Source organism: Agelaius tricolor, unplaced genomic scaffold (assembly GCF_023055355.1).
Source record: "Agelaius tricolor isolate 1412-34295 unplaced genomic scaffold, bAgeTri1.0.p SCAF_5, whole genome shotgun sequence".
Taxonomy (NCBI): domain Eukaryota; kingdom Metazoa; phylum Chordata; class Aves; order Passeriformes; family Icteridae; genus Agelaius; species Agelaius tricolor.
Window position 1 is genome coordinate 50,292,178 of NW_027269265.1, and position 144,179 is coordinate 50,436,356.

A 144,179-nucleotide genomic window follows, 5' to 3' on the forward strand; every position below is an offset into this window, starting at 1 on the left:
CATTTTTTATCTGAATTTTGTTCCTTAAGAGAATACATTACCTTTAGATTGGACAATGTAATGAAGAATCTATTTTTTCAGGCTTTATACTTGGATGGGAACCAGTGTGTTCCTATAGAAGAGCACTGAATAATCATGTGCAAAATAGGACCACCCAACATCTGTCTATATTCACTTGGAAGTCAGTTTTATATTTCTCTGCTAAAGGATTTGCAGGAAATTTATACCCAATACATGGGTGGGGTGGGATAGAATCCTTCCTCTTTGCTTAATCACATTCAGGGAAAAGTGATGATCCATTTTGTCTGGTTCGCTCCATTACTCTTTCTAAAATTAACTCACATCTGACATTATAACATATGTTAAATATTATGTAAGTGGTCTGTTCTATATTTGGTTTATTCAGTCATAAATCCTGGCATGCACGCACACACACACAAAATAGTGCTGTGAAAAAAAAAAAGAGAAAGCCCACACCAAAAACCCCCACAACCTTGTGCAGACAAAATGAAATTGGTAAAAGTTGGATTATTCCTCCCAAGATCATCAAGGAACTGTAATAATCCCCTGACATGAAAACTCACAAGACATTATCCACCAAAGGAAAACATTTTGCAGGTGGATATGCTCTTTTGCTTTGTAGAAATAGAATTTTCACAGTCCAAGAGATCTTAAGCGCTACAGTAATTTATGCTGCAGTAATTTATGCTGAACCAGGCTCCAGTCTGGCATGACCAAGGTGTGTCTGTGAATATGTGAAAGCCAACGCACAGTGGCCACAAGAATGAGTTAGGAGCTCACTCCTTGCCTTTCTTACTGGTCTTATTTTCTACTGGTTTGCCAAGAGAATAAAGATATCTCTACAACTGCAAAAGTAAGGTTTTGGCTGCAAGTAAACTTTGGTTTTTTGAACCAGTCTCTCAGCTTTCCCAGCCTATTTCCCCAAAGCTGTGCACTGTTTAGTACAAAATTTCCAGCACTGTTTTATATCAATATTATTGGTTTCATTTGATTTGGCATGTCTGAAATAAAATACAGACACTAAATTATACATAGAACACCATTTGTATTCTAAGGCTTCTGACTTCTCTTTCTAACCAGTGTTTTGAACTATTTAAGAGCTGAAGGATTTCATACCACAAATGCTGGAGTGAATGTAGGCTCTAACAGCTGCAGAAACGCTTTGACAATAAGAGGTAACATAAAAAGTCTGTCTTCCCTTCTGCTCCTTAAATACCATTTTCTGAAAATAGCTTGGAAGAGCTTGCTTACAGGGGTGGCCCTCCAGGGACAGACAGACAGCTACAGCACAGCTGGCAGCAACACGCAGCTTAAGGTTGTTACAGCCATTTCAGTCAGCTGACAGCAAGGTGCCCAAATCTCTTCAGCAGAGGGTTTAGATTGTTCAGTCCCTCTGTTTCAGGAGTTGCCAGGGGCAAGGGCAACTTGAAAAGTGAGATATTGTCTAGCACTCAGCTCTGGACCAGAGGCAATTATCCAGAAACCTCTGCTCTCCAGTTCTTCTCCTGGCAGCCCCCTTGTTTCTCAGGAAGGTGTGCTCACTTTTCCTCATAAAGCTCCAGAGAGAGCAGTCTGTGTCTTTCTTTGATACAGATGTCAATTCCTGTGGCTCCAGACCCAAGCATTTTTCCTGTGCTTTCTGATGGTATGGAGGACTGATCCTGATGCCTCAGGCTTTAGCTGTTATATTTTTCAGATTCTGTACTGCTTTAGTGTGTAGTTCTGAGCTTCATATTAGGGGATGGTGAGCTCTCTTCACAGAGTAGGTGGACAAAACAGTTCCTTCTCTAGCTGGGGACCAAGGAAAAATGATCCAAATTCCAGGCCCAAGAGCATAAAAAACAGTGGACTGAAGAGAGGAAAACAAGGGAGATGGGACTTCATAACCTAAACCTATAATTGGACTATTAACTCTAATATGCAAATGAACCAGAACTTACAAAAGTGAGAAACCCTGTGACTGGTTGTCCATTTTGTGATCATTTTGGTTCATCTTGGGTGCAGCCCTGCTTGGGCTCTTGTGCTGCCCAAGGTGTATCCATTGAGGCCTCCTAATAAATCCCAAATTTATTCTTTAGCTCTGGCCTAGTCTCTGTTCTAGGTCAGCCTTCACAAGGCATCAATCCAAATGCTTCTAACTCAGGCAAATATTGTATGGACATTTAAGCAACAAGGGCAGAATGTACAGATCCGTCAAAGGAACTTCAGCAAGTAATTAAAAAGCTTTGAATCATCAGGAAGGATATCTCTGCAATTAATTAGTTCCTCTTATCACAAGCCCTGAACTGAAAGAGCTGTTCTTAAAATGTGAACAAAACCACAGGTAAATAAGATTTTTTATGTAGTGAAATTTATCCAAAATCTACATTTACATCTCCCTTATATCAAATTATCTCATAGCTATAATTATCTCCTAATTACATGTTTATTTCTGAATTGAAGTAAGTCCAAGCCACATATAATTACTTCTTCTCTTGGTCACTGGTGCTGAAAAAAACCCAACTTTAAAATGTTTAAAGCCACAAAGAAATTTTCATGTGCCAAGGTTCACACTGAGAGACACCAAAGCTCAGTTTCAAAAGAGCACCAAAGACTTATCCTGACCCACATAACAAAGCAGGTCATTGTGAGAGCCTGGTTCTATTCAGCAGCAATTCAGGGCTGAACGTAGGGTTCATATTCTAAAGCAATTCCATCGTGTTGAACTACTGTAAAAATATTGGAAAACAGTGCCACCATCATTTGGAATGAGAAATATTTTGCTTTTTTCTTACTACACTATGACAGATGATGGTCTCACATGACATCATGGAGCAGCAGAGATCACCATATATATATATATATGCTTATATCACCATCATATATGCTTAAATGTCCATTTTAGCCAGCACAGGCTGCAGGAGTGAGCACCAAGCACGTCTTAGCCAGCTTTGTCTTCCTTGACAGGCAGCTGAGCCTTCTACCAATGTTATTCTCTTACTACCACAGGAGGCACTTCAAATACAGCATGTGTAGAGCCCCCAGTCCTGGTGTAGCTGGTTTTAAGAGCTGAAACTACCTAAGCTATCATGCAACAGCAAAAGGTATTCTTCAGTCCCTAAAAGTTTTCCATTCTCTTGTTACCCAAAATCAGCCAGAGCCTCTTGCATGGGCCTGTTTCCTTGAGTATGTGGAAAGCTGACAATTATTATTAAGTGGCCTAATACTGATCTAGGCTCTGTTGCTTCCCAATGGGCTGAGTCACACAGAAGGGAGCTAATCACTATAGGAGGGAGAACAGAGATTAAAGAGATACTCTTGGAAAAACAGCACTGAAGAGCAATAGCCTGAAAGAACGAGATAGGTAAATACCTAGAGAAAGGAATAAAAAAAGAATCAAGAGTTCTGCTTTGACTTAAAAATAAGATCGGTACCATTAAGCAATCTGCTTTAGCATCTTATGAACAAATTTCATAATATCAAAGAGACTATGCATTCCAGCTTTACATATAAAAATATCTGTTACAGCAACATAGCTCACTGTAGAGGGGAAAAAAAAGAGAAAAACTCCCATAAACTTGTAAATTAAAATGACAGAGTAAATTATTTCTTTTAAATCCCTGCAAAGTATATTTAATGCATGATTTGAAATAACAGGAGGCATAAAAATTGAATATTTGCAGTATGGAACAAGTGAAAGGAACAAAATTAAGCCTGGGTGGGTAGCCTTAGTAGGGTGGAGTGACAATGATGAAGAATTATACAAGGAAGAAGGGAGCTCACTAGGTCCCTAAATAGTTCACATCCAGATGCTTCAATATTTAGATTTCTTTCAAATGTATAGAAGTCTTTTAAAGAAAATGTGATTTTTATTGAAGGAGTGGGATGGAGAGAGCAGGAAAAGGAGTAGAAGCAGTCATTGGGTGGATGCCACCTAAACCAGGCATTTAGACTTTGTTCCATGTGATTGAAATCATCCCTCTCCACCCTGGCCCAGCTGACAGACACACACAAACACTCAGACAATGTACAACACACACAGGGGGCTGTAAAAAAAGCTGCTGGCACAGGTGTTATTCCAAAACATACAGAAGGACCTTACTGAGAGCCTTGTGAGAAGGCTGACAGTGCTGAGGAGCAAAATCACAATCTTTTTGCTAGCTATTAAACTCAAATCAACAGAGCTTCTCCAGCCCAAGCAAAATCACAATCAAAAAAATAACAGCAAAAAGCAGCATTACAGGTTCATCTGCTCCAGGCTTTCAGCTAAAACATCTTTCTGCTGTCCTCAGTAACTCTCTCATTCATCAGCTACTCACATTAAGACAAAGTGTGCCCTGAAGCTCTTTGTTTAAGGCTTTTTCTACACACAAAACCTGTATTCCTTAGTGATTCTGATGAAATAAAAAGGTGTCAACCTGCTCTTCCTCAACATACAGACACACTTCCTCTGTACATATACTTCTATCAGTCTAGCTTCATGCCAAATGGGAAAAAAACACCTGTCAGTGGCATATCTACATTCACAGATAGGAATTATCACATTTGATAGCACCAAAAAGAAACAAACCTGGAACATCCTACTGTAACTCTAACTAGCTATACCAGAACACAATGTATACAGACCACCTTAATGCAGGTAAAGGTATGTGTAGGAAGATATGTGTCCTAAAACCAACAAAATGCCATTTTCCAGAAAAAGTTTAGTTAAAAATGAGGAATTAATTAAATTCTGCTAGAAAATAATACAAGAAAACAATAACACCCACTGTAACTTTTTTTTTTTTTTTTTTTTAACACAGAAGTCTCCTAAAAAGAAATTATTTTATAATAAATTTAAAACACAGCTCTAGAGAGACCAATAATCACACTGGCTATGAAATACTCAGGAAGAGGTAAATTTCACAAACCCACACCCAGAAAAACAGAATATTATCCAACATTAGCAATGCTCTGCTTGTATACCATGTCCCTCAAAAGTCCAATCTCCTGAATAGATGTGATTGACTGACAACAGCCCAGTGCCACCTTCAGTTGAAGCCCATCAGTTCAGGAATATTTACAAACCACATTTTTCTATTTCTCAGTAATAATTTCTAAGTAATTATGATGTTCTTGGCAGAGTTTATATTTTTACTTACATTGGATTCTTGGAGTATTGGATTCCTATAGCAGAGTACAGCACAAAAATCTGTTCACGTTTGATCTCCTGTTCACTTGTACAGCAGAGGTTTGCTGAAAGCAGGATCAAAGATTACTCAACTTTTTTTTTCCCCCTTTTCCTGTTTTCCCTGATGACAATTCCACACCAGCCTTTTTTTTTTTTCTGTTGGGCAGCAAATTATTTTGTACTAGTCAACACCTGATCTGAATTTGTGAAGCTAATTAGCAAAACGTCTACAGGTGTGGAGCAAACAAAGCAACACGTTTTAATTTCCCAAGAATGTTAAAATTCAAGTAAACTACCAAGAAATTAAGCTCTCAAAGGCAAATGAATCCTATTAATCTGAATTCCACTATTTTGTGTTGGCATTGTTAAAATAGGCTTTATCTCACATGGCTGTAGTTCGTACTGGTTTCCTTTACTAGAATGCAAAATATGTAGGTTAAATGAACTTAGCACTTTACAGTGATATAATCTTTATTATCACATGCTTGTGCACTCACAATTAAAGCGCAGAAAAATGGATTTGTTGTTTCAGTAAAGAAAAAAATATTGAAAACTGATTTGGTTCTGGTTCTCTTGCAACAAAATCTGGTGGTTCTGGATGGCTATTAGGTGAGAAAGCAGCTTTTATGGAGGTAATGCAAGTATAAAAAAGCCCTGAAAACAGGCTCAGGAAACCTGTACTGTGGATGGACCTAACAAAATATTTCTAAAAGGAAATAATTAGAAAAGCAAAATAAATTCTATTGTTTCTTTCAAGTGTAATACCTCTAGATCCTTAGTAAGCTTTGAAATAGTGACATTCATGACATTCAGCATTTTTGATGTGTTCCAATGAATGGTATAGTCCTGTAACAGGAGCCTATCTTGTTCAGCTTTATTGCCACAAAAATGATATGTTAAAATGAAAAAGAGAGGGGAAAAGAGTGGATAAAATGTAAATTACATGAAATAATAAATCAAAGACCTAAAGTCTGACATTTAGGTTTCTGGTGGTCCATATGTTTTACATATTATGAAACCATCCCCATAAACAATTCTTGCTAAAGAATACAATTCACATTCTTCCTAAACCATTCTATCTCATTTGTTTACAGTTTTCTTCTCAACAGCTTCATTAAATTGAAGACAGCATGAGCAAGTTGAAACAATTCATAAAGGAAAAAAAGATCTCTATTAAATAATGTCAACATCAAAGGCAACAATAAGTAATCTCCTGCAAAGGGAAGGCTGTGAAAGCATCTTTTGAGCTGGTTAAAAACTGGCAATTATCAATTTCATTTTGACATGAATGAGAAGGAGGAATGTTCTGTACATGCTTTAATCTTCTAACATATATTTTATAACAAAAAAAAAAAAAAAAATTCAAAACACCTTAAGATACATTTGGTGAATATTTAACTAAGTCTGTACTAGCACAAGCAAGTTTGCACTACTGAAAGCGTTATGCCTCACATCTTTGCTTTGTCCTTTAGTTTTTTACAGAATGCTAATGGTTTTGTTAGCAGACTATGGTCTAGTATTTATTCAGACAAAAACAGATCCGTTGGGAGAGGTCACTCTGCAGGAGTGCAGGTTGGTCACAGGGTGCTGGGGAGAGAAAACACCCTGTGCCACCTTTCTTTGTCACTGTAAGGCCCACAGAGTTTAATAAAATAGTCATGAAATACCTGATCTAACTTACACTCCATCATTCACAGGACACTACTGAAGCAGCTCTATCCTGCCCGCAAACCAGCTGATGCAAAATTTTCTCATCTTTTAATCCTTGATAATAATAATGGAGTGAAAACCAGAGGAAAATACAAATCAATTTTTTTTTCACTCAGTTCTAATCACTACTTTATAATCATATAATTTTTTTTCTTTTAATTTTTCTCTTATCTGCAGAAGACGAACATTCCAAGACAAATATATTGACTGTAATTATCTAGAGGACTTTCATATTTCAAGAATGTTATATTAAAATTATGGTCAAATAAGTTAAACGTTTGTAAATTTAATATCTAATAAAATAACTGTAAACAACAAAACTATTTATTTCCAACTGGTAGGTGTTAAAGACCTCTCTATGCATTGTTCATCTTTCCCAAGCTGTTTAACATATGTTTTGCCTGTTTTCTAATCATCTTAAGGAAGATTAATAGTAATGGTACCAGTGTGATTCTATTTCCTCTGCAGATTCATCTTCATACAATACACAACACTTCCCTAGAAAATGTGTTTCAGTAAGGCTGATGGGATGAGATCAAAAATTCAGAAATTACCCCAGACAAATTTATCCTATTAGCAATTTAGGAGAAGAGAATTTACTTTTGAAATAAAAAAACCATGGTGGTCAGCTCTGTCAGATCTGGAAAGATTCATTTAAAACTATAATTGTGAAGGGCTTGTGTGCATAAAAGCTACTCTCTTATCTTCAGGCTTTCTCAGGTAATTTAATAAAGGTTATTTTTTCCCCACAAGCCTCACTAAGGAAGGGTGCCAAATTAGCCTTGCACCTCACTCGTGGCCTATGCAGAAATATCTTGAACCTCACCAGGCTTTTTATTTGACATTCAAAATGGACAGGATTACTTCATTTAGATAACACAATTGGCACAGCAGAGGTCCTTGCAGAGAATAGCCACCCTTTTCTTCATCTGTTTTATATATAAATATATAAATGCTATTGCTTCTCAAACCCCCAGAATTTTTACTTTATTATGCTACATTTACATAAGACTAAAATGGTTTAGATGCTCATTGATCAGCGTTGAACTTTGCAAGGACCCTTCCAACAAGTGAGAAGATTCTCTCCATTTTTTTTCCTGAATCTGGAAAGCCATGCATGTAGAAGAAAAAACACCACAAAACAGCCACTTTGCAAAGCTCTATACAGAGAGGCAACTTATGTTCTCATAATTTGTGTGTATTCATCCCACACATTTTATTGGGAGGTCAATCTGAGTCAAAAGCTGCTCCATTATGTGAACTTTAATTTGCATTAAAAAAGTGATTTTATTTGAGTCAAAAATGTGATCGCTGCACGATCTAGGTCAAGAATCAGCAGCCACTCAACATTTTCTTATAAACACATTAAGTTTTCAACCATTTTGTCTTTAACTCTCTCTATGTAATTACCTCCTCCTTATTTCTATGCACACTAATTGATTCTCTAAGGATCCACATTTCTATTTTATCACATAGGCAAGATAAAATGGAAAAATACAACAAATCCTTAGTTTTTCCTAGATCTCTCTCTGCTTCCTACAGTATTCAGTGCTACTGTTTTCACAGCACAAACTGCCATTTGTGGATATTATTATTACTACCATTTATGGATCTGTAAATGTAGCCCTTCTGTTCTCCAAGTTTAGCCACTTGTCTATCAGGAGTGAATTGTTTTAGGAAAAACACTAAAGAAAGCAAAAATGTACTGCAGTAGTCACAACATATGGATGAAATAACAAAAGTTGGCAGGCTCAAAGTAAATAGTGATTTTTTATCTTTTTTTTTTACCAGACTGAAAGAGGTACTTTGTAGATTTCTTATTAAAAAATTGGATCTTATATGTGACAAATTTATCAGTGCCCTCTAGCACTTGTTACCAACTCTACACCAAAGTCACTTTCTACACCTCATCACTTTTCTTTATGCAATCATTTAAGGAAGTGTAGAGCTTTCTATTCCAGTTACACTGATGCAGATGCCTAGGGTAGGTGGCTGTAAAGTTGTGGAAAATATTTCTGTCACTGTATTACCTGACCTACTCCAGACTACAAGGAGAAAATAGGTTCAAATCAGATAAAGATGAGAATAAAGCTCTAAATACTCTTAGTTTGAATAAAAGCTGTTCAAAGATGGAGGAAACCCTTTTGCAGTATTTTTATTTAGTACAGTACAGCAGGAGCACTGTAGACTCTTCCATGCTGCCTGGCCAACGTGTCTGTTTCTCACTTAGGAGAGTAGGAAAGTTCCATCTCTTGGGCTATTTAATCCTCAGCATCTTTGCCAAGATCGCCAGCAAAGCTATCAATTATCACATCACAAAAAGAGAGTGAACAACCATCCTGCAGAAGCTGGCATGAAACCATCAGCTCTTTTCACATACCTCTTCATAGCTATCAGATGGTAGCAGTTTTGGGTTGCTACTGAATTAAATACTTCAAGTGCTCAAATTTTTGAGGAAAAAAGAAAAGAAAAACTTAGTCACAATGATGTCACAAGGTCTTACTGGAAGTCCATCGCATGACATTACCCAAGGCTCTCTGATGGTTCCCATATTTAGACATATCAGTTTCTGTTCTTAGTGCAGCATCCTGATCCTTCCCATGGATTTCTAGGTGGGAGCCCAGTGGGTCAGTGCCAGGAAGCACACTCATGCTTGTTCACCGGAATCCAGAGTGCTGGCGAACACTGCGCTGAAACTCTACTTAAGGGTCTCAAGTGTATTTCAGCACACTCAGGGTATTAGAGCTTTATATCATTTGAAAGAATCCTTTATTTTTAGTGCTAAATCAACAAAGCTGTTAGTGTCATTTTCAGTCAAACTGTCATCTACTGGGAATTCAAAATTACACTCAGCTGCAAACTATTGACACTCCTCTTAACAAAAAAATGTTTTTAATAAATCTTTACATTAGCCTATGAGATAAAAAAATCTTTACCATGAAATATACAAGTGTATAAGTGTTTTATGAAAGTTTTATTAACTTTACAAAAGAAGAATTGGCAGTGAACCATGAACATCCTGTACTCCTAACACGTGGTTATAAATTACATGTTCTTTCCAATAACATCTGAAAAAGAGACTGTAATTTAAATTTCAAAACCACTTGGCATACCTACTATATAGTGCTGACATGAAGTAAAGGGAGGATCTGGAGAGACTCAAACAAAGAGTGAAAATATAAAGACATCCTTAGCTAAAAAGCTGCTGATGAATACAATTCCTTTCCAGCTGGACAGGGATCAAGTACTTGCTTGTCATATCATTCAATGCACTGTTCAATCAGGGATTCTTCCTTTCAACAGAAAGAAAACTTAAGTGCTGCTAATCATCCCTTGTAGAACTTTATCTTGCAGATACCTTCTTTATGTCAGGATTTCTCAATGACCATTGCCAACAGTAGAAGGATCAAAGTTGTTATTAAACAAAAATGCCTTCACTGATGGGGAAAAGCTATCTTCTGTTCTCACACACAAGACTTTCAGCTACTAGCAGCTTAATGATATTTGGTGTGAAGTAAAGAAAAATCCACATGAAGACTCTGAAGAAAACCTATAGAAAACATTTTACTTCCCTTTTCTAGATGATGATGACTGCTCAATATAACCTATTTATTCTGATTTCCTGTAGGAAGATATATGCCACTTCATCCATTTAAGGATGTACTTTAAAATGATAACACATTCAAACCTGACTTTTTTGAATAGACCTACAGTTTGCTGTGCCACATAGCAAACCATACTCTCATATGGTATGGCATTTTTAAGTCCTAGAAATGTCTTTAATAACAGACAATGCATATGCTGACAGGAAATGTAAATTTTTTGCAAGCAGACTGGATAAGTAATTTCATGCAACTCATCCTCACAGTGCTGTCTGGATAAAACTGGTTTTTCTGCCTCCCAGCAGTACGTGAAAAGCCAGAGAGAAGCTCGCTGCCAGTTGGTTTAGTGGCTTGAATGGAACACAAGCCCAGAGAGAGAAAGCCAAGCCTCAAATAATCATGCAACATCAAGATTCCTAAGACCAGTCCTTAGCACAAAGCAAACCCAAGAGCACTCTTGAGAAGATCAAGAGAAAAATTAAAAAGCCCAAACAAAAAAATATTAAATGTCTAAGATTTAAAAAAAACACTGCTGGCATGCAGCTCTTTTGACAAAAATAAGTAGCAAGATCACCAAGATTTTCTAACAGTATACTCACCAACTCCACTGAAATATTGGTAATTTCCACTTGCAGATCTACTTTTGTTAGAGAAGGGTAAAAAGGTCAAAACAGTGATAAAAAGGACTTAATTTAAAAAACTTTAAACAGATTGGGCAGGTAACTCTAACTTACTCCAGCCCCTACAGTGATGTAATATGTTCTTAGAACCATGAAATGTCCAGCTTGACATATGAGAAAGCACCAGAAGACAGGAAAGTTAATTGGATAGTTTGGGTCAGGTAGAAAAACAAATTACAGAAAGAAAATTAGTATTACCTCTGAAGAGTGTGTTGGGAAAAATGATCAACATCTAGTAAAACCAGTGCACCTTTCTATGGTGCATCAGTAACATGCTGGAAGCTGAAACAAAATTCTAATTCATAGCAAAGATTCACAACAATCGAGTTAGCAGCTACAGAAAAAGCTTGGATAGCAACTGAAAATACAGGCAAATTTTTTCAAAGTCTATGTATATGAGAGACCTGATATTCTGAGTCCTGAAAATAACTGCTACTTATATCCATCAGTTATTTTGAATAAAAAGAATAGCTTGATTTCAAACCATAGTTTTAGAAATGTGTGTTAGTCAAAGAGTTGAGGAACACAGCTTTTTGGTCATTAATGTTTTCTTCAACATCAGGATTGAAGCAGTTTGGCAAAACTATCAAGATGGCAGATTTTCATTTGTGGAAATATGCTTGGGAAAGTGGGATCCTTTCAGATCACTCACATTAAAACATGGCTTAGGAGACAAATCAAGAAAATGTGATTCACAAAAAATTATCTTGTAACAGAAACAGTTTCTCTGATGCCTTAACTGAATTATAGGACCAACAGATATAAACTGGATGTTAATGCTATTTTGATATAGTACAGTGACATGAATTGGAACAATAACAGTGAAGTAAAATATGCAGATATTACTCAACCAAAATACTTTGCAATTTTGGAACACTTCAAAATCCTAGCTAAAAGAGAAGAAAAATGTTGGGATTTCCTCAGGATGCAATTCCTTTACCTTGCTGGTTGCATTTCCCACCACAGCTCTCGGTCATTTTGCTTGATAAGTATTATTTTCGTTCACTGCAAGCTTAATTTTGAATTACTGCTTGAATAAGATATGTTGGCAATGTTAGAATACCCAATCCTATAGCACTTGAACAACGATGTAAGATTTAAAAAAAAAAAAATTCCTAATTTATTTAATTTATATTAAAATTACACTCAATCTCTAAAACAAAATGAGTGATATTTCTTGATTTCCTGAAAAGATTGGTCCTATATTTTTCTCATTTCCAATATATCCAATTAATTTGCTATTTTCCTATATAGTCATCATCTGAGGACATGGTTTGACAATGCAAAGCTGATGGAAACAATGCAACTGAAATGATTCCTAGGCACCTTCTTTATACAACCATCCCACTTCTGAGCTGAGGTGCTAAAACTCTTTTTGGAACTGCTCTGAGGTAGATCAGGGAATTGATCTAGGCTAGAAAAAGAAGAAAAAACAAAAGGCTGAGGTAACTGAGGAGAAAGAGGAATGACTTGAGCTGAAAGACTGAGTCATGGCTCTGCTATGAGCACCATTGTGCTTTTGCCTTTTTAAATCTGTCAGAAGCTGCATTGAAACAATCAGTATGGACACACTGGTGTGTCCAGCTTCCATTAGACAGCTTCCATATTTAGTCTCTGCTAGGCTGCAAGGGGACAATTTTCAATTGCTTTAGGATGACAGAACATGTCAAGCTTAATCTTTATTACTATGATGTTTAATATTTTATTTACTCCGTGTTCATTGATGAGAGAAACAGAAAAATGCTAAATACATAAATAAAATGGAGCAAAGAATAAAAACAATCCAATACTTGAAATTTTTGCAACAAAAGGATTTGGATGCTAGGAAATTATCTGCCCTTGATTGAAGACCTTGGAATGTTCGACCAAATAAATTAATTTTTTCCAGTTCTGAATAAGTGATGCCTGCTACAAAGTAGAACTTGCCCTTCTATGAAATGTGTTAAAGGAAAATATCATGCATATAGCGAGAATGTTGGATTTCAAGGGCATGATGTTAATCATAGCAGATCACAGTGCTATGCAGAGACAAAAATAAAAGCAGCAAAGACAAGGAGAAACATGTACCACGATTTAAAATAGAACTCCCACGCTTACAGCAGGATGAGATTGATGTATTAGACACAAAGAACTTCTGGCAAGTGACCTCTAACACTTATTATATAAAACACTGTACAAAGACTGTTGGCAAATGAAGTTATTTAATATGAAAATCAGTCCCTTTTTAAAAATCTGTGTCAGAATGACTATCTTTAACAATAGCTCAGAAATATTAATGATAATGTGAACAAGTTACGAGTAGGAAAGGAAAAGCAGAGAGGCATTGCCCACGACTTAGCAGCCTGACTAATCATTCTGGAACTGGAAAAGTGCAATAGTGAAAAATAAATGGTTGTCATATCTTTATTAAATTTTAATTTAGGTTCATTTTGGAAGGTATAGACTATAGCTACTTCTGCAAGTGATAAATAAATTTATTCTCTGCTTGGTTACATGAAGCTTTTCTTGCAAAACAAAACAAAAATATAATAAAATTTATTACCATTAAAAAAGTATATATGGAAAGTTAAGAGTCAAATAATGCAAACAATACAAAGTTTCTATGACCTTTGGTTTCAAATTCCTTATCTATACACCTGAAAATAGCACAGCTCCTCTTTGCTGTTATGCCAGAAGAAAAAAAAACGTAAATGACAATGGTTTAGTAGTTCTACTTGTGAAAAAGGGTTATTACAAAGTTTAGAACTAAGATGAGCAAGACATTTTCTTCCTCTGAAAAATAATCCTGTCAGCATATCAGATTTATGACTGCTTCCTTCCTTAGGTATTTCACACATGAAGAGAAAGAATAAAAAATTATCTGAGACTCCAAGAATCCCTTTCTAGTCTTCACCAGATTATTTAGGATGGCTGCAAATCTGAAGGAGAACAAAACATGGCACAGAATATCCATGGATACAGAAAACAAAGAGGATTTACAGTACCACAAGTCAGCTTCCTAACAACAGCTAAAAAATATTTTTAAGCAATAGCCAAGTAAGACTCTTGGTTGAAAATTCCTCCTCACCCAAACTCACAGCAAAATTGTTGCCATATCTTGATGGAACTCTTCTAGGTGAGATTCTTTCTGGTCTCCTATTTTGACTTGAAATAATTTCTTTGTTTTTTCCTGCAGAGGAAATATGTCCTGTACTTCACTATACAAATGACAGCATATATACACTAAAAAAATTAAATTTGTTCTAAAATTAAAAAAATAAAAATGTTGGATTTTAGTAGTATAAGTATTTTGGATTTGAAAATTTTATGACTGTGGCCAGTTGCCAAGTTGCAACAAGGTACTGACTTGTGGAAAATCATTGTTTCCAAAAATTTCAAGGAAAGATGAAAAATAACTTGCTAGTTTAAAACTTGGCAACATCAGTGCTCCAAAAGGAAAGTAGGTAATGAGGAGGGGAAAAAAAAAAGCATCTACAGCTGTTCTAGGTGGCCCGACAGAGCTTCTGCATAAAAATGCAATCAAATATTCTGGAAACTGCTCACAATTGTTCTGCAGGAAAGTTAATGATGCTTTCCTATACCCCTGCCTTCTCTCTCAGTCTAAGATGACAGCAGAGCTCATAACAATTCCTTGTAGGAAGCTGGTCAGCACATCATGTATCAGTGAATACCTTATTGCCCTCTGTGATATTACTGATACAAGAGCCTGTCCTCTTTCCACCTGTTCCTTATCACTAAATGCAAAAATTGGAATAAAAAATATCACCTATCTTCCTAAATGGATTCAGATTTGAGCATCTACAAGCAGAATAAAAAAAAATATTAAGAGGAGGCTTTCTTATCATAGTTTCTCAAGGGATTGTACCCAAGGACTTTAAGACACCTTTCATATTCCCCTTTGCCTGTCCATAAAGTGTTGGGTGACCTATTTGAGGACATTACAATGGTAACAAATGCCACCAACCAGTAGTAACAACACCATCAGGCAAGGCTGTACTACCAAAGTAAATCACAGAACTGAGCTTTTGTCATTCCTGACCATTTCAGAATGAAATAATCAAAATTATTTTCAAGAGTTCAGTTTTGTTTCCACGGTACTTTTTTTTTTATGATGACCAAGTCATACACAAATATTTCGAACAGATATTAAACATCTGAGATATATTAAATAATTTCAAACAAATATTAGATTTGATGAAGTTTTGAATAATCAAGATTCTCCTTCAAAGTACTAATGAGAATAGTTTCTAATTGGAATAGAGAACAACAATAAAGCAATTGAAACCTCCTCTGAACATTCAACTGTTTCTGGCTTTCTTTTGTCTCCTTTAAAATCTGTCAAAACAGCTCCTTTTACTACTTTTGTTTTCCATATCTCTCCAGCTTTACCTAGCAAGGTTAGTGCTCCTTATAAACTTCAACATTCATTGCAGCTGTCAGGTTATTTCTTTCTTATTCTATCCACGTTTATATATCTTCTGGAAAGATACTATTTTCCAGAACATTGGTATTTGATATTATTTACTTTTTATAACTGTCTACCTCACTCTTATTTTCTCTGTTTACTTAAATCTCCCCACCTATTCTTTCATTAGTATCTCTTCACATGTTAGAGAGGCTATTAAGTCCAGAACTTTTTAAATATGTTTTTATTCACACCATGGAAATGCACAGGTCCTAGACACACGTCATGTCAAAGGAGAAGCATTTTTCAGCCATAAAAGAAAACACGCACATAATTCCAAACTTTGCTTTGCAGAAGAAGACAAAGGCAATGAGGAAATGAGGTAAAAAACCCTACCCTAGACAAAACGTAACTGTGACTGATATAGCTGACTTCAAAAGTGCAGTGAGGATATTTTAAAGCATTACAAAATATTCTGGAAGTGTATAGGTAGTTGAGAATGTTAGTGAGAACACTGTAATCTTGAAATAAAATTCTGTTCTCCCACATTCTGACTGGAGTAATTTTATCTCAGATGTGTTTTGCATAAGATGTGGAGTATGTTTTAATCAGTGAAGTATTTTTTGCGTGTTCTTTTTAACATCATAGAAAACACAACGCAAAAAATTAAATATTCACTACAGTAAAACAACTGGAAATATCTATGACTAACAGTAGCAGTTCCCCTTCTCCCTAAATTCAGTTACCTTAACAACTTTATGCCATTTAATCAAGAACATCACACAACTACTTAATTTTATTCTAGATCTCATTAATGCAGTTGATTTTGCCGTCGCCTTAATTTATGAGTCATTTTAACCACATCAGCAGTCCCATGCTGTGAATCACAATTTGTAACCTTTATTCTGGTTCCAGTTACAAACAGCAGAAAAACAGCCAGTAGCTTTCATATGAGTTACTTACCAGTAGAGTGGAACTTCCATTTTTGGAGAAAAAATGTCCAGTTAGGAAAACATTTCTTCCAAGGAGAAATATTTGCTATTAAAAGGCCTGGAACGGAAACAAAAATGTTTCATCCTGCTTCCCATTATTATCTGGATACAAACTAAGTTCAGAGCCTAGATAACACTGCCTATGATTTAAGTTAGGGAAAATTAATGTTCTTCATCTTGTTTATGTCTCCTGCTACCACAACACTGTTCTGCTCTTGACAGTGTCAGAGGAGGCAAATATGCAGGGCTAGATGTGTCCAAAATCCAGCTATTACTGCTGGAAGAACAGGACACAGAGAGCAAAAAGGTTCAAAAATAAGCAGAGAGAACACTGAATCAAAGCTAAAGGGAATTTTATGTAAGATGTGGTCAATAATTAGCATTTGCAGCTGCATAGGGGGTCTGGTACTAGTAAACATTAATAAAATGACACATTCTGGTTTTATGTTAACTTTTCCTCGCAAATGTCTGTTTTTTCAAAACATGATTGCAAAATTTTAGGTGGTTCTGATTAAACATTTTCTCGATATGTATAAAATAATTCCCCTATTTTATTTTTAATTTCAAGATACAAATGCAATCTAGATTTGCATGTGGTCAAATTTTGACAATCTATCATTTCAATTAAATCACAAGTTTTAACACAACTGATCAAGTGTGAATATTTACTGAAGATGAACTTTGAATAGAATGATTCAGCAAGGTAAAATTGAAAAGGCAAATCAATAACTTCTAAAAATATAAGAGACATTTTAAAACAAAATTACGCCAAGTTTAGATATGCAAACATATCTAAAAAATGAAAAATGTTTTATGCATTCAGTAGTGCGAAATTAACACTTTGTTTGTGAGAAATTATATTTATAATTTAAAACCACTTGCCTGAAAACCTCAAGGAATATTGCCAATTCAATAGAGTGGCCACTGTTACCAATCTGCATCCACCAAATGCTGCTTTTTCTCCTTTTTGTGCAAAAGAAAAACATTTTCATTTCCTTTTCCTAACTTGCTAATGGATAACCCTTACAAGGCAGAGTTACAAGGTTAGGAGAGAGCAATGAAGGTATACAAATATAATATTTTCCCCATGTTATTTTGATGACTGCAACAGATCCTTGAGGGGAATAGAAAAGGAGAGGGTAATATGTCAATTAAATATTGCAGTGAACGACAGAACTTTGCTCATTTACGTAGCAAAAGAACCTCCATATGCTTCTGAGTATTTGGTAGGGGAAACCTACAGTATATTCTCCTGATAAAAACTCACTACCTCAGCAAGTTAAACAGAAATTCTCAAATTCTTCTGGAAGTTTACTCTAGTGGCCTCCAGGAGAAATGCTTTCCTCAATTTTCCTCAGCTACAGTACAGGACTTCACTAGCTCCATAGAAAGAAAATGTTATTTTTCTGAACACTTTGATTATGACATTTCCTAAGAGAAAAGTAAAAATTTAAAATGAAAATACTGGATGAGATGAAACTCATTTTCTTTTCTTTACCATAACCTGAAACCAGGTCTCCAGGGCTGAAAACTCACCTGCTATTTCCCTCCAATATTTCAACTTACAAGCAACTCAGTTGAGAAATGCAGACAGGTAAAAGACATAAAAATGTCGAAAGCAAAACCCACACTTTTACTTCTACTGCAAGCTTTAATTCCTATAGATAGGATTTCCAAAGCCTGCTGGCCATGGAAGTTGACAAATGCTGTGTTCTGCAGATGTAGCTGCAGTAACACAGCTGGATATAATGCTCTGTGCATCTGGTGCACAGATGTTTGATTGTGTCCTTGGTAGTTAGCCAGATTTTGAAGGATCCATTTAGTTCTTGGAGTGAAATTGAAAGAACAAGAGAACAGTCCACTGGTAGTAATAATACTCCACATTTCTCTTAACTGCCTTAACCACTCTCACTTTCCCTATTAAGCTGAGTCATGGTAGTTTTCTATTACCTTTTCTGTATGCAGGATCTAAAAGAGAAAAATTGGTTGGAATTGAGCAAGCAAAAAAATCAAAACTCCACTTGAAGTTCTTTGCTATCCCAGAACTCTTATTTTCAGCCCCTTTTTGGGAAGAACTCCATCCAAACCTCTTCGGAGACAATAGGGAAAAAAAAATTAATGAGCTTTGAAATCAGCCTGAAAAAGTGGGAAATGACTGTTCAACTGTTCAACCTGAGCAATTTCAGCACTGTTATCACTGCTCAGCTCTGTCAGAAAGAATTTATCATCCTTTAAATTACATGCTTATTTTACCCTGCATAAATGACCTACATTTTACCAATGTTTTCTTCAAAATGTTTCAAACTTTGGTTTCATGTTGGTTTTGGCTACAGATCATCCTTGAGCTTTGCAGTGAGCTGTATGCAGCATTCCAGAAATATGTGTAGCAACACTGGAGTATAAGGTACCTGTTTGCTCCTGCTAATAAAATCTCTGATTCTCTTCCCATCACCAGAGGTGAGGCTGGTGTCAAATGTAACAAATCAGCAACAAAAACAGAGTTTAAAAAGACACTCCTGACTTTCTGGGAATAATATTGGTGGTCTGGATCGTCCATTTTTCAGCAAGACAACTTTATCCATGTGATGATGTTGCCACTGCAATAGTAACTATAGTTCAATTATTAAATAATGGCATAATGGTATAATTGTGTGAATATAGATTTAAAAAATACGTGAACAGTGATGTGAAATGAGGTGCAAACTCACAACAATGTATTTTCATCAGGGAAAAAAGAAACCAAAAATTACTTACTTGGACCTTTCATTATTGGCTGAACTGGGATATTTTTCTTTTAGCAAATTTTGTTTCAATAAAAATATAATTTTGGGTGAAAAAATTTTTTTTAACTAGCTTTTATTCATATAACTGATCCCATAAGCAATACTAGGATCATTAAGAATATAACAATTACCTTGCTGTTAAACAAATTCCTCCTAGCTTCTGCCAGCTCCCTGTCTCACACTTCATGATGCCGACCTGGAAAGACAGTAAAAGAAAATCCTATTGAATAAAAATGGGAATTTTTATTCAGTGGGAATTCCATGCCTTTGTTGCCCACCTTGGAAGCTGTTTTCACTGCTGGGTACTGAGCTACATTAGCTGATAAAAAAGGGAAAGTTTGTGTTTGGAGCAGTCCAGTTCATGTACCCGACCTGTCCTTTCCCTGCTTCCTGACCTGTCTGCTGAGACAGAAACCAGAGAGCTGAGTGGGAAGAGCTTTGTTGAGAAATGAATCTCGAGTCAGGAATTGTGACTTGGCGCTCAGGCACGTGAGATGTATCATTTTTGAAATTCATTCAGCCCTCAGACTTTAGGAGCAGCTGAAGAACATTGCAGTGGTGGCTTTCATCCATAAACAAAGTTACACATGTAACAGTTGGGAAAGCATGCTAAGTGAATGCTAAACATTCTAGGGGAGAGGGAATTTTTACAGAGGGGAATCTTACCTTCCTGAGAACACAAGACTCTGGTCAGAAGCTTAGAATTTATTAGAGTATAATCTAAACCCTGAAGTTTTATATTCTGACAAGAGCTCTCCTCCTTTCAAAATAAAATCAATAAAAAAATTCAATTTTTTCCTTCTCTGAAGTTCTATGCTTAGATTGCATCATTCAAACATGTCCAAACCAGGAAATAAAACAGATAAATCTGAGTGATGACAAGAAAGCAGCAGTAGCACAACAGCAACTTAAACATTGCCCAAATTTTACTCAACCCATTTGCAATGCTGGAAACTGAAATGTTTTATATATTTCCCATTTATTTATTTCTGAGAGTGAGATCTGGTCCCATTGAAGCCAATTTGAAACACAGCATTGTTTCAACTTGAAAAAACAATTCTCTGCATTAGCAATATAATTCAGTCTGCTCATGGCATAATATTCCAGAAATTTTGGATATGTTTAGGTTAAGAAAATATATTACCTTCCAAAAATGAAAAAAAAAAAGTCCCATGAGTGAGTGAAAAGTAGAAAAATGGAAGCTGGGAGAGTCTTTCCTTTTTTGCTCCACTCATTTTCTCACTTTTCTCCCAAATTCTTATTCAAAGGAACAAACTAAAAATAGACATAGATGCATAGAAAATTGAAGGTTATGTAGAATCAGGGGGTCACTAAGGTTGCCTACAGGACAGATTAAAACAGTTTCCATACTATATAAGGGTGAAAATAATTTCTCAGTTTGAAAAAGACAGGAGAAAAGTTTATAGAAACAGGAATTAAGAGGAGAAAGTGAAGAAGAAACAGTTGACTTCTCTTTGAAAAAATACAGGAATAAAGGAACAGCTCAGAAAATAACCAAGTGGGAGATTTAAAATAAGTCAGGGTACATTTCCATGGAACACATTACCCTGCTGCAAACCTCATTGCCATGGGATGCTATGGAGGTCACACAGATAAAAAAAGATTGGACAAGTTCATGGAGGATAATTCCACTGATAAACCAGGCAGGAATTGTGGGGCAGGATATCTGCTTGCTGCAGCTGGGATGCTGTAACAACAAAAGGATGACTCCACAGTGATCCTTTACCTAAAATATTTTTTAGGTGTCTACTATTGGCCATGCTTAGAAACTTAAAAATTTCTGCCCAGCCATAAACTAATCTCTTAAACCAGCAGATTATGGGCATATTTTTAATTATTGCTGTTTCCTCAAATAGATGAGAAATACAGCCTCCCTTTTTAGCCATAGCAAATTAATATGAGGATGACAATCCAAAATGAAAGGAGATGCCACTTGGAGTATTTATTCCATTTATATGCATACATCCATAGAACACAACATATATAAAACTTTAAGTAAGTTTTTCTCCCTCTAAAATCTGTTCAATTACACTAAAATGAGAAACAGCACGCTCCTCTTTTGAGCCTTTGGAGTCTCCAAATCATTTGAGAGCTGTTCTTTTAAAGATATGGGAAACCTACCAAAATACCAGATGTTTAATCAATACTCTTAACATTTTGGAAGTCTAGAGTGTGGAAAGGAAATGTCAATTGAATCGCTCTGGAAAATCGGATCTTTTGATTTTCACAGTCTGCAATGCACAATATTGACAGTGAGAAAAAGTTGGCTTCTTTTTCAAAAATACAAATCTGTGAGCAAAACTTTCACCATCTCCATTCCATAAATATATTTGCTTAAAAAAACCCAACACCATAAACAAACAAGATCTTGCGGAGTTTCTTTGGAGATTTTTTTCTGCATCTTATGAAATTTAAAATACTCCATCTCCTATTTCTTAGGTGGACACTTGCTTAGAAAGGAATGTATTTTCAGCCTCTGAAGGTAAACAATCTTAACTTTTCAGACTTATATATCTTTACAGAAATGAAATAATATATGTACAGAAGTATGCAAAATCTAATTCACGGCAGCTAATTTTATATATGTGTGTGTATATATGTATATACATGAAAATGTTTTTTAAACTAAGGTTGACAAATCTCATTCTGTGTTAATGCATTAACTCAGATATTTTAATACCTTTTTTGTTTAGTTAATACTAAACAGCAGACTCATTTAATCCTTATCATTGCAAATTTTTATGTTGAAGACAAGAGGATTCTATTATGCAGATTTTAGTTTTAATTAAAAATGCTTTTTAAAAACATTTTTTTTTTCTTTTTAGAACGGACTTTAACACCAGGACATCCTCTTATGCTTACTAATAGATGCCAAATGACAGTTTCTGACTTCAAATAGGTCAGAACATTTCTTTTGCTGCATGAAAACGTCTTTTTCAGTTTATGCTTTTTTCAGAAACATCTCTACATCAAGAATTTAATTCAAAGACTTCTCCAATTTCTAAAAACAAGCCATATCATGAGCATATGTATTCTTCCATCTAATAATGAAGCATCATACTTCAGTCATTTGATATTTTCTTCTTCCATTGATAGCAAGCCAAATGATATCATGCTAGATTTGCATGAAACACTAGAAATATCTTTTTTAAATCTACATTTAATCAGTATAGAAAGGAGACAATATATTCTTATTCAACACATCAAACAAATGGCCAGAAACTGAGGTAGAAAGGAAGAAAACAGGTTCAGCGTGTCTCTCTGCCTTGCCTTTTTAACTTGTTTGCTAATTTGGTTGACTCATCTTTTCAGTGCATAACCACGGTTTGAAGACATCTCCATAATTACCTTAACAGGATAAAAGCCAGCAATGTTGATACTGGGGTTCTTTACTACCATCCCCTAAATAACCTAACAGCTGTCTCAGATTTCCTGGCTTTATTAAAAGCATTTTTGGTAGAATCCCTAGAGGCTGAAAAAAGTTTAACACAAGAAAGTATGACAACTCTTTTATGTTTGCTTAAGGAAAAAAAAAAAAAAACCAAAACAAAAAAACCCAAATCCAGAGCAGCCCTGCCCAGAAGGACTTGGGGTGCTGTGGGTGAGAGCTGGACATGCCCCAGCCATGGCACTCCCAGCCCAGAGAGCCAAACGTGTCCTGGGCTGCATCCAGAGCCCCGTGGGCAGCAGGGCAGGGAGGGGATCCTGCCCCTCTGCTCTGCTCAGACCCCACCTGCAGCTGCATCAGCTCTGGGTCCCAGCACAGGAAGGACAGGGACCTGCTGGGGTGAGCCCAGAGGGAGCCACAAAGATGATGAGAGGGATGGGGCAGCTACAGAGAAAGGATGAGAAATTTGTGTTTGTTCAGCCTGGAAAAGAGAAAGCTCTGAGATGACTCAATTGTGGCCTTCCAGTATCTGAAGGGAGTTACAAGAGAGATGAAGAGAGACTATTTGCAAGAGCATGCAATGACAGGACAAGGGGAAATGGCTTCCAACTGAGAGAAGAGTTAGATTATTAGATATGAGGAAAAAATATTTTTTACTGGGAGAATGGTGAGGCACTAGAATAGGCTGGCCAGAGAAGCTGTGGATGCCCCATCCCTGGAAGTGCTCAAGGACAGGTTAATTGGAGTGCTGAGCAGCCTGGTCTAGTGAAAGGTGTCCCTGCCAACAGCAGGAATTTGGAGCTAGATGGTCTTTAAAGTCCCTTTCAAACCAAACCATTCTACAGTTGTATGAAATATAGTTAGGGCTGTGGCAAAGTGCATATGTCTTCAGAATTCAATGCTTCTGTGATAATTACTATTATACAGAAGGATATAAAGAATAAAGGAAGCTAGTTTTTAAAAAAAGATTCTATCTAGCTGCCACCTCAGTGCTCTAGAATTATAGATCCTTATAATTCTGTAACTGAGGCTCTAAAAATCACCCTCTCCTGGGCATGTCAGCACTGCCCTCACTGTGGTAAAAATCAAAGGTCTAACATGTTTGTGTCTTGCAGGGACTCATGAAGTAGATATTCCTCTAATTATTCTGTCTCTAGGCTCTCTTGTGGAGGGCATTCTCCAAACCTACTTAAACTTTCCAAAACCCCACCATATCCAAATAACTGTTTGTGCCTGAACAAAACAGCGTTGGCAATATGCCCTCAGGATGGAGGAACCCTGGGGTTTCATAGTCTAATAATTACATCTCTATCTCAGTAAATGTAATCTTAAAGTCCAAATCATGGGATATTTCTCAAGCTATGAAGACATAGATTACATCACAAGATTACTTCAATTTTTTTCCCATTTCTATGAAATAATAGGTCCATGGTCCTCTGGTTAGAAAGTTCATACTGGAAGGCAGAGGAAGAGCTACAGTTTCTGCTCCCCAAAATATATGAGAATTTCATATAAACTATTCATGGAAACAACAGGTAGAGCATTCATCCACCTTATATTCCCCGCTATTATCCCAACCTGTGGATCATGAATTCCACACTTGTTTCCTTTTTTGCTTGAATGAATATTTAATTATGTCACGGTAACAGAACACATTCCTTATAAACTGCTTCTTAGAGCTCTCACATGTCAGACAAAAGTGAAGGAGCCAAACTCCATCAGGAAGTAGTATATGCACCACTGCATCCCACACACCTTGTGTTGTTAGTGCCTGTACAACCAAATGCTTCCCAAAATTAAAAATTATCTATAAACCTGATGGAATAAAGAAAAAGAAGAAAAAAAGAAATAATGCCATTTTTATAGTATTTTATCTCTAAAATCTTATACCATCCCTAAAATGAGAAACTTTAGGAAGCCACTTCTAGAAGAAGCATCAAGAATAAAATAAGCCACAGCCATCTCAGGTAAAATCTGCAGATCTAACAGAAATAAGGAGAAATAATACACTGAAAGTTCAAATTTTCTAAAACTAAACTGGCAACCCTACTTGAAAACATATACTTCTTTATATATATCATCAGAAATAGGAGATTTCAGATTCATGAGAGATTACTTAGTTTTTGTCTGTCAGTGTGATCAAAATAATTAATGATAAAGTTTTCACAAACTTAGATTTTGCTCAGGCTCAGATCTGAAAATAACCTTTTATTGGAACAGAAAGTGGGAAATTATTCATATCAATAATCTACCTTATTATAATTATTCATATCAATAATCTACCTTAACTATAACTTGATTCTCTGCAATAACTACAGTTCTCCTAGGCTTATTCAAAGGTGAAGAACACGCTTCTAATGTCCAATTAGAAGAAGAAAATAGATAAAATACTCAAAAATACTGATGCTTAGCTCAGTTTATATTAGAGGTAGTGATGGTAATCAAATAAAATCCATGAACATCAAGTATAAGTTTATGAGCCTTAAGCTTGATTTTAGAAGTGCAGATCTATAAATCCTGGTACTATTTTTAAAATTTTTGTCTCTGATTTAACATTATTAATTTTTTAAAAAGAAAAAAACCCAAATCACATGGCAAAAAAATACAGTAATCATTCTAAACAGCATCACTGCAACATTAGCTACCCCCAAAGAACAGGAAACTTTGTTGCTTTAAAAACAGTGAGGGCATATTTAGACATACAGGAAACTACACAGGGCTTTGTTTGAAACAACCCCATTCCCAGACATTATCCTGTCCCCCAGCTGCAATTCCAGACATGAGGGGCACAAGACGAGAGTGAAATACAAGAACAGAATCTTGACGTTTACTATGGACTTTAGCTTCAGTCTCCTTCCTTGCCTTAAAACAGGTGCTAATTCACACTTCTCCTTCTCTGCTTGCTGCAACCAAAACTATATTCTAAGCTGGAACTCAGTGAGGGGAATCCACTACTACTAGGAAAAGTACTGGCCTCTCTTACAGACCTCTGAATTTTACAATAAATCTCAGTTCTGTACCTTTGCTCTCCTTGTCTAAAATCCTAACCCTAATTGAAAGATGCTCCTTGAATATAAAATAGGCAGCCACAAATGTCTGAAGAATGCCACAGCTACACAAGGTATCACTCACTTCACAGCACCTTCAAAAATTCAGCTACAGTTTCAACTGGGAGACACTTGTGGTCCAGAAGGCCAAATTTCATCATGAATCTCAGCATTTCCCAAGACAATTAATTTGTCCCAAACTCCTGTTAGCCACTCCAGGCTCGTGTGAGTGTTTTTGCCTGAATTCAACATCAGCCTGTGCTTTGTATCTGAGTTTGCCTCCCTTTAGCCAAGGCTGCAGCACAGCCCCACGGGGGAATGGGGACTGTTCACATCTACTGACAACTCTCAGTTCCCTTTAGCAGAGCTGCCAAACCACACAAATTACTTTGGTTCTACAGCCCTTCCTTCCTTAAACCCAGCCTTCCCTGGAGACTCTGAACACCACGATGCCTGCAACTTAAACAATGGGGTTTCATATCAATTGATAACCATTCACACTTTATGGTTCTGGGTGTTGCTGAAGTCATCAGCACTACATGCACAGTGGCCACAAACTTGCTGAGCTCCAATACCATGCTTGACTAAAAAACCTGCAGGCTTCAGCCTTTGAAAACTGAAGGATAAAAGTTATATCAGTTAGATTTTAAAAAATCAGAAATACCCCCCAACATTGCTGACTCTCCCTCACCCTAATGCCCATCTCCTTGTGCTCAAAAATATAAAGCTGGAAATTCATCACTGCATAGTAATTAAAAATCAGACATGCATATCTGTTGATGTCACAGCCTCAATTTAAATCACAGGACCATTCAAATAACTGTAGTAATTCAGAGGTGTGGTCATTCTGCACAGAAGAACACTCCAGGCTACCCAAAACATTAAAATAAGTTATCCCAGTCTTGATATCTGCTCAGATTAATCATTAGGCACTGCTGAAGTGAAGAATGAGCCCATGTTCTGCACTTCCAGAACTGCTTAACAATAATCCTTACTCCCAGTTGGAGCACTCACATATTTAGTAGATGCATCTCTCTTCTTAATTAGACATTCAAACCCACTCCAATCACCTTCAGTGTAAGTTGCCAGATTCTCTGGGATACCTGGTTGTATTCCAGATTCTGGTTGTATTCTGGTTGTATTCCAGATTCTCTAGAATACAACCCCAAATCCCATCCTCAACTACAAAGAAATAGAGGGGTACCTTCAGCACTTATCCTTGGGAGATGCAGAGTCCTAAAAGATCAGAAGTACCATTTGAAAGGAAGGCACTGAATTTTGCCAATATTTTTCAGGGTATGCTTACCCTGACCTTCTTTTTTCTTGTGAAATGGCCTATTCTGCCCTGTTGCCAGTTTTTTTCAAGGATGCTTGACACTTTATATTTCTTTAGAGAATTATAAATGTACTTCACATTTATTAGAGAACCCAGGGGGTTTAGGCCCTTCTGCCAAAGGACTATGAGTTGGTCCAGAAGAAAATAATTTTTTAATCTTTCTTTATAATCACTTTTTACAACAGATTATGAGGACATTTAGGTTAATTGGCATATCTGACACAATTCTTGTGTCATGAAAATCCATTCAGCCCTTCCCACTGTGCAGTTACTATAGCCAAGAGTAAGGAGGATCAAAGCAGTCTACCAGAATAAGCTGTGTCCTGATACCAAAATTCATTATGGTGCTACTAGAGCAACCCTAAACAAATCTAATGAGTCAAGCCTGGCAGAAATATACAACAAAAACTACCCCACAGTGACACTGATATCACTACTTTTAAACAAACTAATCAGACCAAGGATGACAAAAGTGTTATGCAGGATTTACAGTGGAATGTGTAAGCACAGAAAGAGGTTTATTCAGGTCCATGTACTAAATTAGTGGCCAAACCCAAAAGTAAATACATATTTCTTCTCTCTATGTTTGTAGCATATCTAAGCTAGTTTGACCTAAAAAATCAAATGTCCTTTTGTTTTCAAACTCAGATTTGGGTGCCTGTAAATTGAGTGAGGTAGTAGCTAATATGGGAACTTGGAATGATAAGTGAAAAATCCTCCTTTTATTTCCCTTTATTGGGAGTCAGATTCTGCTTGCATTGAGCAGAGAGAGTTAAGGAAACCCTCCTTGCCTCCTACTAGACTTTGCCTCACCATTCACAGAATTCACAGAATCACAGAATGACCAGGTTGGAAGAGACCATAAAGATGGTCGAGTCCAACCCATGTCCCAACACCTCAACTAAACCAAGGCACAAGTGCCACATCCAGGCTTTTTTTAAACACATCCAGGGATGGTGACTCCAGCACCTCCCTGGGCAGACTATTCCAGAACTTCATCAACCTTTCTGTAAAACACTTTTTCCTAATACCCAACCTATATTTCCCTTGACGCAGCTTGAGACCGTAATGGAGGGGAGGAGGCAAAGCACAGTTCCCTTCTCTGAGGGGACATTGTAGCTGTCAGCTGGAACTTCATAACCAAAGCTGAGCATGGACACAGGACTGCATTCCTGCCCTAATGCCTCTGGGAGGAGAGGGCTTACAGCATCCCTTTCCCAGAGGGGTGGGAATTTGCCACTCTGGTGATAAAGGAATGGAGATATGTGAGCTTGGCTCTGTTTCCAGCTGAGAAGTGGCACCTGGTGGCTCAGAGGCAATTAAGAGCCTCTCTCAAACGTGACTCTTGGCTGCAACTCAGCAGCTGTTCAAAGAGTAGAGCAGAGCTGAATGAAGTGGACAAACTTACCCCTCACCATGGGAGCCATGCAGGTAAAAGCTGTAACGAGAGCTTAGGTAATCTGAATACTTGATAAGTTGGAGTACAAACTCTGGCTTTCTGCTGGGTTTAGCAGAGGACATAAAGTTTAAATCTCAGATCGGTACCCTAACCAAAACACCTGTTTCCTGTGGCAGTAATACTTTGTTTTATAGTACCCTGACAACCAATCCTCAAGAGAACTCAGCATGCCAGCTTCATTATAAAATTGATGAATTGAAGGCATTTAGCACCTTACGGCACCTATGATTGGTAAGAAAGATTTAGACTGTCTTGTTATCATGACAGACAAAAATCACAAGGAGAAAACAGACCATCAGTCATCCAGTAATTATATAGCAACTGAAAGGCCATTTAGTTACTGTGGGATAAGCAATAGAATGCTTAATAATTTAACCAATTACCATTCATTATAATAGCCAGGTTGGCATTTGATGATCCACAGGGGTCTTACCTGCCTCCTCACATACCCAGCACTCAGAGTTGCCATAGTAACGTTGGTCACACCTCTCCAGTTCAACTTCTGTCATTCTTCTGTATAAATTCCAGCTTCTAGAACCATCAAGAATTGGTTTACAAAAGTACAAATTATATAAGGCACTGCTGAAGGCCATTTTTATGGCACCTCTGGATTCTGACAGGTGTGCTATTGCCTCATCCATGGGTCCAAAATTTGTTTTCAATGTGCTATACTTATTTGACTGATGTATTTAAGACATAAATGTGAAGGCACAGTTCTGCTGGCCACAAGACTAAAATCTACAGCACTTACATGGTGGTGCATTAAAATGACTGAACAAAGCCTTCATCATGTTTTTACTGGCTAACCTATGCATAATGATAGTTTGCCTTTTTTTTTTTTTTTTGATGGCTGTAGTGATTACAGTCACATCTGGTGGATAAATATCCTACTGCTGTTCTCCTATAGAAAAGAGCAGTTAAATAACATTCAGAAATCTTTGAGTGTATCTATTAAACCTAACACGACATGGCAGTGCCTTGCCTTGGACTTATGGGGTTTCAGGGTTTTTTGCTGAACTGAAAATAAATGTTTTTTATTTGTGTTGGGGGGTTTTTGTTATTTATTTATTGATTTGGTTTTTTTCTATTTATTTTTAGGTAAACAGGCACAAAATAAAGGACACATGAAGTATTTATACCCAGATTCACTGAGTCTTTCCATTGTCTTTGATAGACTTTCTGTGGTATTTTCACTCAAGGAGAGACTCGCAAGAGACAAAAATTATTTCACTGTTCTAACTTCTTATTCAAAAAGAGAAAGGCTGCCTGCCATTCCTTATAAAAACTTCAAATAAAGTTCTTAGTCTTGTCTCTTCTGTTGTAGCCATTTGGGCTTAAAAAGCCTGAAATTCTGGACCACATTACTTTGGGACAATTTGTGTCTGGACACTGACTTAGTTATCCTGGCTCAGTTGTAGCTCAAGATCTGTTACAAACCTGAAACCCAGGGCAAATATGTGAAAAAAAAGTGTACAGAGTTTGAGTTAACCTGGTCCCAACTTTATCAAAGAGGTTGATGCAAGGCTTTGATTCAAGCCATGTGAAAGGCGTGAAAATAAAGGAAATTATTCTCCCATTTCACTTTAATGTTTTAGGTAAAGTTTAAAGAAAATGGGAGTCTGTAAACCCACAGAGAACAAAACTAAGATAAGCAACCAGAAAATAAAATCACTACCATGACATGCTGAAGAGTATACTTTGACTTTTAGTTATTCTAAAGAATAGCTTTTAAGGTTATTACCTAGATTATGGAGTTGCAGGAGTCAGAAGGGACAACAAAATTCTGTTAACATATCAAGGTGAAAAAAGGCACCTGCTAAATTCAGTCCATGCAATCCCTCTGGTTTACATGCATTGCACAGCATCCTACCTACAAAATTTAGAGGAGCAGCTAGTGTGCAAACTCAGGGCTGATACTGCACAAAGAGCTAAAGCTGGGAAAAAGGCAGTTTAAAATGGGATTAGGGAATCTGAAAAGAGAGATGAGAAATAAAACCTTTAAAATACAGACAAGTGCAGGATGTCTCTCCCACAAACTTCTTTTGGCTTAAGAGATGCTAGCAGGTGGCAGATATGTGACTGTGTGGTTGTCAGTCAGAGCAGAACTTTTCCTAGAGTTCCTTAAATGAAGCATCTCTCGGAGGAACCATACAAAGTAATTATGGTAGGTACTTAAGCAAATGGACTGTTAATAACTAGATAGAGGTGATAAGCCTCCCAGGCCAGCTGGAGACCTGTTAGTGAGAAAGAGAAAGGAAATGAAGAGTAGAAGCTGTTTTATTAGAGAAAAGGATTCTGTAAAATATTTTCTAAGCTAATTTGTACAAAAATAAAATTTAAAAGAAACACCAAAAAAGTCCCAACAACTTGTCATCAGCAAATGATATCTTTGATGCTGAAATCTGCTGCCTATCTTCAGTCTACTGCTTCTTAATTGCTGGCTGAAATAATCTAGGACTGATTCGTTTTGTTGTCCTACAAGAGTTGATTTTTTTTTAAAGTTGATGAATGACATGACTTTCAAAATTTCTTCTGTTCTTCATAGTTTATCTTAGTCTCTGAGGAATTATAATTGCTATGAAAGGATATTTACTCAATATATTTTGTGATGATCTCTCTAATGAGCCAGAAGTTTTCAGAAGAGGGTTTGAAATGCTAAATTTGGAAATACTGTGAATCTTTTCCAATGTGGTCCTTAACAGCAGTGGAGAGAAGAAATGGAAATTTCAATGAGATCCAGGTTCCCATGTAGAAACAGCAGATATTAGAAATATATTACTGCACTGCCTGGACAACTCTAATGAACTACAGAAGGGGCACAAGGATCTCCAGGACTGGAGTACTGGATAAGAATAAAATTAATTATATCAATATAATTTCTTACTAGCATATGTTACTCTAGAAAATCTGAATAAAGTTTTTGTGTCCCAGTTTCTATTAAGTCAAACTGAGTGGATCTGGTGACCAAAAAATAACCTCTTCAACTTCAAACTACTTTTGAAGTTGAAAAAATTACAACCAAATCTTCTTGAGAGGTCAATGTAAGTAAGACCTGTTCTCATCCTTTCTTCCCTTCTGTTTTTCTCCTTATACATTTTCTTAAGTGCTACTTAGGTGCTATATTACTATAGACAATAACAACCAAAATGGCTACATACCTGCTTTCCACTGCAATCAATTTTTTCTGAAATAAACCTTACATATATATATATATATTTAAAAACACCATCATTTAGAGTCTTTTCCCACTAATCTGCCCCAAGGGTCCATAAGAAGAACCTGGGTCACTGTGACTTCTGTAGGGGCAGGTGGTAAGAGACTGAAATCTCAACTTGCCCTTTATTCATGGGTGGCAGACCTAGCAGAGCACCTCACCTAGCCAGCCTGCCCAGGTGTATTAAAAAAACCCACCAAACTTGTACATAACCCAGTAATTTTTTTCACTTTCTATCTTCCTTTGAAAAGAATTAAGAAAAAAAAGCATCTCATTTTTAAAGAAGTGATTTTATCAAACTGAGACAGTGATTGTCTCATGCATCATACTTTTTTTTTTTTACTTCAATATTTTCAACAATATAAACCTCTGGGTTTCCAGGGAAATATTTAATGAAGAAAATTTATTCTTTTTTATTATTTGCATGTTGAATTCTGAATGCATTATTTTACCTTTCCCTCTGAAAAAACAACTAAACCAACATCTTCAGTGGGGCTGATAACAGCACAATGATACATATTTTAGTTTCTCCTTCCCTCAGGATCTTGATCTGAATCAAATTGCAGCTAGGAAATATTTGAAACTGGCAGGATATTAGGATAGCATTGTTTTTACACATCCCAAAGTAGATATGAGTAAACAGTGATATATAAATATATATACAGAATGGTCATTGAGGTTTGATGAATTTGCTTGAGCCAAACCTGACTTGTTACGTGTTATTCATTTTGTAATGACCATTAAGATGACCCAGGCATAAGCAGGCACTGGCAAGAAAAAGGATCAAATTGAAGGCATCTAAATAACAATATTCCAATTACAGAGATGTTCATTCAAATGAAATTATCATTTAAGCACTGATCCCAAAAATAATGTACCTTAGTTTACATTATACAAGCTTTGTCAGACGATATAAAATATTTTCAATATATGTCCACTACTTTTCAAAGTAAGCATCATTACCAACATCTTTTTTAATTAAAAACTTTTAGTCAGATTTTGAGTCAGACTTATGACAAAAGGAATTTAAAATTTTGAAATTTGACTCTAATCACACCTATTCTATGTCTTTCTTTTTTTTTTTTTTTTGCCTTTTCTAGTATGTCCTCTTTTCTAACACTTACATGGAGAAAATTTTCAAGAAATGCAAGTTATCTATCTCTGATTTTAAATCTCCTAACAACAGCCCATAGGAAAAAAAAAAAACCTGGACAAGAACTTCAGTAAATATTTTTGGCTAACATACACTCAAAAACTTTGTGACCTTTATGTCCTTCTCAGACCATAGGGATAGATATAAGCCTGAAAGGAGAAGAGGAAAACAAACAGACAGTTTGTTCCCAAGAAATCATCATTTTTTACGAGCTATTTCTTCAGTTTTCGCAGTATGCTGAAACAACATAGACTTTGGACTGCATTAATATTTCTGGAGATCAGTGCTTCTGACAGTGCCTTGGCAAATTATCTCTACCCAGTCTGTGTTTTCTGAAGTAAAACCAAGTAGCTGCGTGTGGGAAAACTCACTGTCAGATGTTCTAGAATTGTTCTTCCAGAGTATTGTGGATCACTTTGTAAAGTAAAAGCCTGAAAATGCTGGATAATTTCAGAGGCTCAGCACTGGTCTGCTAATATGCCAGGAAGAATAAGCAATTATGATTTTCATCTAAGCAACATATGCTGTTTGCTGTCCTGTTCTGAACAGCTGTAGGTTAGATGCTGTTAAGATTAGGCCCCTTCTCTCCTCCATATTTCAAAATTCAAATTAAACTAAAATAACAGCACCTGCTGAACAAAAACACTATTTCAAAATGTGTACTTGCACACAATTACTATGAAGAGGCTGGCCACCATTGTTACCAGTCTATTCTTTCTGAATGGAAATGGCAGAGAAGTTTTCGATGCAGCTGCAGCTCTTCAATTGTATAACTAGTGCTGGCCCCAAGCCAACCCTCAAGAACTCAAGTGGCACCAAAAGATACTATATTGATTTGCAATCGAACATAATAGGCCATCAGCTTAATTATTACTGAAGTGACAAGGTTCTGGATATTTCATATTTATATTTCTGAGGCCTGTGAAAGATGAATGTAAATCTTTTAAATGCCTACATTTGCATATCTTCAGAAGGGTTGAGTGCTCTTACTGTATTCATAGCCTGTGAAAGACCTAAAGGACTGGCTATTCAACTCAGGTTGCTAGATCACACAGTCACTTACTTACATAAGGAAACAGGCCTATAAAACTAAACACATTCCTGCAGGAAAATATCCCCAGATCTCCTGTGGACACCAAAAAAATGTATGCTGATCACTACCACCATCCCCATGGACGTTTTCCTGTCCTTGTTACCTTTGGAAAAAGACTGCTTGGGTGAAAGAGAGTGAATTGGCATCATCTTCCACTGTGAGCATCTCCCAAAATACCTCTTGACTGACTCTCACCTGAGCTTTATGGCAGAAGGTCTGCAGACAGCACTCAACATTTAGAAGAGCTGTGTGTGAGGGGAATGCAGGAGCAGCAACAGGGTAGACAGGCAGACCAAGACCCAGGATTTCAATGCTGTCACTAATCAGCTCTGCCACACTAGGTCATCAGTTAGCCAGCTCCCAATGGTGTCCTTCTGTTTGTTGGGTGTACACATTTTTTTGCTCCCAGATCCTACAACTCTACTCACTTAGAATCATTTAGAGAGACTGTTTTAATTATATAAAGAACCACTTCTATTTTCATGACCCTAAAGACATTTCTTCACATGCCCTGTACCTCTCATCTTCCATGCAGGTTGCTCCATTGCTGGGTGACAATTTTTACTGAGCAGTAAATAGTAATAAACACACCAAGCAGTATTTTCTTTTTTACTCCTAGTCTCCAAACTGCAGTTATTCTCAAAAGTGTCCTCTTTTGCTTACCATTGGCACTTACTGTAAATTCCTTATTGCATATGGATTCCTTATCATGTATGTGGATAGCTGAAAAAGAAAATCATTGTTTCTCCTGTTCTCAGGGAGATAAAGCTATAAGTGAAAACATGGTTACAAATACAACATCCATTTCTGGATTTGTACAGTGGAGGGAAAGATTTGTTGCCATGATTATCCCCTTCTTCTGACATTTTCCCAAAGAATTCAGGTTTATATGCTCAAGTATCAATGCCCTCTACTGGAGGGAGTATGCCTGAACTCCTTTTGTTGAAAATCTTTTCTAGTGCTATCCATTTGGTGGCCTTCAATCCTTTAATCATTACTGAAAGAGAAAGCCAACAGATGACTGGAAACAGGTCATCACTGTAGACCTACTGGATCCTATAAGGCAATAACTTCATTAAACTTTTCATATGAAAGGAGTCCTGTACTTAATGTTTTCAGACAAAAAAAAAAAACAAACAAAAAAACAAACAAAAACCCCAAACCTAACCAAACAAAAAAAAAATGAAAAGAAAAAGCTGTTTACCAAACAGAAATGAAACAATTTTGCAGGAAAATGTCTTTCTTCATCGTCTGCTGATGTGCTCAAACACAACACCCAGCCTCCTCCCCACCAAAAAAAATCCCTCTAACAACACTCCCCTCCCCTTGCCAAACCCCAATCTGCAAACTCAAGGTTTTCCAAAACATGACTGTGCTCTTTAGGAGCTCAGTTATGACACTTTGATACTATTCCGAAATGCAGAGCAGTTTGCACATTTCTGCTTGGCTGGTAATGTAAACACAAACAATTTCCTAACTGAAATCCCATTAAAAAAAAAAAAGGAAGACTTAAAACACCAGACAGGAATTCAGCTTTGCCATGATCAGGTGTTAACTTGTGTAAAATTCCTGGCACAACATCTATGATGGATTTGGGAAAACAGAATACATTTTAGTCATATCCCTATAGTGGATATGTTAAAATAAAACTTCCTTTATTTTTTCCTTCCCTTTCTAGTGTACATTGATGCTGTCTGATTCCTCCATCTTAACAGTACTACAGGAAAGGCAGCTCACACCTCACCTGCAATCACCATTCATTATCAAAAGGATTTAAGCCAAAAAGGAAGATGAATTCTCAAGTATACAGTAAGCAAACGTTATATGAACCACTTTGTCTTCACAGAAAAATGCCTAAATACAAACAAAGCATTCCTGTGAATGAGTGCTGAGAAAGAGTGACCCAGATACAGGATAAATTTGAAAATTTCAATAGTTTTTCCCTTGTCTAGCCCACACAGCTACAGCTTAGTAAAGTACTGTATGAAGAGAGCGGCTTTTCTCCATCTCCTGGAAACAGTATTGTGTTTCTCTCTCTCTAAGAACACAGACATGCTGCATGTGATCACAAGAAAATTCAGTGAGATCTGAACCCACCAGTTTTGGTCAGGTTTGGGGTGTATTGTTAGAAAAATCTGGTGGGCTTTGTGTTTCATTGCTAAGAGCTGTAATGGCTTAGGTAGAAATGTACCTGTCAATGCATTGTTAGGGGAAACCGACAACGTTTTTTCTCACTTATCTTGAAAGTAGAATATGATTTCCCAACCAGAAACATTCCAATTTTTCATGTCATTTTCCTGTCAAAAACAGGACAGTTGTGAGAAAAAAAAGAAACAATCAGATATAGTGCTTTGGAGTGTGAGATCTTTTGATGATCAGTTTTTAGCCACACACATGTAAGACATGAGAAGGGAAGGAAGAACATGGAGAGGCCAGGACAAAGGTAACCCACAAGACACAGAACTAGTGAGGAAAAAAAGGGCTTTTCCAGTTTGGAGGCAATTTCCTGCAATTTCATTGGCACAGCTACTTGCTACAGAGCTAACAAAGTCAAGTATTTGAACACTGACACCAAGAAAGCTGCAAATACCAGACTCCAAGTGATCCCAAGGGGCAGTCAGACCACCCAGGCACTGAGAATGCTCCTGGATGAAGTGCTCAGCAAGGAATCAAACATTTCTGACTTTTGCCAGTGCAAACCCTGCAAAGGATGTGTCCTGGGCTAAAACCAGAGTGATAACAAACCACAGGCTTTGTAGTCATGTAAAAGGAAAAGAGCTGCACTGCAACCACCTGCACAGGCAATTTTGAAATGAAAGGATGTGAAGATGAAAATTGGGCTATTGTTACCAAGTAGCTGAGAATACAGCTGAGGTTTTTGTTGCTGTTGTTCAAAGGAACAACAAAAGAGCACTTAAAATACAGATAGGAAGTATTCAGAAACCAAGAAGAAATTATCAATGTGTTTTCTATACTATAGGGCCAAAAGGTATCTGAATAATATGACATATGGCTGCTTTCTAATCACAGAAAAATATCCTGAGGTAGCACAGAATAATTTATCTCTCTCTTTAAAACAAAGAAATAAAACATGCTCCTCTATTAGACTTGTAAGTAAATAAGAGTGTGCTCCTTTAAATAATTCATCCATTCCTACCTACACAGTGTGATCACCAAGGGATTTAGATTTTCTCAATTTCTATTCAGGGTAATAGATAACAGCTGATAAATAGGTACAGCTCAGCACAGAGATGGAAAAAGTAATGTAAGCTCTAATGGAGTTAAGCACTATTAGGACATCAAAATGTCCCAATCAATTTTGGGAGTTTGGAATAAAATCTTCAGATTTCAATAAGACTTAAAGGCAGGATTTTTTTTAAAAATTGAAAGGAAATACTGAAAACAGGAAAATTATTAATGAAATATTTAAATATTTTGTTATGAAATCAAAAACTGAATGGACCAAGTCAAAGTGCTGATACCATCCCCTGTCTCAATACAGGCTGGGTTCTGAAACAACCTCTTCATGTTGCTGAGCAGTTACTCACAGGAATAATTTCACTAAATCTGTGTTATTTACTTGGGACAGGGGCTCTACAGTGAAAATAAAATCTTCACAAACTGACTCTAAATCGTCCCAATAGAATTTCTAAATTACTCTAAAACAAAATCTATATCAATTTGAGCTGTACCATGAAATCCAGGACAAGCAGTTTCTTCCTGGACCTCTAGATTTTATATTAAAGGGTTTTTTTTCTAAGGCTTCTTTCTCATTGTATAAAACAAAGGTATCTGGTAGGAGCAGAATAGATTTTAAAATCAAAAATAAAAATGTTATTCATTTACATTATATATGCTGTAGAGGTATTTATGAAATTAGTTGATACTTCTTTAAAATAAAATTGTATAGTTAATACTAATCTCACTATATTTCTTCTGTGGGATTTTTCTGAAGTTTACAGAATAATCATGTAAAATCTTTTTCTTTGCATGAGCACATGATACAGGCAGGAAATAAAATTTGAATCAGAATCCTATTCATTCTAGTGGAGGACTCCACAGTCTTCCTTCCTGGATTCTCCAGGATTTCTTTTCCTGACAGGTGTCCACAAAACACGGTATGTGGCTTCCTATGGCTGCTCCTCCAAAGTTACTTCAAGAAGCACAAATTATGTAAATCCTAGCAGTGCTGCATTTCCTGGATTTTTGAAAGGATAACGTGAATAAATTTTTGCTGTGTTTTTTTTTTTCCTGTTGTACAGAGTTGGACCAGATTGCCTGAGCTTATGGGAGGTGGTGGGGTGTGAAGATGGACACAGTATGCTCCCATACACACAGTGCTAGTCCAAAATACAGGCCTGGCCTCCACTTCTGTCCCTACCACTGGCTTCCTGAACTACTGTTTTTCCTCCTCATTTTCTAAGTTGTTTGAGGCCTGTGTCCACAAAGCACTTAGCACAGCAGAAACCCAGCCACCACTGAGATTTAAGTGCAGCTGGAAAATGTTAATGCTGAAAAGAGCAACAGACCACAGAGGCAAAGTGATTGGGCAGCAAAACCAGCCAGGCCTAATACTCATCAGTAAAGGAAGGATCTCCTCTGATTTTGGAGAGAGAGAGGCTAAGAGACTGTATATTTCTCAGAATCAAATAGCAAAGTGCTTTGAAGTTTTTGTTCTTTCCCATGAGTACAAGAAATAAAGGAGTGATACATTTACAAAGTGAGTAAATCTTAAAAGAGAAACTTCTGTTATTCCTTCATTATTAGAATTAACCTCTTCTGTTTAAATTTATTAATGAAGTACATAAAATTGGTTATCATGAATTTTATTTCCTTCAGCACCCTAGACTTATTGATCTTAGATTCATTCCAAAATACTGCTGACCAAAATAGGAGCTCAAACTAAATCATTGATTAAGAAATATGTACTTAGAAGACTAGTAAATATTGCATATAGTGGAGTCTCTGAAATCAGAATAGCTGTAGCCACTCTTTTCCTCTGAGAACAAAAATAGTTTTTGCCCTTGAAGTTGCATTTTTCCTTCTGCCTTTACAGACTCACACAATGGCTGAGGTTGGAGAGGACCTCTGGAGGTCATTTTGTCCAGGTGCCTTGCTCAGGCAGGCCCACCTAGAATGGGTTGCTCAGGACCATACCCAGACTTTTTTTTAATATCTGCAAGGATGAAGGAGATTCCATAAAATTTCTGGGAAACCTAGATCAGTGTTCAGTGAGACTCACAGCAGGGAAAAAAAGAGTTTCCCGATGTTCAGATGAAATGTCCTGTGTTTTAGTTTATGCCTATTGCCTCTTGGCCTGTCACTGGGCACCACCTGAAAGTGTCTGGCTATATAAGTACATAAAATATATGTACAATAAGTACATAAAACTTTTCTCTCTCTCTCTCTCTATATATATATATAAGCACAAAAGCCTTCCCTTCTCCAGGCTGCATGATCCTCATTCTCTCATGTTTTCCTTGGATGAGAGATGTTGCAGTCCATTACTTGATTTGGCTTTGGCCATTAGGAAGCAGCCCCAACTCTATTTTGTACTGGGAAGCCCAGAACTGGAGATTATCCCAGGTGCAGCCTCACCTGTGTGAGGAGAGAGGAGGAATCACCTCTGTTGATCTGCTGGCAAGATTCCTCCTAATGCATCCCAGGATAGCATTGCCACAAGAGCACACAGCTGACTCCAGATGGGACCAGTGTAGATTAGTTTGCTCATTCCTGAGCTTTATGTGCCATTCCTGGTCATTTGTCCTACCCCATTTCCCTCATTTAGTGTAAAACCCACCATAGGGTTTGATTTACCTACACATCCTCTCCCTTTTATAACATCAACTTTTGTTTACACAGAAGTTTTTTTAATGCATCTTATGCAACCACATTCTGAGGCCCACAGTAGGGATGAAGGCAGCCATAAATCTCTAAAAGTATTAAAGTATATAAAACCATATCTAGAATATAAATAAATAAATAAATGTAAAGTATTACACTATATTATAAATGATGTAAATGTGAGTGGACAGGAATGAATACTTTGATAAGGTTCCCTGTGATTAGGTATCTTATATAACAACTGTCATCACTGTACAGTGGAAGCAAAAAATTAGGAGGAGTAATCCTTCCATTAGTTCTGTTGCAGAGGTTTAAACTACTAAGTTATAAAGAACTAAAAATTATACAACATAGTGCCTTAGTCACAATCATCCAAGTGAAAAAAGGAAAAAAACAACTTCACATTATTCATATGGACATGATTGGTCATATAGGATATTCTGTCCTTAAACTCTGAAACTTCTGGAATTGGCATAAATTTTAAACAAACAGCCTTAAGAAACAAATGTTATACATCCCCATACAGGCCAGACATGCATCTTTGCAATTTTTCCCCTTAGGATCAAAGCATATGAAGCCCAGACACATCTCACAGGCTGAACTGAATGAACCTAAGGATTAAATTAATCAGCATTATAATATATGGATGAGCATGAAAATGAGAGAGGAACTGATTGGACATTACCTTTCCTGTTCTTTCATCCAGTGTAAACCAGGATCTTCTCAGTGAATGAAGAAAGTCAGGATATATGACATAAGAATGGAAGTAACTGCTCCTCCAGGATAAAGTGTAATTTGGCAATAGGAACTAATTTTCCACTCTTCTTATCTTTCCTGAGGGAGAAAGGGATAATAGATTTTCTTTAACTGCCCTCTCAAGTATTGTACTGAAGACTGAAATTACCACTGACTCTTTAAAGTATGTACTTAATATCCTGAAAAAAGCATATACAGAGAGATAATAATAGAGAATTATATGCATATAACTACACTGACTTACTCTATATCTGGTTCATAACACTATTAAACCTCATGTAAAGCTGGTATCTGAGTTATGACCATTGAACAAACAATGACACATAAGACAATTTCTACTCCTAATTCAGGCAGAAGAATATACCTGAGGAGGAAACTGAAGGAATTCATGCACAGCAGCAGAATTTCCTTTTTTTTCTTTAACAAGCACATGCACTTTCTACAAAAGAACAAACAAGTACAATGATAACAGTTTATTTTTCATCAACTCTGCCTATTACTGAGAGTCTTCCATTTTGATAAAACTATTCTGAATCAAAGGTGTGTAGGGAAGGTGTCAGGTTTCTTTTGATATTCTGAGCATTCCTGCCCAACCCAATTCATTAGCAGAATTTTCTACCCACCTGACATTTTATTTTGAATCACAGCTTCATGAAAATATCTTAATTAAGTGGGTTGTAAATTCACAGGTTTCTCAATATTCTCAAACATTTTCCTCAGGTATGATATCCCAGAAGGGCTCTGTTTGAAGATGTCCTGGAATAAATGGAGGACCAAATTACACTGGGCCTGATGGGGTGAAATAGCACACACTGAACTGGTCCATGGATGTTGCAGCTAAGTTCGTACTTCTGGAATTAAATACTTAAAATTTAGATGAAACCAACTTACCTTCTCTACAGTAAAATAAACAGGCAATAGATGAAATTAAGTCTAATATGAGTGCAAATATTTAGAAAGTAAATGTAACCTAAAGAAGACACATGCTGCATATCCTGTATTCTGTTTCAAATAAAGCATTCTTTGTCTATCTTTTAATCCCCAAATTAGGAACACACAGACTCATTAAAAATATCTCAGAGATGGAGATTCTGTATGTGTGAAGTGCACTAGTTTTAGTGATTTCTACTATTTTCTAAGTCTTACTTTTTCAGCTAGTATTCCTCTACAAACCCATGCTCCAAATGAGGAGAAGTTAATGTGTTTCGTGTTAGACAGAAACAGAGAGGTGGCACAAACAGTGTTACCATGGTGCCTCCCTGCCATTTAATACACACTGCTCCCCACACTGACATTTTCAGAAGGCTCAACAGAGCCCCAGGAGAATGGGATCACCCCTAACATGATTGAATTCACTACTACTGCTAAGGAAAAGGTCCATTCAAGTGGCAATCCTGACTGAAGGCAGCAGGACAGGACAACAAGATTTCAGACTTCTGCAAGCCAGCCATCCCTAAAGAGTATGTTTACTGTAGGAAAGAACACTGGTAAAGGTGGCTCAGCAAGCTTCCAACAGGCAGCCCTAAATTCTGCAAGCTGGGTAAGCATGGCAGCAGAAAGGAGAGGCTTTGTGTGCTGTCATGACAGAAGCAGCCCTGTCTGCTCCAGATCATATGGAGGGCTTGAATCCTAGTGCAGGAGTTTAGGGAAGGGTAATTCACTACAGTTTTCATATCCTCAGCATGGCTAAAACACCTCTTTATTCACTGAGGGTGTCCTCATCTCTGTCTCCTGATGTGTTCTTGGCTTTTGTATGCTCCTTATAATCCTCAAAATGTTCTTCTCTGCTGCTGTTTTTCTTATCTGCTTTTTGTTTAACAAGCCACAGAACAAATGCAAAGAAATCTATGCTATGACTAAAATTGCAAGCTTAGTTTTGCAGCAAACATACAAATGCTTAAGATTCAATTTACTGAACCTTCTACAAACAATTTCATGGCTCATTTTCCGGCTTTAAGTTGCTACAATGGATATCCACACCAAAAAAAAATAAAAAAAACCCAAGAAGTAAAGCTCCAGTGTTAAGTATTCATTATGTACACTCTCCTTCTAAATTTCTTTGACCATCACAATATTTCTTTGATGTGCCAGCATTTTTACATTTCAAAGACTAAGATAACAATGTGATTTTAAGAAGTCTGGAGGGGAATAAAAACAGAGTACACATCTATAGTGTGCAGCAAAGCAACTGCTTTTTCTAAGACAGTTTCAGTCTATTGTCTTGGCTTAGTTTTGATTAATTTTGGAAGGTGTTTTGATTTTGTCTTTTAAAATGGAGCAAAACAGATCATGGAAATTCCTGGTTTTAGCAGGGAAGGAGCATTGCTCTTGTAAATCAACAATTGCCTTTTTTAATTTATTTTTTATTTTAAGTCACTGGAATGGTGACACTCTAAAGCAATTCTCTCACTTCACTTTGAATCCCCCACAAGCACAAGGAATAAAAGAGCTCTTCTCACTCAAGGGAGCCTCCTTTTTACTATACAATTCACAAATGGACTTTACACAGCTGGACTGAAGACCCCCAAGTAAGGAAAGAAACTGGGAACTGGAACAATATGGAAATTAATATTGTTCAAAGAAATACATATTTTTGGCACTGTAGAAATGCACTTGCATACGTGCAGCTTTTGTTGCATATTGTCTGATCTGCTTGAAAATTAGGATCTCTAAAAATAGACATGTCAGTTTTCTGCATTCATATACACCTTGTTTGTGTGGCTGGTTTCTATAAAATGGTAGTGAAACAAACAATGAATTAGAAAAAACATACGCCAAAATAAGTATTTTTTCATTTGTTAGCACTTGCTACCTGCTCATTCTACTTCTACATGTTTCCAACCCTGAAATCTGCTAGTGAAGAAGAAACAGAGCAAAGTTGATGGAAGGCCACATAAAACACATTTATCCAGATACAGAGAGGCATGTGGCTCACCTGAAAACAGACTCTCTCTCTCTACAGTTTTGTACCCAGATAATTAATGCTTTCTACTTTCCCCATAACTGAGAAGTCCACAGAACCAAACTGCAGCAGTTCCATGCCTGGAGACTGCAGAAGAGGGTCCAACATTTTTAGAATATTTTGAGCCATATACAGATTTACTCCCTCAGATCTTGAGAAATCTGAGCTGGAGACATCTTGCTTTGTCTGCCAGAACTACATCATAACTACTTCTTGTTGAAGCTTGTTCTTTTAAAATGTCTATTTCCATTTCCTTGCAATTTTCAAAAAAATTAATTTCTTTCAGGTTGTCATATTTCATCTTAACAATTTTCAGTAAGTCTCTCAAATATAAGGAGGATTTTCTACAGTATCCTGGGGGCAGGGAATAGGTGGCATCATGGAGAACAAATATTCCTGTCAAAACTTTGTGACTTTTCTGATAACCAAAATATTCAAGAATGGTTTTAAGCTCACTTCCTTTCGTAGTCTTACCTAATGTAGCTTTCTGAAAACAAAGCAAAACAAAACAAACCACTGGAGCCTGAACAATACATTTTGCAGAAAGAATACAGTTTTAGGCTCTTCCTTGTGGCTGTCCCTTGTTCAGAGATAAATCAAATGCTAATCTCCTCTTACTCATAAAAACATACAGTGCACATACTTTGAAAAAAGAATGCATAAAGCTATTATAGACAAAATCACAGAGACAATAAAATTACAAAAAAACAGGGACTGAATATTTCTTCTTACTTCTGTGAGAAAAATGTGTGACTGAGAGGGACAAAACCATCAGAATTTATCAGGCCCAGAATCTGGTCTTTATTGTACGCAATGTTTATATTTATTACTTGAGGGAACTTAAAATACACCTTAAACCATTTAAAGTTGTTAGAAGTAGTCTTAACATTTTTTTTAAGTGTATGAACATATAAGGTCTAAAATAGCTAAAAAAGTATGTGTAATTTGGGAATCTCCAGCCTACAAGTCAGCATATGTGAATTGTTGCTTGATTTAAACATATGTTGGACTTCAGGCGTACTTGCCTTTAATGTCAGAAATATTTTACATGTTGAGGAAGAAATCTAGAAGATAAAGTATTTTTTGAGGAAGAAATCCAGAAGATAAAGTATTAACAGCATCAGAAGAGTAGATGTATAAAGTAAAAGTTTAAAATTTTGATCACTTAAATGAGCTACAATTGTTTACTTGGATAACTTGTATGAGGAGAATGCAGGAATTAGCAAAACAGAATTTCTAGGTTTCTCTCTACATCTCATTTCTCTGTGTTTCTGGGTGCATATTCCTTAACTAGGTAGTTCTACTGGATAGATACCTGCCTGTATATTCAAAAACTTTTAATACAGTAAAACTGTTTCTGACTTTAGCCTTCAATTCAAATGAGCACTTTAATAATAGATTAAAAGTTTAAAAGTCAGGGGAAATATGCAGGAGATCAATGAAAGTTTTATCATGACAAAACAAACAGAACAAAAACCCTGCAGAGTAAGTTTGTAACTCAAAACAATATACCAAGAGAAAGGCTTATGTCAACAATGTTGTGTTGCAAATGCAAATAATCCCTCCTTAAAAAGAGTTTAGGGACAGTTTTCTATTGCAGATTCATCCCTTTCCATGTTCATTTGATTTTGTCCATAACCACCAATGTTAAGGACAGGGGGACAATGTTTCACTCCTGGATTTCTGAACTCTGATGGGAGTAAAGAATAAGAGGAATACACGAAAACAAGGATGCATCAATTTGTGGACTGGATTATGCCTAGTAACGAATTCTAACTGATGAAAAGGACATTTTCCTCTTTTATTTTTTTTTTCCTGAGCATACTGATATATTACCCATTGGATTCAAAAACCCCAGCTCCCATGCTCTGTTACATAGAAATATGAACTTATTTGGTTCAAGCTGAGAGCTTTTTCTATTACTCTTATATGACTTTATATAGAGTTTGTGACCTGCTGCAGCAATTACAAGATGAGAGAAGGTGAGACAAGACTCCACTCATTAACCTTAATAGCTTTCAAGCCAAAACAAAATAAAAAGTCATACCTTTGTATTTCAAATTGCTTGCCAGTATTGTGAAGCTGTAATTTTACTGTCTCTGGCACATTGCTGTATCTGGTTTACAATTTTATATTTATTTCACATTGACCATTTTTGGCTGAAATGTTTTGTTTAAGTATTACTTATGGCATTTTTCTGAATCCCCTGGTGTGGCACTACAGAAGCATAAAGTAATACACAGCTGATTGTTTTGGCAGCAGGTGCAAGAAAAACATAGGCACACTAGGAATAAATAATAGGAATAAACCAATAAACCAATAGGATTGGTCCTGGTACCTTGGTTTTGTCATTATCCTCCCAATTAATAGTGGGCAGCAGATTTAATAACAAATGGTATTTTGAAGCACAAAGTTTACAGTCCTTCAAAGCAAAACCAAATCATTCTGGCCCTCCTGAGCCACAAGCCACTCTGAAAGGTATGATACAAGGAACAACACAAGCCTCATTTCCAGCTCCAGAGAAGTATTTCACCTTTAAAGCAGTGGAGAACCACACATTTGGCCCTCTCTCCCACCCATCCCACTCCATCCACTCATCCTGGTACAGAGCTGGCAGGCAATAATGAAGGCTAGGAAATATTGAAAAGATTAAATGAAAATTCTGAAGTTAAAACCCTTTAACCTCTACTGCTTAACCACCAAACAACTCTTACAATTTATGGGAGTTACACAGTGAACCCCATTACTGTTGATCTTTAAGCTAACAGTTTTCTCTGAGAAGGACCAAAACTCTCAAATTTGTATTTCAAGTACAGAAATTCCTACAAAAACAAATATAAAATCTTGGCATTCTCTATTCTGTGACATATACCACAAAGTCTTTGTATGGATAAAATTGATAAAATTATTCTGTTTGGCTGCAAATTCTATTTTGTTTGAAACCTGCGTCCTTGTCTTGACCAAAGCACCTACGCAATGCTTTGTAGAATAAACAAGAGAACTGCTGTAAAGTAAAAAAATTGATTTTATCTGCACAATGAGCCCTTCCATACCATGTTGCTGCAGATGCTGTGGCAGAGGCAGGATTTCTTTGCTACTCAGAATATTTTGGAGCAAACCCTGCAGGTGTTTCTGTCTAGCTGTTTCCTGTGTATCTCCATGTACAGGCCTTATTTAACAGACTTTACCTAGGAGAATGACAGCTCAAAATGGAAATCTCAGTGTTGCTCTAACAATGATTCAGGAAAATAAATCCCCAGAAAGTGCTATCCCTTCATCAAAGCTATGTATTCTCTTTGAACCTATTTGAAATATTGTGATTCAACAAGCTCAAATTTTGGCCATCAAAAGGGACAGTTCACATGGAAATTTTAAATATCCATAATTCATGATGGCATTAAGAATAACAATAATAATACTAAAGCCACATAGGAGAAATGGGCATTACAGGGATCTCTTCTGGAGTCCACAGTAACTGTCTGGTTGGTGAGGTGGCTTTCCTTTGCAACAGAAGTAGAGAGAATCTTTTTATTTTGAACTGGCAATAAATATATTATCTTTTATCTGATAAAATACAACAAATACACAAATCCCACTGGCTACTGGTATGAGAAGGAGATACTTAGGACTTCAAGAAGACTACAGATCTGGAACTCTCTTCTGTCCTGCAATAGCAGGTGATCAATTTGAGGTACAAACACCATTTTTAAGCAGCATTTAGTGATCATTACCTTTATGATCCATGCAAGGCTGCAATTCCCACACATAGCTAAACTACTGATAGCTGATCTGCACCTGGCAATGGGTTCCGTTCAGAAATGGAAAATAAATAGCACCAAGGTATTGACATTAGCACCAGATTTCTGCCTCCCAAAGACCTCTTTCCCTATCTCCTCCAACATGCACAAGTGATGATAATGATGATGTTCATAACCTTAAAACAGGATCCTCTTTTAATCTCTCTCTGTCCATGTGTGCCTTATTATTCCATGTATCACAACTGTTAACATGTTCCTTCTATATTACCTGATGGAAAAGACTTCAGGAGACAGAATTTGAAATGCCTGAACTTCTCTAATCATACCACTGGCACATTATCCAAAATCAGCTTGACACCTATATTGTAGATAAGTTTTTCTATTATATTTTCTATAATAACAAATCAAAATGAGAGGGATTTAATAAACCTTGTGGATTCATCCTTTGGAATCTTGAGAAAGAGGATTCATCCTTTGGAATCCTGCACTGAGCTGTGCTGTCAGTGCTGAAATATGGGTCAGAATTATTGATGTATTCTCAGCCTATTTTTGTGTTTTGTGCAGAACCCGCTGATGTTTCCTTCTCTTGTCCTGAAAGAAATGGTCTCTTTGATATCAACAGATAAATACCACAAACACTTGAAAAAAAAGTGTGCAAAGCATTGAAAATGTAAATCTGCTGACACAACACAGAGAACCCCTCTCAATGGAGTTTGGTTCATAACTTTATAAGTGCTTTCTTTTAAACAGATTCAGACCCTCAAAAATACAGTTTCATTTTCTTTTAAGGAATTCAAATCTATTCTTCCAACTACACAAGATTAATTTAAATTAACATTTCCCATTTTTATTAATTTGTACAACATACAGTTGTTCTTTCTCATTTCACTTAGGCTCTTGGTACATAAATCCATTCTAAATGTTTTCACAGCTGCTCAGAAGGTGTTGATTCTTAGTGTCAACTCATTCACCCAACTTAACATAATCATTCCCTTTTAATGAAACAGTTAACAGGAGACTGACAACTATCATTTTACTGATGGGGTCCAAGAGCTGGGAGAGGTGACAGTGGTGTAATTACCAGGCCTGACATACTTTGTTCACTTTTTCCCACCTTTTTAGGCAGATGAGGCAGTACTGTGCAATGTCAACAATCAAAATGGAAATGCAGGCAGTGTGAGGACCCGGGTGAGTAATTACCAGGGGCTGCAGACCTGTGACTACTCCCAGTGTGGCAGGGCTGACAAGGTGCAGATTGTTTTTTATCCCCTGGTGTGAATCTGGCTGTCTTGCTGTTGATAGATCCAGGTGGTGGTATTAATTAATACACCAGCAGGAGTTAGTTCAGCTCTTGACAATGCATTTTCCTTACTAGAGAGAAAAGAGAAGGCAGCAGTCTGTTACTGAGGAAAAAAAAAAGTCGATCTTTTAACTTCTTCCTGTAAAGGTTGAAAAATAAGGTACATCTCAAGAAGTAGGAAGTTATCATCAATGACTTACTGTATTTCTGTCTTTGGAAGCTGGATGCAGATAGGGCTGCACTATTTACTGACATTTCACTCAGAAATTATTCCATTTAGTTTGTTCATATAAGAAATGTTCAACTGATGGTCGAGTATTCAAGTATGGCACGTAGACATGAAACTTGTCTCATTCTGTTTAAATTTTTTGGATCATCATCAGTTCCTACCGTTTGACCTGCAAATAAATTCCAGGGGAAAATATTCCAATTGAATGTCAATGAACTGAAGTGCAGATTCAGATTGTGAGTGTAGTTATCACTGTGTATGTCATCTAAATGTACAGTCACAGCTGTCAATACTCTAATCACCTGTAAACTATCAGTGAGACTATTACTAGATCATTTGATATTTTATATTTAAATTTGAATATATGTAACAATATATTCTCCACTTGGATGACAAAGTCTTTTATGAAGACTATTGCTTGTTACAAAAATATCCAAATCCTGTTTTCACCATTGGTTTTACATCTTTTTTAGATGACTAGCAAATCAAATGTATTTATGGATGGGCACATGCAATCCCCTATCTTTAGCTGGGATAAGTGAAGGGGTAAAACCTTGAGTCCTCAGCTACTTAACACACTCATGTGTTATCTCTCTGTCCCCTCTGCTCCAATAATTAATTTTATTACTCCAGTAATAACCAGTTTCAGCCAATATGACTCAAGCTGACAAAACCTTATTTTTTAAGCTATTTTAAATTCATTCCTTTATTTTTTACTTCAGTGGGTTGATAGTGCTGCCAAGAAAATAACTAATGCTGATGATGACCCCCAGGACTATGGTTTAGGTGAAGTTAAAAAGAAAATATAGCTATGATCTTAAATGTATAAAGCTATTTTTGAAAATAGGTCTCTACCTACAAATTCACAGGGTGCTTCTTAGAAATTTACACTTTAAGTAATAACTACTCAAGTGGGCATATTTTGTTAATAACACTCTTGTAGTATAAAGTGTGTAATGTTAAATTCTTTTTAATCACATGTGAATAATTCTTTTACATTCAAATTTCAGTGTCCAAGTCAACAGCTTCAAAAATATGGGGGGAAAAAATGCTTGAAATGTAAAAATTTCAACATATCCTATATAGATCAGTATGTACACACCTGAAAATGCTTGCCTTAAAATGGTCTAAATGGTATAAGAACTCACAAAAACCCCCTAAAATGCATATACCAGGGTATCATTATCCAAAACATCTATACAAATTTATTCCTGCTATGTCACGCATACAAACCCAATTTTATTGAAGCAACACCCAGTATTAAACTTCACCACTCAAAATTCTACACCCTATTGAAAGGAAATAATAATGTTAAAGAAAAGCAGATCCTGTGATCTTTTCACATTTGGCTGCAGATGTTATGCCATATTCAAGGGAAATATTTGCCTGCCTTCCTTCTTACTTGCTCAGATAGTTACTGGGCCAGACACACTGCAGTCTCCTTGAATAAAATACCCTGTTTAATTGAATGCCTGACACTCAGGATTGAACTGCTGAGACAAGCCTGCACATGCAGTACTCAGAAGCAATATTAAAAATAGAGTCTACCAAATAGCAGAAAAGCAACATAAAACAACAAAAGCTGGTAATCACTGCTGAGAACTTCTGGTGATGGATATGAAAGCATACTGGAGAAAATGCAAATGAAATCTATGCAGGAATGCAAAGAAAGAAAAATAATTTTACACCTAGAGGCTGTAATAAGATCTCTGATTGTTGGTATCACACCTGTAGACCCCTGAACTAGGATGGCAGAAAGACAGGGGCATGACTCATTTGCTGCAATAAACAGCTTGCTGACTGATGAGAAACAAAGTAATTTTTACCTTCTATTTAAAACTCTGTGAGAAGCAATTAGGCACCCTCTGCTGTGAGGTGGCAGTGCAGTTCCTTCTGTGATGCTGAGTGCCCACAGCTTCATGGATTTCAATAGAAAAACTGCATCTGTATGCTTATTATCAAATATACCCCTGAAATACATTTTTGTGGCATCTTGTAACACCTAGAATACAGCTGGGTTTTATTACTGATCTTATTGACTATAATTTGTTTCCCAAATTTAGTGTAAAAAGACACTTAGGAAGATTAATTTTCTTACATGTTAGCAACAAGGGATGCATATCTCCCTTTAGATTCCTCCCTCTAGTGATACTTTTGGCCTAATTAAGTTCACACATGAGTTTTATACAGACCTGTGAACCAATGTAACCTATTTTATAGCTTTTCAGACTTAGCCCTACCTCAGGGTGAATGACAGCAGGAGTAGCTGCTTTAACTTCTGGTTAAATATTCAAACTGTTGATAAAACAACAACAACTGTGAGAAATTGATTAAACATTTTAGATCTCAGCTTTCCTGGGTGCTATTTGTGCACAGTGTGTTCAGCTTTCCTCATACTGTGCCTCTAGTAAAACTTATTAAAACAGAGTATGATCATTAGAAAAAGTTAATAAGTGGACTGAGTGCAAGGTTTTGCAAGCAAATGAGACTGCTCCATACCTCAGTTCCTGTTCTCCTGTCCTGTGCATTGACAATAAATGTGAAATAATTCAAGCCATGTAATCTCACAGTGCTACTCTATAGGCACTGTAGGAGTACCAGAAGCAAGGGTATATATGTAGGCAATAATTTAGGATACTTCATGCTTGTTAGTCCACAGAAACTTATCCTTCTGACTAAGCTAAAGCGGTGAGAGAATCTAATAATATTCTACAGAAGTTTTAAAATACCATAGTTAAAACATTTTTCTGTAGTCATTTCTCTTTCCTTTTTTTTTTTTTTTTTTTTTTGGTGTGTTTTCCATTGCACTTCTTTTTCTTTCTGTACATATATACATACCTACTTGAAAGGCTACCTTGGCAGTACTTCCAAAGCTACTGCTCCCATGAAATGCATCCCAGAAGTGGGGAATTGCAATCTCTTGCCTGCCAATTTTGTTTCTGTGGTTTACACCCTCTGTGCCTACTTTCATCTGTCTGGTTTATGAAGTTAAAATCAATATGAAAAAGATAATATTTATAACAAGCAGTGACTACCATTTGATTTGAAGGCTCATTTAGGGATGGTAAATGTATTTGTCTGCACCAGATGACTTATCATAAGAATTAGCTAATTTTCTTCTGAAACCAAAACAATGCATTTTGCAGCTCAGTTAAAACAGCTGCTTGTTTGGACACAGTCAAATCTTTCACTTAGTGGTTCAGCTACACATTTTCCATGTCCTAATGCTGATTTCCTTCCCCCCCCTCCCACACACAAGCACACTTGAATTCCAAATTTCTCAAAGTTTAGGTTTCATCCCATTTGTCAAATTTCCAATTATCTTTAGGACCTTCAGAGTCTCTTGAACATGAAAGAGCTTAACTTAGGCCAATGATAATATTTTTCAGATGACAGAGTGAAAACATTGCTGTTGTGGGTAGAGCTAAAAATCTGGAATGTGAAGTCAGAAGAGTCATTTAATTCCAAGGTTTCAGATCAAGCAAACCAGAACCACAGAGAAGAGCAAATTTCCAATTCTGCCTATAATGGAACTATTGTTTTCTGGGGAAAGGCATAAGGACATGGCTATGAATTAGGGAACTCTGCCTAAGTGGCATCTGAGATATCACAGACATTATTTTCATAATCAGAAATAGCTATTCAGAGGCAAATTATAAGAGTTTAGTTATTAAAAATGAGAATTGAGGACTTTGAATGAAAATATTCCAGTGATCTTTGAAAAAGTTTTAAGAGCTCAAGACAGCACCACTTTTGTTTCTGATCATGCCATGGCCCCCTTGTTTTGCTTTATAAAAGCAATTTTTGAATGAAGGCTACAGCACTGACTGGAGAACAGGCAGAATTTAACTGTTTAAAAGTAGTGTTCCCATAGGGCACCCCTAACATTCTTTTAATTAACTCTATGACTTTCTTAATTACAATAAATACATCTTTCTTCTGGTTTAAAACACAGACACAGTTTCTGTTGCTTGCACCCTACGTGAATGTGGTTTGGAACCAGAAACAAGGCCTGAGTGACGATTACAACAGATCAAGAATCCTCTTGCACTGAATTTTCTAGGTATCTTGTCCAGGTTCTAATAAACCTGGACAAGACCTCTAGAAAATTCATTTTCTACCACTACTTTTACCATAGTGATGTGGTTGTGCTCCTATTTTCATATAAGTAAGATATGGTGAGATAAGATATGGGACAACAAACACTTTTTCATTAAAAACCACAGAAATTTCTCTAGGACCATTAAGTAAGACTATCACAGTTTCCTGTGCAGGCAGTCTGTCCCAGCAGACTTTCTGTTCTTGCTGGAACAGTGTGGAATGATTTCTGAGAAGCCTCTTCAACTCAGCTTGCAGCCTGTGAAGGGGGGCACTGCCTTAAGTGACCAAAATTTTGGATTGAAGAACCTCAGACTGCAAAAGATTTGACCTTAAGTTATCCCTCTTTCCAGAGCAAGGGGCTGCCCTCATTTGTCTTCTCCTGAGTTGGCACTGGGGGCAGGTATAACTCATTGTAGCCCCAAAAAACATTTCCAAACCCTGAAGGAGCAGCAAAACCTCAGTCTTGCTAATTCTCTACACTGTCCGTGAAGGTTGACTCTCACTCCAACTTTTTTTATGCATTATAATAGAACACCTAAATCTCTGATAGAAAATTATTTTGGACAAAGATTGGCAAAGATAATCACTAAGGTCTGAAAGGGCTTAAAGTTCTACAGACTTTAAAGACTTAAAAAAAAAAAAAAAAAAACCAAACTAAAAGACTTTAAAAGACCAGAAGATACCAAATGTCTAAAGTGTCGCAATGTACATAATTCAATTTATACAAATTTTAGCTGTTCAATTTTTTTTTTCTGCACCTATGAATCTTTAGGCAAGTTTCTGATGTCCTTTTTTGAAAACTTCAGTGGTGGTGCAAAATAAGCCCCTATTTGGATTTTAACAGCCATTTTCTTTTCACAAAACTCTTTTGATGCATCATTTTTTCTAGCAGCTATAAAACCGGTAGAAATCACGATTTATTAGAGCTCCTCTGAAATCTGTATTTTCAAAAAGTCTTCCAGTCTTCACATTGACCTCCATGAAGTGTCAAGTACAGGTCGCCAACATGAAAGACAAAACCAAGTTTAAAGCATTGTCTGAAAGCTCTAAGAATAAATTTTCAATGCTAAAAGTATTTTGATTACAGTTTCATTTATATGGTCTTATATGTACATTAATAATGCATTTTTAAAAAGGAAAAAAATCAAATTATTCAGTAAGAATATATGAGTGTGTATCATGCAATTCTGTAAAACTGTGATTTATTCATGTCCAAGCAAAGCTGTCAAAATGAAATACTCGGCCTGCCCTAGTACACAGATTTCACTCACACTCTTTGGATTTCCTTTAGCCCTTGTCTCCCTACTTTGTGATTCATCCACACAAAATTGTTTGGAATAGCCACCACCATAAGACCAATATGATTTGTTAATAATCAATTGACAGTGAGAAGGGAAAATTAAGGATTTGGTCTATGCTTAAACACATTCACTGTACCTACACAGTTTCCTCTCTTGCCCCACAGTGAATTGACACAAGAAGCTTATTTCTCTTCCACAAGAATTACCAGCTAAATCACTCACATGTGTTACTATAGTACACAATGATAAAACATCTACCTTGAATATTTTCAGAAAAAATTATTTTTACATTTTTAGATATCCCTTGCTGAGGTATAATTTTCCTATGACTAAGGGTTTCATTTCTTCAAATATAACACAGAATTTCCCAGCAAAACTGAGAAATCATACTTATACTCATCTCCCTCTCCTCTATTATATTATACACCATATAAGACAAGTAACTTGAACATTATCCTGCAAGCTTGAACCACTTTTTCCTGAAAAGGAAAATATAACACAGTAACAGTTGTACACGGACACGTTACTAGTCTCTTTTAATTAGATGCTAATTAGTGACTCCCTGGCTTTAATCATATCAGTCTGGTAATACTATTTATGCCACACAGAATAATGATCTACTTTATGAGAAATCAACGTGGTACATGTTGACATAGGAACAAATCCAGCCATAATTCACTCTGTGTAAATATTCCCACCCAGTTCTGAGCAATTTAGAGAAGATGCACTAACTTAGCTGATAAGCATGGAAAGATAGAGGAGGGAAGGACAGGACAGAAGGACTCAAAGAATGGAGACAAAGAAAAGTACACAATTTTTCCCCCAAATACCAGCACTTTCATGCTTTATGTAACAGATACCCATCAATGTATTTTACATTCAGAGGATGGTAATAACATTATAGTTCATCCATGCTAACAGAGTTAAAAGAAAGCAATTCATATATTTAATTTTCATTGAAGGTGTTCAGGTACTACAACAGGAACCTTATAGATTAGATAACTCACTGTAGATAAAGATGATTTTGAAGTTATCATTCTGTTGGAATGGTAATAATATTTCAAAATTGTCACAGAGTATTTCAGCTGTACTGAGAGCCTAACAAACCCAACATATCTGGAGAAATTAGATGGATATTAAGTAATTTTCACTCTGAAATACCCTATGTGTGTCCTAGTTCAAGATATGCATTTACTGCTTTCTAAAAATACCAAAATGACCATTGGTTGTTCCTTCAGATACAGTTCCAAGGAAAAAAACCAAATCAGGTATTAAATAAAACTATCATCTAAACCTCAAACTGCAAGCCCTTCAGGGCTCTCCTTTAGGTTTGTTTTATTTTATCAAGATATCTGGAGTACCCTGCCAATTAAATCTCTGTCTACCAAGCCTGAAAAAAAAACCCAAAAGCATGCAAGAAACCAAAACCAACAAAAATACCACCCACACAAACCAAAAAACAAGCAAGCAACATATCTTGTGTTTTCCATTGGGTTCAACAACGGGGAATATTCCTGCCACAGCCACATCCAAGTGAGCTCTGAAGAATTCAAGTTTTTCCTCCTAAAGACACTGGTGCTTTTATATAATTACAGTGCAGTACACACAGTGTTTCACGTCTGCTGTTGGCAGGTTAGTTCTTATTGCCTTATATTGTATAACTTAATGTACCTTAATATGCAAAGTGCACTGAGGGATACATTTTAAAACTCTGTGTTATTTTAGTTGACAGCATACAGCAGGCTTCACAGAGAGAGAAAAAAAAACACTTTCCTTTTCTAGCTATGCTCCTGGACAAACTGTAAACTTTGGAAGTGCCACGGCCATAAATTTTTGGTGGTTGGATACATGCTTTTTTTTTGCTTTTTGCTTTTTTTTCATTTGTCAATGCAAAGGAGCTTATCTCCATTACCAGGAAAATTTAGTACACAGAACCAATTGCCATGCAACTGAATGGACAGTCTACCTCTCACATAAGATTTGCTTCATAGCCAAAAACCTGTTAAGTGTTTTGTGGTTTTTCAAAATTAAAAATAATCATGAACAGCTATATAAAATATACTCCACACACTGAAATATTTTAAAAACAAGACTGTAGGAAAAGAGTGAGATGTGTGAGTCACTGTTTCTAATTTCCCTTTCAGCTGAAACAGAGAACATAACTGGACCATAGGAACACACATTTTTAGACAGACAACTGACTTATGTAGATACACTATATACATTCCCAACAATTTTACCACGGTTAAAAGGTATTTATATTCTGATGTGGCTAAAATTGAACATGTCAACACTAATGCATTTTTCTAGGAGAACCACTACTTTCACCATAATTTCCATGGAAAATTTGTGTGCACATGCAGTAATAGATACATTTATAACATCAAAAGGATTCAATTTTCTTTTCAATCATACTACAGTATGAATAGCTTTTCCTATTGAATTTAACAATAAGGCACATTACCACAGTCTAAAGGATGGGGTACTTCTGCTTGCTCATATGAAAGTATGTCAAACAATATATATCTCACAATAGTTCTAGGTTAACTGCTCCTTTATATAGGTTTGTTTCTAATACATTTGTGTCAGCAGATTTTTTTATATTATTATTATTTAAATTTGTAAGAAGAGCAGCATTTCAAACTCTGTTTAACTCTCCACAATACTGAGAGTATTTAAATATTATTTAAATCTGTGGAGCAACTTCATTGTACAAAAAAAAAAAAAATTACTTTTCATTAAGAAATCAACTGGAAATACGTACTTAGATGTATAGGTTTGGATTTGTAACACTTATAGTCATTGTACCCACTCATGGGCATGATTGTCTCTGTCCCACATGGGAGAGAAAGGGAAAGTTTTATCTGAGAACCATTGTCTCAATCCTGCATTCCTTGAGTAGGGCAAGAAAGATAATAAACCCCAAACTGAGCCCTAGTGCAGTTTTGTTTGAACTCCACCTTTACTTTGCTGTCATGAAAGAGGATTCTTTCAGAGTCTTTAGGTCAATGAAAACAGCCAGGCTTGTGGGAATCCAACTCTGACAGTCTGCACAGCCACAAGGTATTGCATTGCACAGTTCATGCTTTAAGAAAAAAAGACAAATTCATAAAAGGCTGCAAGTTCCTCTATTAATCAAGGATAACAACTGACACTTTTCAAAGATTCGTATTTAAGGTTATTTATTTTCTAGTCCCTATGAGAGGGAACACCTAACAGGACTGTGTATCTCTTTGGAAGCACTTCTCATAGAGGTGTTGGCCATTCCCAGAAGGTGACTGGCATTTCAAACCTGGGAGCTATGGAAAACATCTTACCAAAACAGAAAGTGGAGACCCACAGAGTGTCCAGGTGTGATCACATATCACACCTCTCTCCATTTTCTGCTACTAATTTATTCACTTATGAGAAAAAAACTAACCTGTGAAATACAATGTTAGTTTCCCTCCTTTCTATAGCTGCTTTATCCTTTATTAGGCCTGAGCACTAATAAAGAATAATGAATAATAAAGAATAAATGCTCTAATGGGATTAAGATGAGTAAACTGCCAAAAGCCCATGGCTTTGAAAATCCCAAGTTCCATTCAGTCATTTAGACAAATATTCATCTTTGTGAACCATGGGATTTTGTGGAATTTTTTTTTTCCTATGTGTTTAAAATAATTTTTCAGAAATCCTGCTTCAGTAGCTTTTTCAGACTCCCATTATTCTAAAATTGCAACATTTGACACAAATTGCTTGGCCACAACCAACCAAGTTCCCTTATGGTTAACTGAGTATTTAAGATTCTCAACGAGTCCTTCACCCTGTACCACAGGCTTTAATTCTAGCTCTAACTGCATTTGTCCAGTTTCATCCTTGAGTAAGTGTGAAGTGAGACAATGGTGAACTGGGCCTTTGAATCTGGAGCCCCACAGAGCCTTTCTCTTGCAGGTACTGCTTTTTGTCACAGAAAAAAAAAAATTATTTGAGTAAAAACTTAACACTATTTCTTTTGTTCTCGCTGACCATTTGTTACCACCATCATACTCTGCTGTCCTTGCAGCTCCCATGTGTCCTGGTTTGGGGCAACAGCTGTGTTGCTTAGTTTTAACAAAACTTTAACTATTGGCTCTTTTTAGTGCAGTTTTAGAAAAATGTCATTTTTTTTTTAATATAGATTGTCTGCTATGGTGTTTACCTGACCAAGAATCTGTGAACATCTGTAAAGATGCCTACACCTTTAGAAGAATTGAATACCATTTAATCCACATTTTGAAGGTGGTTCACCTCCTTTAATCATTATGTTTCTATATATCACAAATGTAACAAAAATAATACTAATTATATAGTTTTACTCTTCCAAATGGCAGGAGAAACTTGCTATTAAAAGTTGCTCTATCTCTCTCTCTAGACATATACATATATATATACATACACACATACATTTATACACATACATATATATAAACACATATATAAAACAAGCAGCAAATATTTTTTTACATTATCCACCTTCCTTTGTTCCTCTCTGCATACATTTCAGGGTGTCATTACACCAAGCTTTGCATTTCCTACCACTCACCATTAGAAGGAAGCATTGCAGCAATGCAGTGTGGACACATCTGGGACTGGTCTCAGTAGTCCAATGATTTTGGCCCCTCACTGCAGTGGGAGAAAGTTGGGGACTGAACTCAGTGGAGCTCAGCTGATTTACTCACCTGAAGTATCTAATTTTGATGCCTGTTCAGCTGTTTTCTGATTCACATTAGCGTTTGTTATTCAAATGGATAACTTAGATCCTGATTACATAAAAAGCAGCTGAACCTTTGCAGCAGAAATGTTTTGTGCTTTCAGTTCTGACAGTTAATTAAATTATTTAAGAAAACAAAACAAACAAAACCAAAGCAACAAACACACACACATACACACACACACCAAAACCCCAAAAGAATAAAAGTACAGTAAATTCCTTTCTGTAAACAAAGGTAAGTAGCAAATATTTATTAAACTTTCAACCCTAATGCAGACATTCATGGAACAGAACATATACATAATGCTATTTTTTGTGCTCTTGGAAGATTTGTTCTCCAAAGGTTTCTGTGGGGAAGGATCTGCTTTTGAGATCACAGCACACAGATGGGAGAACTCTCATCACGGTTGAGAGATCATCTGTCATTTCCCTGAGATTTTAGTATGTGGGGACATCAGATTCATAAACCAAGAAAGGCAACCAACAATCTACAGCTGGAAGTGAAAAAATTCCTAGACATGACAGGAGGCACATTTCCTAAGGGCAGGGAGAATAAAAGTGCAAAAACAGCATAGACAAGGGACCAAAAAAGGGCACACGCCTCATCCAGTTTCTACAGCTCAGCAATCCTTCTTCCTTCCACCCAGTTGCAATGAGCACCTCATACAGCAAAGAAACTATTCTCAGTGCTGAATGCATCAGAATTCTGGAGAAACAACTGTAGAAAAAGCTAAAGGCCACAACCTCTAATGAGAACTTCAGTCTCTTGGGTACCACAGGTTCTTTAGCTTCATCGGCCAAGCCTGAATTCGTGAAGCACACAACTTGTGTTGGAATTATTCTTACATTCTGTGCTCCTCATTGTCATACTACACTAACATGATTTTAGCCTTTTTAATTTTTTTTTAACTCTTGCAAAGCGGGCAGGGGAGGAAGAAAGAAAGAAGCTAAAACCTGTGCAGTGCTTTGCATATTTTTATGGGTTTTTTTTATTTATTTGTTTTCCTTCACTAGTTCCCCAGAAGGTGTCTTTATTTTCAGCTATGATCTTTACTTTATAGGAACTTCTCCTGCTGTTTGGTATCCAGCCATAATCTGGGCCTTTACAATGAACCATATAAATTAAAACAAATGACATTTAGCAAATTGTCATAGAAGCAGATTATTTTCATGTTTCTGTGACTGCTGAGTCAGATTAGAATCTGGCAACATTCAATACACGTTCAAGCACAAGACATGGGTGTATAATATGCGCAGCACACAAGCAGAAGTTCTATGAAAAACAAGTTCAAATCTTGGTAATCTATAAGCAAATTATATTTATCACTCAAGAGTTGTATTAACTTTTCCATAAGCAAAAAAACATTCACTAAAAACAATATTTGAAACAGATAAAATTGTATTTTAATTCAATTTTGATAGCAGTAGAAAATCCAAACATTCCTCCCCAGAACCTGAACGCAACAAGCCAACTTCCTACAACTTTAAGTCATGGCAGGGATGTCTGTTTACCATTCAGGAAAGGTAGGAATGGGGATTATTAAGGAAGTAAAATGAGGTGTATTGTCAGGGTGATATTGTTTTCTAGCCACTGGTGAATAACCACACATCACTGAAAATTTGTATATTTCATCAGGTAGTAGGAAAGAATTAATTGAAAGCTATAATTTCAAAGGTGTACACAGCAAAAGATAAAGTTTGGAAAAGAAAAAATGGGAATCTGGAGTTCACATTTCAAGTACCTGTTTGGTTTTCTGATATATTCTAGAGGTGTCAATTTTCAATATTAAAAGAGATAATATTACCCCAGTTTTGTACTTTTACTTATAATTACCTGATTTGTGACAAAACTCTAAACAATCTCATGTTTAACTGAGAGTACATGGTATTATTTTCACACAGACTGAGCATCATAACTACCTTCAAATTTCCCCTGGGACCTCAGCTTCCCAAATGTGCTACATTGCATTGAAACAAGTACTAAACTAAGGTAAACAAAATGTTTCACAGAAGCTGGGTCTGGTACATGAACTTTAGACTTGGAGTTCAGGATCCTGACAGCTATCCTGATTGCAATGCACATTCTTCCTTCTGAAGTCTTTTGAGACTCAAAACACAAGGAAAAAATTGCTGTTTGTCACACACACATATATATAGAAATATATATATAATATATATATATATAGAAACTTTTAATAGCAACTTTCTCCTGCCCTTTGGAAGAGTAAAATTATATCATTAGTATTATTGTTGTTACATTTCTACATTTGTGATATGTAGAAACACAATTATTAAAGGGGATGAACCACCTTCAAAATGCAGATTAAATGGTATTCAGTTCTTGTAAAGGTGTAAGCACCTTTACAGATGTTCATAGATTCTTGGTCAGGTAAACACCATAGCAGACAATTTAAATTTAAAAAAAAGACATTTTTCTAATACTAAAAAAAGGCAATAGTTAAAGTTTTGTTAAAACTACTTTTGTTAAAACTAAAAGGAACACAGAAACATTTTTCTGAGCCTGTGTTCCTTTTCTTTGCAAACAATGATTATCCACATTATGGAGTGAAAGACACTTTTTATCATCTTTAAAAAAATTAATAGTTTTTTTTCTAATTTTTATATTGCAGACAACAATTCTCAGCAGGTTCAAAGATGTGCTACTCCTTCTCTCATTTTTTGCTAGAACAACCACAGCAATTATGTCATCTTCTAAAACTATCACCACTTTTATCCACCCTGAGCCTGGTGAGGGAGCATCAATAAGTTAAATAACCTTTGCCAGCATGATCCTCCTTCTATTATTTGAGGAAAAGAGACCAATAAGGTGTTCTGATCATCCATGAAGCAGAGAATCTTCATGACTGCTGAATTCAGTAGCAAAAACAATAATATTTACATTCAAGTCCCTGAATAAAGGGTTGCAGGCTTGAGGCTTATGGTATCTTGAGAGAGAACCCTGGGAAATACTCTCTAAGTGAGCTTTTAAAGAATTCAAAATATCATTGCCAAGGATGGAACTCTTTTGTTTTATCACTTCATTGTACAAAAGTACTCATAAAAACAATGCTCACAAAATCCCAAATCTGAACTCCACTCCTTTTCATGTACAAGTGCCATTAAGCAGCAAAAGAGGGAAAAGACAGCAATGGGGATGAGAATGGAATGCACACAGTCTGTGCCCTATCTACAAACAATTGCATTTTCTTCACATGGAATAGTTGGTGCAGTAATATTAAGGAAGGGAAAATAAAAGATAGCGCTAGATGAGTGCCCATTGTGCAAATCTTTAGCTCCTCTATCCATGACAAAATGATGACACTTTCAAGGAGAATCTGCATATCTGTTTCCTGACAAAGACATCAGAGTCTAGAGCATATATACAGGGAGAGAAAGAAAAGATAGGGAGGCAAGAAAACAACTGCTCAGTCCAGCTCCCATGGAAGTGCTCACTGAAGAGCTATTTAGAAAAAACTATGCTTCAAAAAAATTTGGATCCTCTAAGAAAATAGATTTAGCCTAGGGAGAATTTTTAGCAGTCGAAATGCTATAGTTTTTCTTCAGTTGAAATAAAGGCTTCTTTTCCCAGAGATTTAAGAAGGAAACTTATTTATCCCCAACTCAACCATTTGTTCTTTCTCCCAAGCCAGCACTCTACTGTAAGGATTACAGAGATGATGCAAGTAAAAGAGGGATGGGGAAGGGGGAGAAGACCAGTAGTGAAAATACATCTTTAAACTTGGATCATGCCCCACTGACAATTGGAGCAGGGACACATTCTAGTATGTGAAGTGCTTTCTTGTTTGACTTATGTGCATGTAGAGTTATAACAAGAAATAGAATAAAATGTAAAATCCTTTAAACATGTAAAGCACAATTTCCTTTTCCACAGGAGAGTCGTCTTTTGGAAAATGAGAAGGAATTAATAAGAAAAATTACAGTTGAATGAAGCGAGAGGGTTGAGAGACTTTTTTAAATTCATTTTGAGAGTCCCACTGCAGAGAAATCAGAAAGCTCTTTATTTTTAATTTGGAGGTTCTCAGAGCCTAATCCTCGCAAAGGCCGGCTGCTCGCTGCTGACTCGGCGAGTTTCCCCTTCCCGCTGCTGGTGGAGAGTGATCAATGAATTGACAAATGCCACTGACTGCTGAGTCAGCCCTGCAAAGGTTTGCCTGAGGGAAATTTGCACTCTGAAGAGGCAAAGACAGAAAAACAGAAATAAAACCCACCAGGACGGAGTTCTCTGAGCTGGAGGAGGCAAAGAACAGAACATGAAGGCAAGGAAGGACACAAAGGGGGCAAAAGTGTGGGTGGGAGAACACAAGGCATTTTATTATCTATAATTTATGGACTGTTAAAACTATTGAAGCACATGATGGCTGGGTTCAGCACTGAGAGAGAGATTAAGAGGATGAAGGGACAGATCACAGTATAAAGGGAAAAACTGCTTGCTTGTGAACTTCTCTGCACAAAGGACTGGCTCTGTAAGACAAAGGATGTAACAGATGCTCCTCCTGCCAACAGCGTTTACAGGTTCATAAGCTGCTGGGAGCAAACCAGAGTTCAGGTTTCCAAGTGCTTGACATTTCACTCAAGCCCAAGATTCTCTAATAATTGAGTGAAATGAGTCCAGTTTCATCCTATAACTCTGTCCTGATGGACTGAAGTGAATTTGTCATTTAGGAATGAGAGATGTTTTTGTGCCAAGATTGCTAGACACCATGACAGCAAAAAAGAATGATCATTGGGAATAATCCTGGTGTCAATGCTACTACAATTTGCAGCATGCATCAACAAAATCAACAAATCTTGCCTTTTAACCCTTCTGTATCAAGAAACCTTTCTCCTCTTACATTTCATTTTGTCATATAATACACTGTTTCTCTTCTCCCAGATTTTTTAAAAATGTATCCTGCCACATATTTGGCAAAAATAAAAGTGCCTTTCTAGTGTTTGTCACGTACTTTTCACTTCACTTCTTTCCATATCTCTCCTTGCAGTGGGCCTCTATGAGAAGCACCTGCCCAAAGTTTTATAACCAGTACCCTTTCTTCTATGTTTTACAGCAATTTGCTCTAGAGTTTCAGAGTTCTCTGTAACTCTTATTAGGAATTCACAAGTCTGAAATCTCATCTAAAAGTTATCCATTCCATCTTTTTCAGACATCCTATCAAGTCCAAAAGAAGAACTCCTCCACAACTTTTTAAAAATCTTTACAAAGTAGTAAAAGTTTCTCTCTCTCCTTGAAACTGAGTATTTTGTTCTGCAGCCAGGCAACTGAACTTACAGTGAAGATCACAGATCTAGATTCTGAGTCAACTGAAATTTTCCTTTTGAGAGTGATCTCACCTTTGCCTGAGAAAGGACAGAGCAGCAGTCAGTTAGGTTGGAAAGATACCTGCTGCAATTTTAAATAAATTTTACTCCAACCATAGAAATATAAAATGTCCTGAATTGGAAGGGACCCAAAGGATCATCAGAGTACAACTCCTAGCCCTGCACAGGACATCCCAACAGTCAGACCTTGTGAATTAAAAAAAAAAAAAAATCCTTATAGCCTAGGTTTGCTCTGCCTTCAATTTATTAATTTTCAACAGTTGGCCTGTATAATACAAAGAATGTTTTCAAAGAAAATTACTGTCACTGTCTTTCCAATTTTTTTTTCTTCCAGGTGGATATATTTTTTAAAAATAAATTTTAGAAACTGCTGGAAGATCCTGATTATATTTTAGAGTTTAAAACCTTTTAAACTCAGGTGTCAAATACCAAAAGAAACACTCAGATATTTAAAACAGAATAGAAGCTTGAATATTTCTTTTTATAAGATATCTTAACTATGCACCTACCTATAAAATTTAATCTGTTTCTGCCACTGTTCTAGCCAGGAAAAGTGGAAAACAATGTGACAGTGACAGCCATAACAATCTGTTCTTTGGAAGTATTTGGATTACAGTAAAGGAACACAGAAATTAGTCAGATTGTAACATCAAGGGAGGTCACAAAAGAAGGTCTGTGCTGCGGTGATATATTTGAATGGTAACATTTTCAAAAGACAGTCATCAAAATGGCAACCAATAAAATACAAAATAACATAATGTGATTTTTGTAATGGACTATTCTATCACCTATTTATGATAGCTGAACTTTCTGTTCTGCCTCTGCATTTTTCTTCCAATGCTAGTAGTGGAGCTGGGAAAATTTTAAAGTAGCATAGTTATCAACAATTTATTAAAAGAAAAATAACAAGAAAAACAAGTGTTTGAGGTCCAGATATTTATAACCTGATTTTTTACAGAGATAAAAAAGCAATGTCAAGAATTTTCCAAGTGAAGAATATGTAGACTCTTCTCCTTACTATGTATGCTCTTTTTTTTTCTTTAAACCTGTGATGCATGCTAAAATTATAAAACACAGTGAAATCACAAAATTTACTGAATAAAATCATCTGCCTCATAAAAATCTCAGGATTCAAAGTAAGGATTAAAACCAAAAACCCACGAAACCCAAGATTTTTCATCACACTCTTCAACCCCATATGTCCAGAGCCCATGGCTATTAGCAAGGTGACCAAGGTGCTGATTTCCTCAAGTGACTGCTCCTCAAATTCTACTCCACTATGAGGAAGAGACTTATGCCTCACCCTCATTTTTTCATCCTTCATTTCAGGAGAAAACAAAATATTCAGAACTGGAGTACACAGAGATTTCTTCACTAGAGCAAAAAAATGTAACCAGCATTTTCGTAGCTCATTATGGCCTTTTATAAATGTCTTTTTTTCCCTCCCACAGTATTGAAGAGATTATAATGGCCACAATTTGAGTGAGACATAAAAAGTCTAGATGTGTTATAGAAAAATCTTCATCCCTTCTTTTCTTGTTTATGAAAAGAAAGCTTTGGTCCTTTTATCTTCTCACAAGAGCTGCGTTATTACAAGTCTTCTAAAATCCTCCCAATCAAGAAAAAAAAATGCAGAACTTATGCTGAAAATTGCATGAAGAAATATGTGTATTAAGAGGTGTCCCCAGCAATGTCGAAACCATAGCACTTGATTTTATTAGTTTTCAATCTCAGGTAGGTAGATTTCTAATTAATGAAGCATTTGTTCTGCATCACAAAACAAGTCAAGAATACCCTTCTAATGTCAATGACTTGCATCCAAGAGTTAATTACAACGTGACCTTCAGTCATGTTCTTGTTTTAGGACTAGAAGCACCTATTTTCAGTGTGAATAAAGTTTAAAATGAGAGTATGTGTCTTGGAAATAACATCCATGGCATTCTTTCTAGCCATACAGTTTCCTGCATTTAGTGGTTTGATTTTAAAAAACTACATCACAAAGCTTTGTCAAAACTCTAACATACAAAGACGTTCATAAAACACTGAGAATATATCTAAACTCCACATGAGTTTAAAGCATAGTTCTTCTGCCAGTTTTTCTGTAACTACAGTAGTTGAAGAGAGTAATATAAAACAAATTAATCACTCATCACACACAGGCTTTTGTTGCTACAGAGAAGCCTAAATATAGTGGTTAAGGAAGATGGAATGAGTTTCTGCTCTATGCTGTCGGATTTTCATTGCAAATTCTGACCTCTGATAAACCAAAGTCAGTCTTGAAAGAAATTTTAAAAATTTTTAAAAATGTTGAAAAGAAGGGGGAAGAAGGAAAGGGGGAAGAAGGAAAGGGGAGGGGAGGAAAAGGAAAAGGAAAAAAAAGAAAAGGAAAAAAAGGAAAAAGGAAAAAAGGAAAAACTTCCTCATGCACAAGGTTTCCATGGAACTCTGTCAGCACTATAGATATCCTTCTTAGGAATACAAAACAACACTCTGAATCTGCATTGCTGAAAAAAGCCAGTATTTTCCTAAAATAAATAGCAAGGAATATTCTCAGTAAGGGGCTGTTTCTAAAGATATTTGAATGCTGCTCGAGAACTAGGAGCACAGACAGCTCCTAGATCAGACTTGTGCTTCACCTAGGCTCTACTTGAAATTTTATAAAATTTTCTCTAGTTCAAAACTAAGCAAACTAAACAAATCTTTCATTACTTCCCAGCGCAAGGCCCTTTGAAAAACATTTCCCAGAATTTGAAATACCACAGTCGATATGATTTCTAAAACAGCTCATTCCTAATGGAACTTGAAACATAAACAACACTGTTTTCCAATCTGTCACAACATTCTCTCCTGTGGCTGCTGCTGCACATTTCAGCTGATGATAGCAGAGAACATCCAGGAAACAGGGAATCTCCTCTTTGAAGAACAATGACACAAAATACAAAACATACAGTGGATTTAGTAGAGCCATATTCTCATAGAGACTTAGTCAGTCAGCCACAGGTAACAGCTCTCACTAACATTTGACAGAGTACTGAAGTAATAATGCTAGCCTAGTGCAGATAATGTGGAAAATAACTATCAAAACAGTTTTGTTTCCTATTACTAGTCACAGTATTTGCCCACTGGTTTATTTTCAATTCCATTTAGTCCCTCCTGGCTTATTTCTCCATAAAATGGTTAGCACTATGCATAGAGCTTTCTTATAGCTTGAGTTGAATGTCTGTCAGTTGCAGAAACCTTTCTTATTAGAGCACAGCAAAATTGTTTAGAATCCCAGTCAACAAAACATATATATATATACACACACATACCTATATATACATATATGATTATATGTATGTGTGTGTGTGATTATCATCCACCCAGCCCCATCAGCACAGCTTTAAGGTCAAGAGCTGATGTAAAAGTCAGGGAGTGGAAGCCAATGGGGAAAAAACAGAAGAGCAGCCAGGCAAGAGAAGTTCACTGCATCCTTTGGACTTCTTTCATCTGGATCCAGGCCTTAATCTTGGCCATTACTGGCACTTAGAGAAATCTGCAGTTAGTTTCAAACTGAGGCAGTGTCACACTATTAAGCTTCAATACAAAAAACTAATAAGTAGAACCAGCTTGTTTCATAGATCTGGTTTAGTAGGGACCTTGAAGATCATCCAGTTCCAACCCCACTGCCATGGGCACATTTCACCAGACCAGGCTGCTCAGAGTTCCATCCAGCCTGGCCTTGAACACTTCCATGGTTGAGGCATCCACAATGTCTCTGGGCAACCTCTTCCAGTGTCTCATGACCCTCACAAGAAAGAATTTTTTTTCCTAATATCTAATCTAAACCCACTCTCTTTCAGTTTGAAGCCATGACATCAGAAATGTTCTGTCACTACATGCTCTTGTAAATAGTCTTTTTCCTTCATTTCTCTTGGCTCCCTTCCAGTTCTGGAAGGAAAAATCCTGGAAAACTCCACAGAAGTCTGTGACCCTCCTGGCCCTGGATGATCCCCGGACACTGCCTGAGACATTGCTGGAAATTCAGCCAGGGAGCTGCTCCCTAGGGAGCAGGAGCAATAAGGCTGAGCTGTCCTGGATCAATCCCCTCCCACAGCAGCTCCTCATGAGACCCCCAGAGAGGACACCAGGCTGCTGGGTAAAGCTGTCCCTGTGGGAAGGATTCTGAGCCTCTTCTCTGCAGCTTTGCCATCGTACAGTGGGAAATCCTGGATAAGGCTGCTGTGTTCCAAGGGCACTCACAGCAATTTTTAAATTGAACATGCAGAAGTTGCTGACTCTTATTTAGAAACTCATCCAGCAAACAGGCTTTGGGTAAATGAAGATATAAAAATTATCTTGGGGGGGAAAAAAAAAAGGTGTTAATTTAATATGTGTAATCCACATTTTCTGTCTTGAAAATAAGGTCATACTTTTGTTGCACCTACAAGTGCAAGCTGCTTTCCAAACAATTTGAGTGGGCATCATGCCCCTGAGTTTGCCTTCTCCTTCAAGTGCATTCCACAGTTACAGCTATTTTTCTGCTCATACTCTGACCTACTCTGGGCTTGTTAAGTTATTTTTTGGGGGGGTTTGAGAGTGCCAAAAGCAGGTGAAAGTCCCAAAGAACAAATAATTTAAAAAATGGGAGCAAGCACCATGCCACAGAGTCCACAAGCAGAACAGAATGAGTGGCACGAACAGAATGCAATTCAAGTGTCCACTCTTCCTTATTCAAAATCACAGCTTTGACTCCCTTTGTCACTCTTGTTTGGTTCACTGTCATCATCCCTGCAAGAGTTTGGCAACCAGAATGTGACAGAAAGTGACAGTAATGCAGTCATCCTTTGCTTTTCTTGCAGAGGCAGCTGTCAGAAGCTATACCACATTAAGCCAAAGTACCAGTCGTCATGAAGCTTTTCCAACATTAAAATTTAAGAATATACCTTTGGAGAGTTTAAAGTAAGTTAGGATTGTCATTTCATGATAGATACAGAGATAGATGGATAAAGGAATGGAGGAGTACAACAGACAACAAGTGTTACAGCAATTTTGTTACAAGCCATTTTGAAAACACACGCATTCTTGTTGTACAAATTCCAGAAATAACAGGGATATTGCATAAAACAGCATTTCAGGTACCATTTACTGACTACATTCATAATATTAAGAAACTCCCTCACCTTAGATAATATATTAAAAACTCCACTATTCTCTTGTAAATATTGTTACACTATTCCCTTTTCTCTGACACATTTTTGGGGATTTGTTATTTTTAGTGCTGTCCAGGCCAGTTTCTCTTTTATATATAGTCTGAATCTATAAACACACCCACTTGTAGAAATACAGACTTTTTCAAAAGCTGGCCAGTCATAGGACAAGTCCACCCAAAACCAGCAATTAAAATCAACAGCATAAGGAAAAATTCAATTGAGGTAAAATAAAATATGATAAAATAATAAATGCTTCCAGGTGTGAAATTTTTTTGGTTTTTTTTTTCAGAGGCTCTAACAGTGTTTCAGAAAATGCTAACTGAATTTAATTCTAAATCATAATAAAACATTAATTATTATTATTATTAATAATAATATATAGCATTATAATCTAAAACAAGCAAACCCTGTCTGCAACTCTACTAACACCACAGCAGAATCCCAATACTTCACTAAACACACAATTATGTCTCAGAAAAATCCTGTTACCTACTACCACACACTTAATTAGAATAGAATAGAATAGAATAGAATAGAATAGAATAGAATAGAATAGAATAGAATAGAATAGAAGGCACAGAATTATGAATATAGGGGTGAGAAATGGCTGTGCCTGGGTTACTCCCCTATCCCTGCCCTGCTAGGTGCTGTAGGTGTGCTCTCCTGGAGATAATTTATTCCTAAGAGGCTAAATTTTTTCTGATATTTCTGTCCTAAACTCCTGTATGTTTCTCCAAATAGAGATAGATTTCTTTTCAAAACAGCTCTTATCATATTAGGGCTTAAAGACCAATGGTAAGGAAGTGAGAAGAGTGGAATGTGTAAAGAGGAGGGAAGAGGCAGAGTCAAAACCTCCCTTATCTAAAAATATTGCATAGACTAGAGGGATAAACCGTTTTCCACAGTCCTTACACATGAAACAAGTGTCACTAAGTATAAATTGCAGCAAAAAGGATTTAGATTAGCCACTGGCAAAAAGCTTTCTGGCAATAGGACAAACAGAGACTGCAGTAGTTGGAAACTTAAAATGTGGGGCAACCTAGCAAATACACAGCCCAAGTGGGGTGGGGCCTGCCAGCTAAGCTAAAGGGCCTCCTCAAACCCTTTCAGTTTGGTTGTCTCTGAATTTTTTACCTTCCTATAGGATTGCCTCAACTACGGCAATTTTGGGAGCAATTCATTCTGAAGAATTAAAATACTGTACCCCTGTATAAAAGTTTTTTGAGAGAGGAAAGCAAGACATGCTCATGAAAAGGAGGACACTTTCATACTGAAGAAATACTCTGGTGAGAAAGAATTAGGCATCAATTTAAATAAAATTTTTGGTGAGATTAATTTGGAAAGAGTTGGAACCACATTTGAACTATTCAGAAATAATTTCTCATACATACCAATATTCCCTATGAATGGCTCAGCTGACACTTGTAGAAACAGCTATTAGCCCAATATAAATAGCACCAAATTATGCATTTTACACAATGCTCTGCATTCCAGTTTCTAGAATTTTCCTACATTTTCTGGATGGCTATCTTTGTTTCTACATACTTTCACTCAGCCTAGTCCTTGAAACCTATTATAGCACTATATTTAACAGACAGAGCACAGAAGCAAAATGCACTTTTAAAAGGAGAATATACATCAAGCTATATATCTATATATAGAGTTACCTGAGATGTTTTTCTTCTAAAGAAATATATTGTGATGGTGGATAAGCTACTTCTAAAAGCTCCAACAGAATTTCCTTTTTTCTAACTTTGCCTGTTCCCTTAAAAGTACAGTTTTGTGCTGTGGTGTACTCTACAGTATCCATGCATATCAAGAAATGGTGACAAGATATAGAGGGACAGCAAGACTATTAAATATCCATCATGCCACTCTGGATCAGGCTTAATGCAATCAGAAACACATGACTACATCAACTTATCTCCTTTGATCAAATGTGATTAAGTAAGTCATTAATTTTCAAGACAAATAAAAAATGCAAGATCATTTTATTATAAATGTAAATGCCTGTCTTCTTAAATGATTTTTCTAAAGGAAGCCCTTCTAATACAGAACTTTGTATACTTCAGAGAACAGTTGTTTTAACATTGGTTTTAATTTTAATGAAACATTATGTATTTGTATGCATGTCTTCTTTCCTTTTTTCTCACACTGCTCATGTTGTCAAGCAAAATTTGTGCATCAGCTTGATCAAGATAATTTCATTATACCATTGTTACCATTATGACTTGGGCAATTAGTAGTTTATAAGAATAAATTTATAGCAATCAGTGATTGAGGCACATTTGCAGTAGTCAGGGTGTAATAAAGCCCAATCAATTTCTTTCATTTAATATGTAGGCTGTGACCCCAGTTTTGATGAGAACTCTTAGCTATTTCATCTTTAAATAAAAAAGAATGTCTGCAAGCAATTATAGTGGTGTGTTAATTGGATATTCCTTTTTATCTTTTATACTACAGAATGCATTGCTAACGAAATCCTTGTTTTCTCTCTCATTCCCTTTCTCTCTTCCTCTCTGTAATGAACTGATATTGACTTGGTGTATTTTGCTAAAACAATGGGCCAGATTTTGATTTTCAGTAGCACTGGTGTAAATCTGGAGTGACTTCTCTAAATTAGATGGAATTGCTGAGATATCTATGCACACAACTGAAACCAAAGCCCACTCCCCTCTTCTCAGTTTTTATTGCCAGTAACAGAGGACCTGATTCAGAGCTGAGTGCCTCTGCAGGCTCTGACCAGCCACTGCCTTGCACCTGAGCTGAAGTATCCACTGGCATGCACTATTCAAAGGCATGATTCCCAGGCTTGGAGCATTGGGAAGGCTTGGTCTTTGCCTAAGGTACTTTACTGCATTAATTCCGTGCTGATTTAAGGTATGTGATGATAGATGAAAGCAATACACACTGCAGGAAGAAATGAGACTCCAACCCAGATTTAATCAGCATTACACAGCCCAAGCTGTGCATGTTTCATGTTCCATGAAATCACCCATTGACCTGTGCAGGTCCATCATTTGGGTAACAAGTTCCTGCACAGGACAAATAGAGCTTAGAGAAAAGGTGTTGTGGGTGCAGTATGCACACATTGGAACAGTTCACCAAGAATTTGCTTCAGATTTGTTTCCCTGCAGTGGGTTTTTAACACAATGCAAAATATCAGCATTTCCTTGTGTTTATGTTATGTATTTTGAAGATTCTCCATCACACAAGAAGGAAATTTATTTTTTTTTTTAATTTCTTCCGGGACAAAACTTCTAGTATTTCTAGAATTAAATAATCCTTGCATTTTTTACTTCAGCAGGGTTATAACTGACCCTTACTTGGAAAGAGTTTCCTTACTTGGAAAGAGTTTCCTTACTTGGAAACATTTGGTTCTTTACATATCAATAATTACGCAAGATAGATATTTTACAAGAATTATTTTGCAAGAAAGATTTTTTACAAAAAAAAAAATTCACCATCCTTCAGTGGTGAATTTTCACGTTCTGTGACACTTCAGGCAAAACCATTTGTGTAAAATTTATCATTTTTACCAGGAGACTATCAAAAACAATTGCAGCCTCACCTGATTCTATTTAGGAGTCCTCTGATCTATTCAAATGCTTCCCTCCAGTTCTGTGATTTATCAATGCTTGTGATTGTTTGCTACCTGCCAGCTCTGTTTCTAACATAATTTTTTTTATTCAACATTTTCTGAGGCTGAGGAAATGAAATCCTGAAATCTTTAGTCCGTAATCAAGCAGAAATCCTGCTGAAATTAAAAGGAATCTTACTTGTGGGTAAACTCAGTGAAGACTTAAGGGTTATAATCTGCTTTATACTTCAGAAAACTTAACTCCCCAAACACATTTGAACTTATTATGAGGAGAAAGGATATTGAAATACAGAAATAGAGAGATCCTCAAAACCTTAAGGAAAATAATACTGGTAACATGTCTCAGACAAACAGAGAGCCAGCAAAAAGCCAGGCAGAAATGCTTGGTCAATATATGTATGTACTATATATGTACCCAATGTATATAATATATATGTACACATACATCTCATATCTCTATGTGATTGGAGAGATACTGTGACAAATACTGTTCAGTATCTTTAACTTGCTAGTTAATTTTGTTGTGTTTCTTAGTTATTCCTAGTCTTGGAAGCATGGAGGAGAAGGACAGAAGGAAAAGCTCTCTTTTTAATGAATGCAATGGATACAGTTGAGGAAGAATTTCAGCTCTCAATTCTGACATGGATTTCCTCCAAGTCTTTTATAAAATTACTTATTTTATAATAAAACTGACCCAAGCCTCAGTTTCTCTTCTGCAAAATAGCACTTCCTAAACAAAATCTTAATATCTTCCTTGTTCAGAGGTCATAAATAATTTTTGCAATTAAAGCCTTGAATGAAAAAAAGTATATTGATATCATTTGGAATGGTTAAAAATATAGAGAACTGTAAATACATCATATTTTTCATGAACAAAATGGTAATATTTTCAAATTGTAGTAGCTTCTATTTTTCCCATCACCATGATAGATTTTAGGACCAAAGCTTGCACTGGCTTTAAGATGTGCTTTAATTTCTACTCTTCTTTAATCTTAGCATTTAATTTTCATTACCTTTTTATATGTCTGAAACCCTGTAATTGGTAACTCCATTATATAAGCATTGACATCCAGACATAATAACAAAACAAAAAATTCAAAGCTAAAAAAATTGAATTTTTTCCAGTAAGTCTTTTCAGGCAAATATCCTGGCAAGGCATCAGGTCCTCACCAAAGCCATTTTATCATTCCCCCTCCTCAGGTGGGCAGGGGAGGAAAAATATAGTGAAAAATATACATCTCAATCTCATGGATTGAGATAGAGACAGGGAGATCAATCACCAGTCACTGTCATGGGCAAAGCAGGGTCCACTTGGGGAAATTAATTAAATCTATTACCATCTAAATTAAACTATGATAACGAGCAATAAAACCTCCTCTTGAAAACACCTACTGTCCACCTCTCCATTCCTCCTGGACTTGACTTTACTCCCAATTTCTCTGCCTGCTTCCCTCACAACATCTCCTGGGGGATGGAAATTGGGGCTGCAGTAAATCCATCTCCTGTTGCCTCTCTCCCTCCTGCCAGGCCCCTGCTCCAGCACAGGCTTCCCATGGGGCCACAGCCTCCTTCAGGATCCTCCTGCTCTGGCCTGGGCTCCTCCAGGGGCTGCAGAGTGATTTGGTCTCTGGCACTGGAGCATCTCCTCCTCCTCTTCCTCCTCCTTCTTCACTGACTCGGGTTCCTACAGGGCTGCTCCTCTCACATACCCTCACTCCTCTCCTCTCTGGCTGCAATTGCTGCTGCACAGTGACTTCTGCCCCTTCTTATATGCGTCATCCAAAAATCCAGAGGAAAGCACATGTGCACTAATGCCCTCACAGATATCCAAGGGAAAATATACATCCTGCAGGCATGCCAGTCCTCCCTGACAAACAGCAGAGTCATGGAAAAACAACAGGAAAATAACCAAAACTTCCCTAACTTCTGAACGTGAAAGAGGCTTACTATTTAAAAAGAAATAAAAATCAGGAGCACAACACAGTTATTCTGATGATTTTGATAAACATTTTTGATAAAAGATATTTTTCAGCATCAGTGACACTACTTATTAATTTTGTTTAACTGAAAAGCTTCTAAGATATATTTTTTGTGGACTATATTTTTTTAGGACTAGCCTAGAGAAGCATGATCACAACTATGAAGTAACTAGTCAAATACCCAAAAGGCTTTCCAGAATACAACAAATGTTTCAGAAGGTGTGCTGACTTTGCAAGGTTTTTTGATATCACATTCTGTTACATGACAATACTGACAATTGAAGAAAAAATATTAGTCTTTTTTTTCCCTGTGGGTAAAACATTGCAATTTAATCATACCATTTCCTATCACATACAAAAATAATAATAAAAAAACAATCTTATGGCAACAACTTTGCATCATATATAGAAAAAAAAATACTGGCAGTGAAAAGCTAAAATATTTATTGGTTTTCTACTTAAGATGTTGTTAACTCAGTGGATTATTTCTACAGAAACCAAACAGGATAGTATGAAAATTCCTTGGTTTGCATCAGCATATGGATTTGGAAATGTGTTTAAAAATTGAGTTTAAATAATATCTTCTCTTGGTGTTATCCAGTTGCCAGAGTTTATTGATTTGAATGATACTTGTTAGCAAAATGGGGGCAAAAACAGTCTTCTTGTTGTCACAGTTGTTTTGTGCAGCTATTGATGTGATAAAACAATTTCATTTGTGGAATATTTTAAAGCAGCAGCTGCCTAATGGAAAAGAAATACTTTAAGAAATTGCACGCATAAAAGCTTCTAGGTGTTTAAACCTCTGGTCAAATGAGACAATTCATAATGTTAACAACCTTAATTTCAGAACAAGTTGTATCACAATTGGACCTGTCACCATTCCACAAGTAACTGTCCCTTATGATTCATTATGACCCACCCTGCTTGACATGTGGACTGAGTGCAAACAGAGTGTGGAGAGTGAGTCGGGAGAGGGGAGATAACAGAGATAAATCTAAATTCATTCTGGAAGCAGTCACACTCAATGACATATTCACTGACTTCTTCAACAGCTCATTTGATAATGTTCTTTCTGCACTATTCATTTTTCTGAAAGATGAAAGCTGGCTGAAGATCTCATCTGCTCACTGATGCAGGGAGAAGATTTGAAATTAGCACAAAAATAAAAAAAGGGAGGGGTGGGGTGGTGTGGAAAGCAAGCACTTTCTGATTAACAGTTTCTTGGTCCTGACAGGGAAGGCTAAACACCCTGCCTTTTCAGGTCACCTTTAATTAGATATGCATTATAATTCTACAATATGTCAATGGGCTGACTCTGTCTGGCAGAATTGTGCTTAGAGAAGAGGGAATACATTAATCACAATAATTAATTGCTTGAAGAATGGAAACATTGTTTTCTGTCTCAGCTTGTAACATGATACATATTTGTATAAATTTTTTATTACTGTTCTACACGAGGCTCAATCCAGCAGGTTAATAGAGGGATTTTAAGACGAGTGCAAAAAGGGTCAGTAATTCTTGGCCTTTAATAAATTCCTGGTTTGAGTTTCCTTTTATTTCTTTTTTTTTCTTTTTAATGGAGGAAGTAAGGGGAGGAGGAGACAATGCTAATTGCATTAGCCAGCCAGAATGTTATATAGTTCATTACTGGAAATGAGAATTAAAACTGCTTTTCTCCACTGGTACTGAAAATATACTACACCTGCTTCTGCTGATTTGCCCAACTTGTTAATTATCCAGAAAAATCTGGGTCAGTATTCTATGACCAAATTAGTTACCAGCTAAAGATTACAACTGGCTTGCCAACAGGAAATTAAGAAGTGTCATATTAAGTGGGGGCAAAAATAAAAATATGATACTTGTAGGTTATTTTGGGGATTTGTTTTTAGAAAGCTCTTTGAAAGAACACTTTGCGCGAAATCTCTTTTAATTTTTCTCCAAGAGTTTAAAATGCCTGTCAACGCTTCAGAACCGTCAAGAGAGTTTACCAATCAGTTCAGAGAAGTTCTTGCTGCTTTGCATGAGCACAGACAGGCACAATATGTACCTGTAAGCACACAAGCACTTCAGCAGCCCTGTTCTATCTACTCTTGAGTGGGGAACACAGAACCAAACTTCTGCAAGCACATTCCTCCACTCTCTTTTACCTACTTCACTGCAAATACGCGTGTGAACGTGCACGTTTTTGAGCATTCATGTCCATTTCATCATTAGCAAAAAACAAACAAAACACATAAAATAAAAAGGGTCAGAGGCACAGAGAGCTACATCCTGACAGACACACAGCTCCCAGCTCTTGGATTACTCAGACACTCATTTGCTTATTCAGCACTCCACTCTCTAGGCCACCCTTCAGATGCTGTCTTTGCCTGCCCTTACTGCTCGTAGGACTCATTCTTTTTCCCTGATCACATAAACAATCTTCCCTGAATTAATTAATCAATCCTTACTCCATCTGATAACCCTTTTTATTTTCCAGATTCATAATTTCTCTTATCAAACACCCATTTTTTTCTCCCATCCCTAACACATGGGGAGAGACAGGAGATGAGAGGGGTGTGTGGAGGGAATTCAGTGAATTATATGCTCATATGTACCTGGCAAACCTGCTTCTTATATAAATTAGGAAAGAGGAAAAACAATATAAACAACTACAATTATATCCACAAATCTTTTTGATGCTTCCTAAATGTGCTAAACTCCCTTGGAAAATAAAAAGAGAACCTGCAAAAATTGCCAGTACATTTTAAGAGGCTTCCAAAACACTTCTCATTAATTCAGCAGTCTACATTTGTGTTCCTTTTCCAGTTTAGACTGTTTTCTCTCTGAGAATATGACAGAAATTATATAGCATAGTATCTTTAATACTAATATTCCTCCTTTATCTGCAAAGCAAAGATCAAATAAATAGCCCTCAGAATAAGCCCAATTAAAAATAGAAACTGGTACATTAGATCTTTAGATAGAATAAATACACAAGTAAAAAAGAAAACCTTTTGTAGACCTTATTTTAGAAAAATACCATAAAACCCCAGAACATGACCCACAAAATTCCATCCCTCCAGAAAGACACATATTTATGCACAAAAAGAATGAGAAATCAGAGTACTTTTCTATTAAAAAAAAAAAAAAGAAAATATGGTTTCAATTACATTCTAGATAAGTCCAGAATTTGATAAAACAGCCATTCTTAGAAAAGGGAGTATGGTTATATGTTTCTCCTCAAAACAAATGGAAATATTACACAAACCCAGCACAGACTGTTAATCAGCAATGGTTCTGTGCAAGATGTGAACAGTGAGACTGCCAGTCACAAAGGTCTTTTTTGTTGATGTAACACACTTCCAGCCATATGAAATAAATTTTTCTTCTAAAAAATTTTGGGCTTTCCTTTCTATGTTGTCTATCCCCTGACACTCTCTCATTTTACACACCAAAAATACTGGGCCTCAAATATTGCCAAATGAATTGCTCCTGTTATGCATTCATTTTTATGGATGTAAAGAACTTGCAATACAGTGGAGATTCAGAATCAGGAGTTGGTAGATACTCCAGAAGTCATGACATATTCCAAAGGGAATTACTATGAATATTTTTCATAAGTGATCATGAGACTGAATCTGCTTTGGTTCAGTCTCCAATGTGTTGCCTAAAAGGCTGTGAAACTTTTCTGATGTCAGGGAACAGCAAAACATCTAAACAAAAATTCTATTGCAGCAGTTATTAATTTCAGAAAGGAAAGCTGTGTAAAAATGATGAAGTTTGTGAAACTGAACCTTTGTTAAAAGGAGAAGTGAAAAAGACAGCAATCTTAAGGCTGCCAGAAAATCTATTTATTTAGGTTCCATCGTCATAGAAGTTTAAGGGAAAAATGGAGATTCATCAGAGTCTAATATCCACAGAAATTTCTGGAATGTTCAAACACAGCAGAATAGGAAAGAACGCACATAAACTACAAGAATTGTAAATAGAATTATTTCAAATTCCTCTCAAACAAAATGATTTTAAATATACTTCAAGACCTATACATGAGAAGTGTAATAAGTGTAAGTTAAAAAATATTAGGCTGGAGCAAGAGACTGAAACCAACTATTGTACCAAAATACAAAAGGAAGGAGCTGAAGAAGTTGGCCTGGAGGAACTTAAGAAGAACATCTCAGAGGAACTGTCCAACACTGAAGAGCCAATCAAAGAAATAATGGGAAAAATCATGAAATGAACAATAGCAAATTGTCCTGAACAGGAAGAATTCACCCAAGAGGTCTAAAGTAATACAAATATGAATTTCACATATTTTGGATGTTAGCATAAATCAGACCAGACAACAAAGAAATGGAAGGTAATAAAGCTGAAGCAAAATCTCCATGAAATGTTCCAGGAGATTCTAAGGAGCTAAAGAGCAGTAAATCTGACTTCTACAACAGACATGTTGGTGGAAATATAATAAAGAGTAGTAGAACAAGCAGGTAAATAAGGTGTAGTGGACAACAACCCAGACATTTTTGTAGATCAAGTCAAGCCTCACAAATCTATTAGTTTTTCAAAAGAGTCAACAAATGTGCTGCTAGGAGTAGTCCAGTTGATATATACTCTACACCTGAATTCCTAACTACCTTCTGGCAAAGGCTCTGTTTTGAATGAGTTTCTAAAGAGGAAAACATTGGCCAGTGGAGAGCAGGTATCCAGATATCTGCATTTCAGAGACTGGGAAGGACAGAAATTAATAACCACTTTTACCAGTGTACAAGAGTTAAGTCTGGAATCTTATAACAACAAAAAAAAAGAAAACCACAAACACAAAAAACTAAAGAAAAAACCCAAAAAATAAGAAAAAAAAATTAGGGAGAAAAATAAATAAGTGATAGCAAAGAATTGCATAAGTATCTCACAGTATAGATTGACTGCACGATAAACTTCTTGATAAAATTTGATTTGATAAATTCAAAGTGATGCAAAGAATAGATACAAAGGGTGAAAAAAAATCCTTATTATGTCTACCCTGTGATGGATGTTAATTTATCTATAACCTGTCAGGAAAGAGATCTTCAAGTCATTGCATATCTTGCAATGGTAGTTCTATGAAAATGTCAGCTCTGCTTAGCAGCAGCTAAAAAGACAAATAGAAATTAGGAATTATTTGGAGAACATTAAGAGCTAAGTAGAGAAGGCCTTATTGCTATTAAAGAAATCCATGACATTCATGTAATTGTGGTCACTCCATCTCAAGAAGGATACAGCAGAACTAAACATGATGTAGGAAGGATTATCAGAGATCAAAAATTATTTGCATTTGAAAAAAATTAAATGTACTAGCTTGCATGGAAATGGCTCAGAGGGAATACCATAGACACATGAAAGTATGAATGATATGCAAAAAGAGAACTGGAAACTATCACTCAGTGAGGAAGTGACAAGTATCCCATGGAATTTTCAGCTGAAAATTTTAAACAAATCCAGGTTGCCATGGTTTATTTTATGTAATATGTAATTAAACAGTGAAACTCATCACTGAGGGATATTGAAAAATGAAATGGTATTGAAAAGCTGTTAGGAAAATTCATGACAGAAGCAATTATTAAAGGGTATCAAACAAAAAGATACACTCACAATACTGAGCTGCTCTATAGTTTGCCAGAAGCTGAGAGGGTAAAAGTGGGGAATTATCACTGGTGTGATAATTCCTCTGTCCTTAGAGGCATCTCTGCCAGGAGATCCTCCCTCTTCTTCATATGGATAATGCCAGAACCAGGAAGGATGGAGAAGATGGAAGAAAAGTCAGACTTCACACAACCACTGTTTCACTGACATATTTGCTTCCTGGAGCCAGGACTGTCCACCAGAAGAGCAATTTACAAGATTGAAGTGTTATCTTGGGTATGTCATAAAAAGCCAAGGACTAATAACCTAATAACCAATTACACTTAATTCCTTATCTTTGCTTGTGTTGGTAAGTTATTGATGTAATAATTAGGATAATACTGTCACATTGTGACCTAAATGTGTATTCATGAAACTGTGTGAAAGATAAAGCATGAAGAAAAGAAAATAGTCATAATCCAAAGTTGCCATGTTATATTCAGGTTCTGTGCAGGGTAAGACTGTTCTAGTGATTCTGGAATTTAGCAGTTACCCAAAATCCCTACAAGCAGAAAAATGGATGCAAATATCTTTTCACATACTCAGTTATAAGATTCACAGGTGAAGTGAGCTTGGAAAAAAGGTGGGAGAGGAAAGATAGTAACAATAGAGCTATTTTATTTAATATAATCCATTTAAACATTCCTAAAGTAATCTAGGGTTCAAGCCATGTTCTTTAAAATGGAATTAAAACTCATTTTCTCCTCTTCCTCCATTAATTCCTATAAAAATGATAAATATAAATCCTCATCAAATGTGTAAAGCCTTTTTCTTCCATGCCTCAGGTAGACTGTATGTTCTTCACTGACTGAAATGCTCAATTTTATACATGTATCAATATGCATTAATTATCTCCAGTGTCTTCTCTCTTTAAAAGAGGAAGGCAAACTTTGATGTTTGTTCCACGAGGCACTGAACTATTAGTTTTGTCAGCTACAGCTGATGTGTCAAAAAATAATTTTATTCAAATGGAAAGTCAGCCAAGCTTCATATTAGGCTTGGGCAGAAGATTATAAATCATAGCAGGAATTCAGGCTACCTAAGAAAATATTTCTTTATTCTCTTCTGGATGATAAGTCATTTGTATAAAACAAAGGCTAAGTAGAAAGTCTGTAATAAACTAAATAGAGAAAAAATAACAGGACTACCTAGTGCTGAAAACTCATGCTTTCTTGACATTATGCAACCATCCTTGTTTGAAAACTACTGGAAAGCTGCTGGGTTTAAAAGCAAACATGAAATTTTACAATTTGTATCCACGCACCAAAACATGGTGCATCTTTTATTTAATTTTGAATCTGTAAATAACTTTTCAGGAAGTTTCAAGAACAGAAAGTAGTGTGATCAGTAGGCCAACAATTCTTTAGTCCAGGTTCATGGATGTAGAAGTTGTATTTTAAGAAAATTAAATCATCTACATGAAACAAATAAAGAATATTTATTCTTTAAGTAGCTAATAGCTATTGTTTATAGATGAATCCTTCAGTAGATGTCTTATTTCTTAAAATCCCTAAACGCTTCAAGGAAATGCTGTTTAAAAGAGAATTGTAGACTTGATGCTGCTTAAACATTCAGTCAGTAGGATGGACTGAAAAATGCAAAACAAAATTTAAAAATGTGTTTTTAAAAAAAATGTCTGAAAGCAAGATCAGCTTTCAGAGTGCTTAAAGTAGTTAAGGAGCAAAGCCCCAGTAAAAAGATAATTTCTAAATGTCTATTCCCTACTATAATAGCAACCATCATGGAGGAGTATCTGCACAGGGTACTAGGACTGAATTTAAAAGAAAAAGTATCTGAAAAGAATTTCTCCCTCGTGAACTTGTCAGTTGTCAATACTGCACAGCTTCTCCTGGAATTCATGGTAAAATATTTAGAAACTAAGTTTGTCTTTAAATAATATTTTCATCATATAATTAATATAAAGTTGTTTCATGCTCTTTCACCAGGTAGGAGCTTCAGAAGATTTTTAACCAATGATGAAAATTGCACTCCCTTTAAAAGAACAATGTAAATAAAAATCTGACTTACATATTAAAAAAATAATTTAGCCACTTCTTGCTAAATTAGAAAGAAGCAACTCTGAGACTACAGAGTTTGTTCTGATTTAAGCTTTCCTACATCAAATTCACCAAATTGTCCTAGCTTTGCAGTACCTTTCAGTCTTTTCTTTTTGTTCTGAAGATGTTCCTATCATGATTCTATCTAAGAGAATGTATACATTAGAATACATAGTTGCATTTTTAGTCCTGTGCATATAACAAAAGCAAATCTTTCTTCTCAGGTTAGAGAATTTGAAAGAAAAATCATCATTAATTTGAGTAAATAGCAGATTTGCCATATGTGGTATTTCTTATTTGTAGCATACCTCAAATGCTGTTTCTACAGAAATGAATGAAAGATAAAAATCCAGTCTCAGTGCAACAGGCCTTAATTATTAGTCACTTTTACAATAGTAAAGGAATTGCCAGATAATAAATGATACCAGGAGATGGACAGAGAGTTCTGCAGTTTTCTAGTTCTGTCAGTCAAAACCAAAAATAGCTGCCATACACGTTTATTAAGCCATATATGAAGATTAAGGAATGAAGTACAAGAATTGGGTTTTTTTCTATTACGATCTCAAAATTTTGGAAAGAAAAAGCAAGTTTTAAAGATCACATTTCTGGAGTACATACGTTCCCCTATTTCCATACATTTTACCTTTCTAATCTGTGAAATACAAGAGCAAAAAAATCCAATTTCCATGTTGCTTAGTGCTACAGATGCTGCTGCTATGGAAACTACCCTTCATGTGCCAGAAATGAAGACATACAGTTGATGTACAGTTACTGCAATGCAAAGCAGCATTACTTTTTAATTTTTCCATTAAAAGTCTAATATAAATGCCTAAAACATTGCTTCAATGCATTATGCATTCTACTACTTCCAGTGAACTCCACAACACTTTTGACTACAGAACGTCGTGAGAGATTTCCATGGAGCTGTCAGCTCATTGTCTGAGGCATACAAAAGAACATTGTGTAGTGGAAGTTGGAAAACACAGGACTCTATAATAACCTGCTTGTTTATAAAACTGAAATGATGACATTTATCTAATAACAGCTCTAGCTGGAACCTATGCATCCTTGAAAAGTAAAGTAAAGGAATAATGAAGGTTGCTGTTTTGATCATAAGGAACATCTGGCCTAGTGTGAAGCTCAGGGGCAAAGAGAAAGTGACCTCTTCTCCCCCAGCTTGTACTTTGAGCCTGGACTTCTTTTTTCCTCTTCTTCAAAGGTCACTGTTCACATGTCTCCTGTAACTTTCAACCAATTTTGGTTTCGTCTCTTTAATTAATTCTATGTTAAAATTATGAGAATGAGTGGTCCCTCATCTCTCAGCTGTGCAGACTCACTCTTCTGTGAGAAATGTTTTAATTATTAGTACTGCCCATAATCTACCACAATCCTACTGTTTCTGTGCAACATCTTCCTGAACCACAACATGCAGTTGTCTCTTCAGAATTTCTCTATTGAATTTCTACAGCAAAATTCAAGAGAAACAATAATAAAAGGCAAAGAGCAGTCCAAAGAACCACAATCAGTCTTATTTATTCAGGAACCATTGAAATGTTAAAAAACCAAAATTATAACACTGGGACAAGTGATGAAAAAGAACTCCCATAGTGACTTAAGCCACAGGTATTTCTGCTTTATTTTTTCCCATGCTCATGAAGAAAAAATATTTCTTCATTATTTTCAGAGAGTTTGAAGAAAAGAGATGGAAATTTGAACAACAATAACTCATATTTCTATATAAAATCCAAATTTTTAAAATATGGTTCTAGTGAGCTCCAAATTCAGGCCTGTGGGTGTGTTTTTATAAACACAATTATACTGATGAACGACTGTGTGCTTCCCATCCCTGAACAATTAACTCACTAAAACCAAAGGCTGAACACCCAAAAATGACAGACATATCACTGGGGGTACAGGTTCCTCAGCACCTAAGTGCCATAATGTCCAGACAACAGCTTCTCTAACTCAACCCCCAAAAATGGTATCATGATGAAATCCTCTGGCCTGTGAACAGCAGAGTAATTTTAACAGAGGAGTAAAGGCAGAAAAAAATGATAACACTGGCTGCATTGGCAATGGTGCTATCACAAACTGCAGTCAGGTGCAGGAGTTGGAGATAGGACATCAGAGAGCAGGTGTTGTCCATAACATGAAGTTAAATGAGCTGGGAAGGACAGAAAGAATTTAAAAGTTCTTGCTCTTGATAGCTGTCCCCCCACAACAGCCTCCAATAATTTTGTATTACTTAAAACCTCACAGTAAAAGTGTGAATGAAACTGGGATTTTGCTGGGAGCTAAAGCTGGAAGGATGCAGAGCCTCCCTAATCCCAATCACACAAAGTTAACCACTCCTCTGCAGGGTGGGTGAGCAGTCTTTGCCTTTATCCTTCTCTTGAAGGCATGGAAGTGTTGAAGTTTTAGCAAACCTCAACCTCCTTTTCCACTCTTCATCAGCACATTTTTGCCAGGCTTTTCTAAAACATTGTACAACACACAGAATCTTTTGAAAATTTTAGTACATCCTTTTACAGAGGTTACGAAGAAACAGAAGTAAGGAATTTTTTGAGTCTCGGAAAATGCAGTTTCCTTGCACTGGTGGGAAGAAATTGTCAGCATCCTGTCTAGATCCTGCCATCTCAGTCTCATTCAACAACCTAGAAGGATGAAGGTGTCTAAACTACAGTTTAATCTGGGTTAAGCAGAGTGCAAAACTTCATTAATAGTTGGAGCCCTTTAAATCAGTATTTAGACATTTAATTATTTTGTTCATTTTACCTGAATATATTAGTAAAGCCTGATAAAACTATTAGGGCTCCCTATGATTAACATACTTGAATCAGCAAAAGGTGGCAATTAGATAAAAATCTACTTGCTTTTCTGGTCTATCATAAAATTTGCATAATTTCTCAATTATTTTATCATTTGAGGTATATACTAAAAGTGTTTTTCTGCTTTTTAACTGTAAGCTATATTCTACACGTTTTAAATCCTCCTGCCTTATGAATATTTTAGGTAAAATATTAAAATATTTTTGGCTGCGTCAAATCCATAAAATTTTTGCTTCTTCTGCCACCAAAAGGTGCTCATGTATCAAAGCTCATTAAGTGAGAAGTGTGATTTTCTAATCAAAAATATATTTAGAGATTGTACAGATTATATTGTGAATTAGAGATTTTGTAGACATAATTATTTTTCTAGCAGTTCAAAATCGTTAACCTAAGTTCACACTCTCTCAGGTAATGAGACTTTCCTCTGTGCTTTTTACAAATATAAAGCCTTTCCAAAGATTTCTGCTGTATAAATACAAAATATAAAGTAGATCACAACACACAGATATGACTGGAAGTTTAACTCAGAGGATTCTAGATAAGAACAATGTAACTTTTTTTTGAACTTTAATATCAAAATATTGAATAAAGCAGGGGAAAAAGTCAAGGAGGAAGACACAACTTGGAGGGGAAGATATAATAGACATGGTATGGACACTTAAAAAAAAATTTAAAAAAAAGGAAAAAATCTTTCCCAAAGTCCAAGCCATCAAAAGGCATGGCATGTCATCAAGTGCAGGGACATGCACCAAAGATTCCTCTCTTGGTCCCCACTGAAATCGCAAGATTCCGTTTCCCTTCCCGAAAGGAAATGAAATTTCCTTTCTGGAAGGGAAACGGAAACTTGCAAATCTGAAAAGAAAGGCTTACAAACACTCTGGAAAGGAGATAGGATCAAATGAAATGCAATTGAAAATAAGGCCAAAAAAACCAGAAATTCAGGAGTTTTAGTGTCTTCAAGAAATGGTCTGTGAGGAAATGAGCTGCATTGCAAAGGAACAAAACATGCCAAAACTGAGCACACAGACGTTGCAAAAGCAGGGGAAAAAGTCAAGGAGGAAGACACAACTTGGAGGGGAAGATATAATAGATATGGCATGGATGCTTAAAAAAAAAAAAAGAAAGAAAGACATCTTTCCCATATGCTATTAAGTGCAGGCACATGCAGCAAATCTTGCCAAAATCGATCCCCACTGAAGGCCAAAACAGAAAAGAAGGACTTAGAAACCCGCTGGAAAGGAGATAGCATCAAAGGAATTGCAACTGGAGGAGAAAAAGAAAGAAAATTGGGAAATTTGGCAATTTATTTTCTATAAGAAAATGGACCGGGATTCTATCAGAGCAGTGCAAAAAACCAAAACATGCCAAAACTAAGCTCACAGACGTTGCAAAAGCAGGGGAAAAAGTCAAGGAGGAAGACACAACTTGGAGGGGAAGATATAATAGACATGGTATGGACACTTTTAAATCTTCAAGTTTTCTGTACAGTCAGAAGGATGTCCATCACAATCTCAATATAGTTACTGTCTTTATTCTCTTTCTGTAAGCATTTATTCAGTTGAGCCTGATTTGTTGGAGCTATTGTTGAAAATAAACTCTCAATTGCCTGGAGGAATATAAAAGACCTACAAGAAGTTATACAGTAAGTTCCAATCATCAGTAGGTTCCATCCGTCAAACCTTTTTCTTTCAGTTTCTAAAATCCATACTGACCTCAACAACATGGGAAAATGAGCCATATTCTATAAAGAATATCACAAAGAGAGGAGGATAAAAGACACAATCACTCTATCCTTCCCATGAATTTGCTCATGATTTTCCAGAAATGAATGTCAGGACATACTGAACCACTGAGGTGGAATTAAGAGAAAGGAAACCTGGTATTTTCAGTGCAAATCTGTGTAATTTTGACTGTTTTTTCAACAGTGATGACTTCCCTTGGTTTAAACAACATCTTTATGGACCAGACCCCCACAGAAAAAAGTTCTCTCACTAACTCCACAGCTGATGCTTTAATGACACAGGTTTTTTTATTGTGCTACTGGACTAACAAACTTCTGTGGACATGACTGCATGGTCTAAAACATTTGGTCAAAAATGGGCTCTTTCCTATTTTAGAGGTTCTGTTGAGTCCATGCAAAAAAAAGATGCAAAATTGGACTTTTTTGCCTGCAAGGCTATGAAAGCAGTATTTGTCTGGCTTGCCTATCAATAAATATCCTCAGCTGTTGGAAAGATGATTATGACAGTGCCATGGCTGTATTTGGAGTCTGTATCTGTGTTTTTGAGTGGGTTGAAATTTGCTGGCTCTGTAATGGGAGACAATGTATGCATGAGACTAGACTATCAACCTGAAATGGAGATAAATATTAATAGATAAATCTAAAAAGAAAGAATGTTAAAATAACTGAGGTAAAAATGTGAAACTTTAATCTGGTCAGAACATAACAACCTGATTCTCAAAAAGAAAGACAAGCCTTCTAAGGGATGTAGAAGGCAAACATAGAAAAACATCTATAATGTCCCCAAACCGGTAAATTAAATAGATTCCATTAATTAAATGGATTAATTAAAATTAGATTCCAATGAGGGATCTGCTAAAGAAGGATTATACAAACATTATCTGAACTCTAAGAAACCTCACTCAAAGAAGACAGAAGTGACATTTTTGTTTTCATGACACTTTTATGAGGCTTGTAAATGGTGGAAGCAACTCCGCTTCAAAAATGCCCCAAATAGACATGTCCTAAACTTTTCCAAGGAAAATTGATACACCCACTTGTCTTTTCTGCTAAATGCAAGAGCTGTTGCAGGAGGTCAGAGAAGAAGTTCAGTAATTTGAAATCTAAATAAATGAATTGTCTTTGAAATTAACTTACCAGGAAAAAATCCACAAACCCCGAAAATAACAACAGTTTTAAAATACTGTGTTGTAAGGAAATCTGTTATAGTTTGGCCTTTGTGAATTTGATGTCTTATTTATGTGAAATAAAGCAAATTTTGGATATGAATCACAATGTTAACTGTTCAAGTAGAGATGCACACTTTCAGGGGCAGCTTGTTATAAAGGAATAAGTTTACCACAGTTAAACTAGGAAACTGAGACTGAAATAGGTCATTAACTCTCCAACAACTCTGCCTGAAGTCCCGCTAAATGGGACAACATGAGAATTTAACAGCTGCTTTCTGATTACCAAAAGTTATTAGGGTTTTGATTTTTTTCTTTTAGTGTGAGTTGTTTGAATTTTTTTTTTTTCTTTTAACAAAGAAAAAAAACCACAAAAATTCTTAAGCATATTCTGTATGTAGAGAAAAGTATAATCCTGACAATGATTAATTGATGCTATGGACAAGAAAGCATCTAAAGCTCAGAGGACTATGGTGGTGAAACTACAGTTCATTTAAAAAATAAATAAATAATGAGACTTCATTAGCTTACACTGAACTGGAGAAACTTAAAAGTCTTCTCTAAGTTAAAAGCTGTAACAAAGAAAGCAAAGGAAGCAAAGAAACAAAGGAGCAAAGGAAACAGAAGAATATCTTGTGAAATTAAGCAGTGGGGTTTTTTTTCCTTCTCCCCATCTTTGACAACGGAGGAAGTCAATGAAGATGATAGACTGATGTTCAAGAAATATAACTTGATTATTCTAGCAGCAGTGAAAGGGAAATGCTGCAAATAATTCATCAGAATACCAGAGAATCAAAAAGATTTTAAAAAGAAAAAGGAAAAAAAAAAAGCCCATGACAATATACTGTATATTCTGGCATGATAAGTTGCTTCACACAGCAGAGAATTTATCCAAGCTGTATGATACATCTCATTAAAGGAGCAACCACCAAAAGTAACTTCTGATTTGCTGTGTGCTGCTCAATCTATCAAAACCCAGCCTCTTCATACTTGTATCCTGCCACTAAGAAAAGGGTTGAAATATGTCACCTTATTTTGCAATACCTTATAGCAAAATAATGTATTCCACATTACAAAGTACTTTGTTTACTGAACGACAGTGCGTTAACTACACTCAGCATAAAATGCTGCAGTAAACAGGGTTATTTTCCACTGATTTTTAGTGCACAGTGATGGGTGTCTGCTAGCCCAATGCTTCTTATCTGACATGGCAGATAAATTGACAAAAATCTTTAGGATGCCTGATTAAATTGACAGATTAGGAGGTGTTCCATAGCACAGGAATAAGATGCAACAGTACAACTTTACTAGGTTTAAGAAATGAGAGAAGGAGAGGAGCTGTACAAATAGATTAATTATAGTATCCACTCTTTCACACAGTCCTATATTTTATTTTTCTATTTCAATAGTCAAAAGATGAAAGGAAAGGAAAACATTTTGTTTACCCAATTGATAATGTTTATTTCCTAGAAATAGAAGATGATGTGTCAAGTGAATGCTACTGAACTATGTGGCCTTATAGAAATTTTTAGAAAAAGTTAGCACAAAACTTTTCAGTGGGAAAGTAATTTCTATTCTGAAATTCTCAGAGCTGCAGAGAGTAATAAAACTTATATTACCAAAATAGGAATTAAAAAAATAAAGAACCACAACCTTATGAGCTTATAAACAGTATGAAACAAAAAGCTGCCCATTAACAGAGATCTCAGCAAAGTGTCCAAGCCTCAAATGTTCACAGCTACAGCCTTTTTTTTTTAATTTAAAGAAATAAAATAAAACAAGAATCATTACCTCAGTCAAGAGTCTTGTTTAAGCTGCCCTCAGAGATGTGACTGCTTCCTGGGAAAGCAGAGCAGGTATGCTAACTTAGCTTGTTTGGGTGGCTGATAACAGCACAGCTAGCAGCCCCAGAAGCCATGAGGCTGAATGATTAGTCAGGTATTACACCTGTGGCAGGTGTTACTATGGTTTCAAGGTGTTTGCCATCTGAACCAAGTAGCCCACATTTACATGACCTAGGCCAGAGGTTCATAATTATGATTTCGTTTGTTTCCTCATCAAATTTTTGCCTCTAGTCTTGTGGTCTTAAAACCAGCCCCGCCACTCATCAAGATTTGTTATACTGTTTAAAAAGGAGCAAGCCATAGATAAGATGCAATTTAGGAAGAAATTTTTAATAACCTCTCAGCTGTTAATTGCTGCTTCCCAAAAGAGACCAGAGACAAGAGTGTATGTGTATGAATGTTCCTCCTCCCCTCCATTCCCGGGAAAAAGCTGACACACGTCCCAGCTGGTTAGCTGCCATTGCCAAGAACATCAAAGAGGAAATGCACTTGCACAAACAGCTTAGATGACACCAGACAGCTGGGGTTTGGCTCTTCCTTTTCCTTCCATTTCTGGTAGCTGTGCTTACCTCCAAGGAGCAGAGCTCAGAAGGAGAGCTCCTGTTGAGTTTTGTTTCATTCAATCCCTTAGCATCAATCCCCATCCCTGACATTCCCAAAAGGCAGCTAGGCATAGGCAGGTACCTTCCACCCACTGTTTGAGCCTGACAAAAAATCCTGTTGACTTGGCAAGCTAAAATAAGGCTTAAGACATAATGTAAATGCTTCTCTGATTGTATAAAGCAGGCTTTTGACTGGAGCAGAAATAGTTATTTAAAAGTTACGGTGCAGCAGTGAATTTTAGGTTAGATTTAGATTGCAATTTGTTACGTTTAGAAAATTAAGCATCCCAACAAGAAATCCATTCAGCCATGTTTCTCATGATAAATATGAGGAAACTGTCCTCTTTTAAAATGAACTTGTACTCCTGTAACTGCTGTCTTTTCTCCTTCTCCTGCCAGACTTTTCTTTCACCAAATGACTTGTTCACAGTACCTAAATGTTTCTCTCCCCCAGTTCTAGCCATATTTTCATCTACCTCATGTAGTTGAATCTATTCTTATCAGTGTCTCTGATGACTGCTCCACAGCTAAAATTCATCCCAGTTTTGACTTGTCAAACATTCCTCAGTAGCTTTGTGATTTACTTTGAACAACAGAATTCCAAAAGCCAATGTCCTAAACTCATCACACATGCAGAATGGGCAGATTTGACCACAATTCTGTTTCAGGCAACATTTCAGACAGTGAAAAATGTTCAGCACATCCAAGGGGACTCTTAATCCTCTCCATATAATCCATGGATCACTGTGATCACTCCAGACAGCCAGGACAGGTCTCCACATTTTTGTAGATCCACCTTGATAACTAATGCCTAAATATTTCACATCTTTTTCTACTGCACCAGGAAGAAAGTAAATCTCTAATCCATCTTTTCAGGTAAAATTATTGTTTTCTTTGGTCTTGACTGCTAGGATATGACTTCCACAAATTTGGCTGCTATGCTTTTAGCATCTTAAACAAAAACTTGTGTTCCTTCATCAAGAGAGCTTAAGAAGTGGCTACAAATGTTGTGCTGGTATATCTGTGCTTAAATTAGATCTTCAGCATCCTCCATCTCACTACCAATTTGCCCTTCTCTTCTATGTCAAAGAGGAGCTATTTATTCTCATATTCACAAAGACACCACTGCCATCACTGATTGAGTACAAGGCTGACTATTCTCTTGTTACCTCCCATCACTTAAATCTTTAAAGTATCTTTATCCTTTTCTGGATTAGAATAGCAGCAACACTTTAAACTGTGACAGTCATTTCTAGAGTGCTCATCTGAAATGCAGGCAGATGTCCCAGAGAACATATTTGCAAAATGATTAGCTCTGGAAGATTTGAGCTGCAAAAATGTCTGGTATATGATTTGGAACTCTACATTACAGAGACAGCCAAAACTCTGGGATCAAACAATGTCATAGAAACAGGAAAAATCAAAGGGGGTTAGTTTAGTTCCAAACAGGAGTAATGGGCAGCCTGACAATCACAGTGCAGAGGAATCACATGAAAACTTTTGAAAGAGCATGAGGAACCAAAGAGTGATGATTTGAAGGACTTAGGGAGGAAGAAAATTGGAAAAGTAATTGACAGGGTTAGAAGTGCACCATTCATTAATGAATGCTTTTAAAATTTTACAAATGAGTCTTCTTTCCTTCCTTTTCAGGTCCCACCATTTCTCTGCAGATAGAAAATAAATATCTTGGAGCCAAGCAGGTTTGATTCCTGTGTTGCTCTGTGCCAAAGAGTCCAGAGTTCCCACAAGGAAACTTGATCCATTATAGACAAGGGGTTTTTGCCTGAAAATAATACAGTTTCATAAAGACAAAAATATATCACTAAATCAGACTGTCAAATGGTCTGAAAACTGAAGCACACCTTTTATGATGTGTTTGTAGACTGAGATTCTAAGAACTTTACTACTGAACTCTTTGATTATTAATGGGCAGTAACTTAAACTTTGCATGCATGATTTACACTACACCGAGTTTCAGTAAGTTTCTATAGAATACTTTGTTCTGTTCAGTAATATTAGTTCTAAATTCTATGCTTCAAAACTGTCTTAATTTTCTCAAACATAATAGCAACTTCAGTTGTATTTTCCTGATAAACTGATACGTGACAAAAGAAACGTGTATAAAGGAGTAAACCATATAAGCACACCAAGAATACACCACTTGTCATAATTTATCTAACTCAGAATATATAACACAGCTTTTTCCTAAAGGGTATCTTTAAATCATATCCTTTATTGCAGCATAAAGTATTCTTTGCAGATTTTCATTAAAAATAAAGAAGAATAGTAGATGATATTACACCATTAAAAAAAATACCCAGGGAAGGTGAGAAGCATACTATCATTAAAAAAATGTAGCAAAACTACCCATTTAATAGAATCACAAAATCTCCCAGGCTGGAAAAGGCCTCCAAGACTATCAAGTCCAACTTTTTGGTGACAGTCAAGATCATTGGCTAAAATCCAGTTTTTAACAAAAAGATATTTAACTAGTTATCACCTCTGTGCTTTAAGAAAAAAAAGAGAGAAAGAAATTTGTCTACAACTGAAATCCTTTTTTTCCAGGAACCCCATGGGAACAAGATAGTGCATTGTTTCTTAGAACATGGCTTTTAAAATTCCCTATGACTGCTGTATATTATGATTGGCTCAGGCATTCGAGCCAGCATACAATGAATACAGTTGTAATTTTTGCAGTCACAGAGCAATGAATGTTCCATGTTATTTTGCTTGTTGCCTATATGTAGAGAGCAATTTGTGTGGAGAACATTACTGTATCTGTCATGTTCCATCTGAAAGCACTGATGCAGAACTGCTTGGAGACAGCAGCACTGTGGTATTGATGCTCATGGCAGAAGAGATTTAGATACCATGAAAAGCTAATGGTGTTACCTAAAGAATTCTTCAATTCACTTCAGCAGAAAGGAAACATTTAAAGGAGGATTAGTTTTAGAATAAATGACAAAAATGCAACACATTGAAATTGTGCAAAGTGCATATTGTAGCAATTAGGGAGACTTTTTGATACGGTACTAACGAGCCAAATTATGGCTGTGGTGTATATTGCTCTACAGCATAGACAACTGCCTTTATATGGGATGACTTCTTATTTTAAGGGCTGCTATAAAATTATCTTTGTGCTTTAAACAAACATTCTGCAACTGTGCACAGAAAGAAGCACCTGGAAAAACTCCCAGTTCCTTTTTCAGCCTATGCACTTCTTACTAATCCTAAAAGATTTATCTTCTCAATTTCTCCTCTGAGGTGGGCAACAGGGGTAAAACCGAATTGATTTTGCTGCTTCTTGTTTGGGCTAGAGAGAAATGACTGCAACGAGGAGTGACAATTCTACAGGATCTGGGCAAGACGTTATGTTCCCCCTGTGCTGGAAGAGATGGTCCAAAGCAGTCTGCAAAAAAAAAGTGTTTTAAAAGATGAAAAAGAAAAGGTGGAAAGAATGCTCTGCTTTGTCCTGCACTGACAGGAATTCTGACCTTGGACAGTGAGGGCCACTTAGGAGTGAAGTGCCAGGTTCAAAGCATACCCAGGACTGGCCCTGTTGTGCCACAGTGACCTGGATTCTCTCATCACATCAGTTCCAGGAAGGAAAGAAGTTTTGACTCTGAGTTGAGTAGGGCTGTCACCAATTCACAAATAAGTACTGCCTAAGAACATAAGGTTAATTAAGGACTTGGAATTGAAATATCCTGTCTCCTAACAAAGCCATCGAAAAGTGATATTCCTGCTCTGCTTTTCTTTTAAAGAACAATAAAATTTGACATTTATTTTGGCATTTATTATAATATATATGTGTAGGTATGTAGACATGAACGTACATATAAATTTAGTCAAACTCCAGAATATTGGAATGGACAAAAGAAGAAAACAAAGAGCAGTAACTCTTACCATGAGAGGACTTTCTCTCAGTCCTACATTTGAAATACTGCTGAGGATATTTTCTCCCAGATATATCAACTATTTACCATTAAAGCAAAGCTATGCACTTTCAAATATCATCATGGGTTTATATGTGTCTCCTATTCACTTACTGCTCAAATTTGCTCAGTTTACAAGTGAAAAACATGACTCTTTCTATGATTTGGCAGCAGCAAATCTCAAGTTGGGACTCCAAAACCAGTCTACTCTTTTTTTTTCCTTTTTCCCTTAAGTTATAACTGTATTCCTTCAAATTCTTCTGTTCCTTTTTGTGACATTTATCTTTAAGAACAGTCAACAATGATTCAGATGCTGTACTAGCACCAGGATTTTTATTTATACAGTATGATTCTAAGGCTGTTATTCAATACACTCTATGGTGAATAATAATATACTGACACAAATAAATTAGACTTGGTTTAGATGGTTCCTATTGTTGCCTTTCCTATCTCAAGTACTTGCACATGACAATAGGTGCCTAGTTCTTACTCCTAGTTTATCTTCTACATCTTCTGTATTTATTCCAGGGCTCCCAGTAAGACTCCTAAAAATTATCTGTCTCCAAAATTTTCTTTTACTCTTGTTCTCATTACGTGATAAAATTACAACATCTTTGGAGAGATATTACTTTCATTTTTTATGTCTGTATAAACCTAACACAAAGAAACTGTGATCTTTGTTTGAAGCATGTAAAAAGCAAGGCAACAGAAAAGAAATGTAAGTATAGCTAGAGGATTTTATGGTTTTTGGCAAAAAAGAAAATGGAGCAAAATAATGTGCAAATGTGCTGTGCTGCAGTTGCTTCAAGTAATTAGATGATTCTGCAAACGGTGGCTTTGAATAAAAACAAACAGGAATTTTTCATATCATCTGTCTGATTCTTGTGACAAATTATCTCCTTGCAAACATTTTTGAGTATTTATTTGGGATGCTCTATGTTGATTAACATTTTTCATTCCATTTGTGTAAAAATATCAGTTAATATTTCATACTTTCTTCTGCTTCTTTACTTCTTTGAACTTATTTTTAGATATTTGCCTATTCTCTCATGTGTCTTATCAAATAATTGCATTCAGAAATCAAACCTTGTGAACTTCAGCAGAAAACTATGTTCAACCCAATTATACTTTCTGTAAAAATACTCCTTTCTGAACAGGTTTTTTGCAGGTAATTTTAACCACAAAACACCACCAATGATTGCAGTCTGCTACTGCCAACTACAATGACAAGAAAAAATTCCAAGAAGAGTCAGTACCAGATCAATTTAAGAAAAGCACTCAGGAGGGTGTAAAAGGCACCCACCAGGGGTTGACTAGCACTTTAAGTACTACAGTTGAGTAGGGAGCATTTTAATCTATTTTCTTTTGACCTATAAAGACTTCTAAGTGAAGAACAAAAAGGTTTTCAACAGGTACAATCTTTATACATTAATTTTCTGATGCACCAAGTCTTTCCAGGAGACATCAGGGCAAATGTTTCAAATTAATGGAGGGCATGCTGTGGTGATTTGTATCATCTGACACACACAAGTAGCCATAGGATAACATTTCCTAGAACCTAGTCTAGTTGGGCAAAAATATTCAATTTAAGTCTTTTGAAATCCATCACAAGGATGCTCAGCATAGATAAATGAACAGCCAGGCTAACAGACAAGCTAACATAGAAACATCTGTACAGAAAACTGTTCCATTTAATAGTAATTTGTCAAGATAATTGTGTCAAATGTGGTATAACCACAGATGAAGTCAATATTTAAAAGACTTCATCTTTGTTATCAGAGTATTACCAGGCCATAGATATTTAATACTTTTATTTCTGAAGTGGAAGAGAACATTTCTGTTTTGTTCTGTCTTATTTTAACATTCCCCTTGAAAATAATGATCAAACTATCAAATACAGTGCTCAGAATTCTTTAAAAGAAAAAATTCCCCTATTTAGGCTAATGTAAAGGAGACATCGAAAAACCAAAAATTCCATCAAGTAAAAAGGATATCCAAGTAAAGAAAACTCTCCAGGTATATTTACCAACCTCTGAAAGTAGACTTGGGAAACATCAGGGGTATGCCTGGAACTTTCAGCTGGTAAAATCCCAGGAAGAATTGTTGATAGGTACAGCAACAGTGCTGTGCAATAGGAATTGGCAACTGCTCACAGTGGCCTGTAGGGTTATATTTACAGGAAAATGAACATGTACTGAATGAACCAACTTCACCTTCTAGAACTCAGGTACTAAGTCATCTTTGTAATAAAGCCATATTCATCTTTGTAGATAAAAAGCTGATGTTGCAAGGAGAAAGAAGAAGCAGAAAAGTTAGTGACAAACAAAGGGGTGACAACCCAAATAAAATGACACTTACAGCATTTACCAATTAGATTAAGAAAAAGATGTGTGTTTACCTCATAGACAAAATAGAGGTACCAAAGAAGAGATGCATGAAAAAATGGAGCAACCCATCAAACAATGCATTTCTATGTAGACCAGTATAAGAAGTAAATATAACCAACATTTAGAGACACAATAAACAGCTTTTACTTAATCCACATGGACTCGTGCAAGAATCCTTTCTCTTTTCTCTACAGTGCCAGGGAGAATCCCTGTGAGTGATCTCCAGATCCCTTGGCATCATTTGCCAGCAGCCAAACTGAGCACACCCCACTTCACCCTGAGTCTAAGCTCCATGAGCTGTCCCCTGCACTTCAGCATTTTATTGTATCAGTGATTTGATATGATAGCAAGATGCAAATGTGCCAGTGTTGTGTCTTAAAAAGGGACTAGAAACAAAGAAACCAGTGAATCTTTTTAAATGTTTGCTTGCACTTAACCTGATTTTTTTCAGTGTATAATTAAAATTTTACGGCTATGAGTTTATAATAAACATTTCTCACAGCCTGTGCTGGGATGTAAATCACATCTAATAATTAAGTCTGAATTTTGCAGTAAAAAAACTCTACATCCTTCTGAAACTGAATTACTCAAAAAGCTCATATCAGGTCATTACCAGTACATTTTTAAGCAAATCATTAACTTCTACAGTGCATGTACTGATGCTCAAAGTTTGTGATTGCTGTGTGCATTTATTAGTCTGTAAATTTAATTCCTCATAGCATAGAAATTATGGGGAGGTTTTTGTAAACTTATAGGAGCTGCGTCTTTTTCTGTGATGGCTGGATGATTCTAAAATTTTTTGGTTTTTTCTTTCTATTCCATAATTTCCTTTTCATTTCAGATAGTGATACTAGAAGTGGAGCAGTTAGGAGAAGGGAGAGATGCAGAACAAGAAGGAAGATATTAAAAACTTGTTTTACTGGGCAAAATTAGGTTGGTCAGAAAATATTGTCCCATACTGATGACTGGAAATTGTGCTAACAAGAGTTGCAAAACCAAGTTTGCTTGGTACTGCAATGCCTTTTCCAGGAGTCATCAAGGTGGCAGAATTAAACTGGACAGAGTACAGGAATATAACAAGTAGGAAACAACCCTGCCAGGAAAAGGAGGTAAAGGGTGTCTTGCATCTCACTAGTCAAATGATTATGAATAAGCAGTACACCCTCTCTAGAGAAGCTCCCAGTGCATGCATTTAAAAGCTTCACTGAACTTTTTCTGCAGATAAATCATGCTGACATATTTCTCATAATTTTTCTGTTACCTTTATCCAGATGTATTACCAGATATAGGTGAGTAATGTATCTCTTAATAAATATTCATTCTGGCAAAACCCACAAAAACTCCCATGAACACCCATGATAAAATAATGCTGATCAGTGCCAATTTTTACTTCAAGGGACCTCTGTATTCTATAGCAGGACATTCAAAGCAGTACTTAGTCACAAAATAAAAATAATTATGGAAGTGCTGCTTAGGTAACTTGCAAAAATTTGTTACATTTTACACTGATTTCAGCAGAGTTTAACTTTCTGAAATGTGATTTAATGAACGTGCTTAAACTGTGCTCTTCATCACACACACACACACACACACACAAAGCACCATTTCTGCCTCCTCAGCTGGACAAGACAGAAAACCCTGAGAATTAGAGCAGAGAAGCAGCACAAGTGTTTGTTGAGCCCGCTCTGGGTGGTTGGGCAGTGCAGGTGTGGCTGGTGAAGCCTTGCTGCCCCTGCCCTGCTGCAGCCTGGTGTGTGACGAGCCTGCCACTCAACACTCTGCACAAACAGCTGCCCAGCACCTCCCCAAAATGCTGTCTCTGAAACTAATGGAAACCCAAACTAGCTCTGGAACCAGACAAACCTAAAGAGCCCAGCTCGAGAGCACACAGAGGGAAAAAAAATGAATTGCCAGATTTTTTTAATAATAGCAAAATTGAAAGTGCCTTGGGTACATCCAAGCACAGCTGCAAGAGCTAACTTATTAATGTCTTTTCATTGGCAGCCACATCTAAACAATCTGCAAAAGAAAGTTTAACAGCTTCTCTTGTCATAAATGATTCAGCTGAAAGATATACAACCCTGTAAGCCAGGTGGTGAGATGTAAAAGAGGCTAAATCCTGCATAGGATATTTGGGGGTTTTTCTGGGTTTTTTTCAGGCTATACAGAGAAGCCCCTACCATTGGTTGATGTAAATAACTCCTAAGGGCCTTGAAGGCATGTATATTGATATCAGGAAAGGTATTTGTTTCAGAGTCACTTGCAAAACTCTTGTTAAGGAGCTACCCATAGGATTAAAAGTATCAGAGAAATTTGGTGAATATGAGTGAAATTAATATATATACTAGATGAGTTATTAAACCCTTATGGAAAAGACACCTTCCTATGTACAAGAGCTTTGAAAATTATAGTTTCTAAAATTATAATCTCATTCTTCTTTCAGCATACAGGTCCAAAAAGAGAAGTCAAAGATTCTCTCTCTTGCTTTTTCTTCCATTAATTTAGCCAAAATTACAATGACAAAAAGAACAGTATAAATGAGGTAACAGAACCACTGCAGTTAAAATCACAGCCACTGACAAAAACACAACAAGAATAATTTGTACCTGATTGTAATTTTAGTTATTATCAGTCTTGCTGACTCTTAGGTCCTATTTAAAAATATTTTATGTTTTGCAGGATATCCAAAAATAAGACTCTATTTTTCAGTGACCAGCAATGACTCTCTCAGGGCCTCCTTCTTGTCCTCTTGCTTAGTATCAGTAGCATCCTCCAGATTCACCCTGGCACATCAGATGAGTCAGGACAAGCTACTGGCCAGCCCTTCCTCCTTGGTGGGTAACTCACTCCAAGGTCATGATTGAAGTGTCTGGGGATAAACTAGCCTGGATTTGTTGTGATGTTTTATTCTTCTCTAAATGAGCACAACCTTTATTGTCAAAGGGCTGAAAAAGTCAGAAAACACCCAGTAAATAAGTCACTATTAAAACAAGTCAGAAAAGACAAAGTGACTCACAAAAAAAGGGTTCTATAAAATTTTAAGTTGTGGGGAGAAGCAAGGGTGAACATGGCTACTTAGTTTTGCCTTCCTATTCTTAGTATAATGCAAAATAGAACAGAAATAAGGGTTAAATCATGGCTTGGCAATATTTACCTCATACTTTTAGCACATAGGTTATAATATCTATAAGTAAATTAAATATCAGGTTGTTGCTTTATAATTGAACTAGAAGAAAAGCGATGGTATGGATTTTTTTTTTCCTTCAGCTTTTCTCCTGCATTTGGTAAGAAATCTGTGCCCATTAATCTTACTGTACTGTAGTGTACATTTTGTACTGTACTGGGTTTACATGACCAGGTTTTGGTAGTGGGAGGATTACGGGGGTGGCTTGTGTGAGGAGCTGCCAGAAACTTGCTCCCTGTCCAGCAGAGCCATGCCCAGCTGGGCCAGCCATACTGCCACACACCTTTTCTTTTTCCTCCAGAGGGGGGACCAAACCTCTGCATAAACAGCTCTTCCCCAGGTTCCTTCTGCAAACACTGGCCTCATTCAGAAAAAGATGTGCAAGGGAGTATTGGAAAACCTTGGAAGTTTCATAGATCAGAAAGAATCAGAACAGCCATTCATGTATGTTACTTTCTTCCTACAAATTCTTTTATATTTTCATGTCTTTTCATCTTAAAACAAGTACACACGTGACATTAAAGATAAGTTTGCTTTGGCTAAGTTTTTACCAAGGTCTTAAGATACACAGTAATAAAATGCATGGTTTGTTTTCCAATGGTATATGCAGGGCAAGAACACATTCTGTAATACATCACAGGCATCTTAAATCAATGTGACACATTTGAGTTAATTCAGTTCCTTCTATCAGCACAATATCACTAGCTCTAGGTTGCTCTTATTAGCCATTTCCCTATTTCCCGCTTCTGATCCCCAGGGAAAAATTAACAAACCAGTTTGTTTAAACTCTTCTGGAAATATTAGCTCTCCTGTTAACCCAAGTGACTCTAAAAATTCATTTGGAAAATAGAAAACATAGCATACATCTGGATGGCTGTACACTATTGTAACACACAAATATTAGCTACTCCTCTATTGCTTGAGGGACCAAGAATACATTTATCTTTTATGGAAAATTCTACCTAGCACTAGAAGTAGCAAAAAATAAATACACTGAACATCATGTAATTCCCAAGGCAGACATTAATCAGTTATGAGAAATATTATGATACAGGTATTTCAGCTCTCTTTTCCTTGTGGGACTCATAAGGTAAATAATCTAAACCATTGGATTGATTGTAGAAAGCATTTAAACCTATGATGTCAAGATATTTATGATTTGTGCAGCCAGATATTAATTTGCCAATACTTTTAACTCATGTGATTAGCTTTTTGCTATCTACACAGAGCTGGAAATGATGGTACCTTTCAAAGCTGAAACTATTTCTGTGAGTAATGTAGAAATGGTATTCTACTGAATGAGAGTTGCACCAGGACTGTAACTTATCCACAGTTAGACAGCACTACTTTCTTAGTTTATGCAGACATTCCAAACATTTTTCTACAGAGAACATTCCAAAGAGAACATCTATTGACACTATAAGCATCCAAATATAAATTACTTTTGTCCTAATTATGTACTGAAGGTTTCAGTCAGGAAATTCCACTAATGCCAACTAAAGCTTTTTTCCCCGATAACATTTTTACAGGTTTTGACTTAGATTCATTTTCCCATATACGTAAGTGATCTTTCCCAGGGGAAATGTTTTATTTTTCTGTATTAAAAAAAAAAAAAAATAAACCACAAAAAAACCCCACAAAAACATTAACTTTTTGACATTTAAAAAGTTTGAAATATCTAAGCATATGCTAGCATGTCAAACTTTTTTCAGTTATTCCGGAAACTTTATATCCACAAAGATTAATTCATACTCAAAATTTTCCAATGTGCCACAAGATGCAGAAATCTAAATAGCAGGGATGTTTCAAATAGCATTCAATGAAAAGCAGCTGTCCTTAAATGAGCTATATGTAAATATAGCAAATTAATTTAATATTTTGATTCTTGATGGTGTAAAATATTGTAGGCATAATAAAAGTTAGGCACAACTGAAAAATACACACAGAGGGGAAAATTTCATTTTCAAAAAAGCAGCCTTTCTTCTACATGATATCCTCATATAATGAAAAGTTCTGAAACATTAAATGTTTAATTTGGTTTTGCTCCAAATCAGAAAAAAAAAAACAACATTAAAATGTTTTGTAATGCAAAATAGACATCTCTAGCTTTTATCCACTCCACTCATTAACTTTTGTCAAATCAGTGCTATTCATTATGGGTGAGTTTCTTTGTGAAACAGAAAATAAAACTAAAAAGTCCATAACTCCACTCCTCAAGTTGTTCAATTGCTCAATTTTGTGAAGAACCAGTACAGTTTTTTTCTTCTGGTTTTGTTCTGATCTTAGTTTTAGACATCTGGCTGGTTTCTGTTTTCCACTGGGCATTTTCTTTAATGTATGGGATTTACAACACAGAAAAGAGACTTCACCAAGTATCCAAGCACCAACATTAGGTGTGATTAACTTCTATTCAAACACAGCATCTTATCTCACAGTTAATTTTGAAAAAGAAAAAAAAATAAAAGTGTTTTTTGTTCCTGGCAACCATTCCTTTTTTCCACTCTCTTTCCCTGCACTTTCTGGACAACCATTTTAATACCTGAAAGAGGAGGTCATTTTTATAATTATCCACTTCGAGCTCACTCACTTGGAGAGACCTGCCTGGGTACATCTTTCTAAAACACTTTTCACCTTTCCTTTTCCCAATATTGATCCAACCTGCATGCGATTTTGTCCCACATGCAGCATGACATGAAAATTCGATTTGAAATCTGTAAAATGAACATGAAGTAGAGCCAGAACACCTCTGTATTTACAGAATATCAGTTCTGCTGAACAGGACATCTTAAGCAATAAAAGTTGAAAATCAGAATTTGATTATGGACAACTTAAGATGAACCTTATTCTACTTAACTCAACTAGAAAATTATAAGATTAACCAAAAATAAATTTAGCATCACAAAGGTGCTTGGTTTTTTAACTCTTTTATTAACAAAGTCCAAAACTAGGCTGAAATCCTAAGTTCCATAAATACTCTACCTATGTTAAATTTCACACTAAGCTTTCATATTGATTTTATAAACCCCAATATATTTAAATGACATTCACATATTTCTATCTTTGTTTACATGGAAATCATATGCAGAAGGAAAAGTGCACATGTGTATACAGCTGAAATACATAAAAACATAGATTTGTAGCCTTTTTCTCCTTCAGGAAAGAGTGCAAAGGGTGGTGTATTAAAGCTATAATTAAAACACATATAATTGAAAGGCAGCCTGTACACTCAGTCTGTATGTGTTGTGCTGTTCATGCTTACACAAAGCCAATTTAACAGCAAAGATTCGAATTTTAGGTGTTGACACCATCCAAGTCACCAAACTTTGTCACTGAACTGTGACCCACACTGGGTCATTGAGGCAGCAAGAAAAAGATGTGGAGTTGAAACACTTTTTTGTGGAGTAACATTTGAAATCTGTTTCCCACTTGTCCCACCCACAGACCTCTAGTTTTCTGAGTATGGATCCAGTTTGCAGTATCCCTTTCTACTGGGCTGCTAAGGGTATTTAAATCCTAAGGAAAATGTATTTATGAAAATATTGAATGAACTATTAAAAAATTCCAAATCTTGGGCAATTACTGCCCGAAAGTTCAGTATTGCTACTTCAGGGAATATTATTACCTTATAAGGTCTCTTGTTTCCTAAGTGTGACTAATATACCTGAGTTCCTAGACATGAGACCTTGTGTTCAGCTGTGTTCAACACACACAGGCCAAATGAACTCACTTAGCAGGAGTACTCAGACTAGATTGTAAAGCAGATTTATCTGTGCTATGATTTAATATTCCATTTCATTCAGCTGCCAGCTTCACAAGAATTTTTTTTCTTTTAGTCCTTGATACAAACCAAGAAATAGGGATTCACCTTTTCCCCACAGGAAACAAGTTTAAACAATAGCAATCCATCCTTGGATTTTTCAGACCTACTAGACAGTCTGCATCTGTTTAAGACTTCCTAAACTCTAAACAAACAAACAAACAGGATTAATATGTTATGTACAGCTTTCAAGAATTTTGTGCTGTAACACTTAATTAGAAACCATATTGCATCTCACTGTCTAATATTAATTAAATTAGATCATTTTTTTAAATTACATACTGACTGTACCCCAAATGCCCGAGTACAACATCAGGCTAATTTGTTAATTAATACCTATTTAATTTTATCTCAATGGTTCTTGTTTCATCATTACCTGGATAACATGTTTTTTACATCTTGACTTTTTTTCACCTACCCTTTGCCTTTTTGTTTCCCCAGGTTTGGTCTTCCCTTCCTAATATTTCTTCTACTGCATACACTTCATTCATCTGGATTGAAACTGCCTTTTTAATCTATCATAGACTTCACACTGATTTTATCCTTACTGTTCCAGGAAAGCAAACCTCTGGCACTGACAGGATGTTAATAGCCCACAAACAAAAGATTTTATAAGATTTTATAAGAAAAATCTACAACTACTAAAGTTTAGTTCTTAATGCAACATTTCTGTCTGTACTTCAACTCTCGTTGTCAATGGTAAGACCAAAGTAACTCCAGGGTATCAATAAATGAGGCAATCTTTGGAAAAACAGTAGTGGAAAAGTAGAATTGCACTAGCAACAGGCCTGGAGTTGGTAATGGCTGCTCTAATGTTTTTACTATAATTTTGAGACTTATGGGTTTGGGGGTTTTTAACATAAATTCCTTAGTATACCCTGAAGGAAATTAGAGAAATAGTAGTTATGCCTCAGTAGGCAATGTGACTGTAATTTACAAATTAAGATCCAATTTCCAGTATTTTCCTCTTTACCACAATTTCTTATTTAAAAAACACAAGAAACAAACAAACAAACAAAAAACAGCAACAAAAAAACCAAAGAACCTTATCTCAGAACTTCAAGCAAGGAAAAGCCTTCAGCATTGTATTCTAAAGCTTTATATGTCCTATTCTGACCCCTTCCTGTCAATTTTTCTTACTTTCACAAAGAAGAGCTGATCACCAAAAAAACAACAACCAAAAAAACATACAAGAAGAAAAGAAAACAAAGGTAAAAGCGATTAAAATCAAAGCACACCAATAAGCTGCAGTTCAAACCACACAAACATCTTTACTGTGAGGGTGGTGAGGCACTGCAAGAGGTTGCCCAGAGAAGCTCTGGATGCCCCAGCCCTGGCAGGGTTTAAGGCCAGGCTGGGTAGAGCTCTGAGCCTGGTCTAGTGGAAGCTGTCCCTGCCCATGGCAGGGGGCTTGGGACAAGATGATCTGTAAGGTCCCTCCCACCCAGGCCATTCTATGATCATGCAGACTGAGAAAATTAACCAACACTGGAGACCTGAGCTGCCAAAGAAAAGTATCAGCCAAGGAAAATTTCAAATTGGTGCTATTAAACAGAAAATAACCTGAAACAAAGTCCAAAACTAGGCTGAAATCCTAAGTTCCATAAATACTATACCTATGTTAAATTTCACACTGATTACCATTGGTTGGCCACTAAATCAAAGAGAAACAAAATATTTTACAACAAAATAATTATTTAAAATAGTTACTGTGTTGCCTCATATAGAGATTCTATGTCTTCTGCTATAAACATACCTACACAATACATATGAAAAGTTAATTTAACTCATAAAGACTAGACAGACTGTAAACAAGTGTAGAACTTGGCCAAGTGGTTGTAATTACTTTATGAAGCAGAAATGAGTTTGAAGCAACTTCCTGAAAGCCATATTATATATGTCAGTTATTAAAATTAATAAAAATTCTGTAAATATAGGGAAGGTAGATGAACTGTAATGTAAAGGTAAGAGCAATAAACTTACCCTGTGCCTAAGTATAGAATAAAGACACTGATCTTACCTTTTACTCTTTATGCTGTTAAATATATTAAGTCAGGGAATTCACACTGTTCATTGGAAGTCAAACTGTATTATTTTAAATCCAAACCATCTATACACACTCAATAAAAAAAAGTACTGTGATTTATAATATCAAACCAGGGCCTGATCCTGTATTAGACATAAAGAAAACTAAAAGTAAAACATACCTGTAAATAGCAATCATGCTTTGCTTGGTGCCACTAAAATGAACCCCAAAGGTTTTTATTTTTTAACTGCTACATGGAAGAAAATCTTCCTACTCAATTGACCATAGTTATAACCTCAAAGTTATGTTTTGACAGAGAGATTATAAAATAGAGGTAAAATAAGATGCTCAGCAGCTACAGGTGTTTATCAAATTTTTTGGATTGAATCTACTTTCTAAGGCAGAGCACCGTGAATATTCCTAATATTCTACAGCCAGGCATAAAGAAATCAATGTCTCTCACACACCTCTTATCTTCTGATGATCTCGTTCATCAATTTACTTTAGAGCTACTTTTGAACCCACAATTTGCTAGCTGGTTTGAAATTTTCTGTAATGAGTTCTCTATCCCTAGTTCAAAGTAAATCCAGCACTCAGGATTAGGGAGGGAATGATTTGACTACTGTGTGCACAAGGGAATTATTTCCTTTCTAAAAGTTTAACCTTGCACTTTCAATTTAACATTATTTATATTGAATCATCAGCTTTAAATATATGGATATCACAACCAGCCAAAACATGCAGAATATAGCTTTAGCACTGAAAAAATCTTACTGTACTTCATTAGTCTTCTAGATTTCTAGATCTGCTGTGTGACAAAAGGGGTTCAGGACCTTTATCAGGAGCAACTGAAAAATGATGGGAAAGCATTGCAGTGTTCTGATGTTAGAACCCTCTTGTTGAGAATTTTAGACTTTCTGTGCTGACCCCCAAGGGAACACTGCATTTGACCAGAGGCCGTGGAGAAGGCTTCCAAAATTGAATGATAGAACTGGGATTATGGGTGTGGAGTTTGAATACAAGTGTGTAATATCATATGGAAGAAAACATAGAGTTTAAAGTTTTAGAATATAGTAATATCTATAAAGGAAGATGGAGGTTTTAGAGTGAAAGCTAGTCCTTCTTCTTCACCTTCTTTTTCATGGGTTTGGATGGTTTTGTGTAATTGGATAAAAAAGTCCTCATTGAGGGTCACAGGTGGTTGGTTATTGGGTTAAAAGTAAAAATAATTTACATATAATTTCTTAATCAGCCAGTTTATCATTAAAAGGCCTTGTAGAGAGAAATACAGCTCCATTTTTAGTTTGTTGGAGTGAAGTGCTGTAGAACTCACAGTGAAAGTGTAATGTAGATAAGAGCTAATAAACATCCAAGCCTGAACAAGAAATACTGCCTCATGCATTTAATCCCAACCTTAGCAAGAGAGAAGCAAGAATCCACATTCTGCCACTGGACAGTATTAATACAAAGGGGCATCTGGCTACTGCATAAACCTCTGCTTTGGCCATTCAGAGTGGAGTAATGCAAAATTAGTAAAACCTCAGCATTTGTCTCACCTGTGGGGTTCCCTCACATCAGCTAACACGCTGTAAGATAATGCAATCAAAGACAGGTAAAATTGCCTTTTCTATCACCACCCTGGTGCAGTGGGAACATTTTGAGCACTACAGCACATTCAGGTTCAAAAGTGGGGCAAAAAGAGTAGTAGGGTAGGTATAGCCTGCTTATTCCTGAGGCACAATAGGAGGCATGCATTTCTTCTGTGATAAAATATCAATGAGCCATGTTATTCTGCATGTAGAGTCAGATAAAACACTGTAACTACTTTTCAGGAGATAGTCACTGAAACCTAGAGAAGAATTCATTTCAGATAAGCTCACGCTGCTTTTGTGTTCCCTCCCCTTAATCATTAGAGTGATTTTCCCTAATTTAAATGGGACATCACAGGAAAATGTTAAGAGTCTTGAATGCTTGTGTACCTGCATGTCACAGTACATGAAAGGGAACTTAAGGGAGGGAAAAAATCCTCGTTAATGACCCAACACAGAGGTAAATTGAAAGAATCATGCCAAGATCTGACTTCACAGCAGTAAGACAATGCATCTCATCATTTAATGAGAACAAAATGAGAGAATATTGAACTCTTTACCTAACTAACGTTTTGAAGTTTAGGAAAACTTTGGAGAGATGTCTGAGGCAAGAAGCATATCAGACACAAGTGGTAGAGTTTCATATTAGTCCCAATTTTCATTCTTAAAATCATATGCCAATTACTCCTAATACAGCTTTCTGGTTGTGAACTATTGTTTTATGCAGAGTAACTTGGGTTCTTTTCAATGCAAGTATGACAGCTATGATAGTCAGTGAGAGGCAATATGGGCAGCTCAAAGCAATGCCTTCCAAAGAGTGGAAAGTATTTGCAACCTGGTCCAGCACCCTTTCAGACACCACCAGAGAGGTAGGGAGGATGGCTGACCAGCAACGTCAGTTTTATGAGAAATGCTTTTAATTTGAATATGTGTCTTTCTGTTGTCATAGAGTACATCATACATCACCCTCAGGTGAATTTGGAATATGCAAAACAACAGGTCCAAGCTCACTAATCACTTTCAGTAACATTGTCTCCAAGTTTGTGAAACTGTCCACTTGTGATGACTTTTAATTGATATTAATTTGACCATAATCTGGCATCCACTACTAAAGAATGCTGCAGACAAGTGAGCATATGATTTAAAATCTGCAGAATTGTTTTCATAATACTAACACTGCCTCAAAATATTACACTTAACTCTCATAATTAATCAACCCAGAAAAAAATCATTTTGCTTAATTGAAATGGCAAATTCTATTCTAATAGCAAACAACTACTGCTCAATGCTCAAGAAAGAGGAAGGACACAAAATGTGAAAAAACAACTTGCCTTCCAAAATTGCCAGTCTGAAATTCTACCAGCTTACCTGCTCAGTTAGAAATGGGGAAATGACCCCTCATGACTTTAAATGGAACTGCAAGGGTCCGTCAGGTGTCCATTGTGGCAGAAATTATGACACTGGACCTGCAAAATGTACACATTACTTAGCTAGAGCACAAAGTTAAGCACAGTATATAAATCCCTGCTGACTCAAAAGCCAGCAGACTGTATTCCTTGACATTCCCAGTGTTCCACAGGGACTCCAGAATTAGCTCTTCTCATCAGCAACTGCTGTCAATTTTTGTAAGCAATGCAGAGAGCATGCAGCAATGAAAGAAAGAAGAGTCCTCTGTTTTCCTTTAGGTTGTTGCATTGATAAAATTGTCTGTTTAAGTACTGGACTGTAACAAAGTCAAAGAAAGAAGCCATTCTGAATACAGAGCAAGTTTGCATGGCTTGTAGCCAATCTGCTGCCTAATTTTATAGGAGAGTTATCTACACAGCAGAGACTGTGCTGTGGTAGTTTAATGTCACCCAGAATCCAAGCCCACCTTGGTGTTTCCAGCCAGCACTTCCAGCTTGAGCATTGCTCCATGTGATGAACACAATGGAAATGTTCAGTTATCTGCCACCAGTTCCATTAAATACTTAAGCAAGAGTTTAGACCTTCACAGAAATATTGTATCTCATAAGCTAAGCATTTATTTATGCCCAGAGTTGGACCTTCAGATGAACCTTGAAAGATAAGTAATGTCAATGTTCTCACACAGCACAGCTGAGCTGACAGTCTCAGCAGTCCCAAATCATCTTTTTTCTCTTCTTACTTGGTACATCCCTGAATAGAACTTCATTTAATCACAGAAGGGGGAACTGGCACAATTTAAAGATTTCCTAATTTAATTGCAGGTTGGTTTTGTTTTCCTGTTGTTTTGGGTTTTTTGGAGGGTTATTTTGCTCTTATACGTATTAGTTAAACTTAGGTAAATCAGAGTATAAACCACAATTTTTTTTAATATACTTCTCAAAACCTGACAATACTTTTTTTTTTGCAAAAGTTAGGGATTACTGGTAAATTACTGGGGGTTTTAATTACTCTGGGCTCAGTTTTCTCCTGTGAAGTTAATTTTGCTACTCTCAGGTTTACTGTTACCTTCAGGAACAGCAAGAACATGCTCCTTTATGTATAAGTGATACCAATGAGGTTTGCCATCACAGGATCACACACAGAAATACTTGTAGAACACATTAAATAATGCAGCAGTAACACTATCATATATTGATTTGGGCTAATTTTTTTTTTTGGGGAGGGGAGGAAAAAAAGGACTATCTTAAAAGATACAATTAAACTAGAGAAACAGTGTGATATGCATTCTAAAATTATATACTTTGCCATTCAATTTTCTAAATGTAAGCCCAAATGCTTTGTCTTAGGGCTTAATTTTAGCTCCATTCTACTGCAGGTAAGTCTTCTGCAAATTCTAGCCTGAGGGTATACTTTTTTTCCTTTGTGTTTAATGCTGTTTGAAGCTGCCTGAGTGGAACTTGTGAAATTCCCAGCATCACAAGAGAGGCTTGTGTTTTCCATTTAACCCCTGAGTTCTAACTTCTGTTCACAAATTGTCTGAGCAATATGCTACACATGCAGCACTTTCCACATGCTGATACAGATGCTGGGCTCCATTCACATGAAAGCAGAACATGTTTATTTAAATATTGACTCCACTTAGACATCAATATCTTTGCTATAAAAGCTGCATCTGAATGTTGTGGAAAGTGAGGAGGATCTAGATAAAACTCTGAGTATTTTTTTGTCAGTAAGAACATAAATTCAATGCGAGTAAGAAAACAGAACAATAAAGAATGCACCAACAACCATAGGAAGGAAGGATTTAAATTACATGGTTAGTTATGAGGCAAAGACTACAGTGGTTTGTTTTTATAGACAAAGTGAAAGCCTTATATAAACAGAAGAGGAACTGAATGTACTAGCTTTAAGGCTTTATTCAAAGAACTTACACCTGAAGTTAATATATTTTTAGAACAGATAAAACAAATGTAATTTAGAGTGCTCAGTGTGCTAAATCTACTTGGCATGCTCTACAGCTTCCTCTTTGCTGCTGTAAGATTCGCTGCCTATAGCTTTTGGCAGTCCCAACAGAGCCAGCTCTTTCCACTAACAAAATACAAAATGCAAAATTAATAAAAGGACCCTTTGAAACTGACAAAAGTGCCTCAGGCAAACTATCTGCCCAGCAGCTGGTTAAAATTTAATCAGTTATTTTTTTCCAGTCCTGTATATCTTTTGTATGGAGCTCCCCAGACCGAGTGTGGTCAAAGTTTGTTAAAAAGGAAGAATAGATAAGTCTCTCTCTTTCAATAAATTAGCAGCAAAGCTAGTTCATTTCTGGGTTTTATTGACAAATTGAGCTAATTGTTTTAGTTTCCCCAAAAGCAGCTAAAAGATCTATTGATGGATTTTATCTAAATATAAGAAAATTAATGCAGAAAGCCTGATTTGGATTGTGGTGAAATTGCGGTGCTTTTTTCCATCTACTATTGCTTTAAATCTTTAAATAATTTTTGTGGAGGTGGGTTTTAGCAGTCATGCTGATTTTAAGCATTAACACTATCTGTTACAGATGAGGAATATAGATTCACTGAGTAGTCAGATGCAAAATATAGGGTTGCTCTTCAGTTCATTTAGTTTTCATACTTAAAGACTGTTTCCAAGCATTCAAGTGAAAAGGCGGCATTTTCATGAACCACAGAGTACTTCAAGAGTGGACTTGCATATGTAGATCAGATTCCTTTCTAGTATCAGTCTCATCTTTGAAATCTTAGGTTAAACCTTCAGAAGTAACTACATGCAAAAAATGTTTCTCATAGTTTAGGTAAACTTTAATTCCTGGCATATATTTCCACGCACTAGACTGAGCATATAAAAATTTACCTCTGATTGAATATAACTTTCAGCTACAAAAATTGTAGCAGATGGCATTTTTTAAGAACTCCCAATAAGCTCACACACTCTATTAGCATATGCTTTATCATAACACCCAGGAACTGTAGGCTTAGAAAATGACTCCATTGCATTTCATTTATTATGGTCACACCATCAGAGTGTGGAAGTTTCCCCAGAATGCCTGAAGTAGAAAGACAGAAAAGCTGTTCTAGGAAGCAAATAAGTGAGCATGAGAAGCATGAGGATATTTGTTACATGTATTTACTTATTAGCAAAAGGATGAACTTTAAAAATTAACTTTGGATGTGAGAGATGGGGGTTTCTTAAAAAATTCAGTACCATCGACACATATAACCAACTAGATGTAAGACAAAACCTACATCTTTCTCATTTAACACCTCTTTGCTTAAATTACAATTAAAGGTATACCCAAAACATAGATTTAATTTGGTAATTTTCGTTTGGTATACTACCTGCTGGCAAAGCATGCATGGATTTTTATCAAGAGTTCATAGTATCATGTTGGTGTCAAGCCATATTTACAGAGCAGGATAAGGAAGTTTATTGTGATTTATAATGCCAGTGGAAAATTGATTCCATGACATCTAATGTCCAACCACCTCTCCACGTCTGTGGGGTGACATCCCTCTGCATCCCTGCTGGCCTCCCTTGATGCACAGGTGCCCACATCAGTCCAATGATTTTCAGCTACCAGGATCAGTCACTTCTGTCCAATAGGCTGGATGCATTTGCATTCTGCAATGCCTTATTTTTCCCCAAATTTTCATTTGCAGAAATGAAAAATGTATAAGAGCACTCAAGTCTTTCCAAATAGCTGAACAACTCGGTGTTCAGTAAATTAATGGTGCAGACAGCTCCCTTATTAAAGTGCCCTCACTAGCATGGGTTTATCCTACTGTTCTTGCAGTGCTAACTAATGAGTTGCTGCAGTAACATTGTGCAATGTAAGACACTGCCTCAGGCTCTACAAGGAGCCCTGAAGGCCCAAGGCAGGCCCCAACTACACCCACACATAAACAGATTCAGCTGCAGGTGGAAATGCTTTCAAGCTATTTACCTTGAGCAGATCATATGTCTTTCCCTAAATAACCAAGATAATATGACCAATAAAACCTCCAAGCAGAGCCTGCTTACAGGCAAGGATTTTGACAAATGATTTTCTTCATAATCTTAATGTCTATTCTTTATTGATATGGCTCTCTACTTACTTTTAATAAAACCAAATGTAATTAATTGCAAATTGCAAAGTTCTCTCTTCATTCTTTAAATCTAACAATGTAAAAATAAGGATATGAATACTAAAGCATTACAAGTAGAATTATATAAATCTGTGTTTAACTGACAGAAACAAACTAAAACTGCAAACTCCACATTTTACTGGAATATTCAGTGGGAGAAATAAATTTATCACAACAATTCAGTTATGTTTATCCATCCTGGTACACTCTGTTTGATTTTTTTTTTTTTAATACTCTGACATTACTCACTCTTCCATTACTATGCTATTATTAATAAAACAAAATGGTCTTGCATTACCAGCCAGCATCCACCTTCTTAATGTTTAACTTCTAATGCTCATGAAGGCTTGACAATATCTAATTGAAACCCCGTGCCTCCTGTGCTGCTACAAAAGGATGACCAGAATTCCATGCCCTGCTTGTGCTCCACTCAGGAATCTGTGCTGGCAGCTCTGCTGTGAACCTCTGCTCCACCTCTGCCTAGGTTCAGTCACAGCACTGCTATTTTATGTGTCCTACAGACTGAGGGGCTGCTCACAGCAAATTTTCCTTGTAGCTCCTGTAGCTCAGGCAGGCGTATTATGGAACAATCACAGCCAAAAACTGCACAAGAAAGAAATGATATCTTTGAGGTAAACATGAGATGAGTAGGCATTTATACACAGGGTTACTTTAGGATAAATTCCATCCTTTGGCATCTCATGAAATCCACATCCTAAATGTTGTCTCATACAGGAGGAGCAGGTGGATAAATTATTCTTAGGAGATAGCAAAAGAGACATCCTCCTGTAGATCAGCATTTGGAAAATTCATCTGACATGCAAAGTATCCTGGTTCAAATGCCTTTGCAGGTTCTGAGGACACTGGTCTGAATAGCCATTAGGAGATGAAAGAAATAAGTTCATTTCCCTCTCTCTATAATTATGTGAAGTATAACAAGTTATGAAGCAGTGAATGGGAGAATTCCCAACTAGAAAATCCTTTTTCAGATTGACTGCTAGCATGAGATCTTGCACAGGGAGTGCTCTTGAGATAAAAGGGAAGAAACATCATGTTCTTCTCACATTTGCACTGTGCAAGCCCCAGGTCTGTACGAGTCTTGAATAAATCCTTACCTTAATTGGACCCCTCAGGAAAGACAGGTAGAGGATCCCTTTACTGTGAATTGTAATAGGATCTGTGAAAAGATCTATAAGAGATGTTGGCAGTCTTTATGTGTTCTTGATGGCCCACAGAGACCCAGCTAAGTATTGCAGTTCAGTATTCTATACTTCTACCAAAGAATGGCTCACCTGCCAAATTGTCTTCCTTGTACTCAGACTGTCCAGAGTGGATTCCTTTTCTTTTGTATATATTACTAATACTTAGGACATGCCTAAAGGTTTTGTAACTTTGCTTGGAAAAAACCCTTTACAAACCTGGCTATCTGTTCAGACATCTCAAGAGTCAGATAATTTTTTTCATCACCCAAAAGCACACATGGCAGGAAGAGGAACTACTTTTATTGTGTTTCCAAGGACCTACACTCCAAATTCAACACTTCTGTAAAGTGCATCTGTCATGCAATCTCTTCTGTACTTACTACAGAAAATGCATTCCTTTGCTCTTTTAGGATATGAGCAGGGCTGCTGAAATGAGCTGCAGTGAAACAAGCACAGTTTCATCTCTGTGAGTAACATGAACCTGAACTTTAATTAGTAGTTGTAACTAATAAGAAGATAATGAAGAAGACAACAGATATTCTGCTCAGAAGTAGCAAAATGCATTCACCCTCTAAAAAGTCATTTCCCTTCTATTTGTTTAACATTGGGAGGACAGGAGAGGGACTCTGTGCATCATATAAGAATCTAAACAGGAATCCACTTCTGATTATTATCAAAGAATTGACACAGTCTTACAAAAGCTGTAGGAAACCTTCCAAAGTAACCAAGCCTGGGTAATTATTTAGCACCCATTGATACACCTCTTTCAACTAATAAAAACTATCTATATGAAAACTAAAGTAAATAATCATAGATATATAAATGAACAGCAATAAGTATTTATATATCAATCATAGCATAACTCAGCCACATATCAAGACAGTAAAAAAGTCCAGTCTTACCCACTATCCATTTTATTCCTTATCCAAGGACAATAGGCCTGGGAGGTTAAAGATATAATACTCATCTATGAGCTGAATGGACTGAAAAAATGTTAAAATATTTTAAATTATAGCAATAGCCTTGGTGACTGAATTATTCTGCAATATTCAAGGAGGGTTTAAAACCTGGTGGCAAACTTTCTCTCAGGTCACTAGGTTTAATGGTAAGATATTTATGATAAAGAGTGTTCAGTTGCCAAGTACAACTAATCTGATCTGTGATTCATTTGAGGAAGGTGGAGATTTGAGAGGCACACATGCAATACACAAGATGAGTGTCTGATTAGGAAGAGAAATGTGTAATAAAGTACTTTCAGAAGAATGAAATCAAAGACATAATATAGGCATAAAATTTTAGAAGTAAGTTCTATTTGCTGGAGGATCAATTACAAGTTAGATAAAAACTGAAAGCTTAATTCTGATCTTTTCAGGTCTCTGGAGAGTGGGGGAGCACAGGCTCAGTCTCCTGTCCTGAATTCAGTGATCCCCACTTGTTACACATTGGTGATGGAGTACCCTGAACTCAGAGGCATGATTTTCCCATGCACTTTTACAGGAACAGCTGGCAAAAAGGCAGCAATCCTCACATCCTTGGCATCTGTTAGTCTTGATGAAAATTCATTTCTCATGTACAGAGGGTCAGGTTCTATCACCATGAACATAGAGCTGAAACTGATTTCTCAGTAGTGCTAATAAAAGTAGTAGGGATATATATAAGGAGCAGCAGTCACTCTGGATTTAAGTGACAACATCTGAAATTAAAGGGACAGAGAATTTTAGGCTCTCATTAACCACCACCGTTATTTAAGAAGATTCTGTAAAGATATGTTTAAATTCACAATGTAAACACTTTGCTATTGAGTCCTGTGAATGAACCCACTGCATAGAACAGTACATGTTCCAAACTTAGGGAATCATACACCCTGCTTGCTATCTCACTTGGGTTTCATATTGTGTGTATAAATAGCTGAGACACATGTATTAACACATCAGCTAAAATTAGCTATACAGTAATTTAAATGCAGGGAGCATTTTAATAAAAATCAAAGAATATAAAATAGCCTTAATCTTTATACTGTAGCAGCTTTATCCAAGCTTGTCTCAGTAAGCATCATGACATTGCCTAACAGTTGTATAGAGCACACAGAGCCAACTACTGGAGCTTTTATTTTGCCAGAAACCACAGACATTTGTTTTTATTAGCATATCTGAGGTATACTAACTTCGTGCCTGTAGTGTGAAAAAGACAGGTATTTAAGTAACCATCTAAAAGTATAATTATGGACAATTTGCATATCTTTCATGGTTCTGTCTTTTGTAAAAGGGTGCAGCAACAGTGATTGAATGAATTTCTATCCATTGCTCTGCTTTCTGATACTAGGCTTTAAATTATCAAATTGAAGTGGACACATGGTTCTTTCAATTATATATTCAGAGGGGGGAAAAAAGAGGGTCAGGGAAGTTTGGTTCTATGTACAGCTCATATCCAACACTTCTGGAAGAGCTTCATTCACAAAGGTTCCACACCTGTAAAATTTAAGTGAAGAAATACTTTCTTCCCATTTCCCCCCCACCCAAATTCCACCAATTTTCCACTTCTGAACGCATTTCCTGCTCCCTAAATGAATTTGGTCTATTATCACACTTTGATTAAACCCCAAGAGTGAGCTATGGAGAGCAGGAGGTAGGGAGCACAGTGGCCTTCCCAGAACACTGACTTGTGGCTCAGTCTGCTGTGTTTGCTGTTTTCTGCTCAGGAAAACAGTCTGTACCTACTTCCACATGTAGCCAAAAGCCAGGAGGAACCATATCCCTTGAGAGAGTTCCAAGGGCAATGTCTAGGCTTTGGGAGTGACTACAGGAGCCTTGGCTGTGGTACATGCTCTACCATGGTTTTGAATGAGCATCCTACATGAGACAGTTTGGGAATAAGAAAGCAAATATTTGAGACCATAAAAGTGGAGAAACACCCAATATTTTCAACATCAGCTCGGCAATCACTTGATAAAAAAATCCATATGAAAATTCAAAAATATATTATATATTAACAGACCACTGGCTGACAGTGCAAGAACAACAATTTTCTTGTCTGAAAATTGCACTATAAAAAAATCTGCATAAATATATTAAATTTTTTTAATCACATTTCAAAATTAACACTTTTGGTGCAGAAATAATGGAAAAGGAAAAAAAAGAAAAGAGGTTTTGCTCTAGAGTTGAGTGGTAGCAAATGTCAAAATAAACATTAATGTAACTACAAAGTATTAAGTCAGAAATTAAAGCCAATTGAAAGATACTGAGATGGGCTAGTATAAGAATTTAATATTGAATATTTAGCATTGAAAATGCTATACGTGTATTTCAATTTAGTGCTATATGCTGTACACACAAATGCTATATGTGTATTTCAATGCTATATGTGTATTTCAATTTAACATTAAAAATACTAGATGTGTATTTCTCCAAACTGTAATTTCTTCCTTCGTTTTATTTTTTGTTTTGGTCAACTGTTATTCCTGCTGCTATGTTCAGGCTTTTTTCCTTTCTTTATCAATGACTGAACCAGTATTTTTCACTGGAATCCATTTGATACCTAATGTGAGTGGCTTCCAAAGTATTTCATGCTTTCTACAGCACACCTTAGAGCTTCTGGGAGCATTATTAATATGCAATTTTGAGTTTTTTCTTTTATCTGCAAGACTAAAAGTTATTGGTTCAAACAGGTGTGTTTGAGCTGATTATTTTTATTTTCTCCATTTATCTTTCATTCTAGATGCTCATCAAAATCTAGATTTGAGATGAAGTTATAAAATAGAATGCAGTGTATGTAAATGTTAGAGGATGTGATGGACCACTTACAGTTCCTCATGGCTAGACATTTATTTTGTCTTATCTGGTTCATGCTGCTCTCCAGCATAAAATACATGACTTAAAAGCAAAAAATCACCTTTTTGATTACAAAGCTTAAGACAGCCACAAACACATTGCCCTGTGAAAGTGTTATCATGTCATAGACCAAGTTTCAGTTTTCATATTCTCCTTACTGTCTATCAGATAATGAATAGGGAAGAGTAAGGGGCATCTCAACATGAATTAGATATCAAATACCTGCTCTGTTATTTATCTGATGTTTCTACTACTGAGATCCTTGACACACACAAAAAAAAAAAAAAAAAAAAAACCAAACCCAAGTATTTTTAAATTAGGAAACTGTGTCACCAGAGGAATCATAGACCCTACAGGTGCACAAGCTGACAACTGCCCTAATGAAGTTTGGCTTTTGTTCCTCTCAAAGATAAATTAATGAGTACAATTCAAACACCTTGGTCAGAAGTTTTAAGTACACTGTATGAGAGGCTTTTAAAGAAAGAGGTATAGCTGCAGTACACACCAAAGATGTTCTGATCTTCCACTGATGAGATTACAGATCAGTTTTAACACCACCATGAGGTGAAAGCAGTCAATGTTATCACAGTGAATTACCAAACAGACAGCTCTTCCTCCACTTAAAATTAGTGCAGCACAAGAATGGTTATCAGAAATAATCTAGCCTTCCTCCTGACCCCCAAATTTAGTCAGCTGCCTGTCCAAATGAGGCAGGCCAACACGTGTTCCAGTCTCAGGGAGTGGCACCTAAACTGATGTTTGAGTGAAAAGGTGAAAACACCATTTGAAAATTCAGTTTGTGAATTTAGTTTAGACTATCTGTGCCCCAGACATTGATGACTGAAACAAAACCTACCTTATTAGCCTCCATTTCAAAAAACACAACTACAGTGGCTGTGCAGATCTGCTGTATTTTGACTTATAGGCAAGAAATTCTGGAAATCTCAAAGGTCAAGAAAACCTTGTTTCCTCTACTAGGATTCTTTTGTGACCTCAAAATGAGACTACTTCATGTCTACTAAAAGGTTGTTCAAATTTCACCCAAATCATCAGAAATATTTGATGAATCCTATAAAAAGCAATGAGTTTTTTAAATGCAGATTGAAGAGGAAATCAGTGCCATGCACTGATTCTGATAGGACTGGAGCTACAATAAAAGATTCTACCCACTGTATAATGCTGCTAAGTGTAAGGAAGGGCATAACACATAAACTAATTATGTTTCTCTCAACTTTTTAAAAGTCAGGCACCAGTTTTACAGATAATTATACTGATTATACTAAGAACAACTGTCAAGTGTGGCAGAGAACGATATACTAAAAGAAGAGATGATCAGAATTTAGTAGAAATTTAACCATATGAGCTTCTTCAGAAGTCAGTTCCGACACATAACACCTGAAGGTTTTACTCTGTATTTATGTCTTCAAACTGCATGATTATTTGGTCATTTAGAAAGGCAGAGAAGACATAAAAATGTACATTAGACTGTACTTAGACCAAATAAGGAACAATACAGTGGATATGGCAAGCTTTCCCAAGAAAATAGCAAATGGCTATAACCGCCCGTGGTATGGCTGCAATATTTTAAAGGGGTTTTTTTGTCCTAAAAATAAAACCTCATCTCCTTTGATCAAAACAAGTATATGTTTTATATTGTATATACACATTTACAATATTTAAAACATAATTATATTTATATTAAAGAAGGCACTTTACAAAATGTAAGCATCATTTTTAATAGATTTCAGTGATTTGTAAACCCCAGATTCACTATGGGTACTTTCCTATGGGATCTCTTGTTTTTCCTCTAGTCTTTGAATCTTTTAAAGCCCCTCTCATTATTTTTGTTGTCTGAAGTTGGGCAATAATGTTACTGTGATTAATTAAGCAAAAAGACATGGAAATGGGGGTGTGGTAATCATCAGATAATAAAGCCCTCTGGGTGTTTCAATGCATGAGGTGCAGCCAGGACCCTTTATCCCCAGAGGTCTGATTATCTCCAGGAAAGCTACACCTCCCTGTACTTGCTGTATGGCTATTATGAAATATCTTTACATTTTATAGATAAAGTAAATTACTTTAATCACTGAAAATTGCCAGTGTTGTGAGGTTTCAGCTGTGAGGTTCACAGAGCTTAATCTGCCCATTTCAAGTCTGAAATAACCAATAATTGTTCTAATAAAAGCATCAGTAAATCATTATTTAAATGCTGGGATCGTCCCCTCAGAGTGGCAAAGGCACCTTCTGTGTGTTTGATGACATGGGGTGCTCGTTTAACCATAACCCTGGAAGTGCAAGCCATAAGGGAAATACTCTACCAGGGCTATTTAGTGTGTGTAATCAATGCTTTGTTAGAGCATCAAATTATTTTCTGTCATTCTGCAAAGTCCTAGGTCAGCAAACAATAACATCTGCCCAACATCTGAAAATCTCTTTGGAAAAATTCCAAATGTCTTCAATTTGTCACACTTCCAATCAAGCATTTTTCAGAAAATCTTCAGTGGCTTTTGTTCAAAGGCAAAATATATTTTCCCATTCCTAAACCATTGGAACGCGCAAGAAGCATGTTTACTAATTGCAAATATGATGGGGATGTCAGTGACAACTCTATCCTGCCCTCCACATGCTCTGGGGCTGTGAACACAGGGCTTTGGCAGACACCACAGTCAAGCAAAAGACGTGTCCTCCTTCCTGCTGCCAGCCCTGGGATCGTGACAGTCTCACGTTTCCTTGCCATGGAGCAGCACAGAAGTAGAAATCTCTGAATTACATCCCAACTGATGGAAGAGTCACAGACTGACAAAAATATCACCTTTCAGGAAGAGCATTTCCAAAACAAGACTTGCTTACACTGACAGATTATCCTTACCTGTCACATTACAGTAATATATTTAAGATACACTGTTTGGAAAGATTTGCAAGCTGTTACATAGGGATATGGATTTCTACTTCCAAGAGGCTTTCAGTGACCTAATGCACTACAAGAAAACACTGTGAGATACAGACATATAACTAAAAAGCACTCCTGACTATCCAGAAAGATGATCAATGTCTGAGCTGGGTAAACAGATGAATTTAAAGCAATCCAAGGCCTTTTTGCAGTGCAGTGTTCACATACACGTACAAGCTGAAGATCAGTCACCCAGGAAAGCAGCTAGTTATACTTACTGGACTTATCTATGACACATGTCAAACTGGAGGAGTTTCACCTAGAAACAGAAAACAATATCTTTAGCAGAGGTGAAAAAACAGAACCAGAAGGCAGAGGAATACTGGTCCTAATGCCATTTATCCTACTTTTTAAAGAAGTGCTAAAAAGTTGACACATTTCTCATGACAGGAAAGTAATTTTATTTCAGAAGGAAAATATGTGCTATCAGTAATTCTCCAGAGAAATCTGAGATTATTGTGCCAGAGGCAATTAACCCTGAGTAATAAAAACTTCTAGCAGCCTCAAATGACAACCTGATAGAAGAGCAGATATTTCCAAGGGAAAATAGTGACTTGCAAACAAGATATCTTTTTTCTTCTCTTCTGGCTTTCAACCCAAGCTTTTAAGCTTCCTGCAGTAATTTGTTTACCAAGTTGACTAATGAGAAGAATTAATCAGAAGACTTTTCATAGGAGAAATATGACCAGTAATATGAGCAAGAATTGTATGATACAGAAGACCAATGTCATCTGCTTCTGGGAGAATTCCAAATTGAAAGATTGAGTCTGGTTACAAGATACAGTGTAGGAGATGAGGAGGAATGCTCTGTGGAAGCTGCATTTAAGAAAAAAAAAAATTGGCAAAAAAATAAATGAGAATATCAGTCCCAGGAATAAAGATGAGATCAAATTTAAGGCCAGACTTCTTCACTCCTTAAGTATAACTCATATAAAGATGGAGCTGGTGAAGTCAGTGAAAGGACTAATGTGAGAAAATCACATGAAAATTAGGAAAATTGAAAGATTCTGCCTTCTGTAACTAATTTGCTAGTGTTGAAAACCTTTTGCATTTATGAGTTCAAAGGTAAATGTTAAAATCCCAGTACTGTGTCCTTGTTTCTTCTGGGACACAGTCACTTTTCTTCCTAGCAGCTGGCACAGTGCAGAGTTTTGGACTTAGGACAACAATAATGTTGATAACACACTGAGGTTTGAGTTGTTGCTTACACCAAGACTTTTTTTTTTTTTCAGCTTAAACCAGTGAGGAGGAGGATAGGGGGCACAAGGAGCTGGGAGGGGTGGCTAAAGGGATATTCCATACAGTGGGTGTCATGGCCAGCGTGCGCCCTAGGAGCAAAGCTGGCTCAGGGACTGGCAGGTGGGTGGTGAGAAATTGCACAATGCATCACTTGGGTTTGATATTCTAATCAAAGCCAGCACATTTCCAAATGAAACAGACAGAGTAGCTTCAAAATTTTTAGCTACCTAAAGTTCACGATGTATCCCATCGGTTAATGCAGTTTCAAAAACTAATTTACATCGTAAAATTTAGGAAGACTGAGTGAACAAAAAATAACAGAACAACTATGCTGAGAATAAAAAAGGTGGGCTCTTAGGAGCTATCATTGAAGTACTGCTTATTGAATTTTAAAGCAGGAATCAATTAAAGTTTTGTTTAAGTATATCTCTTACAAGAAAGGGCCCAATGCTCTCAAAAGTTATCTGCGCCAGAACTGTGCTGCATGTGGTACATTGTGCACCCAGTAATTTTCTTATGCAAACAAAGCAAAAACATGGAGTTAGACTATCTCAGTAATCTAATAGAGTAATCAAATACCTCAGTATTTCTCAAGGCATTTCTTCAGAATTTTCTTCTGAACAAGTAAATAAACTTAAGTTTAACAAAAAATTTGAAAGCATGCTAAAAGGAGGAATTGGAAACTGGCATGTAACATGGCGTGTAGCAATTTTCAACAAATATATGTGCTATGACTGAACACAGAATACCCAAAGCTTTTCATTACTATGTTGGTCAGTATGTCCTGCTACTCACAGCACCAGAACTTAAAGCTCATGTACATTTGATAAAACTTCCAAACAGTTCCAGACACACGGTATACCTAAAGTAAAAAAGCTAAGACCATGAAAATCCTTGATTATCTACAATTGGAAACACTACAACATCTGACCCCAGAGTCTTGGGCTCCAACTCTGAAACTTGTTCAAAGGGGGATAAGCTCACAGGAGCAGCTCCCTCTTGCCTGTGCTTGCTGAGGAGAATGGCAAAGTTTAGGTTTAATAATTATGTTAGGAAAGGATTTACGTAGACACCCGATATATCAGGTAAGCTCCTCGTCTAATACGGAAATTGAACTCATGTAACATTCATGCAGAAATATTTTACGTAGCTACAGTAAATATGATCAAAGCCTTTAATTGTAAAACAGGCTGAAGCTTCTTGTGAAGAATTTCGGGTAATAAGCAAATATGAAAGCCAACTTGGGGGTTACCTAAAAGGGTGAACAGCCTTTGAGGTACCAAACTTAAAGCCTCTTGTGCATCAAAATCTATAATATTTAGAAATAAAACAGAGATCTTTCAAGGCATGAAAATCCTGAGGCTTCAAGAATATCTTATTTAGGCTGAAGAATATATTACATAAAATGGGAGAGGGCATTATGAACACAGCCTAACAAGGAACACAGAGTAATGTCTCAACATGCTTTTTGTTCAAACTTTATAGGAAATTAGATTAATAATGCATGAGTTGCTTTATGCTAAGGTTACTGGCTCACCCACCCCCTCATTTATTTTTCCTTTGGAAAGCATTCTACTTTTACATACAAAATTAGATTTTTCCCATTTCATTCAACATGGCTAGAGCAGACACAGAGCTCTCAAAAGCTCTCAGATAAAGTCACTTTTATCAAGCTATGCAGAGCTCTTCTGTTCATGTGAGTATTCTTTTTCTTATTGCAAAAAGTAGACAACCTAAAGAGAAGCACATATAAATTATATAACTTTCTACAGCATCACCAGTTCTTTCAAAGGTGTTGTTAAAGTAACTTACAGTAAGTTGTGATATTTACCAGATCTAGGGAAACCTGTTTGGAAACAAACCTCATTCTTGCTGTGGGGAAAAAGAAAAAGATGTGGGCTACAGAACATTTCCATCCTTCTCCCATTCTTTCTTTGTGGAAAAAGTGTCAAGCTTATATTAGGAGCAGTTGTTCAGCTAAGAATCGGGCAGGAAAATCTTCACCTTGTTTTAATTCTGAAGAAAAATAGGCTGCAATAACACAGACTGTCCTGGAAGTCCCCATACCTCCACCTACTCCTCTTGCCAATAAGAAAATTAAACTCTCTGCAGTCCATATGTCCTGTCTCATGAAACACAAGGCATTTTTGGCACTTCTTCCCTTTAAGGGAAATCAGAGTTAGTAGATGAGATAAAGGCTAGCAGAGTACAACTCAGTGTACACAATGACTTCTTGAGCACAGTGACGCATGGAACATCAGAAAGTCAAACATGCACTGTGATATTTCTTTAAAGGACAAATCATCATCAAAAGAAAGCTGTGAAACTGTTGCCATCACTTTCAAAATATAAATAGGGGAGAAGAGAGCAGAAGAGAAGGAATATTTCTGCCATCAAATCATAAACCTCGTTAACAGAACAAGAACAGATAAGCTTTTTGTTTATAAATTCCTGCAATCATTAAGTCAAACAATTTCAGGGATGAAAATCAGTAGATCACTTTGTCTAAGACTATGATCTGAGATAGAGTTATTTATACTTAAATAAACATTTACCAGAGAAAGCTAACAGTTCTTTAAAATCTTCAGGTACATTTTTTCCTTTTGAAAAACTGTTATTTACCTGCTTAGATATCAGTACAGTGAGATTTTTTTTTTTTTCCCCTGAATAGAGATATTCTCCTTCTACAAACTAAGCCAATTTCCTCTTGTCCTTCACCTGACGCTTACAGGGAGCAATTCAGGACACTCCTGAGAACTGTTTAGACACTGGAATGCTACTGTCAAGATTCCTCCATTTTTCAAAAGCAGAAAAATAAAACAGTTTTTTCAGCTGATGATTTAAGCTTTACATTCAGTGTTTTATCAAAAGACGGTGCTTTATCATGAAAAGACTCAAAGCAGGTAAATATAGTGTAAATTAATATATCCTGAATGAGGTTTTATATATATATATATTCACTTTGTCATTACAGCTACTGTGAACTTTTTCATTGTTTTCACTAGGAATAGCATTAATCTAAAGAAAGAAAACAGAGTACAAATCCAGGATGATCGGATGATCTTTATGAATAACAGCACATGGGAAAATTCTGGACAAATCTATTTTTGCAAGACACACCCATTCCTTAACTTGAGAAAGAAGTTGCATGTAGGAGATAAGCAGGATTTGACTGTAAAATAACTCACTAACCATGTACACTAATATTTTAAGATGTCATTATCTGGCACACAGGAAATATTAATAAAAATACATAATTCAGTTTTCCTTTGCTTGTAATTAATAATTTCATTACCAAAGTTCTCACAAATTGAGAGAGCCAGCAACAAGAATAATTTTCTGTAGATTATAAAAGTTAATTTCCAATACATTATGTATATCATTCTTTAAATGTCACATCCAAATGCATTTTTAGTGACTGATCTTAATTTTGCATATGCTTTTAAAGCAGTATTCATTAAAAAGTAATCTCAGTAAATTGACGTCAGGACCGTATTTCATTTCGTCAATCAAATCCCTGAAATGTTTGGAGACAAATTCTTGCACATCCCTAACTGTACCTGGGAAATTATTGTTCCACTCTCACTTAAACTACACCCTGCAACATCAAAAAAAGATTAGGAGCTTGCTAGGGAGAGATCCTTCACTTAAAGTAAAAATGGAGAATGATACTGCTCTGCAAGGCGTTTTTTCAGCTGCTTTTGCCAGAGCCTGAATTGCAGGTGAATTCCTCATTGCCCTCCTCACCAGCTGGGGACAGGACCAGGTGCTCAGGACCCTCCTTTGTCAGCTACCAAAACTAAATTACCTTCTCTGCAAACACATAAACATTTCTAATTCATTTCTGATTTCAAATTAGACTAAAAATTCGATGAAGAGCAGGTTTTGCTTTAATTTACTGTGAATTTCATAATGTAATAACATCAGAGGAGTTAATGTACAGCTCTATTAATTGAAAGTGGAGCTTCAGGGGTTGGTGGAGCTCTTTTGGTTCTTTTCCTCATTTCTTTGTAGAGAATGAGCTTAGAATTTTGTATATTCAGGTCCTGTAGATTGTGACACAAAACACTTTTTCCTCATTCTTGTCACAACGTGATTAGGGAAAAAAGGCTTTTTTTGGCTGGCTTTCTCTTTTTTTTACATATAATGACTCAGATCAGCTAGTCAGTCTGGCTACCCTTACAATGTCACAGCTTTCAGGCTAACATTTATATTCCTTTTAATATTTCCTTCTGGCTAATAAGGAAAATTGGCAAATAAATACTCATATAAAACATGTATCTGAGCAGTTGGTTGTGCAGGGAGAGATGAAAAACCATAATGCTGGAGAAAGGTAAAAAAAAAAAACCCAAAACTTAATCACATTTTAAGCAATTTCCCAAAAAGAGTTGGAGGGATCCTGGCAATCTTTTTTAGATAAATCCAATGATACTAAAGGTCATTTTTACCTATTGTTGTATCTTGATAAATTGAGAGAGATAAGTGGTAATTCTTTGTTCTATGCACCACAATAATTCATAAAAAGAGATGGGACTAAGAAGAACCATGTATCACATACATGATAAAAAAGAATAATCTAAGGCTCACTGAGATACACAGACCAGTCTTGGTACCTTGTGAGGCATTCTCAGTGCCTGGGATCACAGTACAGCCTACCATACTCCCATCTCCAAGCTCAATCTACTTTTTTTTTTCCCTAAAATTAAGAGGTTTCATAAATCAGGAGAGGAATTCAGGTCCCCTCTTTCAAAAAAAAAAAAAAAAATCACACCCACAAATTAACTCTGTCCCTCCACCTTACAAATGCACAAGCACCCTGTCCTACAGAAACATCTAAAAATTTATATAAACCATCAGAATTGCTTAAAATCTCTCCATGTTATTTCCTCTAAGTACAGAGGAGGGTCATAAAGTCTGGCTGCTAAAATCTGTACCTACCATACAAACAGAAGAAAGAGGAAAGCAACATGTTGGCCATGAGGTAAAATTAGGGTACTTTATTCCTGTATCCCAAATTCTATAAAAAAGTTCTACGGACATAAAACTCTATAGAAGTTTTCCAGATAATTATTTAGCCTCATCTAAATCACAGAAGAATGTTATAGTGGGACTTGGTGTTTTGGGCTGTTTTCTCCCAGCCACATTCTGGGACAAACATTGCAAAATATTGAAAAAGTTTAGCAGATTTTAATTTTCCTCTGAGGAAGAAAGCATTAAACTCTACCAACCTACCTAACTACATTTTGTACCAAAGATATATGACTCCTCAGGAAATCCTCCTGACTGAGGCAGAAAAAGAATACTCTAAAAATTAGATTTGTTGTCTGTTAACACCCTATTTTATATTCAATTTTCTTTTGTCACATTCCAAGAAAGCAATTATTTTTGCAAGTACAGACACACTGTTCTTTCTGAAAGGTACAGTTTCATATCTTTGTCCATCCCCTTTGATTTATTGCCTCGGTGTCAATATACAATGTCTGTGCCAGCATTTTGAAACTCAAAAAGGAGTATTTGCTCCACAGAATACTGATGCTAGTTCAAAGAAAATCTTTGCTTGCATTTATGCTTTGAGAAAACAGATTTTAAAATCCTGGAAACCTGCTTAAATTTGGTTTACTGGCAATACCTGCCCATTTAGCACATTTACCTCTTTAGCTCCTGAAAGGGCAGCAACACAGAAAAATCACCATCATACTCTGCAAATTAGCAACCTCTGAATCTTAAAAAAAACTTCCAAACTAGCAACAGAATAAACAGAGATTTTAATTTGGCAGGTCATCTAAAGTATTAAAAACTGATGTAAGGGCCCAGGTACTGGAGCCCACTCCAAGTGCCCAGAGCTTTCTGCTCTGGCTGGAATTTACAGAAGTGCTATGGGCAGGTGCAGATGGAAATACAGTAGGAACTGTATTTCTGCAACTCAACTTTTTTTGTCTCACCAACTGTTATTAACTTTTACTGAGACAGAGCCACAGTCTATTTTTACTATTGGAGTGGTAATCTGCTAGCAAGCAGCATGGTTTCCCTCATTAGTTATGTTTGCTCAAGATGTTTATGTTTTTTTGTTTGCAAACAGAGCAACATTAACAGAATTTTCCCATATTCTGTGCTTAGCTTTTGAAACCAGAAAGAGCTGTTCTTTGAGCATGGATGAAAACACTTTTTTTCCCTGTTTCTATGGGACCACAATTTCTTCACATTGGCTACACTAAGAAATTTGAAAGAAATACTCCTAGTTTCAGCTGAAATCCACTATTACTGCATATTATAAATTTTCTGAACTAAAAAAAAAAGATTAATAAAATAAGATGAATTATTGCAGACTGGAAGTGCTCTTTAACTCTCCACAAAGAAGAATAACAGCTGTGAATATCAAGCAGAACTCACTCATTGAAAATGCCCCATGGTTTAGAGATTTTACAGCAAAAAGGGCTGGGGGAGGAGTGTGCAGGGACAGGGGGAGACCATGTGAACATTGGCCAGATCCAAAAAGTGTTTTAGCTGGCTGCAGCATCTTTGAATTCTGTTTACATCACCACCTTGAAGAAAGGCTTTGTTTGAAGGGCTTCATCACCAGTGAACATTCTGGGTTAGTGGTTTTTTAGTTTGAACATGTGAATTACAGGTCCCTGCACCATCGCACAGCCCTGCAATGCACCCGTGCTGAAAACACACAGCATTTGTGTTCTTAACCCTGTGATTTGAGAACAATAACTGTTAATGTAACTCAGTTAACTGCATTGCTTTTAATTGAAGATTATCTTGATTACAGCCAAAGGGCACTATTAATACTCTGAAGAAATGACTAAGACTTTAGCATTTGAATGTTGTAGAGAAAATAGAACTAATTAGCACTAATTTAATTCTAAGATTAAAGAAAATTCATTTTTTTTTAATTTTTAATTTAAGATAAACTATTTTACTCAGAACAAAGAAAGAATAATAAGTACTTTTTCCAACTGAAAGGCATTTTTTACTTTTTGCATTATTTCATTAATATGGGAATATGGGAATCATGACCCCATTAAAGATCAAATAATAAGCATTTAATTATTGACAGCAAATAAATTTTTAATAAAGATACAAGGGTTTTGCTGTATAAAAGAAAGAAAACAAAGTACCTCTGACCCAGAAATTCTTAGAGGATCTCACACCACCATATAATCTATAACCTAATTTTAAAAGGATAGGTTCACAAAGGGACATGTCATTTTTTCTTTCTTCTGTACCACAGAATGAGGTACTGTAAGTATAACGTGTGTGAAAATGCTCCCCAGAAGAACCCCAGTTCTATCTTAATCATGCACTTAAACTAAATAATACATTGAATATGTCATAACCAGGAGGACAGTCATGATAAAAAGTGATTTAACCCCTTTTTACTCGACAAAATAATACTTTCTTTTCTTTACCTTGGGACTAGTTGTCATTTATAATTTCTGACCAAGGGAGACATAATGGATTTACAATGAAACCCTGATGCTTTTCCAAGGAACATGAAGATGCAGAAAATAAGCACCCATTACATTAGCAGACAAAAAGATGTTTTCCTTGGAAGTCTGAGCCTCATCCTGGTGCTGGCAAATAAATGGACTGTTTGCAGGTTCTGAAAGCATAGTTTCTGGCTAATCACTTTTCTACAAAGTAAAAATAAAATGAACTTTTCCTGAACCTTCTGATTCAGCACATAACTACAAGATTCAACATGACTTTTTTCTGCTTTGCATTCATATTCAGAAGAGGCCCAAATCCAAGAGCCTTAGTCCAACTAGTCACTACCAAATATTCAGATTAGTTTCCTAAGATAAATAGAAACACCTACATGACAAATAAAAAGGAAGGGAAAAATAAAAATTAATTTGGGAACTTATTACTGTAAGAAACTCTAACTTTTTCCCTAAATTACTTCTTTGCCACCTTTAAATCTAATCAAAATATCACATCAAGGAGGGGAAAAATATTCTTAAAAATGTAGAGAGTAGAAGAAAAAGAGGAGCTGTCAGAAGACAAAATATTTACTAAATTATGGAATCTATTTAGTCTTTTCATAGTTTAAATGAAATAGCATATTCTTGACAGATGAGAAAATTTCAAAAGATTCTATGTTGAGATTCAGTTTGAATAACTCATGTACTAGCTGAGTTTCACAAATTTGCAGAAGTGGGTTGAAGTTCTCCCATGCACTGCTTCTCTTCAGATCCCCCAGATTTTCAGAAGCAACACAATATATAAATAGGGAGAAGTGAATCACATGAAGATTTGAAAAAATACCTCCTCGACAATTCAGTCTAAGTTTATGGAGATTCTGATCTGAGACCTTAGGAAGAAATTCCTTACTTTGAGGATGGTAGGACACAGGTTGCTCAGAAAGGTTGTGGACCTTCCATTCCTGGAAGTGTTCAGGGCCAGGTTGGATGGGACTCTGAGCAACCTGGTCCAGTGGAAGGTCTCTCTAAGGGGTTGGGATGAGATTAACTCTATGGTTCCTTCCAACCCAGACCAGTCCATAATTCTATGATCTAGGAATTCCCTTGGTTGTCCCATCCCCAAAGTGCTGGTAGGAAACTGGCAGCAATCACGTGCAGGTAGCAGCCATGGAAATATCCTGCATTTTGTGTCTGACAGCAGTAAGAAATAATAGCCCTCATCACTCTGCATTTCACAGACAAAAAGTCTGCAAAATAAAGTGCTTTTTGCACAATGCATTTCTCACACAACTTCCTTCTGCACATACTCTGGTCAGGTTTACAGCAGCATGTGTCACTGACATATTTTATGAAAAATCCCTTTGCCAGGATCTTTACTGCTGAGGGGCTGGGAAGCTTCAGCTTCTCCATGTTTTGCTACTTTGGAATGTGATTTGGAGAATTGTTTACCCAGCATGTGAATTGTTTTTAGTTAGTGGCCAATGACAGCCACCTGTGTCAGACTCTCTGAGTCTGTCAGGAGATTGTATTATTCATTCCTTTCTAGCTTTCTGATGTCTCCTTTCCCTTTCTTTGGTGCAGTTTTAATATATCATTTTCTTTTAATATAATATATACCATAAAATAATGAATCAGCCTTCTGAAACATGGAGTTAAGATTCTCATCTCTTCCCTCGTCCCAAGGGGGACCCCCAAACACCACCTCAAGCATGGCCTGCACAAACATGCTCTTAGCAACACAAACACCAGAATGGGGGAGCCACCAAGACCATTTTCAAGGATATCCAGAACATTTCTGAGTAAAAGCGAACATTTTGGAAGGAGTTTGACTGACTGCTTGAGAAAAACAGACAGAAACCTGGAAATGGTTTATCCTCAGTCTCTGTGCTCTGAAATAACATCCCAGTTTTTGTGAAACATCTGGTGCAGGCCACTGCAGGCCACTCAAGGACAGGGTAATTGCTTCTCTCTGATTTGGACCAAGCCTGAAGGACCATTTAAAGACAATTTTTAGGGTGAGTTTTTCCAATCTCCTAGACCAGGAAACCTGCAAGTTAGCAACATCTGCTTTATTGGGAACAAAATTAAGCCCCTAGTAATCACGTTTGAAAACACTTTGCAATGAAAAGTTCAAACAAGCATTGGTATCAACTACTAATGTTGCAAAAAAACCACCTAGGTTTTCATGTTTCCTCTAATACAATATGGATTTTTATAGCGTGAAATGCAGTGTACAATGCCTTTAGCTGGTTTGTCTTTGATGCAAATGCACTCTGTGCATATTCACAGTAACAGGATTGTTCTGCAGGCAGCTCCTCAGCCTGTTTGCCAAGGAACACACACTGGGAAAGCACCTCCACCACTAAAACTGCCCAGCAATGTTAGAATTAAGGTAAATCATGGATCCAAACTAAAGCAGCATTAAATGAGCACCTGTGAATGACTTCAGGCTACTTTAAGCAAGTATTCCAAGACAATGTATTTTGGGAGAAGTCAAAGTTTACCCAGACTTGCATGTGGGGTACAACAAAAGTTTTCACCTGCATCATAAGAAACTTTCATTAATTTCATATTAACACAGATGGGAAGCACCACTGCCTGGAGCCTCTTCTGAACATGACCTGTCTGCTGCCAAAAACCAGAGAGGAAACACAGTAAGGATCAATAGAGAGTTCTAAGAGCCTCAGAGTGGTGAGATACTTCACATACAGACCTCAGCAGGTTAAGATAGGAATAATGGAAAGGAGTTTAGGAATTCCTAGTTTATAGGAATAATGGAAAACAAAAAGTTGCCATGTTTGATAACAAGCTAACAGCCCTACAAATTAAGGTAGCAACTTGAAGAACTCAATTTAAATTTTTTCAATTTTTTGAAATAACCACGGCATATATTGTAGCCTGAATGGCACATTTAAGATTCTTTTCCCCCAAAAGAATGTGAAGACTCAAAAATACTGAACCAAAGTCATATCTAATGCTAACCAGTGGAGGACTTCAGCCTGCAGTAGATCAGAAAGCATTGAGTCTAAGAGTAATGACCAGAGAGTCTTCCATTGTAGGGGTAGACAGAAACATTTGTCTACTCTAGCATTTGACACAAAAAAAAAGGACAAATTATCAATATTTATTTCTTACAAGTGGGGCAAAATTTGATAAAACAAGAAGTACTAGTCCTGGTCCAAGGTATATTTGATTTCTCCTGACAACTTCATGCAGATTCTTGCCTCCTAGTCAAATTTTGCCTGCTACAATGACTTCTCAAACTCAAATTTTAAATACAAAGACCTCTTTATTTAGCTGTGAAAGTTTCTCAGCAATGTAAGAGATCAAAGAGATTTTAGAGTTTTCTTTAAAAACAAAAGATTGTTGCCAACTTTATCACCAGAGTTTTATGCCACATTTGGTTCATTTACAGCATCTTACCAACACCAACAAGAGCAGTCCATTGCTCAGACACTTCACATCACAGCTTTTGGGGATGAACAGCACTCATCTGACTGCTCAGCCAGGCTCATCTGAATTTTCCAACTTGATGGAGAAGGCAGGAGACATCAAAAACATCTTGTGTGGGATGAGAGAAAAAGCAGTGTGCCCTCTCTGCCCCTCACCAGCCTCTGACACAGGCCTTTCCAGTGAAGCCTCATTAAGTAATCTGACTAAAAATCAAGTTTTTGCCAATAGCTAGATGAACTTTGAATTAAATAGGAACTTTGGGAGTGATATTTTCAGCAGGTTTTGAATATTTCTTAAGGTTAACAGTCATTTTTTTTTAAAATGAATCTTACAAACTTCTGCAAGTCAGTGGCACCTTTCATCAAGGAATTCTGCCAGGCAACAAAGTTGAAACTATTTTTTTCTTTTTTTTTTTAGTTTTGAGTTTGCATTCTTTCTATTCTGTTGAGTATTTTCCTTTTTTAGTACTAAGAAAAAGAGTGAGCAGTTTTCCTGATCTACCTTCTCTACAACAGTCATCTCTTCTGATCCCTCCCTTTATCTTATCTCTTCTTATTCATTCTGCTCTGAAATAAAAAGGCTTAGTATTTTCCATCTCTTTTCATATTACTCTTGTTCCATAACTCCAATTATTCTTGTTTTCCCTTTCAACACCTTGTTTATTTCTTCCATATATTTGTGAAGCTACAGTGCAAGAACAAATATTCAATTCTACTTAAAAAACCAACTAAATAAACAAAAAAAAAAACACCCAGATTTTAGTTGAAGGTATTAGACTTGGAGTTTCTTTTATTACCATCCTATTCTTTACACAACCTAATGTACTCTGTTCCCTGGTGAACAAAATTCTTCAACAAGTCCACTGCCTTCCAATACTTCCCTTCAAGAATCCGTATAAACCAATTTTTTATTGCACTCCAGGCCTTCTTCACTTAAAATGACCATAATCACAGAGTGAGAGAAGTCAGCTAGAGAAAGGAAAAAGCTTGACCAACATTCTCATCAATCAATCAATTTCTATTTGTTTATAGGCTAGAGTTGGAAGTACTGAAACCAAACTTTCATCATAGTCCTATGAATAACTTCAGGGTGCTTTTTTTATCAGTATTCCAAGTAGTCTATGAGTGTCAGCCAAAAATAAACTTTGCTTTTTCAAGCAGGCTGATGTCTAGTTGTTTTGGGGCAGGGTAGAAGACTCTGACAGGGTTTTCCTTAAAAAACAGAAGAATGACTATTTAAGAATGTTAATCTAATAACATGCTGCACCCCTTACTTCTGCCTGATGGTTTAATTATTAGTAACTCAGTTCAGTTCATTAGGGACCCATTGTGCTGCTGTTGGCAAAACAGAAATGTCACTGCATGTTAAATAATTAAAAGCAGTAAAACAAACATTATCTTTTGAGTCCTGGATTTATAAATTGCTATTAAGAATGCAACCCTTTAATCAATAACTACTTATCTATTTTGTTTTAGTGAATAATGAGTATAAACTCTTTCCTGCCACTCTAATTATGATTTGATGACTACCAATTTTTCCTACTATAACCATAGATATTTTGTTTTATTTTGGTTTTACTACAGAGTATAAATATGAGCAACAGTTTGTGCATCCAACAAGTTACACAGCAGTACTAGGCTATGTTTCCTCAAGACAATCACTATTTTTTTTTCCTTTTTTCTAGAGTGTAGAGTAATTCTATGATCAAATCCTGCAGGCCTTAATCAGGAGATTTGTGTGTGCCATGTATTTGTCCTGCAGCACAGGACCCAAGCAAATTAGAAACTTGGAAACTTTCAGGGAGAAACTGCAGTGAAAGGTTATTGAAGGGTCTTATGCTGCCTATGTGAAATAGAATAATGTTCTTGCTGGGCCCAAGTCCCCAGAATTTTAAGAGGATTTAATTCCTAGTTATAAGAAGTGGGGCCCCAGTGATACAGGAACTCTGGGCACTCAGTCCTTAGATCCTACAGCCCAAATTGTTACACCACAAACCATATATTTTATCACCAACAATTACCAGTATTGAGCTCTGGTACAACAAAGACTGAACAAGGGTTCGGTCTGTCTCAGAAAACTCTGCTAACAGGCAGATTTTTTTAGACTGGAATAATCATAGGAGAGCTTATTTTGTAACTGAATATCATCATCCTGATTTTTCCACTTTTTGGTTCTATTACTTTATGGCAGTCCTGTCAAGAAGTTTTGCCAGCCTCAGTCAGAAACAGAGAGCATAATGCAAAATAAAAGGCAGAGCTTTTACAAATGTTTACTGCTGACATGAAAGGAATGCCAAGTGGAGAATAATCCCTCTGCCTCTGCTGCTGACTTTGTCACAACTTGGGAAAAACTTTAGAGACCATTAAGAGAGTCACTTTCATACTGTAATTTCAAAACAGGGCTGGGCACGTGTGGGCTGGATTTGGAAAGGAAGCAAACCATTAAATAATCTTGTAGGCATTTCTGTTGCCATGTTGGCAATGATCACCTTTTAATGCCAGAGCTGAAGTATCACCTACCTACTTCCTTCTCAACTGCCTCTCACCAAATCAGGCAGAAAGCTGCCGTCCAACAGCTAATGCCCATGCAGAATAATTACTCAAATCCTTGGAAAGAGGATCAGCCTGAGGAGCACCTGCCTTACCAGTTGGATTTTGTAGTTGTGCACAGAAAGCTCTTATAATTCAGTTCCCTTTCAGCAAAGGGCAGGTGAACTCTGATAAGAAAAGGCAGCTGTGATCACAGGGGCACAGCAGCATAAGCTGGGAAGAGAAAAAGGCATTTCAGATACTAATAGGAGGGCTAACAAGTGCCTGACCTGACTTGAACAGCTCTCTGCAGGACAGTTTAGTGGAAGAGGATAACAAAGAAAACCAGAAAAATGTAAGATCTGTGGAGGAAAATACAGTCACCCTGCACTTATTAGTTTGAGAACAAAAGAATATAATCATAATAATAATCAAATATTTTAATACATCAGAGTGACAAAAATTATTTTCCTCAATAACCCATTGCAAGCTGATCTTCACAGCTACTTTGTGCTTCTTTTCTTTTTCCTCTAGTAGGCCTCTTTCAACCTTCTTTTCTTTTTCCTCTAGTAGGCCTCTTTCAACCTTTCAACCGTGATTTCTGAATTTCTATTCAGCAGAAACAAAATACTCTTTACCTCAAAGCGTAGCTGGATGTGAGAATAGCAGGTAACTACAAACTCCTCACTCCTGGCCTTAGCTGACTACCTGTTACAGTGCCTTTTGCTGGGCAGTACCTCAGACTAACCAGTTTTGCATTCCTGTACCCTCAGTCTAGTTTGCACACCATGATTCTGTCTTTAACCATTACAGCAAGTGGATATAGAAAGACAAAAATTTCATACTGAAAGGGAAAAACTCAAGTGAAGCCTAAACCAAAATGCCAAGAGGTATATTTGTTTTCTTCAAGAAGAAAAATCAAAAAGTCAGCAAGAAGCCAAAGAAAAACAACCTAACATGCACTAAAGAACCCATCAAACTTGAGAGAGTGTTGGCACTTCCACAGTATTTGTGATGCACAGCAATGGTACAGGTCCCTAACTGCAGCAAAGAAAAACTAACTCATTTCTCACGCCTGGTTTTCAACATGCAACTAGAACCGACAGATCTCCCTGTTCCATTTTGCATCATTTTACATAACCATTCAGCAGATGATAAATCCATCTCCAAGCACTTTGTTTTCAAGGCAAAGCTTGCTTTTTGTTTGTTTTCTTCCATTTGGGTACACAGGCCCAGAGCACAGAGAGCCAAAGCCCACAAACACTACCAGAAAGCAAACTGGTAGATATTTCTAAAACAGCAAACAGGGAATGGGAAACAAGAAACACCATGGGGAAAAGACAGAATAAATGGACTCCCTCATGCAGGACTCTGAATGAAAATGAACAGTGCCTTATACAGGTGATAAATAGGTAAAGGGAAGGGAAAAATGAGACTGAAATTGTGTGCCAGCTCCAAAAACATCACCAAGCAATAAATGAAACTTTAGCAGGGAGAAAATTATGGAGGGGGAAAAAAAGAAGAAAGTGTTACATAGGCTTTTCATCATTTCTTCAACATCTTGATCTGATATGTTCTCCTGGGTTGGTGCAATGTGCATATTTGCAGTCTAAAGAGCTATTTTTAGGGGTTGCTATCTGCAGAGCCAACATCAGTTGTGTCCAAGATCTAAGCCAAGGCCATTCATTCACTGCTCACTTGACAGAACACCACAATGCCAACAGGAGAATCTTCTCCTCCTTTTTGTCATGTAGGAGCTTCCAGGGTTTCTTAGGCAATCTTCTCCTTCATATTCTCCAGCTGGTAACTCATTTCTTCCTTGTCCCCTCCACTCCCTAGACACAGCCACAACGTGTCCCCAGGTACATTTTATTCCCCACAAATTCTTCTGTTTGCCTTTTGTTATCATAATGGAACCTTGGGCAAATTGGTTGTGCACTTACAGATATTTTCAACATGTCTGGTTTAATGATGAAATAAGAAAAGAGTAATGGAAAAAAGATAAGAGAATCTGAAAAAAAAACCAGGAATTAACTTCTCAGCATGAATAAAACCAGCTACAGATCCAAATGCATTTTCAGGCATAAGTAATTTCAAAGGAAAGTTAAAGGAGATCAGTATTTGGGGAATTCTATCCATATATGTGTATGTATGTGCATATTTATACATAGACTTATATTACTTAGGCTAGAAAATTCAAACTATAAAACAATATTTGAAATCCTTTCAAGTTTAAGAAATGAAAAACTCACTGCTCAGGTACCTAAGAAGAAACTTCAAATTATTCTGTCTCCTTACCAAGAAGCAACCACAGAGATTTGAAAAGCACCTCATAGGTACACAATAAAAGACCAAATGAGAGTGATTTTTAAAAATCACTCTGCTTTGGGATACTTTTATACACACTCTTCCTCAAATATTTCACTTCTAACTTTTGTTTAATGAAAAATGCTTATGATACCATCTCTTGCTCTCTATTTAGTGATGTCATTAAAGCTATAATGAAGACTCCACAGCCATATCTCCTAAATATGCACAGCTTTAAATGTTTCTGGAGGTATCTGGGATACAGAACACACCTACACATAATAAAGAGTTGCCATTTAATTAAGGAGCCATTCTTGAGGTAACACACAGTCAAATCTCCCTGAGCATCTTACAGAAACAGTGCTCACTACTGGTTTTAACCCCACTCTTCATCAGGCCTTAACTAAAACCACAGTTTAGATATAGAGAATAATAAAGCAAAAGTCTCAAAGCAAAGCACATCTCACTGAATATCTCCTCATGGGCAGGTGACCTAAGCTAGTAACTTAATTAAGCAGTGAACAACATCACAAATGAGTACAAGTAAAGCAGCACGTGCACAGAAAAAATTGAAGTCTGTAAGGGTAGGTTAGAGACAAGCCTAAAACTGCTGCAACATTAAGGTTTTATTCTATTCCAGAAGTTCTGGCACTGCTCTGCAGCTCCAAATGGCATGTTCCTACTGTCTCTTAAACAGCTAGGCATAACTATTGAACCATTTCAGGACCAAAGTAGAATATGCAGCTCCAATTGACACTAATGGGAGCTGTATGTTCATTCAGCCACACATGCTGCTAAAAATGTACTTCTTAGCCCACAGCTTTAAAGTAAGGGGGAAAAAAAACCATTCTTAAAGGCAAAAAGGTTCACTTTTAGATCTTTTCACTGAGTGAAAAAAAAAAGATTATAGTGCAGTTATTACAGGCAGCATGAACTGATACATAAAGACAAATCAGGCCTGCAGAAAAAGATCTGGACACCAAATAATCAGTGATGTACCACAGTGATTTATGAAACAAATCAAGGCATTTGCATAGATAGCATACAGTGGACACAACTCACAGCTAAATCCTGCAACTTGCAACAACAAGTTATTTCCAAAAGTTTTCAACTGCTCTGCATCATCTAAGCAACAATATTGCTCTAAAGAGAGAATCTGAATCCATCTGTGTTTGTTAATATGGTCTTAAGTGTTAAGTTTGCTGTTGCTGTCTTAAGCTATGTCAAGACTGTTTAAATAAATGCTGTGACTTGCTAAATCCTGTCCCTAGCAAATTAAAACCATAGGTTTGAAGTATGTTGCTTAATACATTCCCTTTGCTCACTGGTGATACACTTAATAAAGAATTGCAGAATACAGGACACGTATTTGGGGTTGCAAATGCAACAAAAAAAGAAATGAGAATATGAATTTGAGGGAATTCTCAGAGTAAAAACAAAACAAAAGTACTGCTGTGACTAAAAAAAAAGGAGTGGCTTTGTAAAAATGGAAAAAATTCTTGATTTGTAAAGAAATCTATTTTTTAATGGATAGCATTCATATATAAGTCAGATAAAAGTATGTTATCATCTGAGACAGGTGTTTTATAAAAAGTTGTTTCTAGTGTCAGAAGACTGACAAAATAAAACAATTACAATTTTAAAAATTGCAAAGTCTATTCTAAGAGGAATTCAAGTAATTTATCAAGTAAGGCACAAAATACCTACTTAATGTGTTAGATCTTTTCTTCTGATTGGGATTTGCAATAATCCAGAAAGACTGCAGTTTGCTCCCTTCAGTCTTTGGTGGGCACATTCACATGAATGTTTCAGCTATTGGCTGGTTGCAGTGAGAACTGGTTTACTGTGTTGGGAAAATGTTTTCCTAAATGTTTTCCAAGAGATCTAATAACTTCTAGAACAACTGGTGCAAGACACAATCCACAGGAGGGGTCCTGCTCGTGCACAAGAACCTTCCAAGCACTGATTAGGTTTAGAACTGGAGGCAATCTTCTTCATTCTGACTCCTCTCCATCCATCAGTCAGCTTTCTGATGCAGCTGGAGCAAATTACAGCTGCCAAAATATTATCTATCAGTTATTGAAGAATGCCTAATGATTGCGCATCAGAGTAAAGCTTTTTAAGTCAAAAGAGATAAAAAACATATTCTGGTTCTGTCAAAGTACACAGCACTTTGACAGGAACCACATATTGCATGCAGACGTAATGTGCAGAAGGGAAAAAAATACACTGAGTTATACTCACCTGAGCCAGGAACTTCTTAATGTTAGAATTTTTCACCTTCCCAGAGGCAATGGATTCTTGGCTCATCCAAAATACCTGAGACAATTATCAGCCACAATGCATCTCCCTGGAGGTTTTTCTTTAGCAAGAAGCAGCTTGTGCAACCAAGTCACATTCTACTTCTGCAGCAAATATTAGGAATAGAAGTAATAGTTCACACCTTAGCAAAAACATGGGATAAAGGTTATAACAGAGCTATTGGCAGGGCTCTGGGCTCTCCTTGGATTGCCTTTATAATCTCTAATTAATGTCTTTAACTCCTCTTTCTCTCTCTTTATTTTCTTTTCTGTGCTGTGTTAGCTATTTGTAATTGCAAACTCTTAAAGTCAGTAATAGGTTTGTATTGTGAGATGGTCTAAATGCATGAGGACCTCACCATAGGCTCAGCTGCACAAAAAAAAAAAAAAAAAAGAGTGGTAAACAGCATTTAGTGAGAGTAATCAAGCTGTGAAATAAGAACAGTATTCTCCAGTCTGTGACATTAAGGTCAAAAGGATATTTCTCCATTCAAAAGTTGACATCAGGGCGCTCACTATTACCACTGAATAGGATATGAGGATTGCAGTGACCAATCATCCTTAAAAAGGGAAAAAAGCAAGGGAAAAAAAATGAATACTTTGCAAACTTAGAAAATTCTCATTTAGAGAAGATCTAAATTCACTCTGAATTTGATGGAATTACTTCAGCTTTGCAGTTGTGTGATCAAAAGCAAGTTATGAACTGTAGTTCAGCCTAACTATTTCTGAGCTTGCTCAGCCTGATATCCCTATCCATCAGCACAGCATGCAGAGAGACTTTAACTCAAAACCTGATCTGATCTTTTCAATACAGTGCCATGTCTATTATACTCCACAACTTCATTAGCATTAATAAATTCAATCAATACTTCAGTAAATAATGAAAGTCAATCATGCTTCTTATTCATGGCCTCTGAAGGAACTCGGCACTGTACTGGTGACAGCCTCACAGCTCTAGGAAGAAGCCTCTAAAGTAATTATTTGCAGGCAAACTGGAGAATTTTATATATATTTTTAATGAGGCAGCTCCTGAGATAGTAAGGCATTTAAGAGCCAGAGAGCTCTCATGGAAACTCTAATGTGTACTTTGTTTCTTGGGCTGAACTCAGGAGCACTGTGCCTGCCTACACATCCAGCAGCACCACTGGAATTACATCTCCTTGCCACAGGCTTGAATTGGAGCTCATGTAATCGTGGCAATCAAAACATTGCTAAAAAGTCAGGCTGTTCACAAGGGGAAGAACACATCCCTATGCTAAGGCATACATCTTCCATACTTTATTTACCATTAACAAAAAGTGCTTTATAGCACTGCATAGAGGTTGCCATAAAACAAAGTTTTAAGGCTCTCTCAACCATATTTCAGCAATAAATGTCCTATAGATACAGGAAGGAAAACTACCAAGGTTCAATATTATCATCTTTATTACAGATGACCTCACTATTGTGCTCTCCATAAAGAAAAAATATTAAACCATTAAAATATTCTGAATCCTAAATTAATACAGGTTTACTACTCATATCTAGATCTAAATGGCCTTACTTGCAGAGTAATTATTTTTCTAAGAAAATTTTGTTGACAGCCTCATTAACGGCGATCAGCCCAGAATAAATGTTACCTCTTCTACTAAAAATGTGACTTCCCTGGCAGAGTATCCCATATATTAGTACACATCCATCAGCGATTCAGCTCTCAGTGGTTTTATAATGAATGCCACATTAAAAAGCAAGACACAAATTAATGAAAATTCAGTCATTGCACTATGTGGTACAAAGCTTAAACAGCTGAAACTGCTATCCTGTTCAATTCAGAGATTTTGATTTCCCTTTTACACTACTGCTCACTAGTCGTATTTGTTAGTACGGTTCCAGAATACAAAAATATTATTATAAGCTGTACTATTGCAGCTCATAACAGTTCTTATAAAAATCCAAAGGAGACAGTAGAAAAAATAACACAACTTATTGTTTCATTAGTTTTTAAAATGAGATTCATATGTTTGATGCCAAAATGTGTTTCTGCTTAACTCGTAGCTCTGAACATCCTAAATCTGAAAAACCCCAAGGCAATTTCTAATGCCTTGTGTCAGAGTGTGGCAATAGCAACAGTTCTCATTTCTGAGCCCATTCTACTGCATTATTCTACTGGAACTTCACAGAATTTGTCCAGCTTACTGAAATATTCTCAGATAAACAACACATGATTTATGAAGATGGTCAGTTTAACTTGAACACAGAGGATTTAAATCATTAAACATGTTTTCTTACATTGGAAATAATTCTGTCTGCAAAAGTCATATTTCACAACAAAGCACTGTTGCTCTGAATATGTTTTCCCATCACAGAGTGCCTTAGAAAGAATTCTCTCATATTTTCCGTGGAAAGCTCATCTTTCCCTGTTTAGATAATAATGATAGCAGCAAATTAGAGAAAAAAATTCTGGTTGGGGGCTTTTAAAACTGTTAAGACATCTTCTTACCCATTTAATTCTTTCTTCTCTTTTTCCCCCCCCCCTTTTTTTTTAGTCCTCTGGAAAACACACATGGAATTTTCTCTTCTAGTTTTAGCTATAACGTACTGCTGGAGAAGGCACATGTGTACAGTTCCTGTGTGGTTGCACCACAGCAGAACTGTGAACACTGTTCTGCAGACAGCAACACATCTCTGTTTATCTTGGCAATCAGCTTGCAGGAATTTGCCTAAAAAACAGAACAACTCTAGGTCTCACTGCTGTAACAGGCCCCAGGTTATTATTTCCTCTTCTTTTGGCTGCTGCTTTTTTTTCAAATGGGTAAAAGAAAAATCAGTTACAGAAAGTTTCTGTAATTCTTGGGCATGAAAGAGGGCTTAGAGAGATATGCATGCTCTGGCAACAGTACATTCTTTTTATTCACCTTGATGCAGCTTTTGCACATTGTGCTCCTCACAGTTCAACGGTACCTGACAAAACTAATGCCAGTTTTCATCCAGCACCAGCTTGTGATGTTAAATAAGAAACTCTGTGTGTGAACGTGCTTTTAAGCACTACAGTGCACCAAAGAATGAGCTGTTTTCAGCTAACATTGAGCCACTAATGATTTTAATGAGAGTGCCTTCTGGATTCATATTTTTTTCATAAAATACATCACACTAAAACAAAATCAATGAGAAACATTAATTAGGGCCTTTTTAGACGCCTTCTGTGGTGTTGTTTTTCTTTTGAGAAGCACCAGATGAAGAATGCTGTGCTTTATTTAAGCTAAGTTGTTTGACATTTAGATGAGAGAAAAAAGAGAAAAATACTTACAAACACAGGAACAATTTCTGACAGCTCTTTGTCATGCAAGAGAGAAAAAAGGGGACCGACTGTGAGATACTACTTTGAAGCCCTGGAAATTTGTAATGAAAAATTTAAGATACAAGAGAGGAAGAAAGATGAGCTATTCATTTGGTTCTGCATATA